This window comes from Schistocerca piceifrons, chromosome 8 (assembly GCF_021461385.2).
Source record: "Schistocerca piceifrons isolate TAMUIC-IGC-003096 chromosome 8, iqSchPice1.1, whole genome shotgun sequence".
NCBI classification, from domain to species: Eukaryota; Metazoa; Arthropoda; class Insecta; order Orthoptera; family Acrididae; genus Schistocerca; species Schistocerca piceifrons.
In genome coordinates this window covers 204,903,362-205,024,806 of record NC_060145.1, presented here as the reverse complement: position 1 = coordinate 205,024,806, position 121,445 = coordinate 204,903,362, and the positions used below count along the sequence as shown (strand labels likewise).

Sequence of the window (121,445 nt, the reverse complement as noted above, 5' to 3'; positions counted from 1 at the left end):
ATTATCCAGCATGACAATAGCATCTGTATCTGACTTATTTAATTTCTTCGACTTTTACCCTTCCCTTGGTTACATAATGCAAAACAATGTAGTACGACAGTGGAAATAAGTAATAAGAGTTTCCAAGTATCAGTTGTTGCATTTATAACGCGATAAATCGACATGTTTGAAAATTACATGTCCCTCTTTCGATCAAGTACAGTTACCTCTGTCTGTTTATTGCTACGAGACAGAAGGCAATAAGCTGCTGAATTAACTGCACGTCGCCAGTAAAACAAAAATTAAATGAATAAAATAAAGTGCTTCAGATTTTTCTTCAAAAGAAAAGTGCCAGTACTATATGAAGGACTTACAAGTAATGTCATGATATGTACGTACAGACAACAGTATGCACTATCCATGCTGATGATAAGATATGATTACCGATTACTTCGTTGCGAGCATAGACTTACACCTGTTGTGAAAGTCGCCAGCGAAATTGGTCGACTATTTGGCTGTTATCATGAACTGAATATCGTCATTGCACAAATCGAACTGAATAAGTTCAATTAACACTACGCTTACATTTGCCTTTGCTTAAATTTTGTAACAAATTTATTTATGTAGAGAAAACTTGTATGCAAATAGTGACAAATTCGGCATTTATAATTTTCTTGATTGTCTTTCAAAGTTACTGGACGCATAGTGTTTTCGTATACCGCCGTTCACAATATGGATTTAAAGTGTGATATATCCAACATCAAGTGCGAATGAAGTCTTTCTTCAATAAGAGTTTGCAGGAATAGGCACATATAATCATCTTACATCATCAGTTCCACGTCCCATGTCTATATACTGCAATGTCTAGGAGAAGTAAAATATTCAGATACTTTCGGAAACCTGCAGGCTTCAATACGAACGAAAAGAGAACATATGCTAGGGAAATAATATTTATTTAGTGTAGAAGATCATATTATTTTCCAGTATTTCCCCTCTCAGTTGAATCCATGTTTCCACTTTTTCTTGTGAGCACATTTCATCCCTCAAGTGTGAATACGAAAGATCTACGAGATACTCATCTACGACTATCATAGCATCGTGACAAGGTTCAAAGGATTTTTCAATTACAATTTTTTTTAGATGCGGAGATAAATAAGTAATTAATCTACATCCACATTTACTTGGACACTCTGCAAATTACACTTAAGTGCCTGGCCGAGGGTTCACTGAACCACCTTCACAATAATTCTCTATTATTCCGCTCTCGAACAGCGCGAAAGAAACAAACAACTATATTTTTCCGTGCGCGCTGTCATTTCCCTTGTTTTATTATGACGATCGTTTCTTCCTATGTAGGTAGGTGTCAACAAAATATTTTCACATTCGGAGGTGAGAAGATCCCGCCGCATTGAGAAATGCCTTTGTTTAAATGAAGTCCGCCCTATTTCCTGTATCATATCCGTGACTCTCCCCTACTTCTCGATAGTGCAAAACGTGCTGCTATCCTATGAACTTTCTCAATGAGCTCCCTTAATCCTATCTAGTACGGATCCCATGCCGTGCAGCAGCACTCCAAAAGAAGACGGACAGGCGTAGTTAGACAGTCCCTTTAGTAGATCTGTTGCATCTTCTAAGCGTTCTGCCAATAAAAAACAGTCTTTGGTTCGCCTTCCCCATAACATTTTCTATGAGTTATTTCCAATTTACGTTGTTAATAATTGTATTTCCCAGGTATTTAGTAGAATAAACTGCTTTTAGATTCGATAATTTATCGCCTATCCGAAGTTTGATTCCTTTCAGCACTCATGTGGGTGACCTCACACTTTTCATTATTTATGGTCAATTGCCAATTTACGCACCATTTAGACATCTTTTCTAAGTATATTCGCAATTTGTTTTGATCTCATGACGACTTTACTGAACGATAAATGGCAGCATCACCTACAAATCACCTAAGACGACTGCTCAGATAGTTTCCTAAATCGTTTACATGGAGAAGGAACAGCTGAGGGCCTGTAACACTACGCCAGAAATAACTTCTGTTCTACTCGATGACTTCACGTCAGCTGCTACGAACTGCCTTCTCTCTTACAGGAAACGACGAATCTAGGAATCTAGTCGCATAACTGACACGTATTCCACAAGCACGCAGTCTAATTACAAGGCTAGGTACATTGTCAAAACCCTTTTGGAAATCTAGAAACACGGAAAAAATTGAAATTCCTTGTCAATAGCACTGAAAACTTTGTTTTAGTAAAGACCTAATTGTGTTTCATACGAACAATGTTTTCTAAATCCTTGTTGACTATGTGTCAATAGACCGTACTCATCGAGGTAATTCGTAATGTTCGAACACATAATATCTTCCAAAATCCTGGTGCATATCGACTATAATCAGATGGCTCTGTAATTTAGTGTATTACTCATACTGCCTTTCTTGAATATTGGTGTGACCTGTGCAACTTCCCAGTCTTTGGGTACGGATCTTTCGTCGGGCGATTGGCGTATGAGATGGTTAAGTATGGAACTATTGAATCAGCACGCTCTGAATGACAGCTAATTGGTGTTTAGTGTCGGAAAACTTCCATTAATTAAGTGGTCTAAGTTTCCTCGCTACCCCGAGGATATTTACTTCTAAGGTACTCATGTTGGCAGCTGTTCTTGATTCGAAATGCGGAATATCACCGTCGTCTTCTTTGGTGAAGAGATTTCGGAAGGCTGTGTTAATAACTGTGCTTAATATCTTAAAATACACCGCTTTTCATTTTGAAATGCCCTTTTTGTACAGATGAATCATTTTATGTTTTTTCAGAAGTTAGTCCAGAAGCCGTGTAAATAGTTTGCTGGTTGAGGTTTACCCTTTCCAAGGAAATCATAAAAAGGAATCCATTTTGTTACTTTCGACGTCAGCGCCTATTACCGCCCACTCTGCTTAATGATTGATTTGTATTATTATATTGTGCATCCAAGCCTCATCCACAGCAACAAACCGCTGACTAAAACATGCCGTATTATGTTTGAAAAGCTCCCACAGTTGCGGAGAAATTAGTTTCTTTGCATTTAACAAAATGTTGCTCACAAAGCTATCTCATGATCAGTTCTTAATGTAAAATGTGCCGTACCTCTCTTCTGGTATCCTGTACCGTCAGATATCTCACACTCCTTTAATCGTTCAGCATGCAGAAGCGCAGTTTGAACGTTCTTTATGTTTTCACCTGTAGTTGCAGTTTTTAACATCCTAGCTGCTACATTTTAAAAACAACATAAAGTTCGAATTGAGTCATGTATTAATTGTTAGAATGAAGGACTGTACTTTTGTAAATTCTCACAAGTTTCACATTAATCGACGTTCACGATAAATCCATTAAAAGGAAGGGTTTGCGACTAATCACACATACCAACACCGCTTTAAAAAGCCATACAGATAAACCTACGACCTAGTTCATTCATAACTTACATTATTTCACAACAACTACAAGAGAGAAATAGTAAAATATTTGATATTTATCAAAGCCATCTATTCGTCAAGGTCAAGAAATTACTTTCCAGTTCTCCTAATAGCCTTCATCTCTGTCAAAAGACTGTTCAATATTTCCGCTGCAATTTTATTTCTACATTAGTTAGTAAGTACCCGCAGTATAAAGATTCTTTTTCTGTCGTTTGTTGACTTACTGGATCCCGTTACCGAGTACTCGTATATGTTTTCTTGCAGATTTTGTAGATAGCAGTGTACGGATGGGGCTTAATCACAAGGCTTAATCACACGATATTGCGTATGTGTTTTATTTATAGGTTCAGTCACGTATTTTCTGCTATGTATTACATGTCGTCGGCCATGTGCACTGTTGCGACAAGTTTGAGTGGAGCTTTCTTATTGATAATTTTCGGTTTAGATGTATTGTTGTCACGAGACGCCTAGCATTGTGAAAGACGGTTGAAAAGTGCCGCTGCCGTACGAGTGCGTTGCAGTAGACTCTGTATAAAATGTTCAAAAAAATTTCTATTTTCATATTGAGGGCATTTTAAAATCCGAACCTTTCTTCCCTGTAAAACGATTACTTGAATTTGCAATTTAAAAAACAATGTTTTCGCAGTGACTCCTTTCATTTATAACATACCCCTCTGATACAATTTCTTGTCGATCAGTATTACATATCTCATCCTTCCACGACTTTTGAAAAGAAATACTTTTCCTTACGACGTTTTTGTGTTTCCAAGGAGCTCTGTAGATCAGTCACTAGTTCATGTCAGTTCTTTAAAGGCATTTTGCATAGAACTGAAAACAATGTTTTCCTGATTTCACGAATTTTTCTTCCAGGTGGTAATTTAAGTTTCCCTAGCTTACATCTTACCGGTTAGCAATATGATAAGGAAGTAACCGAAAATAAATTGCTATGTCTATTATGGCTAGCAATCGTTTTCCAAAACATCTGCTGACTGGTGGATGTAGTGTCCCAATTAAATGATATCTAAAAACGATACATTAAGATAAAGTTAACAGGTTAACACTGCTGTGTACTACTGTAGACGCCCAGGGCAGATAATTAAAATCTCTGCCATTACATATAGTTTTGCTCTCTCACTTTGATCTCACAGTGGAAGACGAAATGAACTGGCTTTGTATTTTGAGACATTCACCTGGCAAGACACAAATTGCTGTTTTGCGCAGTCAGGTCAGAATTTTGAAAACAAATATTGAAGGCTATAATTCTGGCGAGCTTTACAAAAAGCACCGATCATATTATTTTATTGTCCCCGTCATTGCCAGTTACTTATTTGTGGTGAGTTTCGTTACCGTGTAGTATTTTTACTGCGTAAAATGAAGACATGCAAGGACAGGATACACCGAGAAAAGTTCTCATTCTAGTATTCTATCTCTTGCTGAACTGATCGTAACCGTTCGTAATAAACTTACAACAACATTCATTCCTATAGATGTCACAATTAATTTTTCCTTTTACTTTGTCAAAAAAAGCTATGATAAGAATTCAGTTGGTATTCAGGAAATAGTTCCATGTAGAAAAACGTAGCAAAATAGGAGTGAACGTACAAACAAATACAAATAAGACAACGAGTGATGGACAATGAACCAGATTATCACAACGCTGCTGATTAGGAGTGACATCGTCAACAGTTCAGGATTGCTGAAATCTCTTCAGACGTACGTGTCGTACTAGTAGTGGTAGTAGTAGTAGTTGCAGTAGTAGCATTAGCAGTCGTAGCAGTGAAAGCTCTAATAACACTAATAGTAGACTATGATAATTACCACTATTCCTCTACTCTACCCTAATAGTGAAAGGAGACTACTGTCTGTGTAATAGTAGTTGTATTAGTAGTACTAGTAGTAGCCTCCTTCCACTACTGCTGTTACTACTTCTACTACAATGCAGTGGTAGTGGTACTAGTGATTGTAGCAATAGTAACAGTAGAGGCCTACTTTTGTCTCTAGTTCTACTGCTTCTACACTACTAATACTCTACTCCACAGTTGCACTCTGTCGATGTCAACAAATATTAGCGCAGTGTTTGCTGATTTGGGACGTTCTATCAGACAAGTTACATTACATTCATTATTATTTTCTCCTAAATAATCAATCGTTTATTAGGTTGTTGTTGTGGTCTTCAGTCGTAAGACTGGTTTACTGCAGTTCTCTGCGCTACTTTACCACCTGCGGACCATTTCAGGTCGATTCCTGGGTTCGGTACTGAGTGGGCGAGAGGTTACAGATCGTGACTGCTGCTGTGGCCCTCCTCCCTGCCAAGCCGAATATAACTTGCTGTCACTCTCACTAACAGTAGTAATAGCTCTTATGAAACGAATGTTATTCTTTTTAGAAAAATCTGCTGGTGGCTCTACACAAACTGTCTGTCCTTCTCGTCTTAGGTCTTCTAACTCGTCTTCTTGTTGTCGGTTCGTAAGTAAAGATTAGTTTGGAGGTCGTTTACAGTTCATTCTTTGTACGTGTTCGTTACAGGTGTTGCGGTAAGTAGTTATTCCACTTTCAACTGGCTCTACATTTACTAGCTCTTGTCCCACCTTTTCGTTTTCTATGTAATGTGTTCCTGATAGACCTCTGGTCTTCTTAGAAATTTCGTTTCTGCTCTTTCTTTTTTACCCAGAATTGGTTTTGTAGGTACCTAGCCATCACTCCAATAACAAGGTGCTGGAGGAGCAAAAAGGTCATAAAATTTTACTCTCGTTCCTTATCTGATCTCATTTTTAAATACGTCATGAATGGTACCATCTGTTTTTCCAAATCTAACCAATCTTACATCTACATTTTTATTACTATTTGTATCAGTTAGATAACTCAAGTAAGTGAAGCACGACATTTGTTCTAAAATCACTTTATTAGGGCCTACCGATGATTTTGGATCGGACCAGATCTTTGCCCAAGAACTTTAAACTTGTATTTGGAAATCTCAACATCCCAATGCTTACTTAGTGTGATATGACTAAAGGGATTAGTCCATCGCCTATTACCAAAGACTCAATCGCCTAATTTTATGATCGGATAAAAACTTGTTTACTCTCGAGAGATTTCTTCTTGTTCCGTTGCGTCTCACTTAACAATAAAATGAAACACAAAAAGGAATGCACTGCTTGGTATACATAAAGCGCGTTTTTAGATTGCACCGCCTTCGTATTACGCTTCCATGAACACACAGAGAACGATAATATCGCTGACTGGCTTAAGGAAAACAACTTATAATTTCACTCTTACTGCGCCCTGATACGGAACGTATTCGTAAGACACATTAATTACTATATTACCTATTCCCCGTAATAATCTGCTATGTTTTTATCCTTGTGAAATATTATTTCCTAGTCTTTGTTAAACGTATGCGAAGTTATCTAGCACGTCAGTCTAACAGAGATTCTACACAGCTAGTGTCGTCGATATAACCGTTAATAACATAGTTGACTTATCATATTTACCCATGTCTCCATTTACGATATTTTCTTTCTTTTGCTTTTTGTTATGAACTTTCCAGTTTCTTTTATTTACCGAACGTTGATTAACATCAGCTAAATAGTCACAGTTATCTTGCTTCACATATCTCATCATCAAATTAGTGACGCACTTTTACCACTCTTTGGAATGCGTTTTCCTTATCAAAGATAATTTGAACCTTTAAATATTAGCTTATGTGCATAATATTTAACGGTAAATTGATCACGAATAAAATATTACCTTTTCTTCACTACAAATTTGTTTTCTTATATTTGTTTTTTTTCTTTAAAGATTGACGATCTTTTTTTTTCTTTATCTGATTTTGTTTTTCTCTCTTTATTTAAGATAACTAGGGCTAAAATTAGCAATCGGGTCTTATTGTAATTTTAAACAATATCAAAAATCTTTATTCATGAAACGCAAACTATAAATACAGGGAAGGTGCGTGACCCCCAGTGTTTGCCAGTAAGTATTGTTGACAATCTCACCTATTCGAAAATACAGAGTTACTACCAACGTCAGTATTTTCTGTCTGAACATATTGCAACCAAAACTTGACTTCTTTAAGCGTTGGCTCCATTTTAATTGAATCCCGATAAGATGTCATTAAAGTTTACCCTCTGAACACAGAATCTGCTCGAAGAAAAAGTTGACGCTATCATCTTCCTGTTGATTGTTCCCATCTTGGGCTCACTACTTTTGTCCCTTTCCTACAGAGTTCATAATCTTTTTCATTATTACGTAAGTACCCAGTCTTCTTACCACTATCAGACTTCGCAATTGCTAAGTATGTAGGCTGCTAAACACGTAGTGTTCTCACGGCTACTTTCAAGCACATAAGGAAAAAAAAAAAAAAAAAAAAAACAGAAGCCGCTCAGCTCAACACAGGATTGTGCTCAGTTCTATAATTTCTCTCTTACGAAATAGTATCCAAACTCAGCCCTACTACCAAAGTCCTCCACCAAAATGGATATTCAGAACTATTACAAACACAAAATATCCGGGCTCATTGACAACTCAACCTCAGATATTCACTGGCGTAAAACTGCTCTGGACAAGATGTACTGTCGTCGCAATATAGTGAGTTTCGAACACTCACAAAACTGTCTGTAGAGTCATGTGCACTCATTTAACAAGAACTAGGGCCTAACTGAATCCTCTCGCCTATAGTGCCAAATGTCAGATCAAACTTCTTACTTACCCAACGTGAAGTAATTCGCTCGATTCTCCAAAGAGCGGTTAGCTCTCCTGGCCAGTTAACATGAAGTTATGTAATCTTACTTGCGACCTATTAAAAACAGTACTCTCTCTAAAGTCACGATAAACGTATTCAGAATCATTAAACTGAAGAAAAGACAAGAGCCATTACCCTTTCAACAGTATTTGTGTTGTTCATGTACGCCATCGTGGAGCTCGATAGTGGCCAGTTGAGTACTCATTTGTAGGCATCACTTACCAGACCGCCTTCTGCTCACACACAGACCGCTACAACATAACACAAACACGTTAGGAACTTTAAGAGCAGATGTTTTCTGCACGGTTATGGCTATCACTATAGACTAACTGTTTTGCCCCCACGCAGCCGCGCTTCAAAAACTGACCTCCTGCCCAAGGGAAAATAAGCGTTAATGGCTTGCTCTTGCGCGACGTGTACTTGGAGGTGCTAACCAACGTAAAGGCCTATCCATCTTCACAACTATAATTATTACCCTGCCAATGAAGTAAATACCAATGTAGTGTCATGCAGTACACTGTCCTAAGTCACAAATAAAAATATCTGTACTTATATCCGTTACACACTGAATGTGTCGTCTCCTATTTACGATAATACCACTAATGCAGATGTTAAGAAGAATGGGTGATATTCGGCACCACCGTCGCATTATTTATTAAAATTTCGTTTGTTCCTAGAACAATATTTTCACTGGCCAGTCCTGAGTCGTACTTGTGTAGCTCAGTGGGTAGAGTATCTCAGTCGGTAGAGCACTTGCCCGCGAAAGGCAAAGGTCCTGAGTTCCAGACTCGGTCCGGCACACACTTTTAATCTGCACGGAAGAATCACTTTTTTAATTTTACTTGTACCGCATTTATTACAATTTTGAATTCCTTGTATACGATTCTTATTGCCTTTAATAATTTGCTGGGATATCCACCGCTTTTAATTAGATTCCATGTACTGTTTCTGTTCCTACACTGAAGTGTAAAACAAACTGGTATAGGCATTCGTATTCAAATGCAGAGATATGTAAACATTCAGAATAGGGCGCTATGGTCGGCAACGCCCATATAGGAGAACAAGTGTCTGGCGCAATTGTTAGATCGGTTACTACTGCTACATTGGGAGGTTATCAATATTTAAGTGAGCTTGAATATAGCGTTACACTCGGAGCAAGAGCGATAGGACATAGCATCTCCGAGGTAACGATGAAGCGAAGATTATCCTGTACGATCATTTCAGGAGTGTACAGTGAATATTAGGAATGCGGTAAAACATCTAATCTCCAAGATCGCTGCGACCGGAAAAAGATACTGCAATAACGGGGCCATTAACGACTGAAGAGAATCGTTCAACGTGACAGAAGTGCAACCCTTCCACAATTTGCTAGAGATTTCAGTGTTGGCCCATCAACAAGTGTCAGCATGTGGACCATTCAACAAAACCATCGATATGGGCTTTCAGAGCCGAAGGCCCACTCATGTGCCGTTGATGATTGCGCGACACAAAGCTTTACGCCTCGCCTGGGCCCGTCACACCGACATTGGACTGTTGATGACTGAAAACATGTTGCCTCGACGGGCGAGTCTCGTTTCAAATTGTATCGAGCAGATGGACTTGAACGGGTATGGAGACAACCTAATGAATCCATAGACGCTGCATGTCAGCAGGGGACAGTTCAAGCTGGTGGAAGCTCTGTAATGCAGTTGCAGTGATATGGTATCCCTGATACGTCTAGCTATGACACCTGCATCCATTCATGTCCATTGTGCATTCCTACGGGCTTGGGCAATTCCAGCAGGACAATGTGACGCCCCACACGTCCAGAATTACTACCGATGGCTCCATGAACACTCTTTAGAGTTTAAACACTTCCGCTCGCCATCAAACTCCCCAGCCATGAACGTTATTGAGCATATCTGGGATGCCTTGCACCATGCTGTTCAGAAGAGATCTCCATCCCCTCGTACTCTTACGGATTTATGGACAACCCTGCAGGATTAATGGTGTCATTTCCCTCCAGCACAACTTCAGACATTAGTCGAGTCTATGCCACGTTGTGTTGCGCACTTCTGCGTGCTCGCTGGAGCCTGCACGATATTAGGCAGGTGTATTAGTTCCTTTGGCTCTTCAATGTATTGTCAGATGCTCTAACCACACCTGTAAAAGCTGTGTGTGTTTGTAGGTTATATTCTCGCCTTTTCTCTGTTACCTGTTATACACTCTGTTTGTAAATGATCTTCCTATTTTAAACCTTGCCCGTTCTTCATTACTGACAGTCCCGGAAAGTGTGTAAGTCTGCTTTTTATTATTGTTGCATACACTGTGGCGACAAAAGTTATCCGAAAACTAGTAATATCGTGTAGGACCTCGTTTTGCCCGGCTTAGTACAGCAAATCGACGTGCCATAGTCTCAACATGTTGCTAGAAGTCCCCTGAGTAAATATTGAGTCATGCTGCGTCTACAGGCGTCCATAATCGCAAAAGTGTTGCCGGTGCAAGATTTTGAGCATGAATTGACCTATCTATTATTTCCCATAAATGTTCCACGAGAGTCATGCCAGGCGATCGGGGTGACCAAATCATTCGCTCGAATTGTCCAGAATGTTCTTCAATACAATCACGAACAGTTGTGGCCCTGTGACTTGGCACATTGCCTTCCATAAAAATTCCGTCGTTGCCTGGGAAGAAGAATTCCATGAATGACTGCAAATTGTGTCCAATTAGCCGAAAATAACTATTTCCAGTGAATCGTCGTTTCAGTTGGATCAGAGAACCCAGAAGTAAAGAACAGCAAAAATACACATGAAATCATAACACAATAAAAGACTTAAACATTCCATGAAACAGCATCTCTCATTTCTTTCGACATAAGGGACATGTACATCTAGATTCCCACTGCAGACAGATTAAAACTAACTGAAGAACAGTTACTAACATGAAACTAACTCTCTGCAGAGAGAAGTAATGAAACAACCAAGACCCTCTAAGCAATTGTATTATAAAATTAAGTCAAGTTTCAAATGGAACTTTACGTAAAAACAGATGGGTTCCCAATGAGATCTCCAATATCAGGAACATTGGAAAACATATTCATCAACCACGCAGAAAACACAATCTTCGATACATTCATCACAAAGAAGGGGTACAAAATCGTTTACTGGTACAGATACGTGGACGACATAACCTGTAGGGTAGACGAACCAAAACGGAAATAGGTAATCTTCATACAGACATAAATAATATACATAAAAGTACTCAATTCATGAAAAAAGAAAAGCAAAAGCAAATACATTTCTCGGATACAACAAAGAAGAGAGGCAACATTAAGGACACATTTCACATCTTCAGAAAGCGAACAGCCACAGACACAGTTATACATGTCTCATCCAATCATCCGATAATCAAAAATTAGCGACTCCACGACACATATTACACAGAATAAATAATATCTCACTCAGCAAAGAAAACTATGAACTCTAATTACAAACAATATAACTCATAGTCGCAAACAACGGTTACAACATTCATGAAGTACAAAGGCTCAACCAAAAAATCCAAACTCAACCAAACAAAAATGAATACAAGCAGAGAACACAAATACCAAAGAACCACGCAGACACTACAGCACACATGGAAACACAGCATTCAAGACATGACTAACAGAAAGGTTGGTATACTTTAACATACGAACATACAGGATAGCAAATATGTTACAGAAAAAGGGATTACACATTGTTTACAGAAAAATAAACACACTCCAGTCACATTTACAAACAAAAAAAGTGTAACCAGATAAATATCAAATAGCAGGTATATTACAATTAGAATGCCAAGAATGTAAATTGGTACGTCTGGCGAAGAGAGGGAGGAAATTCAGAAGTAAGTATAGAGAGCATTTAAGACGCTGGAAGTAAGAAAACAGCCATTCTGCCTTTGCTGAATACTTGATAAAACACGGACGTGAACCATCCAACATGGAACAAGGTGCAAAAATCGTTATAGTGAACAAACACATCAAACACATTAAAGAAACCCCTGACGCAGTAACAGAACTTTCACATACAAAGAGCACTTGCATTTAAAAAGGAAGTAATTAATGACCAAATTAATATAAGCAATAATTCACTGATCATGTTAGCTACTGAAACAATAACAAACACAAATCTGAAATATAACCAGAGTAAATAATTACTGGATCTTCCTGCCCCCCTCCCGTTCACTCTCCCTCTCTCTCTCTCTCTCTCTCTCTCTCTCACACACACACACACACACACACACACACGCGCGCACACTAATCCACTTTAAAGAAACTTCTCTGGCTAGAAGCGACACATTAACACATATCAAAGTACACACACAAAATGAAAAATATCAAATCACAAACACGCAGCACAAATAAAAGACGAAAGATAAACAAACAGCGATAGTTCCCTACAAGACAAACTGTAAACACACACTTGTAATTAGAGAATTAAGTGTATGTGAGATGTGTTGTGATAAATATGGGTGAAAATGCATCATAAATCGGCCAACTGGAATATGGGAAACGAATGAACACATCTCCAGGACCACGCATATCGACTAAGGACACTGGAAATCGTGACACCAAACGATAATTTAAAGTCACGATATTTGTGCTACAAAAGCTCTTCCTGAAGAGAAAAACAATGGAAAAACATGACAAAATGTAGTATGTGTATTCTATATATAAAAAGATATATGTATTGAACACCATTGGAGATGCTTCATAAGTAAAAGAAGCTAAAAGCGTATGGCAAAAAGAAACTGTCTTTCATTTAGTTGTATAGGCGGGACATACATTCATGAAATTCAATAATATCTAGAACTTTCCTGGTCATTTTTCTTCAAGAGGGAGAGTACTTCGTCTGTTTCCGATGATTGATGTGTTTTACTTTCCTGCCAATACAGGCTAAATATGTGTGACCACCTCTATATGTCATCCTCATCATTTACGCTTATGATATCTGTTCCAGCTGCTTTTCTGTTTTTAATTTCTCTTAGAGGATTTTCAACCTCCTCCATTGTAATGTAGTCAACTTCATCAAGTCCACCGTCTTGTTCTTCTGCTTCTAACTGATGTTATCGTTCTCACTGCTGGCAATAAACTTCTTTGTTGTGTTGAACCCCTCGATCATTCCCCTGCGCATCTATTTCTGCTGTGTCCTGTTCGTAACTGTCCACGTGCCGAAAATATTTTATACGAAAAATTCTGCCAACCATGAATTTCATTTTCAATATGTCTTATAAATATTTCCCAAACTGCTTGTTCAAGATAAGCAGGCGGTCTCTGTCGTGTTGAATACATAATTATGAGAGTATACTGCAGTAACCACTCACAGTTTGGTGTTAATTCACTTTCCTGAAAATGCACCGTTATAGTTTGCGAATAGGCGGAACGCACTATTTACTTCGGGGTTTACAGGTCAGTTGCTGAGATATTACCGCCTGGAACATGCAGAACATTTCACGGCAACTTACCTGTTAATGAAGAACGCCACTAGGGAGGGAGGGGGCCAAGAGGGGGGGAGGGGGGGTAGACAAGAGCGCCCATAGGATAGTTTGTACGGGGACCAAACCCTGAGAGTACTCAGTATTGTAACATCTATGAAGACGAATGATGAGTTATAAGTAACCATAAATCAATTCCAGTTCTTGGAAGAAAAACACCTCGCTTCTTTCCTTGAGAGATAGTATGGGCGCCCTTGCTTTTAATCGTTGTACCATAAGATATGATACAAACATGTAATCCGTCTGACGGTGTATGCATAAATTCGACTCTGGTATCGTTGTTTTCTTTACTCAGTAGAAAGAACCAAATCAAACTGTGGCCGGTTACTGTTGTACACTGCAAACATTCCTTGTCATATAACGAGAATACTTCTGCAATAACGTCATTATTTGATAAAACAGCATATTATTCTGTTGGTTTTTAGTTCTGGAGGTTTTGCATTGCAGAACTGTCTGTTGAGACATTTAGTGGGACACCAGAACGAGAAATAAATATGCAAATCTGATTGACAAGTGCCGCACCGAAAGCACAGTGGGTTTAGCATATTATTTGACAAATAAAAGCTTTTTTTACAGAATACTGGTGTGAACAAGGAAAGAAAACATAATATCTAATCTATTATTTGAAAAGCTTGAAAGAAGTGTTCAGTACTGGAAGTAATCGCCCTTAAGAAATTGTCCTTGATAATGTACCAGGCTCAATAAGCTTGAGGTGCTTCTTTCATCACGTTATCATTTACCAACTGTCTGAAAAGCGGAGTCTTTTCGTTGATGATATGAAGCCAAACAACAGCGTCGACTCCGTAAGGTTTCCCGGCGTAATAATTAGTTGTATCAATATCGGGTCTCCAGCATGAACATCTCGTCATCTAGGCACAATATTTCGGAGGTTCATCACGCCGCCATCTTCTTGTGAGTAGGCCGTCGCCGGAACTGAAACCAAACACACCACATCGGCTCCTTTATACACCGATCGTGGACCTACCACGCGTGCGTGAATATAACTGCCCTTTAGCGACAGCCACAACAGCGCACAGTTGGCGAAAGCTCGCGGAAATGATAAATCGATATTAAACACTATTGACAGTTTTTGAAGATCGACACTAGTACCGTTGTTCTTAATGTGAAACAGAACAAGGTTCCCACTCTTACTTAAAGGATACCCCTTATCTCTGTAATATTGTCAGATAGCAGGATTTCCGTGGCTTCTTTCTCTACACAGTCCCTATTCCGCGACGCAGGGGCAACCACTTGCGTCTCATCGTACAACATTTTACGTCCTTCCGTAAGACAAGGTTCCACCGCTACTGATTTTTCTGGCTGTAATAAACTCGCATGACGATGATGCTCCATGCAACAATCCTGGACCGCACGGATCGTTTGTCCAATATAGACTATCCCGCAATGGCAGGGAATCTTGTAGACTCCGGGCTTTCTCAAACCTAAATCATCCTTAACTGAGCCCAACAGGACTCTCGTCTCAGCAGGCGGACAGAATACAGTTTTAATATTAATTTTTTTAAATTCTACTTGTTTTGGAAGATATGCTCCCAGCAATATGTGATGTTTGTCACCTTGTAGAAAGACAAGATTTTACTTAAACTAAATCAAAGATACCAAATAACCAAACGTGAAGGACGTCACTGTTGAGAAACATGTATTGCCTAAAAAGAGCCAAGAGAGACAACTTGGCTAAGCGTGATGCATGTCACAGATATTGACTTAAACAGGCAAAAGATATAACATAGTTTAGACGTGACCTGCGTCACCCCAGGGTTTAAGGAAATACTGCCCCTTTCATTAAAGTCGTCTGTCGTCACTAGGGCCTCCCGTCGGGTAGATCGTTGGCCAGGTGCAAGTCTTTCGATCTGACGCCACTTCAGCGACTTGCGCGTCGATGGGGAAGAAATGATGATTAGGTCAATACAACACCCAGTCCCTGAGCGGAGAAAACCCTCAACCCAGCCGGGAATCGTACCCGGGCCCCTAGGATTGACATTCTGACGCGCTGACTACTCAGCTACCTGGTGCGGACATTAAAATCATCTGAAATTATACATTAACTGGGCATGAGGTGCGGCGCGTTTAAGAAAGTAAGTCTTCTTTTCTTAGTCTTATCTCAATCATTTATACCAAGTCAGGCGTGGAAAACATAGCACCAACTGTGCCTCAGTGGGATAGAATGAGAAACATGTCTGTGAGATTCGCAACGCCAGATGTTAAATAGAAGGAAACTATTAAAGCAGTTTGTCAACATTTAGGAATAAACACCATTCCACACAGAACCAGTAATATTTAGGGCATACTGTCAATTATCGCATTGGCGTAATCGAACATCAGAATAGTCTTTGATTAAGGCGTAGGTTTTAACTGAAGTGGTATAGGGCCTATTAATTAGCCTTAAAACAAGATAATAAATCCTCAAGATAATGCTACTCAAGGAGCTAAATTATTCACCAGGTCAGTTGGTCCCGAGCCTCAAGACAAGCACGTTAAATACAGTTATCACTACCAGTGATTAGGTAACACGTTGCACTACAAGGCAAAATCGCGGGGGCGATACAAAAATCTGAACTGAACCAAAGACCAACTGTCGCCTTGGCTCTACTGGCCCTTGTTAAGTTAGAACTGTTCATTTTACCGTAAATGGAAGCACACAGTACATTACACAGAATACAGTATCCTTAGCACGAAGTACTGACATCAGTGGACACGGTACTGCGCTAATACAGTCGCTGCTAGCGTGTCTGATCATCAACAAACCTCACGCAAACGACAGGTCCATAAACCTAGTACTGATATGCGACTCATGCGCCTTCGGATCATATTAAACAAATGTCCCTTGTTAATGAGCACAACTTGCACATAATCTTGTCTCAGAATATCTGACACTACACAATCAAGGTACAGTGGTACAGTGCCCACAGTGTCAGACGCACTTAAACTAGGCAATCATCACTGTTGTGACATTGGTAGTGAATGGGAAGCCGACAGAAACACACAGGCCTAACACTTATGTATTGCCGAAAGCGAGCTTTTCATACGGCTTGCAGTTTCCCAAGGGCAGCAGTGAGTAGCCTGGACTTGATCCAGGTTCTGTCGGAACTAACAGAACTACGCATGCCTCCAGTCTGTGACGACATAGTAATTTCAATGCAATAGTTTGCAACTTTATAATTTGTATTTTGTGTTAATACATACTTCAGATAATGTTGACTTTGGCCAATAGGTATTCAGGTAGACTTGAGTGAATTACGAAATTCGGGGAATTTCTTCAAAATTAACCTTGTGGTGCATTGCACAATCCGACTGGAACGAGTAAAACGTTGCCTATGAATGCTCTGCTTGCTATAAATTCACTACTATTTCAGATTACATTTCTTTCACTGTAAAAAAAATATTAGGCTCTACAAGGACACCACGTTTATAACTTGTTTCATTGTGCTAAATAAAACTGATACTGAAGATTATAGCACTGTCAGGGTACATCCTTGTCCTAACAGACTGTTCCTGTGACACATTTGTTAATATTTCACGTTTATTTGTATTTTGCAATTTATTCATTGATAGTCCCCTAGGGCATGGTTTTATGTTTTGAAAGAATTCTTCAGGGCACAATGCTACAGTGAACAAATACGACCCTAGACCAGTAGTTAAGCCGTTAAACTAATATGCCCTTGTGTGAACGCATGACGGTGCTTGGGAAGTAACAAATTAGTTTCATCAGCCTATAATTCCACTTCAGAATTTTATTATCATAAGCCAACCAGGTCCATTCCTTATTTCCACCACATACTGCGCTAAGCGCCGAAATACTCTCCATCATCTCCGCAGTTATCTCCTGCAATGCCTTTTTCCCAATGCAGATGACTGTTTCGCTTCTTGGGGCGACAGCTAGGCTGATTTCTCCCTTTCTGTACTGTACATTTACTTCACACACACTGTACAACTCGCACTTGACATAAATAACAATGTATAACCTGAGAAGAACGTCTGTTGGGAACATTAGAATACAAATTGATACAGTAAATAACAAAATTAACATTACATGCCAGTTTTTTTATGAGCAGAAATTACTACTACATTCTGTTACCAGTAGCAAAAATAAAGAAAAATCTTTCAGCAAGAATTATTATGTTGTAAAATTTAAAAGAATAATTAGTTGCCTAGTCAGACTTCCAAATTTCGATTATCTGAAACGTAAAAATTCAAGTAGAGTATACAATGTATGGAGATGTGCTGTGTCACCAACTACCAACAGGAAAAAAAAAGGGTTGACATCAAATTCTGTCAAATAAATATCATATACCGAGACGTTACAATCAATCGTGAAAGATGTTGTAGCGCAACTAACGTGCAGTATTTAGCATATGCAATACGAAATACTTCAAGGCTTTGTTGGTAATGCATGACGGTGAAGTGCTCTCAAACTGAGCCATTTCACCGGTGCACTTCTTTTTGTCACGATCCCCTGATTCACAAAGCTTGCCTTGTGTCGTTCGTGAACCTACATATTGTAAACATACAAGTTATAAGCCAGTAAGTGAATAAATTGAAAGGAATAGTCCATATTTAAACCATAACTATTATTTTAGCTAAAGCATTTTGTACAGTGCAGTACATAAATCGATTGTTTCTTAGGTATCGGTATACTCCTAGTTACAGGCTGCCAAGGTCTTTAGTGCCCGGCTGAGGCCAGAGAAATTCTGAAGGGAGTGAGAATGTAGACAGAGAAGGCGGCGGGCAGCGCCGCTGCGGCTGTTGGAGTAAACTGGGCTGATGAGACCAGTACGCGTTCCACATGGATGGCGGGCAGTAACTGCGTGGAGTTACTGCCTGCCATCCATGTGGAACACGTACTGGTCTCAATGCGGACTTCTAGTACTCAGCCACACACTACTGATATCATCAAAGTGTACGGGCCTGATAATGGCGTTGACGCAACGTCGAAACTAGTAGCCAAATAAATATGAAATCTTAAGTACAGCTAGAGCAGTTTCATTTTTAATAAAAAATATACCAAAATATCTTTTAATAATAATACAGAAACTAAAATTTCATGTTTGGACTATACTCTGTGCAATTTTCCTCCAGTCACCTTTGACATTAGTGTTTTTAATGAATATACGTATTTTAGTTTTAGACACAGTCAGAACCACGCCATCGTGGTAACACTTTCTTCATCACTTGTGGCCGCCTGGATTTTTAACCATGTCACGACAGCATCCTTCAGGCCTTCATCATTTGCGAAGCCGTTACCAGCAAGGTGCTCCTTGATTTCTGGAGAAGGTCCGACGGTCCCACGTCCGAGCTGTAGGTAGGATGCTCGAAGATGACCCACCGTAACTTCTTATGCAAAAATGACTGTCTGCCAGTCAGAATAGGGACGAGCACGATAGTGCAACAGAACAATTCCACGCCAAACCTGGCGTTTTTTTGGGTTCTGGATAGCCCGACGAAGACGTTCAACGGTAGCACACTATGAATGAATACTGACTTCTGTTGCGCGGCTGAGGATGACGCCATTTCATAGAGTGTCGCTTCATGTGGACGTGCTTTGAGAAAACCACGTTTCATCTTCTGTAATTTGGTCAATGAACGTCACACCATACCTTTCGTAACGCTCCAAGAGCAATAATGAAGCATTCCTTCCCGCTGCTTCTTGACCGAGCGAGGTGGCGCAGTGGTTAGCACACTGGACTCGCATTCGGGAGGATGACGGTTCAATCCCGTCTCCGGCCATCCTGATTTAGGTTTTCCGTGATTTCCCTAAATCGCTTCAGACAAATGCCGGGATGGTTTGCCTTGAAAGCGCACGGCCGATTTCCTTCCCCATCCTTCCCTCACCCGAGCTTGCGCTCCGTCTCTAATGACCTAGTTGTCGACGGGACGTTAAACACTAATCTCCTCCTCCTCCTCTCCCGCTGCTTCTTGATCATCCGTGAGCGTGCGTGGAACCCCCGTGCAGAGCTTGTGTGGTACAGTAAGTGTTGAGTGACAGTTTGGTGCGCAATTGAATGGGACACTTACTGACATTGTTCATGCATTTTGCTAACCATGAATCGTCAATTCTCTCTCATGATGCGATCCACATTTTGCTTCAACACATCTGTGGACATGGAGGATCGCTCCTCTCTTCACCATGAACATCCATTTTCTCTTTTTTAAGCATTATGAACCATTTTTTATCCACTAGCTGCATTCATTAAATCATTGCCATAAATTGTAATAAGTCTGCGCTGATGTCACAGGGTCTAACATTTTTCGTCTGAAGAAAACGAATAACACCTCGCACCTCAAAGTGGACGGGATTCGCAATTGACATAGGCATGGCAAGGTCCGAATTACAGCCGCATGCAGCTACTGTTTGCATCACAGTGAACACCAGAAACCAATGAGCGTTTGCTGCGAGACAGGTGCACGGATCGTATGCGCAAACGTTGTTTTGTTTACAGCCCTCGTATTACAGCTGATAGTTCGCCAACTAGCTCTGCAGATGACGAAGAAATTGAAGAAATGTATGATGAGATAAAAGAAATTATTCAGGTAGTGAAGGGAGACGAAAATTTAATAGTCATGAGTGACTGGAATTCGACAGTAGGAAAAGGGAGAGAAGGGAACATAGTAGATGAATATGGATTGGGGCTAAGAAATGAAAGAGGAGGCCGTCTGTTAGAATTTTTCACAGAGCATAACTTAATCATAGCTAACACTTGGTTCAAGAATCATAAAAGAAGGTTGTATACATGGAAGAATCCTGGAGATAATAAAAGGTATCAGATAGATTATATAATGGGAAGACAAAGATTTAGGAACCAGGTTTTAAATTGTAGGACATTTCCAGGGGCAGATGTGGATTCTGACCACAATCTATTGGTTATGAACTGTAGATTAAAGCTGAAGAAATTGCAAAAAGGTGGGAATTTAAGGAGATGGGACCTGGATAAACTGACTAAACCAAAGGTTGTACAGAGTTTCAGGGAGAGCACAAGGGAACAATTGACAGGAATGGGGGAAAGAAATACAGTAGAAGAAGAATGGGTAGCTCTGAGGGTTGAAGTAGTGAAGGCAGCAGAGGATCAAGTAGGTAAAAAGTCGAGGGCTAGTAGAAATCCTTGGGTAACAGAAGAAATATTGAATTTAATTGATGAAAATATAAAAATGCAGTAAATAAAGCAGGCAAAAAGGAATACAAACGTCTCAAAAATGAGATCGACAGGAAGCGCAAAATAGCTAAACAGGCATGGCTAGAGGACAAATGTAAGGATGTAGAGGCTTATTTCACTAGGGGTAAGATAGATACAGCCTACAGGAAAATTAAAGAGACCTTTGGAGGAAAGAGAGCCACTTGTATGAATATCAAGAGCTCAGATGGAAACCCAGTTCTAAGCAAAGAGGGGAAAGCAGAAAGGTGGAAGGAGTATATAGAAGGTCTATACAGGGGCGATGTACTTGAGGACAATATTACGGAAATGGAACAGGATGTAGATGAAGATGAAATGGGAGATACGATACTGCGTGAAGAGTTTGATAAAGCACTGAAAAACCTGAGTCGAAACAAGGCCCCAGGAGTAGACAACATTCCATTAGAACTACTGACAGCCTTGGGAGAGCCGGTCCTGACAAAACTCTACCATCTGGTGAGCAAGAGACAGGCGAAATACCCTCAGACTTCAAGAAGAACATAATAATTCCAATCCCAAAGAAAGCAGGTGTTGACAGATGTGAAAATTACCGAACTATCAGTTTAATGAGTCACAGCTGCAAAATACTAACGCGAATCATTTACAGACGAGTGGAAAAACTGGTAGAAGCCGACCTCGGGGAAGATCAGTTTGGATTCCGTAGAAATGTTGGAACACGTGAGGCAATACTGACCTACGACTTATCTTAGAAGAAAGATTAAGGAAAGGCAAACCTACGTTTCTAGCATTTGTAGACTTAGAGAAAGCTTTTGACAATGTTGACTGGAATACTCTCTTTCAAATTCTAAAGGTGGCTGGGGTAAAATACAGGGAGCGAAAGGCTATTTACAATTTGTACAGAAACCAGATTGCAGTTATAAGAATCGAGGGGCATGAAAGGGAAGCAGCGGTTTGGGAAGGGAGTGAGACAGGGTTGTAGCCTCTCCCCGATGTTATTCAATCTGTATATTGAGCAAGCAGTAAAGGAAACAGAAGAAAAATTTGGAGTTGGTATTAAAATCCAGGGAGAAGAAATAAAAACTTTGAGGTTCGCAGATGACATTGTAATTCTGTCAGAGACAGCAAAGGACTTAGAAGAGCAGTTGAACGGAATGGACAGTGTCTTGAAAGGAGGGTATAAGATGAAAATCAACAAAATCAAAACGAGGATAATGGAATGTAGTCGAATTAAGTCTGGTGATGCTGAGGGAACTAGATTAGGAAATGAGACACTTAAAGTAGTAAAGGAGTTTTGCTATTTGGCGAGCAAAATAACTGATGATGGTCGAAGTAGAGAGGATATAAAATGTACACTGGCAATGGCAAGGGAAGCGTTTCTGAAGAAGAGAAATTTGTTAACATCGAGTATTGATTTAAATGTCAGGAAGTCGTTCATGAAAGTATTTCTATGGAGTGTAGCCATGTATGGAAGTGAAACATGGACCATAAATAGTTTGGACAAGAAGAGAATAGAAGCTTTCGAAATGTGGTGCTACAGAAGAATGCTAAAGATTAGGTGGGTAGATCACGTAACTAATGAGGAGGTATTGAATAGGATTGGGGAGAAGTTTGTGGCACAACTTGACTAGAAGAAGGGATCGGTTGGTAGGACATGTCCTGAGGCATCAAGGGATCACAAATTTAGCATTAGAGGGCAGAGTGGAAGGTAAAAGTCGTAGAGGGAGACCAAGAGATGAATACACTAAGCAGATTCAGAAGGATGGAGGTTGCAGAAGGTACTGGGAGATGAAGGAGCTTGCACAGGATAGATTAGCATGGAGAGCTGCATCAAACCAGTCTCAGGACTGAAGACCGCAACAACAACAGTTCGACTTCAGTTAAAGCGTCCGGCATTTTTTTTTCCGCCGTGTAGTTCACATTTAAGAAATCAAATTTCGCACCAACGCATCAAGTTGTCGACTGTTTGATTACGAGTATCTCTCAATGAAATTATGTCGTGTCTATGTACATAATTAGCTGCGACGGTCTGTTCAGTGGCCTTAAGCAGGAGGGCGAGTTTGACTCAGGGTCTTAATGGAGAAAACCTCAAGTAGCCTCCACGAGATTCAGGTGTGCGACCAGCTATCAGTCTGTTGTGGGTTCAGAGCTTAGGGCGCTTGAGAACTGACTACAAGCAGAGGACCTCCAGGTAAGGGTCATGAAGTTTTCAGATGTCAGCCATCAGCTGGCTCCACGCTAGAAAGCACCAATTCAGCTGCTAGCAGCGTAGGGACTAGTCGCAACCTAGAGCTCCGCAGTTAATAGAAGAAATGCATTGTTTTAGTTGAAGCTGGACGACTCCTATCACGTTTCGATGGGCTTGGAGTACTTGTCAGCGGGCTTGCTGGTTGCGGACGATGACAGATTCTGCACAGCTGGAGATGGCGATATTTGTGGCCGTTAGACCGGGCCCTGTTGTGACAGGAAACAGTTTTTGATTACGTAGGCCATGGAACTCGAGCAGCACCAGGCCTGGGCATGGCGTAATGAAATTCACTACTGCTGCGGCCTGGCCATCATAAGGTGAGTCGACAGTGTTCCAGCCCCTGCAGCAGACAGTGATGGTACATATATGGCATCCAAACTCACTCTAATGCCAGGATGGAGAATTATTTCATGTGAGCATGGCCCATTTACAGCAGTTCTGAAAGGAAATCGGCGACAACCTACTGCTCGTTTGGTCACAGGCTATGGACACCGGTTTCGCAGATAGTGGTGTAAGAGTTGCACATAAACTTCAAAATAATCCCATAACCTGTGTCTAACAGATGGAGCACCCACTTAAATGCTGTTCAAATACAGTTCAGTTAACATACAATACACTTCTTAACCCCATGTTTCACAATTCCGCAAACTATTTATAACACAGTGAAATTATACATAACACTGGCACAGTAAAGTCAGTCACATTTGTGATATATCTTTACATTTTGGATATGCTACTGTCTATATGATTTTACAGAGTTAATGTACGAGTATTCCTTTTTAACAAGTTCAGTAGTAGCAACAGTGGTAAATAATAACCATCAATGATTTATTAGTAGAAACTGTAGAATCCAATTTATGACTTCAACATTTTAGAACTCTTTGGTATAGAGAATTTCCTGAAGCATCCATTTTGTCAACATCATGTTCGATTTCTCATTGTGTGATTATGTGTCCTAAAACCTTCATGTGATTCTTTTCAGATTTTGTCTTCTCCAAATTAATTGTTCTTCCCAAATGTCTGACCGCTTGCAGAATTTTATAAATGGTCACCAAATGTTGTTCCCTAACTTCCCTAAACCGACTAATGTATCATCATTGTAGACAACGACCATCTTTCATCATATGTCTTCAAAAACGTCGTTCGGAATGCACAAGACAGCAGCCGCAGACACGCTCAGTCCATATGCTATTACTTTAAACTGATAACTTCTTCCGTTATACGAAAAAGTGATAAATTTCCTGCCCTATTCATGAACCCCACATGCCAGGTAGTGCTTGTAGGCAGTTCGTGTGTTACTTGCCACTTTTAAAACGCTGTAACAACTACTCTAAAGTTTCTGTCGGTCCCTTCATGGTAAAATAATTCTGTTGATTGCTTTTGCCCCTAACTCCAATTCGACAGATACATCTCGTTTATTAAGCACATCTTTTGAGTTAAATAATCACTATCTGTTCTTTCAATAATATTATGTAACAGCATTCTGTCGTGTTGTGACAAAGGCTGTGGGAAGGGTATGAGAACTTAAGGGGGTTCGTCTGGATTTGCAAATTCCGAGGTCAGGAAGATAAACTTCTACTGACGGCAAGTGGTTGCTTGGTATATTGCTACATGCTGCCAAACGGACACCTACTAGTAGTGTGTATCTTGGGTCTAGTTAAGACTACTTGGACGAGACTCAAGGACGTCAAGGGTCTATTTATTGCATTGAGACTACACTGCTACACTGAAAGCTATTTCTAAATCTAAGAAAAATCAAAGGGTTCACCGTTGTTACGACAGACGTAAGTGTCTGATTCTCTGATTCCTAGGTACGAGAGCTAACAGAAATAGCAATGACTGGCAGTATCTTAAAATGTTAACATGTGAGAACAGAACTCCAAGTGAGAAAATAGACTGAACAGAAGCTTACCAAAGGCTAGCATGGAGCGACTTGGCGTCCAAACGTTCTGTCTCACGACCCCTTTGACGACGGGAATCCACTGTTTCTTGAGGATCCCGACGGTAGAGCGCTTCTCCCACTCTGCAGTCGCCCCACCAATCCTACTGTCACTTTGCAGTCAACGGCTAATCTGACGTGGAGCTTTGCTGTCTCCAGCCAATCACGTTCGAGTCCTTCCCCGTCTGCTACTCTGTATGCGGGATGTTCCTGGCCCTTACGTTAACAGACTCCTTGTCTCGTACGAACACTTGCAGTTGAAAGCTATACGTCGCTGCCCTTCCAAGTATGGCTAGGAGCACTAGTGTTTTACGAGACTTCCGTTTCAGCAGTTTTACTCATTACCTATCTAACTCTACCCTTTGTGAATGCACTGGTGTTGTGGTCTTCCACAGCAAGGAACATGTTTGTTACTTGTGCTAAGAAGTGACTGCTTGTGTCTGCCATATAATGTGGTCCCTTACAACAATGTCCAGACGGTGTGTGGAGGTACAGATAGTTCCCGAACTAAAGCTTATACCCGGGACAGCTGCCTATAGTGTCAGCAGTTCATAAGCTTCCTCCTTTACTATGCTCTTCGTGTAACGTAACACTACCATCTACGTCGACCACATGCGTTATGTTTCTGGGTTCCTTCCTTGGAGTGCCGTCGCTGATTATGAACAGCCTCAAGCTTAACAAAGGGTAAATCAGTAAGTCATCAATACATGAGAAGTCATTGATTTCAAGCTCTACAGAGTCGCCCTTTCAGATCGTACAGAATAATTTTTGCTGTGGAACGCGTCACACTCTTTTGCTTTCAGTTTACTTTTACACCCTCTAATTAATCTTCCCCTCTTAGAAAGTGTCGTATTGTAGTGAAAAAGTGCTTTAATTTTCATTTCGTATCTTCCGAGAAATCAGACATTTCCTGATTTTTTTCACGGATTTGGCAGAGAAAAGCTTTTTCATTTTTTTTTCTTTGTGGTCACTTCGTTAGTAACATTATCAATAACTTTACGACGGACACAGCTGTCTCCTTAGCCACATTAATATACAGTAAATTAACGCATGCAGCGCACATATCCTCCTTATTGACATGTCCTCTAAATGCATCTTTTATTTCCGTACTGCTCTTTTGCATACACCATATAATCCGTCCTCTCTGAATTTACTCTACATCACCCATTCTGTGCCTAAAGTATACTCAAAAGATAGTGACTGAGCTACCAAGAAGCTCTGCTCGTATTCCTTGCCTTAGGTTTAAGCTTTAGCAATACATGACTCTCAACCAGCTTTCCTCTACTTTCCAAAGACATGATAATACGTACACTACCCAAAGGAACAAAGTGGATCTGTGCAATCTCACTTCACTGAAGATACACTTTATTCGATGGTACGCGGCCATGTTTACCGATGTCCAGTAGCCCCTCAATATTAATCCTGCAAACATAAATGCCGATAATGAGCATCAACATATCTTCAGTATTCACCACCTGCTGTCGCATAAAGTCACCTCTTACGCTTTGACGTATATCAAACTGATTATTATTAATTGTGAATGTTTACTCTTGATCTGAACGGTTTTTGAGCCCCATAGGAAACTTCATTTAATTTAACTGTGAAGGACGTGCTGGCGTGCGTTGAACATTTCTTTCTCTATGTACCAACCTATTTTGAGTTCGGGCATCACTGTCCAGCCGATAAACCTCTTCATAACGATTACAATCGTGCCTAGGCTGTCTGCAATCTATGTTTCTGTGCTGTTCGTCTTCCTCTCTATCAAAGCGATTTGGTGACCCGTAACTATGGGAAACGTATCTTCATGTGGTGAAAAATGTGCCTCGCAATTGCTTCCGTCAAAATTTTTTCGTCACATTTTCTCCTTTCTTGATCAATATTCAACATACGATCTAATGTGACATATATTTCTATTTCAAGGTGCAAAGACAAAACCACTTGTTTTCGCACCTCAAAAGATAGCCTTTGAATGAAAATTTCAGTTAATTAGTAATATTTTATTGGATCATACAAATATGCGTTTCTATACGACAGTTTTTGCAAATATTCTTGCAAGATACCCTCATTCCATGTGTAATATTTTGGTGGCTAGTATGACTAATATTTTTCGGAAAAGCTGTTTCAAATTCTTTAAAAGTTTCACCTTTCCACAAGTGAGCTTCATTTTTAACGTAGCTAACACATGTGTCAATTTTATGACTTTCTGGACGTATGTTAGGGAAAGCATTTCAAAACTGTCTTCTAAGAATCACTGGCTGTAGACGATGAACTGATTTGAATTTCTGAAGTCTTTTCAAAGTTAATTTGTAGACTAGAGTAAGTCTACGTGTGGTAATCATAAGTCCCATACTCTGCTCATTGAATACTGTATTAAATTCATTCTTCAAAATTAAGTGATCAATTTTTTCTCTATTGTCGACCCAATTGCTCACCAATTCGGTAATTTAATTACATTTTACATATTGTTAAGGGTTTCATGGCTACTTGTTGACAAACTGGCTGTTGATCATTGTTTATTTGATGATTTATCTGACGTTTCGCCAGCACGTCTGTCTGTTATTGCCAAAGCTTCAAACTCCACTGGTGGAATTTTGTTTCAAAAACCAGTTTCTGAAACAATTGAAAAATCATCAGAGTGCAATCGATAACAGATGATGATGACGTTTGGTTTGTGGGCCGCTCAACTGCGCGGTCATCAGCGTCCATACACATTCCCAGTCTGTACACAATCCAATCTAATCACTTTTATGAATGATGATGGAATGATGAGGACAACACAAACACCCAGTCCTCGGACAGAGGAAATCTCCAACCTGGCTGGGAATCGAACCCAGGACCCCGTGATCCAGAGGTAGTAATGCTAACCACTAGACCATGAGCTGCGGACCCGACAATAGAGGTTGTAGTTTTTGGTGAAAAAGTTCCTTGTTTACTTGATAGTGGTTCAGATGTATGTGCAATGTCAAAGAATTTTGTAGATGATATTCCAATCGGAAAGAAATAGTCATTATGCCAGTCTCAAGATTAAACATTAGAGTAGCCACAGGTAAAAGTAAGAAAGAAGTAACTCGTCATGTTAACTGTAAAGATTCACGGTGAACGAGAATTTTAGAACATGTTTTTTGCTCCAGTATCATGTCGTTTTTGGAAACCCAGAATCTACTATGTAGGAATCAACATGGATTCCGGAAACAGCGATAATGTGAGATCCAACTCGCTTTATTTGTTCATGAGACCCGGAAAATATTAGATACAGGCTCCCAGGTAGATGCTATTTTTCTCGACTTCCGGAAGGCGTTCGATACAGTTCCGCACTGTCGCCTGATGAACAAGGTAAGAGCCTACGGAATATCAGACCAGCTATGTGGCTGGACTGAAGAGTTTTTAGCAAACAGAACACAGCATGTTGTTATCAATGGAGAGACGTCTACAGACGTTAAAGTAACCTCTGGCGTGCCACAGGGGAGTGTTATGGGACCATTGCTTTTCACAATATATATAAATGACCTAGTAGATAGTGTCGGAAGTCCCATGCGGCTTTTCGCGGATGATGCTGTAGTATACTGAGAAGTTGCAGCATTAGAAAATTGTAGCGAAATGCAGGAAGATCTGCAGCGGATAGGCACTTGGTGCAGGGAGTGGCAACTGACCCTTAACATAGACAAATGTAATGTATTGCGAATACATAGAAAAAAGGATCCTGTATTGTATGATTATATGATAGCGGAACAAACACTGGTAGCAGTTAGTTCTGGAAAATATCTGGGAGTATGCGTGCGGAACGATTTGAAGTGGAACGATCATATAAAATTAATTGTTGGTAAGGCGGGTACCAGGTTGAGATTCATTGGGAGAGTCCTTAGAAAATGTAGTCCATCAACAAAGGAGGTGGCTTACAGAACACTCGTTCGACCTATACTTGAGTATTGCTCATCAGTGTGGGATCCGTACCAGATCGGGTTGACGGAGGAGATAGAGAAGATCCAAAGAAGAGCGGCGCGTTTCGTCACAGGGTTATTTGGTAACCGTGATAGCGTTACGGAGATGTTTAACAAACTCAAGTGGCAGACTCTGCAAGAGAGGCGCTCTGCATCGCGGTGTAGCTTGCTCGCCAGGTTTCGAGAGGGTGCGTTTCTGGATGAGGTATCGAATATATTGCTTCCCCCTACTTATACCTCCCGAGGAGATCACGAATGAAAAATTAGAGAGATTAGAGCGCGCACGGAGGCTTTCAGACAGTCGTTCTTCCCGCGAACCATATGCGACTGGAACAGGAAAGGGAGGTAATGACAGTGGCACGTAAAGTGCCCTCCGCCACACACCGTTGGGTGGCTTGCGGAGTATAAATGTAGATGTAGATGTAGAACAACTGTTCCAGAACTTCCTAATAATTTTCGGGTTAAGTATGAAGATTTTCTGCAAAAAAGTAAAAAGCGAATGTCGATTTTCGAACAACGAGGCTGTCATTACCGCAGATGGGAAGTGCTTCATAGTGCCCTTTGCAGGAAGAAGCGGCTTCCGGCAGGTGAGAATTGTGATGTACCTATACGTTGCTGCACAAAAAAAAAGAGGATATCGTAGGGTACGACGAATATGGAGAAAGGAAGGAAATACGTCCCGATGACATAGAAAACGTGAGCATCAGAGGTGAAAAAAAAAATGGAGGAATCACCGGATTTGACAGAAACCCAGAAAAATTTGATAAAACGGGTTTTAAATAAACACAGGACGTATTTTCGGACCAGCCAGGATTAGTCAAGGATTACGAATGTTATCTAACGGTAAAACATGATGCACAATTAAAAAAAAGCGTTTGTGATTGCAGAGGTGCATAAAGAGCGGTAAGGAAAATGATTCAGAAAATGATTAAATGGAACATAATACAAAAGGGCATTTGTGTATTTAATACTCCTTTAATTGTGGCCCCCTAGAAAGACGGATAGATCAGGCTCGTGTTGGACGTAAGGGCTTTGAACAAAATAATCTTGTCAGAAAGTAACAGGCCTGAAAATACAGAAGATTTTCTACAGAAATTTAAAGGCGTGAAATTTGTCACCTCTATGGGTGTTACTTGTGGTTACTGAGATCTTCCGTTAGCAAAAGAATCACGGAAGTACATAGCTTTCCTATTTGAGGGACGTTGTCGTCAGTACAAAGTATTTCCTTTGGGTCTGACTACCAGTGTTTATGCTTTCGTCAGGCGATGTCCCAACTATTAGGTGACAAGTTGTTGAAGCGAATAACTGTGTATGTCGACGATGCGTTAACGGCAACTCCTATTTGGGAAGAACATTGCATGATACTGGATAGAGTTTTAGAAGTCATAAGAAGGGCGGAATGAAGTTGAAATTAAGTAATACCCAGCTTGTGAAGAAAGAAATAAAATTCTTGGGATGTATTGTCAGTGGAGAGGGGATAATGCCAGATCATGACAAGGTAAAAGCTGTTAAAGAATTGGCAGTGCCTACAAATAGGAAAGACTTGAAAGGAATGTTCGGGCTATTTTGCTTTTATCGAAAATTCGTGTGAGGATAATTATTCAGTGCGCCTTGTTTAAGACATTTATTGAAAAAGCATGGACCGTGTAGGCGGGCAGAAGAGTGCCAGAGGGTCTTTGAAGAAATTAAGGTAGCTTTGATAAACAGTACAATTTTAAATCATCCTGATTTCTCCAAACGTTTCTGCCATCATCAGATTCATGTAAATATGGTCTCGGGTGGAATTGTTTCAAATTGAAAACGAAGGAGAAGAGCAAGTCTACAAAAAATAGCATTTCTTATATATTTGCAACAGACTGAGAATAACTATGGTATATCCGAACTAGAACCCCTCGCAATTTTATTTGGGCTACAGAAATTTCAACATTACCTACTAGGCCATAAAAATATCTACTGTGTTTTGACCTTCTTGCAAACTTGTAAGTTAAAGCACCCAAGACTAACAAGGTGGCTGTTGTATTTACAGCAGTTTGATAACGAAATTAAATATATTGAGAGCTCTGAGAATGTGGTAGCTGATGCATTGTTGTGCAGTCTATAGGAATCCAAGAGAAAATAGAACGAAGATTAGATCCAGAAGAAGTCTACATTTATAATATAAATACCCACTTTGGAGAGAAGAGACCACTGAAAAGAATTTGTAAAGACATTAGGAGAGAGTAAAATCAAGTTGATAAGATGAAATTAGTTAAGAAGCATATTAGGTCATCCACATATTCCAAAATTAGCGTCATATTATAGATTACATCAAGGTGTACTGTTCAGACGAAGGAAGCTGGTTAGGTAGGACTGGTGACTTTGCTGTACATAACCACATATTGATTTACTAATAGCCTATATGCATCGACAATATGGACATCACGCGGCCAGAAAATGCATACAGAAATTGAGTGAAAGTGTAATTTTTAACAACATGTGGAGAAGAGTTCAAAAGCGTTTAGGGTTCTGTGATAGATGGCAAAAGATTAGAGCCAACAACAGAATAGTACAGGGGCAGATGTTTTCAGTAGAACCTTAGAAAAGACTAGATTTAGTGGCAGTCTACGTGTTTGGCTTGCTGCCTGCTTCAAGAAGGGTTGTCAGTCTGTATTTGTACCAGTCGATGGATTCACAAAGTATGTTAGATTTTACCACATTGAAAAGACAAATTCCAGAGTAACAGTCAGTAAGCTCGGAAAGGGCTATTTTGTGACCACAGGTGTACCAAAGACAATACTGTCAAATAATGGGTTACAGTTTGTATCTAAGAGGTTTGAAGAGTGTCTGAGAAATAGAAATACTGAACATATAAAGATTTCTGCGTAATACCCACAAAGCAATATGTGTGAACGAATAATGAAAGAACTGAATCGACTTTGGAGGACATATTGTCATAAGAAACACTCAGCTTGGGCCAATTATCTTGGATATTTTAAAGAAATGATTAATCATTTAAAGTTTGGGTGTGTAGAACTGATGTGTGCGATAAGACCTAATAATTTATTATTCGAGGTAGTAGAATTTCCTAAACTAACAGGTTGGCTATGGAGCGAAAAAAGAAAATAGTAATGGCAAATATTAGGAGGAAGGCCTTGGAAAGAAAGGGAAGACACGATGATAGGGCCCATCCCGCAAGTTTTCAGATTGGAGACTTGCTACACTTTAAAACGAAGGAAAAGTAAAACAAAAACAAAAAACTGTTCGCAGAAACCAAGAAATTCATAGATGAATATGTGGGTCTCTTTAAAATAGTTGTCATCTAGGATAGAGTATTATAATCCCACAAACTGTTAGGACTACCCAACATTGTTGACCTAAATAAGTATGTACAGAAAGAGGATGGAGGCGGTACTAACTAACTGGCCTCAGGGGAGGCGCATGTTTGCATTGTCAGCTGTTTGGCCAATACCAGGCATCCCTAGTTGTTGGCAATGTTATTTTATTTTTGTTTCCGTTTTGTGAACCTACCTACTTGTAAGGTGTCAGGGAAATCCAACACCTTCCATGAAAACCCTGACATGATAAGCAAATCCAGTAGTATGTCACATAGCTCCGAATAAATCGTGACATTAAATTAACCAAAGTAATATGAGTAACGAGTGAGCAAATGGAATACCACAGACTAACGCAAGAATGCCTAAATGCATGTCATACCTTCCCACCGTGAGACAGACGCAGTTCCGAGGGGAGAAACGAGAACAGAAGCCGAGAGCAGAACTGTGTTAAGCTGGAAGGCCCTACGATAAGGGACGGACACCCACGTCGCCAGCTAACCGCTAGGACCACCCCCAGCCCATGTTAAATCTAGAGCCCTCCAGAAGAAAAGTATAGATCTTACGATAACACAAAAAGGGCCACACCACCCGCAAGTTTTAGCGTGAGACTTTTTCGCATCTCCGTTACGTCAGGACCACCCCCTAGCCCATGTTAAAAGATAGAGCCCTCCAGAAAAACAGTATAGATCTTACGATAACACTAAAAGGACCACACCAGCTGCAAGTTTTAGCGTGAGACTTTTTCGCGTCTCTGTTACGTTGCAAACCTTAAAAACATTGCCCACCAGGAAAAGTATAATGTTTCTCATTGGATGGACAGAATTTTTGTAGGTGGAGCTTAAGGTTAACATTGAAACCCTGATTGGTCAGATGAAAACACAGCCAGATAGTTTTTTTTAAACCAACTTCGGTAAATTGTAGTAAGGAGAAATTAGGAGAGAGTTGCTTCCGAGACGGCGAAGTGAGCGGAGCGGTGCTACCCGCCGCCCCCTGACGAACACCGACAAGGTAATGAATGCACGCAATGTTCGCATAACAGCGCATAAAGCTTCACTCAGAATTGTAGATGTCTCATCTGTTACACCCCCGTTTTGCGTAATACTAGTGTCGATCATCAATCAAAGCTCATGGTACTCACATTTGCCACTTGTAAAAATCTGAAACGCGATGATTTGTCTGTTATATAGTTATTGAGAAGCCACATCAGCCGCTGTAATTTACGACAAGTTAGATAAGTAATTAAAAATAACTGAGGGTCACTGTAGACCATTTTGATAGTTTTCTCTTTTGTGAAACTTAATTTAAACCTGGATTATAGATGTGATATGGCATAGGTCATCCTTCGATCCATTGTAGAACTTGGAAACCCATTCAGGGAATATTCGTTCACATTTTTGTTGAACGCAGTTGGTTTTTACCATCCTGTATTAAAACATTTCCTTTTATCAATAGTGCAATTTATAAACAATGTTTTGTGCGTAGAATAAAATTTCCAATGGTAAATTTAACTGCTTTTTCGACGCTATTTTACCAGGTAACTAAAAATAGGAAAGCCTTGAACCCCTTCCAGTAAATTTAGTTAGTATTAAGATTCTTTTACAGGAAGTGCAGTGGAGCTGACGCTGAAATCATTAAGTATTTGGTTATATCATCGCTAGTCTCACTGAACTCTTCTGAATTCTACATGTCATGTGTGGTCTGGCGTCTCCTTACCAGCAACAGGTCCCAGGTTCAAACTAGTCAATTCCCTAAAAAACATGCTCAGAGCGTTGTTGCGCGAAAGTGGTAGGGAGACACGATATAGAACAAACAGACACAATGCAGAATGTTAGAAAATGGCTACCCTGACAGGATGGTAAAATACCATGATTGAAGATCGACCACATGCCTAACTAGGTCAGAAAAATATCCTGTTAAAAAATTTTCGTAATAAAAAATTTTTTTTGAAAGGCCTAAATAGTTGAAAACAGTAGCTGCAGCGATAGATAGTGAGACATTCTAGCAGAGACAATAGCATAATTAAGTTATGAATTTTAAAAATTGTTAGAATTAAGTTTTCTCCTTAATGCAAGCGCACAGGTGGTGGATACATCGTTGACAAGTTGGTTCTGACCCAATAAGTAAGTGAATGGATTGTCAAGTCGTGTGTGCAAAAAGTTTATGAAACGCGTGAGATCGTATGATCGCATGTTGACGCGAAGTAGGGCGCGTGAATTGCTTTTAAAACAGAAAATAAGGGATTCGGAATGATTAGCAACGGCAGATCGAGACCTTGACCGAATTGAGGTAGAGACCGAGCATGAAAATGGACAGTGAAAAGAGGACAGTACAACAGACGATGCAGTATCACGAGAAATAGGACATATAATGCACCATAACGAGGATAATGTACGTCAAGGCGTAGAAAACGTAAATCAGCATACGACAGAGGAGCAGGGAAGTAGAGAGATAGTCGATGAGGATTCTAACTTGCGTCTTGAATACGTAGAACCCATAGTACAAGTAATCAGAGCTCCCTCAACACAGAGTACAAGGAATGCGAGCAGAAACGTGTCACAGCACAGTTCAATGCAATCGGTTGCGAACCAACACTTGGGCGAAAACACAGAGGGCAGGACGTAGGAAGAAAAAGCAATAGGACCCACCAATCTGGCAGAATTATTATAACAAATTACGGAAACCATGACAAGGCAAAATAAAGACATAGCGAACCAAATTCAAATTCAGAATGCAGAAACCACGAGACAAATGCGTGAGATTAAAGAACAAAACAAAAAAATTCAGTTACACCTAAGTTATATTTAAGACGAGGCAAAAGAATTTCGAGAAGTGGTAGTAAACTTAGTAAAAGGTCACAATCAATTGTGAACAGACATTGACATGATACAAGCGGACGTACAAACATTGCGTAATTACATTCAGGACGAGATCAAAACATTACGTAACAACACCCAGGGAGAAGTCAAGAAACTAGAGAAACAGATAAACGAAATTACTAGACAAGCAGCAGGTACAGCGCGTGAAGTTGTTGAAAACAGTGTGTTACACAAACGTATCACAAAAGCAGCGCTGAAAAGATATAATAACCGCATAGTCAAAATAGAAGCGCAAACGAAGCGACAATTTCAGAAATTGCGAACAGAGTTGTTGCAAACCATTGAAGAGCGTAGTAAACAGGATCGAACAAGCACAGAGTCTGGAACCACATCCGTATCTGTAACAGCACCGGAAAAACAAGCAATTAACGAAGATATTACGCATTTGCGATTCCAGTCACAGGCAGAAAGTAACATACGTGAAATAAGACAGTCTGCACAGCAACAAACACGTTTCGAAATTCTTGATGAACAAACGTCATCACAAACACATGCGGAACCACAAATGTATGTTTCAAGACAGTTTGGATCGTGCAATGAAGCAGCAGGGTTAGCCAGACAAGATACCGAACCAATGCCTGACAATGGAAAGCCAGGTCGCGAAGCGTACAGTGCAATGCATTCAGCTAAACGTTCACAACCGATGGAAGAAAATTATTGCGTACCACTCCAACGATACAACGCAGGGGTAGGCGAAAGTTACAGTGGACAATATCCAATGGATCTACCACAACCGGAAATAACGACGGGAGAAATGATCAGAAACAAAAGTGGCGAAGAATCGCGAATTTCATATGAAACTATGACGAAGTACGAAAACGATCATTTCCTCGCAGTCAGAAAATTTCAACACTTTCGAGAAGGAAACTCATTACATCCACGAACTTTTATTGATCAATTCCGAGTAGGGTTACCAGAACACTGGACGCTAGCACACAAATTAGGCTTTATATGTGCACACATGTCAGGAACAGTCGCAGAAACCACGCAGAATGTTGCAGCGACATGCCGATCGTACGAAGATTTCAGAGAGAAGTTTCTCTCACGATATTGGTCCAGCGAAGCACAGAACAGAGTGAAGTACGAATTATTACAGAACCCATATTTTGAAAATTCAGGAGAGAAGAGTCCCGTGAAATTTTTCGAATTAATGTCAAAGAAAAATCAATGCTTAGATGTACCATACAGTGGCGGAGAGTTGATTAAATTATGCGCGATGAAGCTACCATTGAAATACCAGCAATCATTAGTAGGTCGCGGAGGCAATGCTGTCGAAGCCGTTAAAGGTATTCTAAGGGAACTAGAGTTCATATTTTCGGAAGATGACGCAAGAAAAAGACGAAGCGCACGTGAAAACGAAAGCAAAATGCAGTGAAATCCACAAGACACAGTACGAAGAAACAATAATTACGAACCATGTGATAACTTCGCACCAAGAAACGACAATAGATTTGAACAAAGAACCGGTTATGGATTTAGAAGAGAATATGGCAATAACTATAATTCACCCAGGAACGGCAACAACTATTACAGAGAGAATAACGACAACCGGAACGGGTACTGGAGAACCAATAGACCGACAAATTATTTTAAGTTAGCTATGTAAGTAGGCTGTTTATGTTTTCTTATTGGCAACGTTACGTAGCGCTCTGTATGAAAATCACTGGCTGTGCTGTGTGTAGTCTGTGGCTAGCTTGCGTTGTTGTTTGCCATTGTAGTGTTGGGCATCTGGATGTGAAAAGCGCGTATCATTGGGCAGTTGGAGGTGAGCCGCCAGCAGTGGTAGATTTGGGGAGAGAAATGGTGGAGTTTTGAAATTTGTAAGACTGGATGTCATGAACTGCTATGTGTGTTATGATTTTTCAACACTATTAAGGTAAATACATTGTTTGTTCTCTATTAAAATCTTTCATTTGCTAACTATGCCTATCAGTAGTTAGTGCTTTCCGTAGTCTGAATCTTTTATTTAGCTAGCAGTAGTGGCGCTCGCTGTATTGCAGTAGTTCCAGTAACCAAGATTTTTGTGAGGTAAGTGATTTGTGAAACGTTCAGGTTAATGTTAGTCAGGGCCATTCTTTTGTAGGGATTTTTGAAAGCCAGATTGCGTTGCGCTAAAAATATTGTGTGTCAGTTTAAACACAGTCATGTATAATTATTCTAAGGGGACGTTACATTATCAACAAAGAAACCAATATCAACAAGCGGCGCAAGAAAAGAGAATACAGATAGAAGAGGTGGAGGTAAGACCACCAAACCCCGTTAAACGTTCGAATTGACAGCTAAGCGCCCATGCCAAAGAGAATGACGCACCGACCCAGGACAATTGCAGCACCTTGCACAGAGAAGTAAATACTTTATCACGAGAAGAGAAAAAGGAAAAAACAAAATCCCAGGGACCAGATGAAAACGAAGACAAGAAAATAACAATATCGTGTTGGGACGAAATTAATTGGGAGAATACTGACGAGGAAGATGAATTACCAGAGGCATGCCCAACGAATGTAGGAGGGAAGGACGAAGTAATGAGTTTTGCAGAGCTATTTGAGATGGAAACCAGGGAATGCGAATTCAATGAGGATAATGCGCCGTCGACAGAAGTTGAAAATAAGTTACGAGTGGGCACACAACCCAATGTATATAATGAAGGAAGCTATGAAGCAATAATTAGAGCATTTAGATGCGATTATGTGGAAGTAGCGACGAAGAAGGAGAAGATAGACGAGGATGAGGAAAAAGTAGAGGATGTTGAAGAAAGCGTAAATGAAGGAAGAAACAGAGAAGAGAAAATAAAAGAGAGAGAAGTAGCAGTCGAAGCTTATCCTACAGAAAGTTCGAATTCACAAGGGAAATTCCTAAAAAGACTCATGTATGATTCAGTGGAGAATTCGTTGATGCAAGAAGAAGAAGAACAGAACCAACCCTTTCAAATTCAACCAATTGTGAAGGCCATGGTAAAGCATATCCCAGTCAATATTGTAACTGATAGCAGAAGTGAACTGACTGCGAACTCAGAAAATTTATTCATGCAGTGTAATGCCAATGAGGAATTGCCAGTTCTGAAAACACGTAAGATTAAAGTAAGAGGTCCTATTAGAAAAAATGCTGCGGAAGTTACGAGACAAACAAGGTTAACTCTTTCATGCCAAGGTCAAAAGATCGAAGCCAACTTTGTGATTATATCCAAACTAACTGTAGATTTGATTAGAGGTGCATATTTTTTAAATGAGAGACGAGCAATAATAGATGTGGGGAAAGGCAAAAGCTAAAATTAGAAGAAATACCAGTTATAAACAAACAATTAAGAATGATGCGAGATAAAGAGGATGAAGAATTAGAATGGTATGCACAAAAGGGGGAATCGTCTCAGTTCATGTTAGAAGTCCATAAAGAAATCGACGAAAAATTGCAGAAGTTCAATGTATTTTGGAACACAGTAAAAGAGAATTAGAGGGTATTTTACGAGGTAAAGCAGAGGTATTTTTACCTAAGACTGGCAGTATTAAACACTTTCAGTTCAAGTTTGAAGATTAATTTTATTACTGGTAAATAATCAGCACAATATTTCAAGATTATGTTGCAGATAAGATCGTCAGGAGAAAGAAGAATGAAGAGAGAGGAAGGTGGGAAAAAGAAAGTAGTTTCAATAAAAACAAAAACAAAAATAACACCAATAGTACCATAGATGAAGGTGAAGGGATAAAGCGTAGATAGTCTAACAGCATGAAATACTAAAATGCTATATGCCATGACACTACACAAAAATAAAAAACGAATTTGAGGATTCTTTTAGAAGTTATGACTCAAAATATCCTAGAATTGTAACATGGAAAGGGCACCGAAATTTGTAAAGCTTTTAAGAAGGCGTAAAACAATGTAGGTACTAGACATATGTTAGATGATTATAAGTAAACCTTTTTGTAAGAACCATTGTAAAAACTCCAGCAAGGACAAGATGCAACGACCCACTAGTTGCAACGAGAGAAGTATGAAGAAAGAAAAAGACGTAATTAGCAAGACACGATTCCTACAAGGCAGAAGTGTTGAGAGAAAGGAAAGGATAGCAAGACCAACAGAAGGCTCTTGTAGCGGAAGTGGGCCGTAAATCTGCCCGCTAAGCGGAACCCTGCTGGGACAGAACACGGAACCACAGAGTGGCGGAACCCTGCAGAGACATGACAGGACACCAAACGCCAGAAGGGACAGGTGCTGGGACTGACAAGCAAACACCAGACTTTCACTGCTCGTAAACCCCGGAATGCCCCGACTCAGTGGTGCGAGCAAAAAATGGCCCGATGAGAAGACCGCTTGGGCAAGCCACCTCTGGCAAAAGAAAAAACAAATGTGTGTAAAAGTCACATTACTCTATTAAACAGCACGTTGATGCACGAAACTGAAGAAAACTTCCACAAAGTAAAAAAGACATGCCCAAAAAATTTATCAAACTATTACTAAGAGGAGAACTTCAAAGCGACTAGTTATCAATAAATATTTCCATATCCTGCCCAGAGAAGAACCAAGAAGCAAGTAAGAAGCAGAGAAAAAGCAGGAAGAACAGAAGTTGAAGATTCGCAAGATTGAGACCAAGAAAGAAGATGGGTGAAGAATAGACGACATACCTTCCCAAATCCCTATCCTATTGTAAATTAGTCGTCTGCAAAGTATTACAACGAAAAACGACCGCTTTCAGCGACATATAACGATGACTTTCACGCATACAAAACCAGTAAACCACGAGATTCTGCACTCACAGCTCCATTCCATTATGGAACGTCCACAACAGCAACACACACTTGCAAAGCCAACAATGAGTGAGGAACAAAGCTGTACATCAAATACATGCCCACATCCATCTCGCTCAAGTCCATCACCTTCGTACAAAAAAAAAAAAAAAAGAACATTCGCCAACCTCATGCTTAAACATTCATAGGATTGTGTGAATGTGTGAAATCAAATTATGTGATGTAGGAATTGTGCAAAAGAAATGTGTGAAAACTAAATAAGTTAAGCTCACCAGACAGCTAATAAACTACAAAATAACAGTCATTGACTATGGACTTAAGTAAAAAATAGACTATCGATAAAAATAAGTAATTAGTTCTGAAATGGACAGTATATAAAGAACAAAAGTAAGGCATAATAAACACAAAAACTATATGCCACTTATTTTCTTCTCATAAAAATAAAAGAATAAATATATTTTACTTATTTTCTCCTTATAAAAACAAAGAATATAAAACTATCTTGTTGGATGTTTTCCCTTTTTTTAACATTTGTACCATTTGTTAGGCTAATATCTCAATACATATGTATGTATTTTTCTTTGTCAAATCAATTCTTGGAAATAATTCTTATTTGTTAGTGTAACAATGTTGAAATGAGTGTCTAGAAACAAAAACATTTTACTTGTACATGATATTTAGAAAATGTGTTAGGAATAGATTTTACTTAATTACTACATTTAAAAAAACAATATTTCTAAGAAAATTGATGTGAAAGACTCCTCACTTTCGATAACAAACTTCTTAAAAACCAAACTTCACAATTAAATAAAGAAAGAAAATAATTAAAAAATAATAATTATAATAGAGTAAAAATATTCTTCCCTTGTCAATATAAACATATTTTGATAATAATGTGGAAGAATATAAAAATATAAATTAGTAATACAAACTAGCATAGAACAGAATTTTTGACTGGCTTGGACAACGATTCAATCATTGCCTAACTTCATTGCAAAAATTAAGTTCGATGGGTGGTGATACGTAAGTTGTCAGGCAAATCCAACACCTTCCATGAAAACCCTGACATGATAAGCAAATCCAGTAGTATGTCACATAGCTCCGAATAAATCGTGACATTAAATTAACCAAAGTAATACGAGTAATGAGTGAGCAAATGGAATACCACAGACTAACACAAGAATGCCTAAATGCATGTCATAGCTTCCCACCATGAGACAGACGCAGTTCCGAGGGGAGAAACGAGAACAGAAGCTGAGAGCAGAACTGTGTTAAGCTGGAAGGCCCTACGATAAGGGACGGACACCCACGTGCCAGCTAACCGCTAGGACCATCCCCAGCCCATGTTAAAAGCTAGAGCCCTCCAGAAGAAAAGTATAGATCTTCCGATAACACAAAAAGGGCCACACCACCCGCAAGTTTTAGCGTGAGACATTTTCACATCTCTGTTACGTCAGGAGCACCCCCCAGCCAATGTTAAAAGATCGAGCCCTCCAGAAAAACACTATAGATCTTAAGATAACACTAAAAGGACCACACCAGCTGCAAGTTTTAGCGTGAGACTTTTTCGCGTTGCAAACTTTAAAATCATTGCCCCACCATGAATAGTATAACGTTTCTCATTGGATGGACAGAAGTTCTGTAGGCAGAGCTTAAGGTTAACATTGAGACCCTGATTGGTCAGATGAAAACACAGCCAGATAGTTCTTTTAAACCAACTTCGGTAAATTGTAGTAAGGAGAAGTTAGGAGAGAGTTGCTTCCGAGACAGCGAGGTGAGCGGAGCGGTGCTACCCGCCACCCCCTGACAAACACCGACAAGGTAATGAACGCACGCAATGCCGCATAACAGCGCATAAAGCTTCACTCAGAACTGTAGAAGTCTCAACTGTTACACCGCCTTTTTGCGTAATACTAGTGTCGATCGTCAATTAAAGCTCATGGTGTTCACATTTGCCACTTGTAAAAATCTGAAATGTGATGATTTTTCTGTTATATAGTTATTGAGAAGCCACATCAGCCACTGTAATTTACGACAAGTTAGATAAGTAATTAAAGATAATAGAGGGTCACTGTAGATCGTTTTGATATTTTGTGAAACTTAATTTAAACCTAGATTATGGATGTGATATGGCATAGGTCATCCTTCGATCCATTGTAGAACTTGGAAACCCATTCAGGGAATATTCGTTCACATTTTTGTTGAACGCAGTTGGTTTTTACCATCCTGTATTAAAACATTTCCTTTTATCAATAGTGCAATTTATAAACAATGTTTTGTGCGTAGAATAAAATTTCCAATGGTAAACTTAACTGCTTTTTCGACGTTATTTTACCAGGTAACTAAAAATAGGAAATCCTTGAACCCCTTCCAGTAAATTTAGTTAGTATTAAGATTCTTTTACAGGGAGTGCAGTGGAGCTGACGCTGAAATCATTAAGTATTTGGTTATATCGTCGCTAGTCTCACAGAACTCTTCCGAATTCTACATGTCATGTGTGGTCTGGCGTCTCCTTACCAGCAACAGGTCCCAGGTTCAAACTACTCAATTCCCTAAAAAACACGCTCAGAGCGTCGTTGCGCGAAAGTGGTAGGGAGACACGATATAGAACAAACAGAAACCATGCATAATGTTAGATATTCTTCATTCAGAACTTTTGCTATTTTCTGTTTTTTCCTCAATATCTTGTGTGTATACTTTACACTGGGCTTTGTAGGAGACTAACATACTGTAAGAGGAATGAGTATGGGGAGAATATGTAAATATTTGTTGCAATAAGATAATGTGAAATGTAGGTCTGATGAAATTTAACTCTACCTGTTTATGTAAGAGCTCCACAACAGAGGCATTACTGTTATGATTAACAAAATACAAAGTCAAGAGTTTTTGTACAGAAATGAAGGCGAACAAGTTCCTTGTGTGACTATGGCCAACTGAGGCTCTTATTGTAATTTTTGATTCATTGTGTATTATATATATTATTTAAAGCTTATGAAACCGCAGATGTTAGCATTTATATATAAAGATTTTCTGGAAGTTATAAAATGTGTTTACTAGTATTTGAGAGCAAAGTTGAAAAAAGTTCTGACCAGAAGCCTAGAACCTGCATAGAAAAGATATTACGTTTTTCAGTAGTAACTCGTTTGAGTGAATTGGAGTCTGAAGTGCCTTTTAAAGACTGCTGTTTTAGAATTTGAGTTGGGTAAGATAGGGACAATCAGAGTACCATTTACTTTTGATCAGTAAAGGTTAGTTCACTGCTAACTGAAAAAAGTTTTGCTCTGAAGAAGAATGTATGTCAATTTATACTTTAGTGGAGGAATATTATTAATGGATATATCAAGTCAGGGAAATCCTGAAAATTCTCTTTGTAAATGACTAGAAACAAATAGTGTACATAAGTGGAAAAAATATCAATAATATTCATCTTTGGAAGAATCGAAGTAATGATTGTTTGGCATAGAAGTACTGTGTTTTGCAGGCACGCTCATTGTGGAAACAGGGTACGAGACTCACCTATACCCAAAAGATGAGTGGACGTTGATGTTTTTGTAATACCCTCGTGTGGAACTGATGTAAGAATAAATGTGAGATGCAGTCCCCATGGTATTTCATCAGGAAGTTGGTGCTGAAAATGTAAAATTTTTGTAGACGCTAAGCACTGTAACAAAAAAAATTAAAGATAGGAAACGGTTCCCTCTTCACACTATTGGCAAACAGGACAAGGACGCCGACAATAGTGCTTTTTGTGAGAAGTTTCTGAAAAAGTGTACATAATTAAAAGAGAGACGCCATCCATACTACCCATATGTAGTGAAGATTACGTAATGTTCTAAAAGTCTTCTCATGGTTACAGTGAAGTAAGTTTTTTTCATTACTAAAATTTCGTTTTACTATGAAACGGAATTTTGCAGGAAACATTTTTTGTAACAAATATTGCAATAATTTTAATGTATTTCTATCAAGTCCAAGCCATAAAAATGTGACGAGACTTAAACGTTTCGTGAAGTTTCATTTTTCCAATAAGCTTTTTGGCAATAAAAATTATATAAAGAAGCCGTGGACAGTTAGTTTTGGTTTGTTTAGTCAAAATTACGTCTAGTTATAATTCTGCCGTTATATGAACCTCAAATGCACTTGAAAATAGTTTTCGGTTGACATGGGGTGTGTAACGTAGAAAATTGTTATCATCCTCACAAATCAACTTAAAAATTTCAAAATTTTGGCAGCAGACCACAGTGTATTTCCATTATTCATTACCAGAGACATGCGAAAATTGTGTTAAAGAGCAAAACACAAAAATATCTCCATGTATATGTGTGTTGCCTGATTTTAATATTTTGTAACAAGCATACATGTATCCTGCCATGCATGTATCCTGCTGCACAGGAACTGAGAACGTTACTGAATACAGTAGGACTGAAGTACCTATAGATGCAAACGATGAAAAGTCTGCATTAAACAGATGACAAAGGGTCAGCTTAACATTTATGCAAATATGTATTTGATGTTTCTTAGACTCATACTGATATCATTTGTATTTTGAAAGGTACTAGCTAGTTTAGTATTAAAAAATGAAACAATTTGTGTAGGGCTACACATTTTGACTAGAACACTATCCCAAATTATTCACAGCAATCTCTGTAGTCACTGCCTTTCTTTTCCGATCATTCATCGATATTTGACAATATTGAACAGTTACAATGCTCTTACAGCTTTCGTTTCTGAAAATTATTACATATCTACAAAGACCTGAAAACAATTTTTCCAGGAAATATCAGTTCCACAGCAAGATTTTATTTACATATTTATTTGCTTATAGTTTCAGCTTACAGAGCCAGACTCAATCAATCCCAATATGCCACATTTTCATGATTCTTCCATTGTCATAGGAAAATAATTTTAAATGTGGGTTCAAAGCAAATTAAGTATTATCTAGAAATAACAGATCCATGGTTACACTTTATTTTTTATTTTGTATATGTGGAAGGAAAGAAATATAAATAAAAATTTAAAGTGTAACTGTGGAACTATTATTTCCAGGCAAATATTTTCTACAGAGATGCGGCACTATCATGGTTGAGTACAAAGTCTGTGATCAGCACAGTGCTTAAACCTCGACTCAACAATAAAATTTAAGTGTAACATTGAGAGCATTTTATTGAAAATAACAAATTAAAGCTAGTGAAATGATCAATATGCAACTCAGTTTGAAATATACTGATTCACATGATACTGTCTAAGTGTGAACGTGTTATAAAGTAATGCTAACAGAGCCAGCACTAAAAAAGTACGAAATATAAAAGAACTCAGAAGAAGGAACTTGATCTTTTCTCTAGGCAGCAAAATACATATTCATTTTTGATGTACAATAACCTCATAAAATATCTGTATTGATTTCTAAGTGTATGTAATTCTCCATCTTAAGCCTATGGAAACATGTAAGTACAGAATTATTTGAAAATTAACCGTTAATGTATCATAACTAACGTTTATCATCGAAAAAGGTTTAGTGTATGTATCTGTAGTATCAGAGCTGTTTGATACTTCAGAACACATTATGAACACTACACATACAATCAAATTCTTTTTTTACATTGCACTAGCTAAAATTATTTTGTGTTTATCCTACTTTACGCACAGGTTCTCCACATTTATTAATTACAGTAATGTAAGAGTATTATTTTGTCACTGAATTTTTTGTAAATAACCTGTATCAAAAAACCGGTCCATAATATTTGTAACAGTGCTAATAAACTTCATATTAGTGCCCAATGCTCTTCAGTTTCCAGAGCGGTTGTTTATTTGACCCAGTAGCGCATAGTAAGAGTAGGAGGCATTCACCAGCTGCAAGGAAAGAGGCAAGAAATGAGAAAACTTTCAAAGATAATCAGTAATAATCTTAAAATGATTCTCATATAGTTAACGTGCCTTATATACCTAAATCATTGATTTCACAAAATCAGAGAACACAAGGAAACTACTGTTATTACTACACAATATATACAGGGTGTTACAAAAAGGTACAGCCAAACTTTCAGGAAACATTCCTCACACACATATAAAGAAAAGATGTTATGTGGACATGTGTGCGGAAACGCTTAATTTCCATGTTATAGCTCATTATAGTTTCGTCAGTATGTACTGTACTTCCTCGATTCACCGCCAGTTGGCCCAATTGAAGGAAGGTAATGTTGACTTCGGTGCTTGTGTTGACATGCGACTCATTGCCCTGCAGTAGTAGCATCAAGCACATCAGTACGTAGCATCAACAGGTTAGTGTTCATCACGAACGTGGTTTTGTAGTCAGTGGAATGTTTACAAATGCGGAGTTGGCAGATGCCCATTTGATGTATGGATTAGCACGGGGCAATAGCCGTGCGCGGTACGTTTGTATCGAGACAGATTTCCAGAAAGAAAGTCTCCCGACAGGAAGACGTTCGAAGCAATTGAGCGGCGTCTTAGGGAGCACGGAACATTTCAGCCTATGACTCGCGACTGGGGAAGACCTAGAACGACGAGGACACCTGCAATGGACGATGCAATTCTTCGTGCAGTTGACGATAACCCTAATGTCAGCGTCAGAGAAGTTGCTGCTGTACAAGGTAACGTTGACCACGTCACTGTATGGAGAGTGCTACGGGAGAACCAGTTGTTTCCGTACCATGTATAGCGTAGCAGCCACTATACACATGAGGCTTCATTCCAACGTGATCAAATTGTAAATTTTCACAATCAACATGTGTGGGCTGACGAGAATCCGCACGCAATTGTGCATTCACGTCATCGACACAGATTTTCTGTGAACGTTTGGGCAGGCATTGTTGGTGATGTCTTGATTGGGCCCCATGTTCTTCCACCTACGCTCAATGGAGCACGTTATCATAATTTCATACGGGATACTCTACCTGTGCTGCTAGAACATGTGCCTTTACAAGTATGACACAACATATGGTTCATGCACGATGGAGCTCCTGCACATTTCAGTCGAAGTGTTCGTACGCTTCTCAACAACAGATTCGGTGACCGGTGGATTGGTAGAGGCGGACCAATTCCATGGCCTCCACGCTCTCCTGACCTCAACCCTCTTGACTTTCATTTATGGGGGCATTTTAAAGCTCTTGTCTACGCAACCCCGGTACCAAATGTAGAGACTCTTCGTGATCCTATTGTGAACGACTGTGATACAATACGCCATTCTCCAGGGCTGCATCAGCACATCAGGGATTCCATGCGATGGAGGGAGGATGCGTGTATCCTCGCTAACGGAGGACATTTTCAACATTTCCTGTAACAAAGTGTTTGAAGTCACGCTCGTACGATCTGTTGCTGTGCGTTTCCATTCCATGATTAATGTGATTTGAAGAGAAGTAATAAAATGAGCTCTAACATGGAAAGTAAGCGTTTCCGGACACATGTCGACATAACATATTTTCTTTCTTTGTGTGTGAGGAATGTTTCCTGAAAGTTTGGCCGCACCTTTTTGTCACACCTTGTATAAATGATGATTTTGTAAAACGTGTACAAACTGTAGAAAACAATCGCTCGGTGGATAAGGAGCAAAAAAAAGTCACTGGAAGTATGACCAGAAATGCTTTCCGAGGGAGGTAAATCCACTTGAAGGCGGAGATAAAATATATTTGACAGTGTACACCAATCAACCAAAACATTATGATCACCTACATAATAGTCGGAAAGCCCACCTTTGGCGTGGACAGCAGTAGTGACGCATCATGACATGAAAGCAATGAGGCCTTGGTAGGTCTCTGGCAGGAATTGGCACCACACCAGCAAATACAAGTCACCTAATTCCTGTATATTCTGGGGAGAGGGTCTATGAGCTCAGACACCAAGTTCAATCACATCCCAGATTTGTTTGATTGGGGTCAAATATGGCAAGCTAGGGGGGGGGGGGGGGCACATCAATTGGAACTCGCCACTACGTTCCTCGAAACACTCCATCACACTCCAGGTCTTGTGACATGAGGCATTATCTTACTGGAAAATACCACTGCCATCAAGAAACATGGTCACCATGAATGATTGTATGTGGTCTGCAACCACTCCTTGGCCATCATGGTTCTTAGCGCGAGGGCCATTGGACTCTTGGATGCTCACTTCGATGTTCCCACAACATAATGGAACTGCCGCCAGCTTGTCTCCATCCCGCAGTGCAAGTGTTAAACAGCTGTTTCCTTGAAGACGATGGATTCGAGTCCTCCCATCGGTATGATGAAGAAAGTATCGGTATTCATCAGGCCATGCAACGCTCGGCCACTGCGCCAATATCCAGTGCCAATGGCCATGTGCCCGTTACAGTCTTAGTTGCCGATGTTGTGCTGTTAACATTGGCATATGCGTGGGTCGTCAGCTGCAGAGGCCCACCATTAGGAGTGTTTGGAGCACTGTGTGTTGAGACCCACTTGTACTCTGCGTAGCATTAAAGTCTCATGTTAGTTACGCCACACTTAGCTGTCTTTCCTGTTACATCTGACATCTGTAATGAGGGGTGGCTGCCCAACCCCTGAACTCTGGACATGGATTCATCTTGCATTTGCCGCATATTGAAGACACTCACAACAGTACTCCTTGAACTGCCAACAAGTCGTGAAGTCTCAGAAAAGATCGTGCCAAGCCTCCAGTCCATCTTAATCTGCCATGGATCAAACTCAGATAGATCATGTTCCTTTCTCATTCTACACTTGGACAGCACACTCACTGGTACTACATTCTCCATGCCTGTATATCTGACTAGCAGTCATTTCCTGCGAGATGACACTGTTATTGACCGGATTTGTTTATGTCGGTAGTAGGTCGGTGGTCATAATATTCTGGCTTATCAGTGCAGATTTCAATGAGGACACACCAGGCAAGTGGTAATTTACTATCCATACTAGTATTTCAGCTCCCATTGGGTCCATCGGTACTGACATAAAACCAATGGTATCACAGGATGCATTGTGGAGGACAGTGGAGTCAGTATACTGCTCTTCCAGCTGTTGTCAGTTTTCGTGACCTGGAGCCGCTCCTCTTCGGTCAAATAGCTCCGCAAGTGACATCATGAGGCCAAGTGCATATCGTTTGAGACCTCCAACTAACGAAAACTCCCTGCCAGTACTGGGACTCGAGCTTGTGTCCTGCACATGTCAGTTCACCACGCTGACCACGCAGCTAAGAGGGCGGTAATGTCCATGACAGACGTGCAATCATTCATAAATACTAGGGGGCATCTGCTTCAGTGCTGCTGTGGACTCGCTCTTGGTCGACTCACGGTATGTAGTGCAGTGCTGAGAGATGATAGCTTCATGTGCTAACCGGAAGGAGGCAAATAGAAATGGGCAAATGGCAGCAAGACTGTACCTCAAAAAGTATCCTTGCCGAAAGCAGCCCCACCATACTATCCTATCGTTAGTGTTCCATCATTTTTGTGAGACAAGCTAGTCTACAAGAAAGGGTAGCCATAAAAGGCTAATGTTCCAGTATATCTACTGGCCTTGGAGGAATAGGTGTTGAAGAGTGTAGTATATGGTCCCAATCTCATCAAAAGGCAGGTGGTTCACGAGTGTGGGGTACTTTCTCCAGGACAACTGCTACTGTCCATATCAATTACAACCTACAGACTTGCCTCTACAGCAACTATTTTATCGCTGGAGTGTTGCGATATCTGTCATCCGTCCTGTTTACAGGAGAGGCTACCTTCACAAGGCATCGTAACATCACTCTTCATAATACCCCCTGTGGGCTGGAGAGAATTACTGTGGTATCGTGGTAGCAATCCATCATCATCATTTCCATCAAAAACTGTATATGGGGGTTATAGAAAACTGCCTGGCATACCGAGACTTCCTTCCACAACGTCTCACAGCAAGGCATATCTGTACTTTGTGAAGTTGACTCTCCCTCCACTGTTGGTTGATGTCACATAGTTGGTAAGAACGGTAAAGTAGCTACAGCATGATGGTACTACAGCTCAGTCTGCATTTCTGTGCAGGAACCTCTCAACCACATCCATCCCAGCCAATGGATTAGATGACCTGGCCCACTTGCATGGTCCATTTGGTCACCAGGCCTTTTCTTTTAGATATGTACTTGTTGAGTCACTTCAGAGAAGTCGTGTACGCAGAGGCCATTCCGGATGTGCAGACACTGGAAGCAGGCAATCATGCTGACAATGTTGCCTTTCAATTACACATTGCAACATTTGAACATGTGTATTAGTCACTTCATCCATAGAAGTCTTTGGAGGCCACATGGAATACTTTTCTAAGAGTTGTATCATCGCTGTATGTCACAACATACAGCGATGATACAACTCTTAGACATACAAGCATGATAACTGTCATATTGCAAGGCAGCAGTGGCAGATTGTACAGCAACCACAACACAGATAAGAGTGCTTGTGAGCCCAGACATGTCAACATGAACTGCTTGCAAACATTTTATTAGCAGTGGGACTATGGACACACACTCCTCTAACCTTTCTTTCACACACGCCACAGGATCGATGTGCACGGCTCGACTTGTGCCTTCAGATGATCACTTGGACGGTTGAATTGTGCACTGTCGTGTTCAGTGATGGAAGCAGATTCTGTCTACGTGCAACTGGTCGTCATCTGCCAATATGATGTACACTTGGCGAGTGCAGTCTTATTGCATGCGTGCATTTATGCAAAAAACAGTGGCCCCACACTAGACCTTGTGATCTGGGATGTTATAAGCTACAACTCTTGTACGCCTTTGGTCTTTCAGGAGCGGATGCTAACCAGTGTTCGGTACATGCACAAAGTTGTTAGAGACGTTCTTTTGCTATTTTTGCAACAGAAAGTTGATGTGTTGCTCCAGCAGGATAACGCTCGCCCACAAACTGCCTGTGAAACTCAACATGCTCTGCAAGACGTTCAAAAATGTACCTGGCCAACATATTCTCCAGACTTGTCTCCAGTTGAGCACATGTGGGGTATAATGGGATCAGAAAATACTCATGCGACTTGTCAATCAACTACTGTTGCAGAAGTACATGAACAGGTCGAGGAGGCGCAGTCATTTCATGCACTTCATACGCACTGTGACAACTATAAATCTTGAGAGCACTCGAAACCTCTAACAGGATATAGTAATTTTTAAACTTTTTCCAGCTATATATAAAATTTATGGAAATCATTGTTTGAGTTTAAGAAATTCTTGTAATCATAAATAAGATTACCAGACAAGTATTAATAAATCGCTTACAGAACATTAACCCAGATTTGCGGTGCAGTTTGTATATATCAGTGGTATTTTGATGTATATGGAACTCATGTTGTGCACTTGCTGTATAATAAGCAGTATTACATGCATGCTTTTGCGCCCATTAATGTTTATCATCACTATGATAATGAATAAAGGCTGAAGCAATAACTTAAGTTTGTACCAAAGCTACGATTGGAACTAAAGTCTCCTGCTCACAAGGCCCACTAACATGAATTAAGAAAGGAAACATTAAGATGGATTGAGGCATGAGTTGGGGTTTGTGTTAGGGATGGAGATTTAGTAGGATAATCTACACAGCTGTGCTGCTGTGTTAGGCGCTGTGTCAGAGCAGTGCGGTGATTAGCATAACTGTCTGACGAGAAGGAGACCTGGGTTCAAATTCCAGCAATTATACTAATTTTAATTCGTTTTCTTTTGCCTGTATTCTTTACCATAGGTAAATTTGAGCCATAATGTGTCCCCGGAACATAGAATTTAATATGATTAGCTTATCATAGCATTGTAAATGTTTTAACTTATCAGTCAGCATCTGTACAAATATATTCTAAGAAACCCGTGCGTGGAAAACTGGTTAATTTAGCGGCCATATCTGGATATCATACATACAATAAAATATTATGGATCAACTATCCCTTGTGACCATAAATGAAATGACAACATAAAACAAATTATAGAATATGCAGACGCTAGTCTGACATTCACAGGAAAAATCTCAAGGAAATTTAATTCATCGACGAAATAAATCGTTTACAAGGCGCTTGTCTCGTATATTCTTCTATATTGTCCGTCACTCTGGAAACCTTAAGAGGTAGGAGTTCGAGAAAATTCAGCGTAGAGTGGTGCGTTTCGTCACGGTGCCAGAACGTCGCAGAGATTGCCAACAACCTCTAGTTACGTACCCTCCAAGAGATTCGTTGCGCACCACAGAGTGTTTTACTACTGAAATTTCGAGAGAGTGCGTTCTGGGAAAATTCGGACAGCATATTACTTCCTTCACACATACATCTCGTAAAGCGACCCCAATGAAAAAATTCGTGTAACTGACGTTAAAACAGAGGCTTATCGACAATCATACTTCCCACGGGTCGTTCGTGAATAGAACAGGGTAGGCGAGATTAATTAGCGCTACCAGATGTACCGTCCGCCACATACCGTGAGATGGATTGCGGAGTGTGGATGTGGATGAAGATGTAATGGGCACTTCACTCCTATACATGTTGTCTTGAAAATATTCGACGGTGCCTTCTGGTGGCATAATCACCTTCTAAAATGTTGTTTTGTCACACGAAATTGTTTGTACTTGCAAATCAAATACCGCATTGTTTGGTAAACTGCAGATGTAGCTATAAATATTGTGCATTTTTACGTAAGTAATGCATAGTGAACTTGAGTTGCATGGTAGACAATTTTCTGTTAACCTTATATTATGCAGACTGATTGTTTACATGAGTACAATCTTTATTGATCTATAGATTTCGTTTTATAAATGCAGCACACATCTTGAAAAGACTCTGACAGAAAAGTGAGAATCCAGCTGCCTCAACTCTCATTCTGCCTTACTCGCCAAAAATTTAGGCATGCGAACATATTAGCACTTTTTGTAGTGAAACAGATTAGCAGAGAGACAGTGACAGTAGAAAAGACAGGAGAGAGTGCCAGTGGGAGAGAAAGAGAGAGGGGACAGCGATGGTGGGAGAGAGGGAGTGGCAGTGAAAGAGAAAGATAGGTGGATGAAGATGATAGCAGTGAGAGCTAAAGAGAGAGGAGATAGCGACGATCAGTGACAGACAGTGGCAGTAAAAACAATAAGGAATGGATGGAGTTAGTAGCTATGTGAGCAAAACAGAGAGGAAACAGCGAAAAGGAGAAAGAGTGATGATCGTAGACCTTACATAGGCTTCAGTGTTCGGGTGTTCGAGGTCCCCTCAATACCAGTGAAATTTAAAACAGGAAAGTTTGCTCTCTTTTCCCCATCCCCAATTGTCATGTGTTAACGCAGCCTTGTCTAGGAGTCAGAACGTTGCGCAAATCAATCTCAAGGATATACGATGAAGAGGAGACGAGCGTCATGATACATATTATTCATGTGGTGTACGAATGTCACCGGATCTGTTGTGCGATGAAAATACATGCGATGCGTCTCACTGTCATTTTAGTGCAAGCCCTCCGTTTTTGTGCCACTTCAGTTTCTCAGGTTTCAAAGTGAGCGTTTATTTTATTTGAAAGACTTCTGACCTCACGAGGCTGAATGAACTCCGTTTTAGAAATTTCCAACACCTTCCATTGATCTCGAGTGTTGGACGTCGGTCATATCATTCGTGTGTCACAGTTCCCAGTCTGTTGTTTTATAATGTTTAGCTATTTGAACATTGTTTCTTATTACTAGCTAATATATGTATAAACCATAGAGTTTTGACATGTGGGTATGTATCCTTTGTAACGAGAGCTTCTGGTGCGTTGAGATGGACAATCGATAGCGGGAAGTTGGAGTTTACCCGGCTGGCGTGACGGTAGGTGTGTAGCTTCTGATGTTTTATGAGTGCTTTGTTTCGGAGAAAATATAGTATATGCCTGTGCCAATTGGACCAATACGATCAGCAGGTTGACAAGGACTAACGATAAGTAGTCGGTGAACTGTGAAATTGAAAAAAAAAACAAAGACAGTTTCGTTACTGCTTTAGACAAAAACTGCTAACATGCAGAAGAAACAAAGCGTCAATGACATTAATATGAATAGCATGTAGACAGCAGCAATAAATCATGTAATACAGTTTCCAAAACTTTCAGATTGTAGTTTTCCATGTAGTATTATTTGTAAATTGAAAGTGACAAAACATGCTTTTAGTTATTACTGAACGTGTGGTGACATACCGAAACTCTAAGTTGACCCTCAGTGGCCAAGAAGTGCAGCCAATGCAATATTCAGAGTTCACAACTAGTAAGCTGTGTTTTGTTTTTTATATTTAGGTTTTTTACAACCTGTTTATTCTTACACAACCATTTTTTTCTCGTAATCTAATGAACTTGTAGGGGCATGAAATCATTTTATTTATCAGTAATGGGGCAAAAAATCATTGAGTAACCAAATTTACTGCCAGAGAATAATAATTTCATAAATCTTGGTTTCTAAGATTTTTGGTTTTCGGGTGTTTCAGAAAGAATATGTGGTCACCTAATTAATTTAATTTTTTCATTTTGATTCTAGTAGGATTTACTTCTCTTATGGTTAACAGATGTAAAAGGTGAACAGTTATTAATTTTGAGCTGTTAAGAGTAAGCAAAGACTCACTGTATCCTGATTCCAATGAGTCCACTGTCGTATGAAATCATTAAAAAAATTGGCCCATTAAATTGTATCAAGTGCGTGACGGAATTTTATACCTTGATTTCAACACAACAGTAATGTGATCAGAATACATCAGACCTTCAGTAATCAACTGACAAGCTGGGAGTGTTGTTGTCAATGATGCAACGTGATATGAAGGATGTGCACATGGGGGCAAACGAAAATCGATTACGTTCCGTGAAATAAACATTTATTATCTTGTAAACTATCCTCCAAAGACTACTCTGCGTCCGTACTGGCCTCGGAAGGCCCAACGGTACAGACTGTCGTTTCATCCTCAGCTGACAGGCGCCACTGGATACCGATATGGAGGGACGGGTGGTCAGCAGACCGCTCTTCCGGCCGTTGTCAGTTTTCGTGACCAGAGCCGCTGCATCTCAGTCAAGCAGTTCACAAGCGCTGAGGATCTACGCCCCCTCCCCCTCCCCCCCCCCCCCCCCCATGCCGACAGCGCTCAGCAGGCCTGGTCTGTCACTCATCTAAGTGCTAGTCAAGCCTGACAGCGGATGACAGCGGTTACGTGATGGCAGCCTGTGTTACCACTGTGCCGTTGGCACTTATAAACAGAGGGACGCAAACAGCCAATGGCAACCTCAGGTCTCAAACCAGGTTTTGAAAAAAGATTCAAGTAAGTAAAGCAGCCTCTGCAAGGAGACAATTAGACAAAAGTAGCTTGATCCTTCAGTTACAAGAGCATTCCAAGTACTCGCACATCCACACATTATAGAAAATATCCTTGGTGGGGACTAGGAATGGAGGATAACATAGTTTGCTGATGTGAAATACAGAAAAATGAAATCAGTAAACGATGATTCCCTGCACAATCCTTCTCCCAGCTATTATTTACTCGTATACAACATAAACAGTAGAAGGGTAATCTCCTAGACAAACTGAATGCGAACTGAGTACTCCTGACCACAGTTACATGAAAGGGGCCGATACAGGACCATTTCAGATGCAGGTAGCAAAATTACAAGTAGAGTGAGTGTAGGTCTCTTGTAGCACGTAATCTACTGTTAAAAATTAAGTCAACGAGCCATTTCTTTAGAGTATGATACATGTACTCTAAATATAATCTCATCATCTTGCAGTATTACAAATCGATTACAGTTCAAAACACCAGCCTCCGCAAATGGGCCATCAGCTCGTCAGAACAAATCTATGAGCATTACGTGCTACGTAATGCGTAACGGTATACTAAAGTCTTGTTTACGGGCAATAGCAAACAACCAACGCAATGAGCATGGTCTGTGAATGAAATTCCCCTTCTATGTATGTTAACAGATGGAATAGTGTAAGCAAGCCTCACTGATAAATTAACGATAGGAGACACAGTCCTGTCTATTGAACATATCTGAGAATTCATCTGTACTTATACTTCCATTATATATGTTTCGTAAAATGTTGGGGAAAGGGAAGGTTGTGAAACTTATGAGGGTGAGAGAAGACTTCTTTTAATCAGTTTAGAACATTTGGTTTCAATATTACTGTGACGAATCAACGATACTTGCGAAACTGTGAAACGAATTATATGTTCTGCATACTGCAAGTAAAAATAATACTTCATACTCTTGTGATGATCCCGCGTTAGACTGCACTTATAGTGGTGTGCAAATAAGAAGGCGGCTCCGTCATGCAGTCCGCGCATAGAGGACTTCGCGACCTCGCCAATGTGCTGCCTGTCCCTGCCCGCCCACACGTCCCGTCAGTTCCCTTCACTGGTACATCTACATCTACATCTACACGGATATTCTGCAAATCACATTTATGTGGCTGGAAGAGGGTTCATCGAACCACCTTCACAAATCTCTATTATTCCAACCTTGTAAAGCGCGCGGAAAGAACTAACATCTATATCTTTCCGTACGAGCTCTGATACAAGATATTTTGACATATGGAGGAGAAAGGTGGTGATTGGAATTTCGTGTGACGATTCCGTCGCAACGAAAATCGTCTTTCCTTCAATGATGTCCAGCCGAAATCCTGTATCATTTCAGTGACACTCTCTCCCAGATTTCGTGATAATACAAAACGTGCTGCCCTTCTTTGAACTTTTTCGATATACTCCGTCAGTCCTACCAGGTAAGGATCTCACACAGCGAAGAAGTATTCTAAAAGAGGACAGACAAGCGTACTGTAGGCACTCTCCTTAGTAGATCTGGTACATTTTCTAAGTGTCCTGCCAATAAAACGCAGTCTTTGGTTAACCCTTCTCACAAAATGTTCTGTGTGTTCCTATTTAAATTGTTTGTAATTGTAATACCTAGGTATTTTGTTGAATTTAGAGCCTTTAGATTAGACTGATTTATCATGTAACGGAAGTTTAACGAATTCCTTTCAGCACTCATGTGGATCACTTCACACTTTTCGTTATTTAGGGTCCACTGCTAAATTTCGCACCATTCACACATATTTTCTAAAACGTTTTGCAATTTATTTTGATCTCCTGACGACTTTATTAGTCGATAAGCGACAGCGTCATCTGAAAACAACCTAAGACGGCTGCTCAGATTGACTCCCAAATTGTTTGTATAGATAAGAAACAGCAAAGGGCTCATGACACTACCTTGGGGAACGCTAGAAATCACTTCATTTTTACTCGATGCCTTTCCGTCACTTACTACGAACTGTGACCTCCCTGACAGGAAGTCAGATATCTAGTCACATAACTGAGACAATATTTCATAAGCCCGCAGTTTCACTACAAGCCGCTTGTGTGCTACAGTGTCAAAAGCCTTGCGGAAATGCAAAAATACGGAATATACATGAAACCCCTTGTCAATAGCACTCAGCACTTCACAAGAACGATATTTTCTAAACCCATGTAGACTGTGTGTCAATAGACGGTTCTCTTCGACGTTATTCGTAATGTTCGAACACAATATCTGTTCCATAATCCTGCTGTATATCGACGTTTATGATATGGGCCTCTAATGTAGTGGATTACTCCTACTATCCTTTTCGAATATTGGTGTGACCTGCGCAACTTCTCAGTCTTTTGGTACGGATCTTTCGTCGAGCGAACTGTTGTATATGATTGTTAAGTATGAAGCTAATGCATCAGCATACTCAGAAAGGAACCTAATTGGTATACTGTCTGGACCAGAAGACTTGCTTTTATTGAGTGCTTTAAGTTGCTCCACTTCACCGAGGACATTTACTTCTACGTTACTCAAGTTGGCAGCTGTTCGTGTTTCTAATTCTGGAATATTTACTTCGTATTCTTTTGTGAAGGGATTTCGGAAGACTGGGTTTAGTAATTCTACTTTGGCAGCACTGTCGTCGATACTATGTCCATTGCTATCGTGCAGAGAAGGCATTTATTGTTCCTTGCCGCTAACATACTTCACATACGACCAGAATCTCTTCGGATTTTCTCCCATGTTTCGAGACAAAGTTTTGTTGTGGAAAGTGTTACAAGCATCTAGCATAGAAGTCCGCACTAAATTTCGAGCTTCTGTAAAAGAAAATCAATATTGGGGATTTTGTGTCTGTTTACATTTGGCATGTCTTTTTCTTTGTTTCTGCAACAGTGTTATAACCCATTTTGTGTACCAAGGAGGATCAGCTCCGTCGTTCGTTAATTTATTTGGCATAAATCTCTCAATTTCAACATACAGTAGAGCGTCGATTTATCCGAAGTACATGGGTACATGGGTGTTCGGAAAACTGGTTTGTTCGGATAATCGAACTGTACATGTTTATTTGCCAAAAAGAAGTACTGTACAGTAAATTTATTCATAAAAACAGGCATCTCTTCTAGTATTGCAAAGTAAGCTACAAAGGCAACTTCAGTAGGAATACATAGTATGTGGCACAGATTATTAAACAAAAGTATATACATATTACATACGCATTTTGCATGAACAATACACACAGTATACAAAATTAACGTTTAAAAATATCCTTTATTTAGGTCTGTCTAAGCAAGCCTACACGCTTACGAGCTATGTTGTGAACAGCTTTGATACTGCCGCTACTTCTACTGCCAGTGCCAAGCCGACATAAGGGTGCAGATTGTTGAAACACAGCGACTGGTGGCTAGGCCTGTCAGCAGCGCCTTGAGAAGGTCCCATTAGAAGCGATGTTCCGCCAGCGATGGCCCAGTGCTGCGACTACTGTGGGAAACTTGGTTTGGGAGTGAGGGGGATGATGGACGGTAGGGTGGGAGAGTAACAGGGGCGAGCGAGTAAACAGTTCGGTTAAGCGGTCGTTCGGCTGACCGACGTTCGGATAATCGACGCTCTACTGTATAGTGTTTCTTTGAATTTAAGCCACATCTGGTCTACAGTTATGTTATTAACTTGGAAGAAGTGGAGATTGTCTCTCAGGAAGGCGTCAAGTGAATTTTAATCTGCTTTTTGAACAGGTATATTTTTCATTTATTATTGGAGGATTTGTGGGTTACAATAGTCAGTCTCGCTACGACAACCCTGAGTTCACTAATCCCTGTATCCGTTTTGATGCTCGTTATTAACTCAGAATTTGTGTTGTAGTGTTAACTGGGGCCTAGAAACGACGGAGAGGCTCCGTCCCCGACGCAGCTGCAGTGGTCCACAACCCCACGGCGACTACCGCAGTCCACTGTACCCCGCCGTTAATATGTGACATTTTTCACCGGAAATACGATGAGGTGCAAAATTTAGGGACGAAACTCGCTATTGCAAGATGTTTCACAGCCAAGTGACATACCTCCTCAAATCTCGGAGCATACATAGAACGAATTACCATTCTACGGCACAAAAGGTAAAAGGAAGAAATACGTAATGGGACGAACAGGAACAACACTTTTATTGAAACACAATAACTACATAGCTGTCAGCACGATTTAAATTGGTTCCCCGTACATTACAAGAGACGGGCCATGGTTCTTAGTAGGTTGTGAGATCACCGCGGACGGCAAAGTATGCTGTGCAACATGACCGCATGCTGGCCGCAAGATTGTTGTGGAGTTGTTGTGGTAGGACGTTCCATTTCCCCACCAGCATGCTTCACAACTGCTGGGTGATAGTCGGTGGATGTGGACGTACTACAGTGTCTCTGCCCAATGCGTTCCACAAGTGCTCGATGGGATTTAGGTCGGGAGAACTTGCGGGCTAGTCCATTCACTGAATATCCTATCGTTCCTGGAACTCCCTCTGCGTTGTTCGATGCGTTCGCGGATTGTCATCCATAAAAGTGAAATCAAGGTGAATGTACCCCAGAGAAAACGCACGTGGAGAGGCAGTGCAGTGCCACGATTACTTTGATGGACGTGTGTACTGTGTTCAAACACTGGGACATCAGTACGCCCACGCAACATCGTGCCTTCTGACACTGTAACACCTTGTCCACCAAAAACATCGCGATCGATAACGTACCTGGAAGCATTAAGAGCTCACATTTTTCGTCACACAACAGTACCCCAAATTTATGGAACGTGATCGTCTTGGTCGTCCAGCTGTTATGGTGTCTGAGGACTTGATGTCGCATGGGCTCACTGACCTCCAAATCTTTGCACACGGTACACATAAACGTTATTGTGACTTTGTGCTCCTTCCCATGTGCATGTTTTCGGGGGTGCATTCGTATCTGACTTCGTTTTTGTGGATGCCAGTGCACGCCCACATCTGACAGTGGAGGTCGAAGAGCACTTGCGACGAAAGGGAATTCAGCGAATGAAATCACCTCCCCGTCCGTGGCAACACAAGCCACTAACAAGGGAACCTCCCCATCGCACCCCCCTCAGATTTAGTTATAAGTTGGCACAGTGGATAGACCTTGAAAAACTGAACACAGATCAATCGAGAAAACAGGAAAAAGTTGTGTGGAACTATGAAAAAATAAGCAAAATATACAAACTGAGTAGTCCATGGGAATCATATGCAACACAAGGATAAGATGAGCTCCGGAGAGCCCTGGTCCCGTGGTTAGCGTGAGCAGCTGCGGCACGAGAGGTCCTTGGTTCAAACATTCCCTCGTGTGAAAATTTTAATTTTTTATTTTCAGTTTATGTGACAAACTCATGTTTTCATCACTTTTTTGGGAGTGATTATCACATCCACGAGAAAACCTAAATCGGGCAGAGTAGAAGAATCTTTTTACCCATTCGCCAAGTGTACAAGTTAGGTGGGTGGACAACATATTCCTGTCATGTGACGCACATGCCGTCACCAGTGTCGTATAGAATATATCAGACGTGTTTTTCTGTGGAGGAAACGGTTGATCTATGACCTTGCGATCAAATGTTTTCGGTTCCCATTGGAGAGGCGCGTCCTTTCGTCTACTAATGGCACGGTTTTGCGGTGCGGTCGCAAAACACAGACACTAAACTTATTACAGTGAACAGAGACGTCAATGCACGAACGGACAGATTATAACTTTGCGAAAATAAAGAAAGTAAACTTTTCGCTACAAGGGGGACTTGAAACAAGGACCTCACGTTCCGCAGCTGCTCACGCTAACCACGGGACCACGGCTCCTGAGCTGACAAGTAAGATTAGCCTTGGTGTTGCCTATCTTGCACATGGACTACTTAGTTTGTATATTTTGCTTATTTTTTCATAGTTCCACACAACTTCTTCCTGTTTTCTCGATTGATCTGTGTTCAGTTTTTCAAGGCCTATCCACTGTGCCAACTTATAACTAAATCTGAGGGGGGTGCGATGGGGAGGTTCCCTTGTAAGAACCTTTGCCCGCGATTCGTAAAGTCAAGTGGTCTGTTCGTATCAATGCACATTTATTTCAGTTATCTTCTTTAAGATACTGTTGTAGTTCTGTCAGTGTACGCATGAAGTTTAATTGGGCTGTGTTATTTGGCAGTGACTCACCATGAAAAAGTAACTTCTGCCGTGAAGTTCTGCACACCAATGTATATCTCGAGCGTCAGACTGAAAATCGCTTTGGCTCTTAACGTACTGACTAGAAATTTATGTGAGGGATATGTACGCTAAAATTTGTAATAAATGTACACCTCACTTAAGTGTTCTCTATAACGCAAAATGTGACTGGCGATCGGCAGCCGCAGAATATAAGTCTGCGCCGATGGCGACGTGGTACAAATAACGTGGCCACATTGAGAATTCTTAGAGTCCGCCTATCTGCGCAATGTGGCAACACTGTGGATTGCGTAGTTCCTGTGGGAAGTATAGTCTTGAGTTCGAGGTGTTGTGCTACGTCTTAAAATGTGGCCTATCGGAGCTGGCTGCCCTTTGTAAAAACTAAGTGAAGTATTCAACGCTGAGCTTGAAGGAGTGTCAAGTGACATCTCCCCAGACCAAATGCGGACAACAATAAGAAACAAAATGAAAAAACAAAAAAATGCGGTAAACAGCGAGTCGCGTTAATATAAGGACTCGCTGTCGAAACTGATCGTTGCCTAAACCTTTATAGCACCTTTAGTGTGAATGCTGAGGTCCTGAGTGGAATGGCAGGACATCTACAATCTATTTCACTTTCTGACGCATCGGGAATAACAATTTAAGAATTCAGTCAAATTACGCATGTTAGTAGTGCAGGTGACACTTGGCGAAACTGCGGACGATGTCTGACACTTCGCGATCGTTCGCTCATTTGCGAGGTTGGTGATGAGTAAGTCTGCTAAATTCAGTCAATATTCTCTTTTAATACTGCTGAAGTAACCTGAATAGTCGTCACGTCTGTATGACATCGAGATCATAAATTTAATTTCTCGAGCCTAGGACTGTAATTCCAGGTAAATTTTTCAACTAGTTTTGTATTTCACTTTGTGAACTATCTGCATTAACTACCACTACAACAATGGCAGAAAGATGAATGAAGCAATGTCATGTTTCCTCCGTATCGTGATCTCAGGCAAGAGTAGTTGTTGGTTAAGGTGTCGTTGGACTACTATTTTCTCTGCAAATAGCCAGAAAGCAATTCAGTAATAAAACACTCAAAAGACGTTTGCATTGCAACAACTGAACAGTCAGCTTATTTTTATTTAATTTAATTTTTAACCATTAATTTTCTTCTGTAATACTAATTTCTTATTCTTACTACAGTGTGATTGCAATTATTTCTTTATTTGTAATAGATCTCCTGTCCCTTTTTGGTACCCATACACGCATCCAGTGAATCTGGAAGAATGGAATTTTGGATGTTTCCCCATGCAGAATGTACACATTTATAAAACATTTTCTGGTTTCAAGCCCTAGCAGGTGGTTAACGACCCACGAGCTTTAAGCAGAGATATCCTCGGTCATTGTCAAGTAGTCATAGTCATGTAGTTGCCGCTGCCACGGTTAAATAGTCACGCCATCGCCAGTGACGTCATTGATGCCCAGTCTTGCAGCATATATGGTAATGTTTCGGTGGTGTGGCTGCTGTGCCCGCTTTAACTCCACAATCAGAGGATCTAAGGCTGCACTCATCTGTATTTTACCGCCTTTATTGAGACTGTTGTGTTTTACATATTCTACATCGTTGCCGGCCGGAGTGCCCGTGCGGTTATAGGCGCTACAGTCTGGAACCGCGTGACCGCTACGGTCGCAGGTTCGAATCCTGCCTCGGGCATGGATGTGTGTGATGTCCTTAGGTTAGTTAGGTTTAAGTAGTTCTAAGTTCTGGGGGACTGATGACCACAGTAGTTAAGTCCCATAGTGCTCAGAGCCATTTGAACCATTTTTTTCTACATCGTCTTTCACAGGCTTCATTAGTTATCGGTCTTTGCAGGCGATCTGATGACTGTGTGGATTTTACGTCTCTTCAGGAGCTGGATGATCTTTTCTGTCATCGAACCACATAACAATAAAAACGCTAAACTCTTCGTGTCTTCTTTGGAGTTCTTCTGCTTTCGTGGCATAGATGAAACTCCTTCCGAAATTTATCTGTTGTAACCGTTTCCTTAGCAATATTATATTCAGAACTAACATATCTCCTTCGCCAATGCGTAGACGTTTAATTAGGTCTACGAAGTCCACAGTGTTTTTTTGTATGGAGCACACAGTGTCCTAAATGCGTCGAGAGGAAGCTGTCCAAATGTTTTGCAAGTCTACAGGTCGGCGATCCGATGGTGTTCACTACAGGCCTTAAAGGTGTATTTCATATGTACCTATTCTTATGTACCTTTGACAGACCGCAGAACGTATGTGGTCTGTGTGCCTGACGGAGGAGGTTCTTAATAACACTCTCTTCTAGCGATGACCGGTTGTAGAAGCTCAGAGGTCTTCCTCACTATTCTGGTTGTTGGGTGCCAAGGCAGGTTTTGGTACGTATCTTCCTCCTGCATCCGTCGGATTTTCGCGCCATAGTCGGCTCCTAACATTGGGACGACAGCTTGCGGTTGTCAACTGACAGGACGATGGTATGAAGATCGTTGCGGAGAGCATGGAAGCCACCGCGTTCAGCTCTAGATGTATTTGGTGCTGGCAGCTTGGACTGTAAAAGAATACTGTTAGTTCCTCGAAGAATTACTTCTGCCATTCCACTGGTAAACTTACGAACTGCTTGTTCAGCACCTTTAATACGTCAGCGAAAGGGATTCTTCGTGACGAGGGAACATGTTCCTCCTTAAGTGCAGAGATGGCAGCGCATAGAAGTTTCCTGCTGCCATGTTGATCACGGCAAGACACGCAGTTTTTCCTTCTACCCCATGTTGTTGTGGTGAAAGACGACTGACTTTCCCTTACTGCTACTAAGCGGCTCTCCGCCTTGATAAAGTTACATGTTCCACCATCGCTGGGTCGATCCGGTCCCAATATCAGTGCAAAAGTGACGACTTCATCAGCAGCTGAACGGCCGAAAGCTCACGGTCGTCTGCGTCCAGCTGTTTTCTTTTGACGCGAATCCCCTCCTCCAGCGTCGCAAACCTGGTATGGCTAAATATTATTTTCGTTGTTACAGTGTCCACTTGACCTTTAATAATGGCATATCGCGGCGTCGTCTTCTCATCACAACAACGTAATAGAAAGGCTAGCGAACTTAATAAATTAGCCTTGTTCAGGCGCAGCTTCCCCAGGTGGTCGATGCTGCACTACATCTGTTTCCTGTAGAGGTACGATACGTACGACTGCATGCTCCAGTGACAGTATTCGTTAATGGTGTATTATCGGGTTTCAAGCCGCCTCGATTAACTGCGCACGAGCTTTCGGCAGAGATACCCTCTTTCATCGTCAAGTGGATGACAGGCGTGTAGTGCCACTGCCGTGTTTACATAGCCGCACCGTCGCCGCTGGCGCTGCTCATTCACGCACCATATATAGCAATGTTTTGGTGGCGCAGTGTATTGCAGCTGAGTACGGCCTGGTATCCTGCGGAAGGGGACTTGAGCGTGGAGTGGTGGTCGCGTTATATGGACTTTGCCACAGCCAATGGGTAAATCACGGTTTCCTGCTGCTTTAATTTACACAGTTACGCAACCTGAAATGAAATTCCGGGTAATGAAGTGCATATTTTACTTGTGACATTCGATTTTTAATACAATTCTTAAGCTTTGTGAGAATCTCAACCCATTCTGAGAGCAGTCATAATGGTCTGTTTTACGATTATCAAGCAAAATTACATAAAAAGTCGCTGGAAAGGGTCGAAGGAAAGATCAGTCACACGGATTTGGATTCTTCTCTGCATTTAGGAACCAAACAAGAAGGGAACATTACGAAACCAATGAACAGGCTAGTTAGTATTCATTATATGTATAGATCACACTGTCAAAATCACACGAGGGTGCAGAATTGCACAGCGCTCGCTTTTACAACTTAGTTTCTGTGTTAAGGAAGGTAATTTTCAGTTTCCTCAAAAGATTTCATTACTCCTTGGCATCAAATTATATGGTACTGAACCCGGCTCACCAACTCATTAGGCATATGCTCTGACGGCTAAGCCATCCAGACACACAGTGGTCATCGCAACTTCACAAATTACGCAAGCACGATTCAGTTCAGATTCAAATTCTCTACTTATTCACACACTACAGACGAAGTTCCCCTGTCCATTACCTCCGTTACACGTGGCTTTTCGCCGATTCCTGTAAGAGTGCGAGCTTGGTTTGCATCGGCACTGAAGGGATCATTAGCCAACCTCTCTTTAATTACATATACAACTAGGTAGATTTTCAATTACTTTTTATTCCACCGAGATAAGTTTTCGTTGAAAATTATCAAAGTAAATGTTTCATTCGTTTGAACTTTGGGTACATTGTAATTGCGAGGTTCTAGGCGCTTCAGTCTGGAACCGCGTGACCGCTACGGTCGCAGATTCGAATCCTGCAAAATTATATATCTCAATATGTCACATACCGTATGCTGCATGAGTGGATAGTAGTATCACTAATTTTGCTATATCTGTATTCATATTATATAACAGACAGCGTTAGCAGACCCCTTATCAAGTAGGAAAGCTTAAAAAGTGAGGAAGTCTATTAAATCCCATAAATATACGTAGCCTGGAAAGCAACGTTAGAAAAAATTCAGGAGAAAACGCTGTATAAGAATCAAACACGAGCGCACCTGCTCTATGTGAGCTCGTATAAGACGAGGACGACAAGCAATTCGCTACGTAGCTGCCCCTAGTGCACCTAAGACTTGGCAACGTATTTATAAATATTTGGCAACGCTGTGACAGTGCGTTTATTCATTCATGTGGTCTTGAACTGTTCCTGTAAATCCCTTGGCATTTCCTTTCGAGTTAGATCACTTATGCCACGTAATCCTCAAGTAAGATGAGATACTGAGACAGATCTAATTTTTGGTCTGTAGGAATGGCATACTTCACATCAGTAAAACTGTTATGTATAGCCTAGCGTTTTGAGGCTGAAAGACGATACTGTGGCGAGAGAGCTCATCTCCCAGCAGCTCCTCGTTAGCTCAGTGGCAGTCTGCCTTCGGCAGTTGTGAGGCAAGCATATCACATCTTGTTTTCGTCTCCCTGTTGTGCTGCTTGCGAGCGAGCGCGTTCGTTTACTTCTGCGTAGTTGCCTTCCTTCGTGTCCGTATTCATCAACCATCATGGCGTTTCCCCATCCCCAAGGCACGATTAAATTAAATTTTTCTTTGGATCATCAACGACCAAAAGCGTATGAAGTAGAGCGGTTTATACTGGACGAAATGCATCTCCCCCTGCATGATGTTCTTCGGATTCATTTTTCGATTCTTAGTACCACTGTGTGCAACACTGGCAAATGAAGAGCTGTGCGCCAACGTTGTGCAGCGCCATACTAACGATCTCAAGTTCCAGTAATCTGACTGCCAAACAGTGCTATTGTCGTCGATCACCCTGATTTTGGCCTCCGAATATTGAGGGTTATCGAACTCCCGTTTGAGGTGCCGTCGGACGTTGTGGTGGCCACCTTTGCACTTTACGGCAAACTTGTCAGTCACATTGTTAAAACGCTGAAGACGTTCAAACCTACTGTGTCCTCAATGGTATTCATCAGATAAAAACTGAACTGTGGAAACATATGCAATATAACTTGGTTATTGATGGCTGAAGTGTTGTCATGTATGATGGCCAACTGTATACTTTTTCAGACTGTGGCCAGGAGGCCTTTGTCCCTCCTGAACGCCCAAAATACACTTGTGCACACGCCGGTCAGAGACGTCGCTCTCGCTGTGTTACCTCAATCTTACCCATTCATGGCGAGGCTGCCTTCAGCTCCACCCAGTATGAATCACTCTTCACTAGGGTCGACTTCTCTTGATGATGCAGTCGACGTTTTGCCTATATCTTCTACACTGTCGACACAATCAAAACCAAAGAACGATGGCCGTCAGCAGCGACAAAACGTCTGTCCCGATCCCTTGGTAGTTTATCACGGAGCTGACGGAGCTGTACCATCCTCCACTATTCAGCCGTTTTGCGTGGTAGACGACAGCCGTTAACGACCCAACAAAAAAATAAAAATAAAAAAAAGCTTCTTTGGAAGCAACGGTCACCAAGGAATCGGAAGAGACAGCGCTTTACCTCTTCTGATGACTACCTCCATCGGATATGTGCCCAGGACGACGACTCTTCAATTGATGATGCCCTGTTATCCAATGACATGGCACCTGATGATGTGATGTTTCTCCTTGCCTCCATCCCCGGTCAGCATCCACCTACGGACACCGACCTTCACCCGCCTGCATCTGATGCGGTTTCCCCCCTTTCCGTGTCTGACACTACCTATAGGCACACTTATGATAATCCTCCACTGAACCGGCCCTGTGAGATTTCTGTCACCTGGGTAGAGGACGTCAATGCTGGATTTTCTGGAGGTGTGCAGGCCGATGGAGCCTCTTGGTGAGATCAGCTACCTCCATGTCACAGCGATGTACCCTTCCACGAGGGCGTAATGAGGAGCTTCCTCCATGTCTGTATTGCCTGACTTCGTGGCGATGACAGCTTTACACAACTCTTGCATAGCATCAAGGTCAATACCATTCGCATGTGCCATAAATTGACATTACTCCATGAGATGCTGTATGCTGCGGACGTTGACGTTGCCCTACTCCGAGAGATGCAGTTTGCAACTTTTTTCCCCCCCATGACTTGACAGCACATTTCTCCCATGTTTCCCTATTGGGGTGGTGATCCTCTTACGTGACTATATCACCGCTGATGCAGTTGCCTGTTTAAAGGTAAGGCTCTCACGTTTAATGTTTTCAGGATCATCAAAGTATATTCGCCATGTGGTTCATCTTGCTGCCATACTAGTTCGACTCTGTTGCGTAAGGGGGCAATGGAAGTCAGCAGGATCCCTTGATAATGAGAGGAGACTGTCACTAAACGCAGATGCCCAAAGACCATCTGTCACATCACTCTCCATTCGACCATCTGTCACATCACTCTCCATTCGTGGCACTACCTGCAACTGCGCTGCACTTAAACCTTGTTGACTCTTGGGAGAATGTTCATGGTGAGCGTCCTGGGTTTACGCATTTCGCTAGCCATTCTTCTTGTCGCCTCAGTCGTATTTATCTCCTGCTTTCTCAGATCGTGACGCCTATATCAGAGTCGTCGATCTCTACCGTGGAGAGGTGTGGCGCAGCTGGGGACTATGGAAGCTGAACACGATACGTCTTTCTTCACTTGACTGTCGGTAGCTCCTTGAGCCACTTGGACAGCATTTCGTTCGCACAACCATGGAGATCAGTCTGCCCTGTCATGGTGGATCCTCTGTACAAAGCGTGTCCAATGAAAGGCCTTGATTGGTTACGGAAGGGATATCACAGTGTGGCCATGATGAACGCAGTTAAAAGCGTCAGGTTGTAGTAAACTGTATGAAGGTACAGATCACTGCCCACCCTGGGGGTCACCCTGAAGGAGCTATGGTCAGAGCACGCACGCACGAGGGGTTAGCGCAGGGGTGTCCATCTATGTACCACTTGATAGCAAACGGCACCATTGTCAGAGAACTTTGATTAATGTTCTTACAACTGTTGAAGGGTGTTACTTACACTGCAGCGCCAAAGAAACTGGTTTAGGCATGCGTATTCAAATGCAGAGCTTTGTAAAGAGACAGAGGACGGTTCTGCGGTCGGCAATGCTTATATAAGATAATGACTGTCTGGCGCAGTTGTTATATCGGTGACTGCGGTTACAATGCACATTATCAAGATTTAAGTGAGTTTGAAAGTGGTGTTATAGTCGGCGCACGAGCGATGAGACACAGCATCCCCGAGGTAGCGATGAAGTGGGGTTTTTCCCGTACCACCATTTCATAGGTGTACCGTGAATATCAGGAGGCAAAACATCAAATCTGCGACATTCATGCGGTTTGATAAAGATCCTGAAAGAACGAGACCAACGACGGTTAAAGAGAATCATTCAATGTGACAGAAGTGCAACCCTTCCGCAAATTGCTGCCGATTTCAATGCTGGGCTATAATCAAGTGTCAGTGTGCGAACCATTCTACGAAGCATCATCGATATGGGCTTTCCGTGCCGAATGCCCACTCGTGTACCCTTGATGAGTAAACTACACAAAGCTTTACGTCTCACATGGGCTTGTCAACAACGACACTGGGCTGTTGATAACTGGAAACATGTTGCTTGGTCGACGAGTCTCGTTTCAAATTGCATCGAGCGGATGGACATGTTCAGGTAGGGAGACACCTCATGAATCCATGGACTCTGCATGTTAGCAGGGGACTGTTCAAGCTCGTGGAGGCCATGTAATGGTGTGCGGCATGTGCATTTGGAGTGGTATACGATTCTGGCAGGTGACACGTACGTAAGCATTCTGTCTGATCATCTGCATCCATTCAGGTCCATTGTGCATTCCGATGGACTTCAGCTATTCCAGCAGGACGATTCGACACCCCACAAGTCCAGAATTGCTACAGAGTGGTTAAAGGAACACTCTTCTGAGTCTAAACACCTCCGCTGACCACCAAACTCCTCCAGAGAGGAACATTACTGAGCATATCTGGGATGCCTTGCAACGTGCTGTTCAGATCTCCACCCACTCGTACTCATGAATTTATGAATAGCCGTGCAGGATTCGTGGTGTCAATTCCCTCCAGCACTACTTCACACATTAGTCTAATCCATGTCACCTCGTGTTGCAGCACTTGTGCCCTACACAATATTAGGTAGGTGTACCAGTTTCTTTGGCTCTACAGCGTAGATACCTATTGAGATATAGGATCTACCATGCATGAACTCTAACGTTATGACGATCCCCCTACTCACCTTTCGCTCGGTTCTTGTGGATGCAACAATGAATCTGCTTGCTGACGTCAGAGCGGATGTTATCCAGTCAGACTCTAAAGGCAAATTACCAGGCCCTGACGGCCTCCAGCTGGAGTTTTATCGGATGTTTCGTCCTCTGCTGGCGCCGGTATGAAACGAAATTTGTTGAGTCCTTATGTCACCTGTCGTGTAGATTCCAGACAGTTTCCTCGACAGTCTCTTCATTCCCATCCACATACTTAGGAGTGAATCACGGATATGCGAGTATCATCACTTGACTTCTCACTGTTGGCTACACATGTTAAACAGATGGTCCAGTACGTGGTATCCCCTTATGAAATCTCTTGGAAGTTCTCAGTCACATCCGCACTGCCCTCTGTTGCGGTCAGAGCATAATCACTATTGCTCACACTCATCGTGTGGCTGGACTTCGGCAGCTATTGACTTCAGTCAGGTGCATGATCAAGACGATCACGACTACCTGGAAGAGGTGCTCCATTATATGGGATACCCTGATACTGCCATCGACATCATAATACGCTTCTTTCGTGGAGCGATCTCCCGTGTACGTTGCAATGGCCTTCTCACAGCTCCAAGATGGGATGGATGACACATCGTTTGGTGGGTCAAGGCTGCCCACTCTTAGCACTATTGTATGCTTTCGTCTCGGAACTGTCGTCAGCTGCCGGCATCTACTCTCCCAGATGAGCGCCTAGATCAATGTTTAGGGGTCCTCGATCTACAGCACAGCACACAATATGTAAATGTATATTTGGCGTCACGTAGCCTTCATGTGACAGAGATACTTCCATGGCCCGCTGCATGGCTCGGCTTGTTATACTTGCCACCGTTTGCTGTTTGATGTGCGAGAGTCTCAACCTTAAACGGTGGAGAGGCAGTCAGGGCGCTCTATCATGTCCCTGATGGAGCGACAGTACTCTGCATCGGCTCTCAAATGGTGCTGTAGCGTAATTGTTCCAGGTGTCTTACCAGCATACAGCTGGAGACCCTTGCACGAAGCTCTCTCTCTCAGCCGCTATCTAGCTTTCGGACATCCCTCCATCCTTCATTTACTTAAGCCATTTTTCCTTGAACTGAGGTATTTCCATACTGCGACATTAGCTAGAGGCCCACGAAGGCAATATCTGGCTCTCTTCAGCAAAACAGGGGAAGCACCCCCACGTTCAAAATGGTTCAAATGGTTCTGAGCACTATGGGACTTAACTTCTGAGGTCATCAGTCTCATAGAACTTAGAATTACTTAAACTTAACTAACCTAAGGACATCACACACATCCATGCCCGAGGCAGGATTCGAACCTGCGACCGTAGCAGTCGCGCAGTTCCAAACTGAAGCGCATAGAAGCGCTCGCACCCCCACGTCACTGGCATGCCTTCTGGTGATCGGTGTGTACTCTTTATCTTGTCTCTGATTTCCAGTCTGCATGGTACTTTACGGTTAACTGGAAGCAAGTATGCCACTCATGCCTTGATGGGATTCAGTTTGTAGATACTTCGTGGTGTGTCGCCTGCGATGTTCTGGACACAGGCGAGCATCGCCTGGTGTGCGGATCGGCTACAATTATCTAGATCTTGGTGGGACAGATGCTGGCCTTAATTACCTGCTCCTCTTCCCGACGTCCATACATCCCACAAACGAAGTCTAACTCCGTAAATTTGACTTTTGGACAGAAAGCTCGCTGCTTGTTAGCTGAGGCCGAGAAAAATATCCTTGATTTTTGACACTTAATGAGCGACACTGTCCAGTTTTCTACAATTGCAAATAAAGACTATTTTTCTCTAATTTTTTCTGTTGTGTCTTCTCTAACGCACCTCGGAGTTGGGGTATTACTGCAATGAATATCTGATCCAAGTACTTTTCGCTAGTAGTACCGGTTATTCTCTGCTCATGGGAAAGTTCGTCGCCGGCTATCTATGCGTTCGGTAGTCCAACCGACGTGACGAACTGCCTCTCCCTCCTCCCCAGGACGGAGGTTGGCGTACTAATAATAATATAAAAAAGGTTGTCTCACTGATGTGCTTTGAACCTCTTCTCCATGCCCCCTACGTTTTCCTTGCTTTCAGGGGCAGGAAAGGGGACGTAGTGGCCAGGGCTCTTGTTCCGACCCCTTCCCGCTTTGCATCCACACATCCTTTGGACGACAGGGAGGTTCCATCGAAAATCTTGAATAAAAAAGTGGTTCCACAAATTTCTTGTGATGCAATGGCTGCGCGAGTCCTTAGTTCTCATGGCGGTGGAGAACAGTACGTTTTATTTAATGAAATTACAAATCGTTAGAAGAAATTCCTTGACAAAATCTGCGGAAAGCGTTTATACATTAGCTCTCCTCATAAGCTCAATTCAGTAATCTGTATTAGCGATCATAGACATATGCTGTACGAATATCAATCTACTTGACTACGCAAACGTCATGGAAACCAATTTGATTTTGTTCGTCACATAGGACCTATGTGGCAAGGAATAGTTTTGAAGTGATTATTGTTCCTTTGTGCTAAATCTGTGTAATATCAATTAGGCACCACTGTCGGCTTTGCTGACACCAGCATCGGCAGTTTCCACTCTGTTTAGCTTAAGAAATCAGTGATTTTTGTTGGTTTGGATCTAATGCAATATCTTAAATATCAATTTCGATCAGTATCCATACGTGGACTTCCAAATGACCAATGTACTTGCGTTGCTATAGAGCATTAAGTGCGATGTATTCTCACAGTTTATCACATACATTTAGCGTAAGAAATCAAGTAACGACAGTAAATTTCACTGCAGCTCAGTTACTCACTTCGACTTGACGAAAACATACTAACTACTGACGAAAAATTGCGTGAAGAATCACTTCTAAAACGAAAAGAAACGAGAAACAGATCATTTTCTGAGCTCCGATGACCATCAAAGACATGTCTGGAGATGCCCTGGACGTCGGTGAGATACCAACCTGACTGTAGCCTGCCAATTGCCTGACAACGAGGAGAGACGGTCTGGGGTGCCATTTCTTTTCATGGCAGGACCACTTTGGTTGTCGTCCCAGGCAGCCTTGTGACAGTGCGGTACGTCGAAAGCCACACTGGGCTTACATTTCAGCAAGATAATACCCTTTCTCACATTTCGAGAGTTTTTATGCTTGTCTTTGTACTTGTCAAACCCAGCATTGGCCAGCAATGCAGGTGGATCTCTTCCCAATGGATATAGTTTTGAAGCGTTATGCCCAAGGCCCTCCAACCAGCTCGGAATTTTTACGAGTTAACACACCAGTTGAACAGAATTTGGCACTGTATACCTCAGGAATACATCCAACGACTCTGTCAGTCTGTGCCTAGCCGAATAACTACTTGCATAAGGGCCACAGGTGGACACACTCATTACTATGAAACTGCTACTGTTGAAAGAATCATCTAATTTTTCCGTTTGTTTGTTTGTACACGCACATTACATTTACCGATTTCCGTTCCATTTGGATGACTCCTTCGCGGTATGCTGTTCCTTTTTTTTAATTAGTCTTAGGGTGTATGTGTGTTGTGGACTTTTTATCGCCAAAAGAAGTGTCTGCCAGTTGCTGAACGTTGATGACTCTGGTTCGTCATAGCGACTGTTAAGTAATGGATGCTTCAGTGCAAACGCGTTTGTACTCTAGAAGAAGATGAACGTGGAACACGTCCCGAAACTCAACCTATGCATCGATAAATTGTACAGCACTTTATTATGTGCTAAGTGATTGAAAGTGCTTGAAAATTTAGAGGCTGTTGGCATGGTAATTAAGTGTAAGATACATTTTACGTGTAGAACTGGCCGTGATGGTTGCCACATTTTTGTATATGCGGGAAAATATTTGTTGGGTCATTGTAATAGGAATCCAGCTGACCATATTAATTGATATCTTATTGTGGATTAGACATTGATCAACCACGTCACGCAAGATACTCAGTGTCAAATGGGAACCTTGTCCAATTCATCTACCGTTGAGGCATCGAACATTCTTTTCAAATTTGCAAAAGGGATTTTTTACATTAGTGAATTTACGTAAGATAAAATGTTATCTGGATAATACTATGATCATTTTCTTGTACAACGGGATGAAAAATAAAGTCACAGAAACAAACTTGACAGAAAAAAGAAGAAGGTTTTTTAGCAAGAATGTACACCTTTTCACAATATATATTTCGGTGTGCACCACGAATTCGTGTTAGTTATACTGCGTTGTACTGTGACCGTGCTGATTGAGCAATACTCCCGTACAGTTCTTGAATTTTAATACACCACGAAAGAGTTGTTTACTCAGTCTACTTAAATCACTAGACTGGAGTTCTTGTTGACAAATTACTTGATTCCCCAGACTTGGTTATACACAGTATGATACAGAAGGCGCTATCGTTAAGAGATCTGATCAGAGGCTTCAGATAAGAGACTGTCTATAATTAACAGCCGTGTCTGGTATTCTCTTCTTCTCGATTGTTCATTTTGTGTTCATGAAATCCGCCTCGCGTATTCCTTGGATCTACGGCTGGCGATGAGGCCTCCCTGCTGCACCTGCTCTGAACCGTAACGTCGGTTGCTGCGCCCCAACGGCGCCAGTAGCCCAACGAATACCTCAGACAGAAGTTGTTCATAACCAAGACGAAAAAATTCCGTGTTAAACATAGGTTTACAAAGCCGCATCTTACCTAACATTACCACATCCGGCATCAAGAGAGCATATATATTAAAGTTTATGTGTTTTCAAAATCTCTGTGCCTTTTCAGTACGTACACAATAGCGAAACTGAGGTTTTTAAATAGGACTTACGGGTTATCAACCATATTTCTTAGGTTTCTCAACCTCACCGTAATACAATCAATTACATCCAAATCTAAGCAAATTTATGTCTGGGTAACTATCCACCGAATATGTTATGAAGACCGCAGTCGTGCATTTTACAGACATTTTACAATAGCACATCAACGATAAAACATATCTATTGAAATAAAATGACCGCCAAAATCCATTCATCTAAAAAGGAATTACACTCCTGGAAATGGAAAAAAGAACACATTGACACCGGTGTGTCAGACCCACCATACTTGCTCCGGACACTGCGAGAGGGCTGTACAAGCAATGATCACACGCACGGCACAGCGGACACACCAGGAACCGCGGTGTTGGCCGTCGAATGGCGCTAGCTGCGCAGCATTTGTGCACCGCCGCCGTCAGTGTCAGCCAGTTTGCCGTCTCCATCGCAGTCTTTAACACTGGTAGCATGCCGCGACAGCGTGGACGTGAACCGTATGTGCAGTTGACGGACTTTGAGCGAGGGCGTATAGTGGGCATGCGGGAGGCCGGGTGGACGTACCGCCGAATTGCTCAACACGTGGGGCGTGAGGTCTCCACAGTACATCGATGTTGTCGCCAGTGGTCGGCGGAAGGTGCACGTGCCCGTCGACCTGGGACCGGACCGCAGCGACGCACGGATGCACGCCAAGACCGTAGGATCCTACGCAGTGCCGTAGGGGACCGCACCGCCACTTCCCAGCAAATTAGGGACACTGTTGCTCCTGGGGTATCGGCGAGGACCATTCGCAACCGTCTCCATGAAGCTGCGCTACGGTCCCGCACACCGTTAGGCCATCTTCGGCTCACGCCCCAACATCGTGCAGCCCGCCTCCAGTGGTGTCGCGACAGGCGTGAATGGAGGGACGAATGGAGACGTGTCGTCTTCAGCGATGAGAGTCGCTTCTGCCTTGGTGCCAATGATGGTCGTATGCGTGTTTGGCGCCGTGCAGGTGAGCGCCACAATCAGGACTGCATACGACCGAGGCACACAGGGCCAACATCCGGTATCATGATGTGGGGAGCGATCTCCTACACTGGCCGTACACCACTGGTGATCGTCGGGGGGACACTGAATAGTGCACGGTACATCCAAACCGTCATCGAACCCATCGTTCTACCATTCCTAGACCGGCAAGGGAACTTGCTGTTCCAACAGGACAATGCACGTCCGCATGTATCCCGTGCCACCCAACGTGCTCTAGAAGGTGTAAGTCAACTACCCTGGCCAGCAAGATCTCCGGATCTGTCCCCCATTGAGCATGTTTGGGACTGGATGAAGCGTCGTCTCACGCGGTCTGCACGTCCAGCACGAACGGTGGTCCAACTGAGGCGCCAGGTGGAAATGGCATGGCAAGCCGTTCCACAGGACTACATCCAGCATCTCTACGATCGTCTCCATGGGAGAATAGCAGCCTGCATTGCTGCGAAAGGTGGATATACACTGTACTAGTGCCGACATTGTGCATGCTCTGTTGCCTGTGTCTATGTGCCTGTGGTTCTGTCAGTGTGATCATGTGATGTATCTGACCCCAGAAATGTGTCAATAAAGTTTCCCCTTCCTTGGACAATGAATTCACGGTGTTCTTATTTCAATTTCCAGGAGTGTATGTTGAAAAATAAATGGTTTCGAAATAAAGATGTAGTCATTCACCAGTAAGCTGAAACCTTTTTACTTTGTCCTCGTATCCAGTCATGGAAATGGAAAGACACACACACACACACACACACACACACACACACACACACACACACACAACCGAACACTATAGTAAATAATTGCCAGTAAGTTATATTTCAAATTATTGAACAGGGGTTCCAAAAATAATGAAGAGAAGTCAATTTTCCTTTATTTGGCTAGATTAATAGACATCTGTCTAAACGTTTTATGCAAACTACATAAGTACAAAATGTAGTAGCTCTATTCTGAAACTGATTTAAGTGCGAACAATGCATTGCCATACTCAGTCACTCAATATACAGATATTGTTAATGCAGTACTATTGAGTATCAGAACGTACTGTTAACTACCAAGTGAATGTCAGGATATGTATGGTGCATTTGTGTACAGATACAGATAGAATTTGGACATTACTTGCAATATCCAGAGTTATTGGGTTATACCGATAACTTGAAATTGGCATTTAGACAGAAGTTTGCTAATTGTATGAGATGTATAGACTTTTGGCCAATAATAATAACCAAATAAACGGAAAGTCATGCAGGTAAACTCAGTTGTTACAAAAGGCAGTTGTGCAAGGGAGCAGATGCGTGTATAGGTACTGACCGAAAGAAAGGAGCCCCTGTTGATCGGGTAGATGTATCCCGCTGTGAGAATGAGCGGTTTCTGGGCGCGGCAGATGAGGATCCTTAGGACACGCTTGAAGCGAGCACTCGCGTCCACCCAAGAACAGCAGTACGCTGCAGTCGAGACCGCCTCCGCCTGTCGATATCGGAAAACTGAAAATTTTATGTTCCACGCTAGTTACACTGTTAGGAAAAGTTTCTTTCATCGTGCGATAGACGGCGCCCAGCAGTGAACTTTATCAACTCTGGAGATACGGAGTGTACTTCTCTTCAGGTTAAATAGCCATATCTTGAGTGAGTCTTGTTTAGGAAAGCTCACTATTCGTCTGTGTCTAGGAGAGAGCCGAGTATGTTGGCCTTAGAGATTGTTTGGGTATAAGGTGCTCGCATGGTGCGGGAAATGATTAAACTGATTCTCCCTTGAGGGCCCAGTCACCCCATGAAGTCTAACCTGTTTGCTGTACCTCTCATCAAAGCTATAACTTCTTTTTTTAAATTTTAGTTATCCGGATGGAAGGTAAACGGTTACTTTGTGCATTTACTGTGGTGAGGGAAACTGACTTACGTCGTTTTAATGACGTTGTGTGGAAAGTGTGATATCTGGATTCCAGAATCCTGCTTTAGATATTGAAATATGTAATTGCAGTTGCAGGGTATGTAGCTTTTATGTCATGCGTCAGTGCTGGAAAGTAGCCACCTCGGTGGTGGCTTGTGGCCACTTTGTGTAGAGGAGAAACATAACAGCAGCTGCCGAAAGAAGAGCGATACTTACAGCCAGTACTTATAACATGACCTAGAACCAACAAATAAAGGAAGAGGAGATAAGGAAAGTAAGAATATGGAGAAACTCAAACCAGTCTTAAAAAGAAGTATGCGAAGAGCAGGAAACCAAACCCTACCAAGGGCTCGTCATGACGACAACGATGCAGACAGTAAGTGCAAGTATTGAAAAGAAAAATTTTGAGATCCGGGGCCAGAAGAGCAGTGAATTTTGTAGCCAGTTCTGTTCCCACTGTGCCTACGAACTCTGTACAGAAGTTGAAGAAAATTTAACATTTAATTGTGTAAATCTAAATAATTTAATTCGAATCATGTTTTATAACGAAATATATTTACTTCCTTGTTTTAACAGGTTTTCAATGCCTATTTTTTAATTTAAATCTAAGTGGCCGCTCTGCACGCTCTTGTCGGGCTATCTTGCCACTTTATGAAAATGGAATTGTTTGAAGTACTTAATTTGGCCCTGATATAATTAAATTGTTCGATATTAAACTTCAGTAACAGCAGAATGTTATAACTCATTTTTATGCGTTTCCGAGTGTGGCTGCTGAACATAAAAAATAGGCATATCTTTGTCTGGCAAATTTTTCCAGCTCTCCCCTACTTGAACAGAAGATTCGTTCTAAAGATTGTGCTTTGAGAAAGCATAAATTCTCTTTTTCTCTCGACACTCATACACGTTTCGCTTCTCTCACACAATTGTCAGACGATTTCCCTTCATTTTGCTATCAAACATACACTAAGTGATCAAAAGTATATGGACACCCCCAAAAACACACGTTTTTCATATTAGGTGCATTGTGCTCCCACCTACTGCCAGGTACTCCATATCAGCGACTTCAGTAGTCTTTAGACATCGCGAGAGAGCAGAATGGGGCACTCTGAGGAACTCACGGACTGCGAATGTTGTCAGGTGATTGGGTGTCAGTTGTGTCATACATCTGTACGTGAAATTTCCACACTGCTAAACGTCGTTAGGCCCACCGCTCCCGATGTGATAGTAAAGTGAAACGTGAAGGGTCACGTACAGCACAAAAGCGTACAGGCCGACCTCGTCTGTTGATTGACAGAGACCGCCGACAGTTGAAGAGGGTCGTAATGCTTAATAGGCAGACATCTATTCAGACCATCGCACAGGAATTCCAAACTGCAAGTACTATGACAGTTAGGCGGCAGGTGAGAAAACGTGGCTTTCATGGTCGAGCGGCTGCTCATAAGCCACACATCACGTCTGTAAATGCCACACGACGCCTCGCTTAGTGTAAGAAGCGTAAACGTTGGATGATTGAACGCTGGGAAAATGTTGTGCAGCGATCCGATGGCAGGGTGTGAGTGTGGTGAATGCCCGGTGAACGTCATCTGCAATCGTGTACAGTGCCAACAGTAAAATTCGGCGGCGGTGGTGTTACGGTGTGGTCGTGTTTCTCGTGCAGGGGGGTTGCACCCCTTGTTGTTTTGCGTGGCACTGTCACAGCAGGTGTCTACGTTGATGTCTTAAGCACGTTTTTGCTTCTCACTGTCGACGAGTAATTCGGGGATGGCGATTGCATCTTTCAACACGATAGAGCACCTGTTCATAATGCACGGCATGTGGCGGAGTGATTACGCGACAATAACTTCCTGTAATGGACTGGCCTGCACACGGTCCTGACCTGAATGCTATAGAACACGTTTGGGATGTTTTGGAACGCCGACTTCGTGTCAGGCCTCACAGACCGACATTGATACCTGTCCTCATTGCAGCACTCCGTGAAGTATGGCCTACCATTCCCCGAGAAACCTTCCAGCATCTGACTGAATGTATTATTGCGAAAGTGGAAGCTGCCATCAAGGCTAACGGCGGGCCAACACCATACTGAATTCTAGCATGACCGATAGAGGGCGCCACGAATTTGTAAGTCATTTTCAGCCAGGTGTACGGATAATTTTGATCACATGTGGTAAGTAAATACTGATGGTAACTTGTATGTATACTTATCCATTTTATCCTTTTGTTGAATGTTTACAAAAAGAAAATCATTTGTTTAGCTTGTTGGCTTGTGGAAACGCTTCCTGACAATGCGTGACGTAATTGTAGCTCCAAACTCTCTGTATGATTTTATTGACCCAAATATACCTGTGAGAAATGCAGTAGTATTTATTCAGGCTTTACGATTACTATTGTGTTATAAATGTAGATATTTAACCCAGGGATATGCGAGCGGGGTTCCAGTAAATAAAACTACTTATGCATCAGCCTAATCGCATCTCTCAAAAATGGTTCAAATGGCTCTGAGCACTATGGGACTCAACTGCTGAGGTCATTAGTCCCCTAGAACTTAGAACTAGTTAAACCTAACTAACCTAAGGACATCACAAACATCCATGCCCGAGGCAGGATTCGAACCTGCTACCGTAGCGGTCTTGCGGTTCCAGACTGCAGCGCCTTTAACCGCACGGCCACTTTGGCCGGCTCGCATCTCTCATACTATGCCTTTCTTAGCAGTATGTTTCTTGAGCTAGTAGGTGAGTTACGAAATTACTACAGTTTGGCATTTATGAAATTTATCAATAAAATGCGTAATACTCACCTGTTCTGCTATATGGTGAGCAGCCCAACAATAGAGATACACCTGGCCTCCGGGAATGGGGAGAAACGCGACACATTTAATAACTGCAGTGACATCAGTGCTCTGTGAAAAGAAATCACGAGAATTTCGAATCAGAAAAAAATACATAGTTTTGCCAGCTACTAGACCCAGATGCGGTTCAGTCAAAAACGTGACTCCGTAGTAAGAGTACGTACACACACGAAAGAGTCCAAGATGTTGGAGAAAGCGATCTCGAGGTGCCAACAGTTAGCGTGGGAATTCTTTTAGGGCTATTAAAGCAGAAACTTTCAGCATTCACAAGTTCCCAAGTAAGGTGAATACCATTAACATAACGTGTTTGTAGCACTATACCAAAAAGAAATTTTCTGAAAGTGGCAATAAGAAGGGAAGTTATCGGCCATAACTTTTATTTTCTATGAACAAGCGATTGTTTTTATGTTTTGAAAGTTTAACGAGATACAGTTCTGTAAACTTCAATGAGATTTCGTAACTCCTGCAAGGAAGAAAGGAAAATTTCACCTTTCAATGTCTGGAGAAAATAGTATCGGTGAAATAACTTAATGATGTGCACTAAGTGAATGGCAGTGGCACTAGCAGAAAAGTTCAACTTCCGTACGCCATGCGTATTGAGAGACGAGGTAACAAAATGCTGCGCTTAATTTCTCTGGTCCATTTGTTACAGTAACTTTACAAAATTAGTATTGTGTTAGTACGTAACTATATGCATTCCAATGCACAGTTCAGTTTTCCACTCCCAGTCAGTGCTGCAGTCACGAATATTCAATACCTTGCTGGCAGGAAATTCTAAAATCAGAGATGGAGGACGGTGAGAAACATAAAATTTGTTGTTTGGGGATGGATGGAAATTGAAAAATTACAGGTCGCAGACGGTGGGAAATTTTTGCCTCCTAATATTTTATGTGACAACTCTGATAGCTTTTTAAATAAAACAGACGTTATTAACATTCTACACCTTCATCCTACATGTCAACATATTTGCAGTCGTCCGCTCCGAATTCAACTCTGTAACATGGCGGCATGTAATGTAACTATGTCGGTGCATGAGATACAGTGGGCTATAATGGAGTTTAGAATTCGAAGCGTTTGTCCACACATAGTGCACTCCCTCCTACGGTCTAACGATGCCAGAACACACATGAGCGCTACAACATCTGCAACAAATGGTTCAAATGGCTTTGAGCACTATGGGACTTAACGTCTGAGGTCATCAGTCCCCTAGAACTTAGAACTACTTAAACCTAACTAGTCTAAGGACGTCACACACATCCATGCCCGAGGCATGGATTCAAACCTGCGACCGTAGAGGTCCGGCGGTTCCAGACTGAAGCGCCTAGAACCGCACGGCCACACCGGCCGGCCAACATCTGCAACAATCCGACGCCATGGGTTCGCTGTCATCGATCATACTCCATACACTCCCTACGTGGTCCCATCCAATTGTCATCTGTTTGCAAACATTAAAGAACATTTCCTAGGATTTCAAAAAAATGGTTCAAATGGTTCTGAGCACTATGGGACGTAACATCTATGGTCATCAGTCCCCTAGAACTTAGAACTACTTAAACCTAACTAACCTAAGGACATCACACAACACCCAGTCATCACGGGGCAGAGAAAAATCCCTGACCCGCCGGGAATCGAACCCGGGAGCCCGGGCGTGGGTCTAGGATTTCATTTTGATAGTAGAGAAGTAGTGCAAAGAGAGGCGAGTTTTTGGCACCGCCGACGAAACCAAACGTTCTACAGTGACGATATCAACGGACTGGTTTTTCATTCGGTGAAACGTGTTCGTCGGCAGGGTTACGATGTTGAGATATAACTCTGTAGACATAAGTCAAAGATGTAGGATGTTGATTGCGGCTGTGTTATTTAAAAAGTTTTTCAGAGCTTTCACAATAATAATTTGGGACATTACTTTTCCGGACGCCCCTGTGAAAAGATGGCCAATGAGGGCAAATTAAAAATTTTGATATGGTGGATGGTGAGAAATTTAAAAATTAAAGATGCCAGAAGGCGCGGAAGTTAAAATTAAAGGATATCCAAGGCGGTAATTTTAAAAAATGCCATGTTGTGATGACAGAAAATATTTTTTTCAGCCATTTACAAAGCAAGATACTGCTGGCAAGAAAACTTTTGCAGCAGTGCAGAGTGCTGTATATTTTTTTGGCAAATCCTGCCACAGTCAGATGTATCTAGTTGTACTACAATAACTTCCCACACCGATATTTACTTAAAAATTTTGTAAGATCTCTCTCTCTCTCTCTCTCTCAAAACTCACACACACACACACACACACACACACACACACACACACACACACACACACACACAAGCTTTCTCATCTGAAATAGTGCAACGTTCAAAGGTTCAAAAACATGTGCATTCTCTGAATTTTTTAATGTGCCCCAAAAAATCTGTACTTTAGGAAACTTTTGATCATGGTAAAAAATACTGGCCGGTACACCCTTCATTAAAGTTGGGATAAATACTTTTGAACATATGTAAAATCAGAGCATCCAGATATTTTTGAGCTTAGAAAAAAATACTGCAAGGTTCAACGTTTGTGTAAGTTCTTGGATAAATACTTTTGGAATTGGCTCAAATAATAAATTTTGAGCGGTGGGTTCAGGAGGATAATACGGAACACCGTGCTGGATCTCAACGGCCTCGTATCACAAGCAGTCGAGATGACAGGCATCTTATTCGTATGGCTGTAACGGATCGTGTAGCCACATCTCGATCCTTGAATCAACAGATGAGGACGTTTGCAAGACAACAACCATCTGCACGTACAGTTCGACGACGTTTGCAGCAGCATGGACTATCAGCTCGGAGACCACGGCTGCGGTTACCCTTGACGCTCCATCACAGACAGGAGTGTCTGCGATGGTGTACTCATCGACGAACCTGGGTGCATTAATGGCAAAACGTCATTATTTCGGATGAGTCCAGGTTCTGTTTATAGGATCATGACGGTCGCATCCGTGTTTGGCGACATCACGGTGAACTCACATTGGAAGCGTGTACTCGTTATCGCCATACTGACGTATCACCCGGCGTGATGGTATGGGGTGCCATTGGTTACACGTCTCAGGTCACCTCTTGTTCGCAATGACGACACTTTGAACAGTGGACGTTACATTTCAGATGCACGACCACATGTTGCAGGTCCTGTACGGGCTTCTCTGGATACAGAAAATGTTCGACTGCTGCCCAGGTCAGCACATTCTCCAGATCTGTCACCAACTGAAAACGTCTGGTCAATGGAGCCGAGCAACTGGCTCGTCAAAATACGCCAATCACTACTTTTGATGAACTGTAGTATCGTGTTGAAGCTGCATGGGCAGCTGTACCTGTACACGCCATCCAAGCTCTGTTTGACTCAATGCCCAGGCGTAAGAAGGCCGTTATTATGGCCAGAGGAGGTTGTTCTGGGAACTGATTTCTCAGAATCTATGCACCCAAATTGCTTGAAAATGTAATCACATGTCAGTTCTAGTATAATGTATTTGTCCTATCAATATCCGTTTATCATGTGCTTTTATTCTTGGTGTAGCAATTTTAATGGCCAGTAGTGCCGTATTGCACTTCTTAAATATTCTGCTATCCACCATTTTTAATTGGTAACGGTCCTGGAGTTTGCATTCTTGGATTTCTGAATTTCCCACGAGCGACATTTTGATGAAGTCACATGAAGGCCGCTCTGAACAGCGATTTAAACTCTGTTCTCTGGAATGCCCATAGCCATACTCCTTTTTTGTAGTTTAAAGAACTGTTTGAAAGAAGTACACCACTCCATTAAAAAATCAGATTTATTTTCGGCATAGCAAAATATCCGCCCCACACTATCAATAGACGAAAATATTGATTCGATAACTTGAGTTCATACACTCAGAGGTCTTTTCATATCTCGTGTTGCACTGTGGATTTCAGCGCCCATCACGTCAGCCTTTAGGCTCCTGAAGTAATCACAAATCACAACTTAAGGGGGGAGGGGGGGGGGGGGGGGTAGGACGTCGAGCGGCCTGACTTGGAGCAATAAAGGCACCACATGACATTTTAATTCCCACTGTCTATACGTTTACAAATAAATTCGTAAAACTTTGTCACCATGACCAGCAGGGATTCAGGATTGACACTCATAGTAGTGGATGTTCAAAAATATAACAAAATAATTTTTTTTACATGTGAAATTTCATCAATTTTTCATTTACTAGGTACACATTTCTTCGTAAGTAAGAGAGATTCTTCGATGAAGTTTGCACAGCACACAAACCATACTTACAGGTACATGCAACTCTAGAATTTATTTAATTTATGGAAAAATGAATGAGCTGTTGCATTTTAAACTTCATGTTTAGAAAAAAAAACTCAACTCTTATAGTTAATTACCTCAATTTGTACCACAGTTTTTAATACATTTTGAAAATTCTAGAGTTTCATACACCCGTAGGTATGGTTTGTATGCTGTTCAAAATTCATCGAACAATCTCTCTTATTTATGACGAAAAGTGTACCTATAGCAACAAATGCAGCCAATAGTAAGTGAAAAAATGCTAAAATTTCACAAGCAAAAAAAAAAAAAAAATTATGTTATGTGTTTGAACTTCCACTGTTATGAGTGTGAATCCGGAATCCTTCCTGGTCATGTTGACAAAGTTTTACGAATTTATTTGTGAAATTATAGACAGTGGGAATTAAAATGTCATGTGGTGTCTGTCTTGCTCCAAGTCGGGCCGCTTGACGTCGTACCCCCCTTAAACGGATTTGTAAGCCCACATTAACTGCATAATGGTGTTCACAGGTATTAAAATGTGGAGTCCTGGAGTAACAAACTGAAAATTCTGATCTGTAGTACACGTGTTGAATTACGTAACAGACCAGCTCTCGTTAAGGTCACATTTAGTGTGTGGGCCATTTGCATGAGAGAGGATACTGATGGACACCTTTAGTTGCCATTGAGCAGGATATAACTTTCACATTACGATTTTCATTTCTTGAATCACATGAAATAAATACTCAGATGATATGGCTCTGTGACAAACAGGACCCTATGCGAATGGTTATGGTGATGGTTTGATAAGCGAAGTTTTAAAACACGCCTGGTATGACAGCAATAGTTTTTTCATTAATCACACTTGGTAACTATAACTGTCATTAACACTTTGATCATAAATTTGGGGTTGTTAGACAATTCTAGAATTTTAAAGCTACAAATGTATCTGCTATGTTTATCATGTAGTTAATAATAACTGTTACCTGTCTTTTGCAACTTGATTTTTTCCAGGTATGTTTCACCTAATCAGATTAGGAGGTTTCAGGAATCTAAAAAGGGATAAAATAGATAACTGTTAAATTCCAATAAACTGTTGTGAGGTACAGAGTGTTTCCCGGCAGAAATTTTAGCTTATCTCAGTTTCTGAACAATATGCAAAAACAAGCTAGGGATTTGCGTCCTATTCCTTTTGTGTGCACATCTCTTTTATCTCTTAAAGATCAATTATAAGATTTTGTGAAACACGCTTGTAAAACCAATACACAATTTCAATTGCAAAACGTAGATAATATTTGGTTTTGAGTACATACTAAAAAGTGAAGCTTCCAACAGGATTGGTCGTATTCTACGTCAACACGGAGTAAAATGTGTATTTCATACACCATCTAAGATTAGGGGTGAGTTAGGGTCTGTATGTGGTTTACGTAAGATGGGTATATGCCGTATCCCATGCAGTTGTGGCATGTCATACGTTGGTTGGATGATCAGGATTATAAAGAGCGATGTATGGAGCACACGTGTCACACACGTTTACCACAATTGCGCAGATCTGTTATTGCAAAATACCACTTTTGTTTTATTTTATTTATCTATAGTATGACACATGAAAGCAGCACATGTATAGACATAAGTACAACACGAGACAAGAACATAAGTGTGCAACACAAATAACACAATATAAAGGACATAAATAGTGTCACAAAATAACCAACCACGCTTATGACGTATAGCCTATAAGACTAGTTGCTGACTACACATCCATATAGAGATCTTGTATCCACTTTGTGGCATGAGGTGTGACTTTTACAAAGAGCTCAGGCGATTCATAATATTTCCTTATAGGTCATATTTTATTACATGATGCAGAGCCTGCTTAGTCCCTCCACAATCACAAGTTGGGTTGCCCACAAATCCCCATTTAAGAAGCATGGCTTTGATCCTTGTGCGGCCACCTTGGACACGGCTGAATGTAGTCCATTCTTTTTTTAGGAAGTTGAACCCATGCAGTGATTTTGAGGGATCGGTTGTAAGTTGGTGATTGCTAACTGATTTCTCCCAGTCGTTTATCTACGTACGCAGCAGGGTGAAGGTTTTCTATCCCTTACACTGCTGTTGCTCCATGTTGGCTTCCGTCATGTGTAGCATGTATTTGATAAGTTCTTTGCTACCTATTGAATAGATAAATTTTTTACATGCCCTGTCTGCCGTATTCTTTAACGGTTATTTTTTATCGTCTTAGCTTTGAAGGAGCTATCTTACTTACGACAGAGGACACTGGTGATTTTACTCAAGGTTTCGTGGAGCTGCACGTCCACCTTGCCAGTTGGTGACTTCCTTGCCAGACTTGGGCACAGAATTACGCAGTGGTGAAGACTATTGTAGTTACTGCTGTTCACAGTGTAGAGGCATCTGCTTCCCAAGAACAGAAAACCAGTTTTCTAGGAATAGTATCCGTCTTTAGTTTCAGACCAACATTTTTAAGATATTTTTAAGAGGTCAAGGACTTATCCAGCGTAATACGCTGGAAGTTGCATTTCACCTTCTTCTGGTTAAGTGACATCTTCAGCTGTTTATTGGCGCCTTATTTTGAGATCAGATGGATTTTGATGCAAACGTCACAATCTGTAGTATCTGTTAAGGGTTTCTTGATCGCTACCCAGACTCCTTGCCCCTTCCTCAACACATTCAATATGCGCCACTATGGTCAGATAATCAGCGTATCCGAATTTTTTCTCACTTTTTAAGGTATACCCCTAATGTGTAGGTAGAATAATAATTCAAGAACTGAACCTTGGAGTGGTCCAATATTGATACTGAGTGAAACCCATTCCATTATCCACTTTAAAATTGCAGTTAAAGACGTCTTATGTAGGGATCGTAAGTTGAAGACGTAGAATCACTTTCTTCAGTTTTAGAAAACGTCCTTAGAACCAAACAGTACTGTAGTTGGCTGTTAGTTCTGCGAATGGCAATAGTGTTTTCTGACGTCTTTGATGTTCTTGCGACGTTAAGAAAATAAATAACCCGCTTCTATGTACAAACTCAAAGCGAATGTCTGCTTGAAACGATGGCGTCACGTTATCTATAGCCTTGTAGATGTGTTTGTATATGAGTAGTTCCAGAAATTTGATGCTCAGTACTGCTATTTGGTGGTAACTCCATAGATCGTTGGGAGTATTATCACTATGACGTGTAGATAAACACCAAGATGGTGCACTCTGGGCGATGTTATTCAGGAACAGAAAGTTGAAGAGTCTACAGCAGCAGTGACAACACTGTATGTTCGACACATAATGGGCAATTACTATTGGCTTCTCCGTCTTAAAAAAAAAATGGTTCAAATGGCTCTGAGCACTATGCGACTAAATTTCTGAGGTCATCAGTCGCCTAAAACTTAAAACTAATTAAACCTAACTAACCTAAGGACATCACACACATCCATGCCCGAGGCAGGATTCGAACCTGCGACCGTAGCGGTCGTACGTCTCCAGACTGCAGCGCCTAGAGCCGCACGGCCAATCCGGCCGGCTCTCCGTCTTAAGCTCACTGCAATTAATGAAACAGGTGAAGCTTAGAAGGCCACATCTCAACCCACGCAGAACTGTCTAACATATAGAGCTTCATAACATCTGAAGATCAAATAATGTTATCCGTAAATGTATTAATCTACAGGCCGAAACGAGTTCCGCCAGTACACAGAAAACAAGTAGATCAAAAGAATCTAATACAGTCTGTTTACGCCAGAAGGCTATCCCTAAACGGCGAAATATTTAAAGCACATCTAAATATTTCGAAAGTTCTGAAAAAAAACATTGTTTTCTCCGAGTTTGCAAGCAACATTGAAAATCGTACATGCACAATGATACAAGAAATGAAAAGACGCATAGAAGAAAGATTTCAAATTTAAGAGTTAAACAAACAGCTAACATCGGCGCAAACAGCGTAAAGGCTAACGAAAAACATTACTTTTATTCGGGGATGGTAAATCTCACTGACACTATGTTGGATACAAAAGAAATCAAACTGCAATAAAAACGTCTGAAACATAAAGTCAGTAAGTAAATAGACGAAAATACATTAAAAAATTCATAATTGTGTGAGAAAGCACTCTCTTACAGGAAAATACAAACGAAATAATTGAGGTAAACGTTGGTCTGACGAGAGGATTAGTAAGCAGTGAACTCAAAAACGTAATAACACTAGTGAAAGAAAACATGGGAAACAAAAACAGTACAGACTCCATAGCACTAGTGAAACTTTAAAAAAAGGCTATAGGAACGCAACACGACTATAACAAGAGCGGATGAAGAAAACATTGTGGTTCTCACGGATATACATCAAACATCACAGCACCCGAAATCCCATAAGCAGCCATCACTGAGATACATCCTCCATAGACAAAACACAGTACCATTAAACACAGCCAACTACCAAAAAGTAATGAATACCATAGTACAAATAACCAACAACGAAGGATACGAAGAAAACTTAATAAAAAAAGCTGAGCAATAAAACTAGGAAACAAAAAAGAGCAAACATCTACCTATCACCAAAAGATGGACAGTATCTCATACAAACAAATACACAAAACACAAGACAGGAACAGTTCGAAGTGAGAAAGAAACAGGAAAAGAGATGCTACACAATGAAATACAACCACAAATACACGCATATGATATCCAATATTTTCAAGAAACAAGGCATAAAAATAGCCCTCCACATCAACAACTTAATTGAGAAGTGCTTTCCAAAAACCATAGGAAAAGCTGATCTCTACCAGATATCGAGAATATAGCCACTGGAATCTAACACATGTGATGGAAGATACATAGATTTAACCAGGAGAACATTTGATACCAAATACAAAGAATAAAAGTATAGAATGAATCACTCAACTATAGCAGAACACTTACACCAACACCAACAGAAGCTCACCATCAGAGACGCAGACATGGGCTTCATAAGGATAAATAACAACAAAACATACCTTCACACTTTACAAGAAAGCTACGACTTTGAGAAACAACACATACAACATATACAGGATCACACCAACCTGTCTAACCACACCTCCGTCAAATTAATTGACCACTTAAGGAAATATTAAATTTATAAATATGAGCACAGATCCCATTCACGACAACTACATCCTCCCTGTTTCCTTCCTATAAGCACTTTCCAAAAAAATGGTTCAAATGGCTCTGAGCACTATGGGACTTAACATCTATGGTCATCAGTCCCCTAGAACTTAGAACTACTTAAACCTAACTAACCTAAGGACATCACACAACACCCAGCCATCACGAGGCAGAGAAAATCCCTGACCCCGCCGGGAATCGAACCCGGGAACCCGGGTGTGGGAAGTGAGAACGCTACCGCACGACCACGAGATGCGGGCTTAAGCACTTTCTCCCCAAAATTAGAAAAATAACTCCCAACCTCCCCTCCGCCACTTAAACTGTGCTGAACATATAAGTCATCTTAAGACATCTTCACTAATTTGCAGCAGGTCACACACCTCCATCCATACTCACAAACACACACACGCACACACAGACACACTCACATTCTCCCTCTAGTCTCCCCACAGTCTAATCTTTCTGTCGCTTTCTTTCTTTCTCTTCCCTTACACACACTCATATATGAATTAAGTATTATTAAAAAATGTATATGACAAGTTGGAAACGCTCACAACCTACAAGAAAAACTAACAAATATAAACACCGTAAGACTGCACATATAACTGCAGTTCTACTTGCAAAAGTGATATTAAGTGGAAACAACGCCAGTGCAGCATAACAGAAAAAGCAAAAAGGCAAAAAACAAAAAGAAAAAGGAAAAGAAACTGCTAAGTGTGCATGTAGAATAAAGTTTCTTTCGATTTCAACGTCCGCCACAAAAAAGGAAAAAGGCAATGATTTGCAGCACATGTCACCAAGAGGCAGAAACACTGTAAGAAAAATGAGCAAGAGTTTTATAAAGAAATCCCTTTCGTTTGCTCACCCACTGGAAAACAATATTGGCTAACTATAACGTATGACGTCGGTCATCTTTGGTTGCGCAGTGATAGTCATCTTTGGATGTGCAGTGGCGTTAGATGCTCCCACCGTATGTATTGCCTTTGTGCATACGCTGTATTATGGCTCTTAGTAGCCACCTACTGAGGGTTTAAATTTTCTTGCATGAAGCTCTCTCATTGTACTTACGCACTGAAAATGAGGAGATGTTCACGTGTCGAATTACTGGCGATTGTTGAAGACTTCACCTGGCTGCATTCACCTAAGTTGTTTGAGACCGAGGGGTATACATTCTAGCTTTAAGATTCTAGAAGCTGATTGTTGGCACCTGAATCATGAAACACTCCACTTCCCAGGTTATGTAAGAGCCGGGATTTAACAAAATGGTTCAAATGGCTCTGAGCACTATGAGACTTAACATCTATGGTCATCAGTCCCCTAGAACTTAGAACTACTTAAACCTAACTAACCTATGGACATCACACAACACCCAGTCAGCACGAGGCAGAGAAAACCCATGACCCCGCCGGGAATCGAACTTGGGAACCCTGGCGCGGGAAGCGAGAACGCTACCGCACGACCACAAGCTGCGGACTGGAATTTAACCTGCCACCGTATCTATGGTGTGATGTGCCACAAGTACCTCGAATTGGGGAAAACTGACGCTGCATGAGTTAACTTCCGTGTGAAGTAACGTATTGGTGACGAGAAGGCACCGTCAACAGCTAACAAGTGTGTCAGTGGATAGACGAACCACAGCTCACAAATTGGTTCTTATTATTTTATATTTTATGAATTCAAATTATTCACGAGTCCAATGATGGACAACACCAAGGAGGACAACAATTCAGTGATACATCTTCGCTGTGGGTGACAGAACTCACTGCTCTACATGTCAATGAGCAACGAGTTACAGGGGTAATACACTGGACTCGTATTCGAGAGGAGAGCGGATCAAACCCTGCCCAGAGATTCAGGTTTCGCACTTTTTTCACTAAATCACTAAAGGCGAATGCTGGGATGGTTTCTTGGCAAAGGGTCGGTCGATATTCTTCCCCATCCTTCCCAAAACAGAGCTTGTGCTCTGTCTGTAACCATCTTGTCATGCACGGGATGTCGAACAATAGTCTTCCCTTCTTCATGATCGGCATGTGTACTTCTGTGCGCCACACCTAACGTGGCCCAGAGGTTTATATGAGCGCAGGAACAGAGATATTGAAAGAACGATGCACGGAAAAACTTTAGTTTCGATTGGTGAGTCAGAATAGATGTTGATACACACTTTCGGCGTAGTACTACTCCATCAAAAATCACGCAGTGTGTTTCATCTCACATGCTGGATGTGGACCGTTCAAGAAGGTGATGGATGTGTGCTCGTGTGAAGGATGGTCACATGTAATAGAAACTGGGTCCCGGATACGTGTACCGTCGTCTCATCCCGGCGCATTGTGCTTTAACATACCGCAGAAATGTGTTGGTCTATTTGTTCACCTACAACAATACACTGTCAACCAGTACCTTCAATAAGAGTATCCACCACTCCATGTGCTCTGGAATTATGCCAGAAGAGTTTGTAGAAAACTCCATAAAATTACAAGTGATTTTTTGATCGTCCATGCCACTTCACCTCAATCATAGAAAGCTTATCAGAAACTGCACTGAGAGAGATGTGTTTGTTTTAGACCTAGCTCCGATTATTTGTCTATATGTCCCCACATGGGTGGTGTTGGGCTTTTAGTGGATACAATATCATCGCTCTTCTGACAAACCAATTGAAAAATTCCAAACTTACTAAAATATTGCAAGTGGCATTAAAAAGTGAGTGTTTTAACGAAGATGCAAGACGAATGACGCTGAATTGGTAAAGGATAAAAGGGTTATTTTTTTACTGTAGGATGTATTTATATGGAGGAAAATAACAACTGATGTGTTTATCCAGCTGCGGTATTACAGGATTTGTAGGTTCTTGGGCCTTTTATGTGGGAGGAACTGGGCGTCTGATGTGGGACAAATTCCGAACCAAACCTTAGGATGTCGTTGATGGCGAGGACAGGAGCCCTGGCAACGGAAGGAAAGGCGGGTTCTCAGAAAATAGAAATGAGTGATAACACGATAACACAAGTCAGGAACTCTCAGGCAAATCAGGACAAACTAATTGAAACAGTGGATCCCGGAATCCTTCAACTCCCACAAAAAGAGAAAAAAAAACAAAAACAAAAAGAACTCTAATGGGAGAGTTTGAGTAGGTCCAGAATATATATCCACTATCCCAACTCTACGAAGAAGAATAAGAAGCACAGCAACGTCTTTTGCTGTTGAGGTAGCAGGTAGTACTTACAAGAGGAACCTCACTGAAAAAGAATCTGATAAAAGCAAAAGTAGGCCTGACCAAACTAAAACTGATAAAATCAAAAGTGGCTATACCAAACGTGCTAATACGTCTTCAAACTGATACTGCAAGATCTGTGAAGTTTACCAGGACCAAAAAATGATTAAGTTCTCAAACGCTGAGTATCGATCCATACCAGTTGTGCGATAATAAATGTAAAGAATAGCCGGCCGATGTGGCCGAGCGGTTCTAGGCGCTTCAGTCTGGACCCGCCCGACCGCTACGGTCTCAGGTTCGAATCCTGCCTCGGGCATGGATGTGTGCGATGTCCTTAGATTAGTTAGGTTTAAATAGTTCTAAGTTCTAGGGGACTGATGACCTCAGATGTTAGTCCCATAGTGCTCAGAGCCATCTGAACCATTTTTCTTGTGAAGAACAAATTAATTTATTGTGCAGTTGGACACCGGAACGAGTATCTAAAACTGTTTGGTGTAAGTACAAAAGTAGTCTAATATTTTAAGTAACGGCTCAGATTAGTTTGCTAATGTCTTCGAAATTAAAATACATATTGGTCATACTCACCCAATTTCTTTCCTTCTTGCTATATTTAAAAAAAAAATAGTCGTACACCTTATAATACCAGTGACACTGTTTTTGAAGACCTGCTTGTAAATTGTACCACTTCGTCCCTCTCCTCTTAGACTGCGGTGGCACATGTCATGGGATAACGATAAGCACTTATAACAATGAGGGTGTTATTGCGTGCAGAATGTATGAAAGGGGGGTGCACTGATGGAGCTGCCATCTGCACTCCGATGATTCATATGAAAAGGTTTCCGACGTAATTATGATCGCACGAAGGAAATTAACAGGCTTTGAACGCATATGGTAGATGGAGCTAGACGCATGGGGTATTCCATTTCGGAAATCGTTTTGGACTTCTGTATGCCGTGGTCCACAGTGTCAAGAGTGTGCTGAGAATACCAAATTTCTGGCATTCCCTCTCACCACGGACAACGCAGGGGCCGACACCTTCACTTAACGACCGTGATTTGCGGCGTTTGCGTAGAGTTGTCAGTACTAACGGGCAAGCAACACTGCGTGAAATAAACGCGCCCGAAATCAATGTGAGACGTACGGCGAACGCATCCATTAGGACAATGCGTCGAAATTTTGGATTCATGGCCTATGGCAGCAGACGACAGTCGCGAGTGCCTTTGCCAACAGCAAGGCATCGCCTACAACGCCTCTCCTGGGCTCGTGACCATATGGGTTGTACGCTAGACGACCGAAAAGCCAAGTCCTGGTCAGATGAGTCCCGATTTCAGTTGGTTCGAGTGTGGCGCAGATCCCACGAAGCCACAGACCCAAGTTATCAACAACGCTGGTGGTGGCCCTATAATGGTGTGGGCTATGTTCACATAGATAGACTGGATCCTCTGGTCTAACTGAACCGATCATTGTCTGAAAATAGTTATCGCCCAACATGAATCCCATCGAACATTTATGGGACATAATCGAGAGGCCAGTCCGTACACAAAATTTTGCACCGGCAACAGTTTCGCGTTTATGGACAACTAAAGAGGCAACATGTTTCAATACTTTTGCCACGAACTTCTCGAGTCCATGTCAGCCTGAGCTGTTGCACTAAGCCGAGCAGAAGGAGGTCCGAAGCGATACGGGAGGCATCCGATGACTTTTGTCACCTAAGTATACTGTGTTGCATCTTTCAAATCGTAGAAAATTTATGTACGAAACTTTGGACTTACGTGTTTAGCATAATGAGCTGCACGTTAATAGTATTACATTTAGATAACGTTCATTAAATTTCATTAAAATCAGAAAACATTTGAAAGTGGGACAATTTATGAAGCTTTGCCCTACCTCATAGGCGATGGCTGCAGCAACATGTAGTAGGCATGAGCATTACCTCAGGTCTCCTATTAACGCTCCTACTACACACTTACAATGCCATCGCCTAAGATGTACAGTACTGGCCATTAAAATTGCTACACCACGCAGCGGTCGCTCGGTTTCAGACTATAGCGCCTAGAACCGCTCGACCACTCCGGCTGGCAATATACTCTGTAAATTGTACGCGTGTGTAGTGTGATGGGTTGGGCTGTCGTAGGTCAGAGTGACTCTCCAAGGATTACGGCGTCCCTTGGAGCACGTCGCACAACGTGCCACAGCCGTCATCAGGGAGAAAGGGGGCGCTACTTGCTATAAATAACCCTGGGTCAGTTGCTCATGAATGTAGCTTTGTATATAATATACATAAACCAAGTTCATGAAAAGCCTTACGTATGTTGCCTGGAACAACGACAGACAGGCGACGAGGACGCTGGAGACAAACTGCGTCATTACCATTGGGCTCATGGTAACATTTAAGTGCCTGACGAACCTGCAACATGAGAACAGTGAAACAGTGAGCTGCAATAGTAGCATCGTCATCAGATACAGACCTTCATGTGAAGCACTTGAACTTTTAAGCACGGGGACACTCTTAACCTGTCCGAAATAATGAGTTTCACAGTTTTGATAAGTTTAAAAAGCTACGTCAGTTCATTCAGAATAGACGTACAAGCCTCAAATTAACTTTCATTAGCACTTTACCTAACAAACAACTTTTTTGCCCCTATCAGTTATGCTACGGTCGCAGGTTCGCATCCTGCCTCGGGCATGGATGTGTGTGATGTCCTTAGGTTAGTTATGTTTAAGTAGTTCTAAGTTCTAGGGGACTGATGACCTCAGATGTTAAGTCGCATAGTGCTCAGAGCCATTTGAACCACTATCACTTAAAGCCACTTGAAGAGCACAACCCAAGCATCAACCGCCGATACAGGGCAGGTTATTTACAAACATCCGCGAAAACCGATATTTTCTGGCACTTACAATTAAGATATGGGTACCCCTGGATGTCGCTAGCTGTTGTTACAGCGTTTTCTGCGCATGCTCAAATAAATTCTGCCGTCTTATTATTAGCGCAGAGCCGTTTTATAAGGTGATTTGTGAAATGGTGCTTACAACTGTAGACGAACGTTTAAATAATGTAGAAATATCGTTAAGAACTGTGAAGCACTCACTGTTATAGACTAAAAATTTACTGGATGTGAAGAATCTATAGTTACATTTCTGAAGAACTTGTGAGTGGTATTGGCACATTTGATTAACGGTTATCTCCCAACTTAAGTCGGAAAGTAAAATTACTATATTAGACGAAAGATAAAGTGGTTGGGTGTTAGATGAATTAAGGTTCAAATGGTTCAAATGGCTCTGAGCACTATGGGACTTAACTGCTGTGGTCATCAGTCCCCTAGAACTTAGAACTACTTAAACCTAACTAACCTAAGGACATCACACACATCCATGCCCGAGGCTGGATTCGAATCTGAGACCGTAGCGGTTACGCGGTTCCAGACTGTAGCGCCTAGAACCGCACGGCCACTACGGCCGGCAGATGAATTAAGGTGGTTGTTACAGATACAAAGAATAAGATCGCTGGTTTTAGTGAATTGTACATTGCAGAGCAGTGTAATGTTAAAAATGAATGAAAGCGTAAAACAACACTTTCACTCAAATGTTTAAAGCATACAAACAGGACTTCGGGGACCACGTCTCCACCCACACATCCATAGAAAATAAAGCCCATGGTCGGTGACGGTAGTTCATTGCTGCCTATTTTATTTCTGTTTCTTCAAGAATCGACTAGAAACTTTGGCACTACGTGTGAAAAGGGCCATGTTCTGTACAGAAGCTCTTGCGTAGGTACACCAGATTCTGAAAAAATTGTACCCTCTAAGCTTTTCTTCCACTTAGTAATAGCAAATGTCTTCTCTTTCCACTTTCTGGGATCAGTTACAAAAATTCTGAATCGTTATCAGCTGTATTTCGATTTCACATCGATTGATATGTACAAATACTTAAGATTGTAATCCATTCCCAGAGCGAAAATATTTTCCGTGAGTCGAAAGCGTTTTACGGAACATGAACAAAGAAATTTTATTATGGAGAGATTATTGCAGATTTAGGTCTGCCACCGTGACAGTATTCTTAAGTGTCAATCACGAGTACACTGTGTTGATCCTCCTCTCGCATTGAAAATCTGATTAAATAAGCGGAGGTCTCTTCAAAACATACCAATATTAGGAAGACCTCACGCCTAGCTGTAACCCAGTTTTCTGTAAAATCTTCGAAGGCTGTCGGCTACTTACAGGATGGTCAGTTGTCGTATTTATGTTTACGGTGCTAAAAAAGTGCAAATATGGAGCATTGCATCAGTATTTCTCGCTTTTGCAATAGTTATAAGAAATAAGATAAGTCTAAACATGATGGAAATTTTATATTTGTGTCCATATTAGCGAACCGGCCCAACTTCGGACGGGTAGCAGTATGTACGGCCAGACTACTTGACTGGCGTAGCGTACTTTGATTGCGGGTTGGGTTGCCATCCCTAGCTGGGGCATCATCGGGACACTTTGAGGTGGGGGTGTAGAAATGAAGTACAAACTTTATTTGATGAATTACATTTTATTTAGAACACAACTACGTGGTACTTATTACGGCAGAAGTAGTTGATACCCACATCTTTCGGAAGAATTTGCCTTTTTCAGCAAGTCTTTTCTCCTTTTTTAAAGTCATCTCCTATTTAAAATGGCACTGTAAGAGTGATTACACCGTCCCTAGCATACTGAGAAGAAACAGTACAAATCTTACATAACACTTCCTGATCCTTGCGTCCTTTCTTTACAAATGACGACTCTCTTGTGTAATCATCCGAAACGTCACATTTTCCGTTCTTCCGCAGTTTCGTAACTTATGATAAGTTTATTGGAACGTAAATAGTCAACAATAACACCTTAGGCATCGAAGTACGTGTCACTATACACTTCACGCCCTATATACCGGCAGTAAAGACTTTCGTCATTACTAACTTGCACTCGTTGTTTGTATTACGTTTAGAAAGAATCGTCTTATCAGCTCGCTCGTCAAATGAGAACCGCCCGATTCTTCCGCATGGCGCTGCTTAAATAGTCCCAGCCGCGTAATACTGGAGAAGTCTGGTATTTTCTCGAATGATGGCTCTAGATCAAGAAGGTACTTGCACCATCGATAAAGGATATGCAATATGCAGTGCCACTTGTGACTCCATCGTATCAACATAAACTGGTTGACATGACTAAAACTAAATGAGACTGCACTTAGATGGATCCCACTACTTGAGCGAAGGTCGAAACGGTATTTGCAAAATCGGAACAAAATTGGATCTTGTATGGATGTTGGGACAAGAAAGCGCATAACGGTGATGGTCCTGATATATCGGGATGGATGGCAACCCTACTGTGGCCAAAAATGAAATTCGAAATAAGTAAGCGAATATCAACACTTTTATACAGCTTAATCGATGTAAACATTACACGACAAATAAGTTGCAGAGGCATGAATGTTATGTGTTCTACATACAGTTAGAAAGCCAAAGAAACTAGCACACCAGCTTAATGCAGTGTAGGACCCCTGCGAGCACGTAGAAGGCCGCAACACGACGTGGCATGGACTCTAGTAATATCTGTCGTAGTGCTGGACGGTACTGACACCATGAATCCCGCAGGGATCTCCATAAATCCGTAGGACTACGAGGGGACGAAGGTCTCATCTATACAGCATGTTGCAAGGCATCGCAGATATGTTCAGTAATGTTCATGTTTGGAGAATTTGGTGACCAACGGAAGTGTTTACACTCAGAAGAGTGTTCCTGGTGCCATTCTGTGGCAATTCTTCATATGTGGGTGTCACACTGTCCTGCTGGAATTGCCCAAGTCCCTCGGAATGCACAATGGACAAAAATGGATGCAGATGGTCAGACAGGATGCTTACAAACGTGTTACCTATCAGAGTCGTATCTAGATGCATCAGAGGTCCCATATCACTTCAACTGCACACAAACACCATTACAGGTCCTCCACTAGCTTGAACAGTCCCCTGCTGACATGCAGGGTCCATGGACTCATGATGTTGTCTCCACGTACATTCGCTTGATGCAATATGAAACGAGACTCATCCGACCAGCCAACATGTCTCCAGTCATCAACAGGCCAATGTCAGTGCTGAAGGGTCCAGGCGAGGCGTAAGGCATTGTTTCGTGCAGTCATCAAGGGTAAACGAGGGGGCTTTCGGCTGCAAAAGCCCATGTCGATGATGTTCTGTTGAATGGTTCCATCGTTGACGCTTGTTGATGGCCCAGCATTGAAATCTGCAGCAATTTGGGTAAGGATCGCACTTCTGTCACGTTGAACGATTATCTTCAATCTTCAATTATATTCTTTTTCCTGCCTCAGCGATGTCGGAGATTTGATGTTTTACCTAATTCCTGATATCACGGTACACTCGTGTCGCGCGGGATTAGCCTAGCGGTCTCAGGCGCTGCAGTCAGAGACCGTGTGGCTGGTCCCGGCGGAGGTTCGAGTCCTCCCTAGGGCATGGGTGTGTGTGTTTGTCCTTAGGATAATTTAGGTTAAGTAGTGTGTAAGCTTAGGGACTGATGACCTTAGCAGTTAAGTCCCATAAGATTTCACACACATTCGAACATTTTTTTTTTTTTTTTTTTTTTTTTTTTTTTTTTTTTGTACACTCGTGAAATGATCGTACGGGAAAATCCCCACTTCATCACTACCTCGGAGATGCCGTGTCCCATCGCTTGTGCGCCGACAATAACAACACGTTCAAACTCACTTAAAAATTATAACGTGTCACTGTAGCAGCTGTAAACGATCTGGCAACTGCACTAGACACTTATTGTCTTCCATAGGCGCTGCCGGCCGCAGTACCGTGTTCTACCAGTATACATATCTCTGTATTTGAATACGAATGCTCATACGAGTTTCTTTGGCGCTTCAGTGTAGAACTGGCATTTGGAGTAACATCTAATGGCAATGATGGAACCACATCGTGGTGTAAGAAATAGATTTACGACCAATGTAAACAATATTTGCAAAACGAGTGTGTGTGTGTGTTATTGTGCGTGTATGTGTATGCGTGTGCGCGTGTGTGTGTGTGTGTGTGTGTGTGTGAGAGAGAGAGAGAGAGAGAGAGAGAGAGAGAGAGAGAGAGACAGAGAGTGTGATTCAGTATGTACCGGCGGTGGCTGAGGCGGCACAAATAAAAAAAATAAAAATTCCGTGCTAAATGTACATGTTTAGGTCGTTTTACGGAACACCTCTTATGGAGCGCAGTACCCACTGTGATGCATTGTTGAACCATTGCCGCAATTCTTTGTCGTTGACTGTTTATGGCAGATATCCTCACGTGCTACACAAAGAATCATGTCGCATGTAGGTTTGATTCAAGAAAAGCAGGAAGCTGAAAACTGACTCATAAAACCCCCTGTCCGTCACACTACGGTACACTCACTACCAACTCATCTTTGCTCGTCCCCTTTGCCCCAGCAATTCACTATACAAGATTTAAATTTCATCACTACTTCTTCATTCTTCTTACACTGTATAAAAACACACTGCAAAATAATTAAATTGTATAACACATTTATAATGAAAAACAGAGAGAGAGAATAAAATAGATCAAAGAGTAATTAGTGGAAATGTCGGCAACATTAGAAAAAGTGATATACACTTAGAAGTATACGAATAAACAGTGAACAATGGTGTACGAAATTGTGCTGTATTAAAGTTAAAAAATGCATAGTTTCGCTAAGAAACGTAAAATTAGACCTCAATTGTCAGTACCCAACGAAGAAAGGAAGCAAAAATTTGCTAGCAGACGGCACTACCTAATGTAGGCGAAAAACGAAGTAGAAATTACCGCACGTAAAGACCAAATATTTATTAATGAACTGATTTAGAGCTAGAAAATAAATCAAATTGCAAATTCCTCTAGTAACAGACGACTGATGATGCTATACTTCAGTAAAGCGAAACGCGTCTGGTGGGAAAAGCAAACGCATTTTCTTGTAGTTGTAACGACGGAACAAAAAAAAAACCCAGAAAGGGTATTTGTATATTGAGGAGTTTAACTGTCATGGTTTTGAAGTGAAATGTCATTGCCTCATCCAAAGTACACAGGAAATAAAGAATTAAAATTTCACGATGGACTCTGGACATTAGCGACAGCAACTTTATAAGACTTGACATGAGTGTATACCTACGAACTCTAGGCTTTTGAGGTTGTGTAAAAGGCTAAATGCAGTTCAATGTAGTGCTCCATGTTGGACAAAATGTGGATTACCTGACGCATACATTACATGATCAAAAGTATGTAGACGCCTATTAGTGGACATTGACATGAGGTGTGTGTCCCCGTTCGTCTATGTCGTCGTGGTCACAGCTCACGATATTTTCAATGTGTTGTTTGAATGTCTTTGGAGGAATGACAGCCGTTTCTTCTTGAAAAGGCCAAACCAGAAAATATACTGATGTTTGAGACTGGAGAGAAGGCTACTTTCAGTCTCATTCCTAAGGTGTTACATTGGGTTCAGGTCAGCCATTTCACTTCAGGATTGCTGTGGTCCTCAGACCATCACCTCACTGGTGCTACTTTGTGACGGTTACATGGTCATTCTGATAGAAACAGTCATCGTCTCTGAACTGTTTCTCGACTGTACGCAGTACACTATGCTGTAAAACCTGTTCATACCCTTTCATTTAGCGTTTTCTTATGTGCAATAAGGGGACGTCACACTAACCTTGAAAAATACTCCATTCCATTACACCATCTCTTTCACGCTTCACTATTAGCGTTGCACATCGTGGCAAGTAGCGTTCTCCTGGCTTTCGATAAATCCAAACTATTCCATGGGATTCATTACTCCCAACCACCCGTGTCGAGTTATTCACTGCCCAGTGGCATCGCTCTTTAACCAGCTAAAGTGTTGTTTAGCATTGACTAAAGACGTGTGTGTATTCTGGGGAACCGCTCCTATGTACAGTCATTGTGCTAGATGGATTGCTCGTAGCACTTGGAACTCATGAGTGTTTTATTCTATTACTTTACTGCGATTTTTAAAAGCACACAGTAATGCTAGATTGGTCCTGACTAATGAAGGTGATCATCCATCGTTGGTAAGTGCGATTTTAAAACAAAGAATTAAATCTGCTGAGTCTTGATTTAACTGTGGTCGTTAATTTGCAATTCCTCTTCACAGTCACATCACCAGCAATCGTTTGGGAAACCTTACAGGGACTGAAATGGTTGTAATGTACTGGTTAATCAGATGATATCCAATGACCCCTGCATGTTCGAAGTCGCTGAGCTCTCCTGACCAACCCATTCGGCTGTTACTGCTTCTCTACTGATAACACAGTACTCTGCACATCCTTTTATACTTTTGGGCCCACTTCATCCACCTGTTGTGACATCTAATGCTCGATTCTAAATTATATAGCGGCCATGATACTTTCGATCTCATAGTGGTTCAAATGGATCTGAGCACTATGGGACTTAACAGCTATGGTCATCAGCCCCCTAGAACTTAGAACTACTTAAACCTAACTAACCTAAGGACATCACACAACACCCAGTCATCACGAGGCAGAGAAAGATCTCATAGTGTATCAACACCACTTCAGGTGTGTAGCTTGATGCAGGAGCTCTCTAAATAGACCAAAGAGGAATTCTTTAAGGGAAGTGAATATAAAGGTGCCAAAAGTTTTGAATCAGGACAGACCTTGAATAAGCTAAGATCAATAAGGACACAATATTATCAGTGAGCAAATCTGTAATATCACAAGTGAAATAATTAATGGTATCATCTGGTATCATCTTTGTTAGTAGGAAGTCATGCTACCTCTCTTCTCTCCCTATAGCCAACTAATCGCACTTGACTACTCAAAATAAAATAACCAATGAAAATCCGAAGATGCTATAAATAGGAGAATTGTACTAATGGTAAATTGAAAACCTCTCCCTATCGACTACCTTCAGCCAATCATAACACAACATTAAAATGCAACAATCAGTGAAAAATTCAAGATGATGCCACTACTCCACATGTGTCATTGGGAAATTAAAAACCCTCCACTCTCCTCTCACCTGTTTCCTACAAATCAGAGTGGAGTATCAAAATGAACCAACCAGTGAAACAATATCCAAGATGATTGATGCTTTATGCCCCACACCCTGTCCTTTCCCCTTCAGTTATAATGCAGTATTAAAATGATGCCTCAGCTACGCAGTAAATAGTTCGTTACCTCAATTAGAAAGTCAAAGACTTGCATTTTTAACTTGAAAGATATTCCCTATTGTTGTTTCCTGAAATAGTCATACTAGAGTTAATCTATCTATGAACATTAAAAGTTACTTGACTCTTACAAATTCCTATATTAGTTAAAATCACAAAAATTGCTTACAATCATTGATAACTAGTTTTGGCCAAAACAGCGAGCCATCTTCACATAAAATATAAAAACGATCACAATGTTCTCATAGCAACATGGACACAGTAACATTCGTCTCATTCAATCTGAAGAAGGCTAGTTGGTTTGCCACAACTTGTTATCAATGATTATAAATATTTTTTGTGATCCTGACACTAAACTGAGAATGCAATAACTTATAATATTCATTGCTTCTAAAAGGTGTTTTCCTATCTCTGTATTTAATCACTGAAATATTGTTATTTTAGTGTATGATAATGGTGGAAGACACGATATTGTCTGTGAAAGTGAAAGATGGCTGGCATAATATTTAAATGTTTCCAACGTAGAAGATTAGTTACATAAAGCTACACACACACGAACTTTACAGTGTACCATCTCTTTCTTCTCTCCTCTTCACACCTCACTCTCCTCCCCTTCAGAGTCCAGTATTTTAAACAAAGAAAGTAAAAGAGCAAATTGAAATTGGGTTCCATCGAGGCTGTGCTCATAAGTATCTGAACGACATGGATTATTTTTAAAAGATCTCCCTTTCACATCGTCCAATCAGAGCCTATTATTTTTAAAACCATTACAATGAAAAAGTTAATTATGGGTAGCTCCATCTTCAAAAATACCTGAAACACTTATCAACACTACATAAAAGTATCTGAATTACGTAATAAATGATGAACAACGTTTGCTTTACTGTCTGTAAAGAAACTTTTATGGACTGACACACCTGTTACACGGGTAATTTTCATTAGGAAACAACTGAAAACAAATATTCGCTTGTAAGATTTAATAAAGGAATTAGTAATATGTAATCAATACTGCATTATTGTCAAGTATGAGTTTACTTTAAATACTATCTTGCAAAACCTGAAAACTCGAAATGAAATCATCTGCTGATTTACGTCACCAGTTTCTTAGTGCCCTTAACAGATGGCTGCACTTGTTAAAGCCTTTGAGGTTCGGTCTAAGTGATTACTTTCCACATCTATGATGATTACCAAATATCGCAATACTCTAAAATGTTTTCAAGATACATCAACAATGAAAAAACTTCAATGTTTATGTCAATGATCACAATGTCAACATAAGGCACGATAATGTTATTTCCACATATATCTATAAATTTAGTATTTATGGAACATATTGTGAACTATTAAATACGTGTTAATGGATTCGAGAGTGAAGATAATGCAACACTACGAAAATATAATCGGAAAATATTATTGCAAATGATCGAGGCCAGACTGAGTTTACGTACAAAAAGCAGTACCATAGAATTAGAATTATATTAATTATTTTACCTCATCTATGACTTTTGTTGAAGGCCACAAGTGTCTGCAGAAATGTGTCAGCAATACAAGATAATGTTTCGGTTTCCGCTGTGTCTAAATATGCGAAGTATATCCAGTCTGATGAGGGTACTTACATCAAAAAATGGTTTTCATCACCAGCTTAGAAGGGACGATAACGCATCACTAGAAAAATTACAGTCGAAGGCAAAAGTTACTACTGACTGAACAAACTCCTGCATTCAGAACTATGTCTTGTGTAAACTGTAATCAAGTATCCGAAAATCTAATAAAACTACAACAACTTGGACATCACAATTTCTGGGGATCAAGAAGAAAGAAGTTGTTTTTTTGTAATCTATCACTTAAATTGTAAAACCATATGCTTCATTTATAAACACTCGTGTGACGACCCAAGACAGCAACAGAGAGATGTGACATCTCCAAAGACGGTTTCACAGGGGATTTCTCGAGAATAAATATAATTATTTACTGTGTAGTATGCAGGATTTTACACACCTTGCAAGCAAACTGAATATCTCTTCATCTAAACTGCCTGTACTATGTATTAAATGCATGTAGCTTGCATATCGGCAATACTGATAACAATTATTAGGTTCAGCAGCTTTCGTTTACGCTACAAGTTAGATAGGCGTACCACACTGTCAAGCTATATGGACCTTCAAACTAAATATTTCTGAAGTGTCTCTGTAAACTATTAAGATATATGCAACAGGGAAGATTATCGTGATGTGCCAGGATCTCTAGGAAAATTCGAACAAAAATAAAGTTTTACTGTAAGTAGCATTTAGCACACTTTGCCAACTCAGTGGTTCTTCAAATTAAATATTTCGCACATAAAGTGTCTGTATTGCTTATTACAGTACACACAGTTCACTTCTTGGTACTACTTAAATGAAAAACAGATTAGCAGATGACAGTAGATCGATGGCACTAAATTCATCTAAATAGGTAATAGTTGGTTACATATGAGCTCTGCTGCTGTCCTAGCTTACAGCTTTAATGCGCCACATCCAAAAATCAGCATAAGCTCGGCACACGCTGCAAGCAAAATAAGTATTTCCACCCCTAATTTGTCTGTATATAACTCACTTACACACACCTAACATTAAAGTGAGCTGGAACTCTGTAGCCTAAAGTGCACCACACTGAGAACATCACAAAAGCATTCACATGGTTCCGTCATCATTCCAATCTAGGTAGGATATATTGCTCTCATATGAAACGGACCAGTATCACACTTTAATTTTTACGACCTCTTGTGATAATCGACACTTCTCGAAGTTCCTCTTCAGCAGATAGTACTTCATTACCATTGCATTACTGCCCACCACTTCTGAAGTTAGCAAGAATACTAATCCCTCTACCAGGTTCATATCTGCTGACAATTTGTTGGAGACCATTTTCCAATCGTGAACGCAATCCTCTTCTTCTTCTTCTTCTTCTTCATTGAAAGCATTATCATCATCGTTGTCATCATCATTATCGCCATCTTCCCTTCTTCTATCTACTCTTCATATTCCTCATCGTAATCACCATCTTCTTCTGCAGCTCCTATTTTCATGAATAAGTTGTTTCTAATGTATGCATTTGTATTCTTTCGGAGAAGTAGTCCCAATCTCTGGGAAGTGGGTCTGTTGCAAGTTAATGTACAGTACATTCCTCTTGAACCATATGTATCTCTCCTCTGACAAAGCCTGATGAGTCTTTTTTGTACCCAACATTAGCGACAGCTTGAATTTCATCTGAAACTGAGAACAATGTCTCATTAATACCTGTATAAAGCAATGATAGGAAACTATATATTATTGTTTTACACTTTTATTCATTGATTTTGACGGGGAGCTGAAGTGCATCTTCTCGTCTTCTGACAATTCCTGGCAGGATTAGTTGTAAGCAACACTAGGTACAACTGGATTAAAGTTTGAAATTGAGAATAATACTCGTATATCCTCACTAAGTCATGGTAAGAGGCGCAATGAATATTCTATTTCGTATATTGATTCGCTACATTACTTGTGGATGACCGAAAATTAAAAAAAAATATTCACTCAATTACTTTATACAAAATTATCAAAAGCCAGCCATGTGTCGCTGTGCATCATTCCAGTTAAATGGGACAAAATGAAATGAGAAAACATGCATATATCTAATACCACAGTGCTAGCTTGTGTACTAGCATATTAGCAACAGAGATGGTTTTTATTTTAATGTGTACTAATTACCTGACTGTAAGTGGCTTTTTCCTACAATGAAGCGCCAAAGGAACTGCTATAGGCATGTGTATTAAAATACAGAGATATGTAAACAGGCAGAATACGGCGCTCCTGCCGGCAACGTCTATATAAGACGACAACTGTCTGACGGAGTTGTTAGATCGCTTATTATTGTTACGAGGGCAAGTCACCATGATTTAAGGGAGTTTGAACGTGGTGCGCACGAGTGATGGGACACAGTATCTCCAAGGTTGCGAAGAAGTGGGGATTTCCTGGTACGATCATTTCACGAGTGTACCATGAATATCAGGAATCAGGTAAAACATCAAATCTCCGACACTGCTGCGTCTGGAGAAAGATCCTGCAAGAACGAGACCAATGACGACTGAAAAGAATCGTTCAACGGGACAGTAGTGCAACCCTTCCGAAAACTGCTGCTGATTTCAATGCTGTGCCATCAACAAGTGTCAGCGTACGAAAAATTCAAAGAAACTTCATCGACATGGGCTTTCGGAGCCGAAAGCTCACTCGTGTACCCTTGATAACTGCTGGACGCAAAGCTTTACGCCTCGCCGGGGCCCATCAACACCGACACTGGACTGTTCATAACTGGAAACATGTTGCTTGATCGGGCGAGTCTCGTTTCAAATTGTATCGAGTGGATGGACATGTATGGGTATGGAGACAACATCATGAATACGTGGACCCTGAATGTCAGAAGGGGAATGTTCAAGTTGGTGGAGGGTCTGTAATGGTGTGGGGCATGTGCAGTTGTAATGATGCGGGACCCATCGTGACACGTACGTAAGCATCCTGTCTGATTACCTGCATCCATTCATGTCCATTGTGCATTCCGACGGACTTTGGCAATTCCAGGAGGACCATGCGATAACCCACGCGTCCTTCATTGCTGGACAATGGCTCCAGGAACACTCTTCTGAGATTAAACACTTCCGCTGTCGACCAAACTCCCCAGACGTGAACATTATTGAGCATATCTGGAATGCCTTGCAACGTGCTGTTCAGAAGGAAAATCCACACCCTATTAATCTTACGAATTTATGGACCGCCTGGCAGGATTCATGGTGTCAGTTCCCTCCAGCACTACTTCAGACATTAGTCGAGTCCATTCCACATCGTGTTTCTGCAGTTCTGAATGCTCGCGAGGGCACTACGCGATATTAGGCAAGTGTACCAATTTCTTTGGCTCTTCAATGTACCAAAAACAAGTAGTATACCAGGTTCTGACTGGAGAGTGGAGAGGGCAGAGGAGGGGCCCAAAGCAAACCTGTACCATCATTGACTTTGTAGACTTTTTTTAATGCTCACAATGTTGCGCATTTTTAGAATTTCTTTCCAGTAACTTCTTTCATTTGTAAATCTCCCATAAGTGCCATCCCGCATTATTAACTTTCCCAAATCATAGGATTCCGCCCTCTTGGATTCTGATGTCGGAAAGTATTTGGATCTTTCGGCGTTAGTAATTTGGTGAATGCTAGAGAACCAACAAAGTTAATCCTCAGTCTTGAGAGGTGGTTCACAGAAACCATATAAATTAACCCTAATTTTTGCTAATTTAAGGATTAGCCTCGTCAAGTATTTTTGAAAATCACCCCAGCGTAAGAACTGAAACACTGACTTGTATAGGAAGCTGAAGAAGAACTTACATGAAGTAAAGACATAGAAGATTTTAGTATTATTTCGAAAGACTTTTACAACTCTAGCGCTGCTGCAGACGTCACTTTGTGATATACCTCGAGTTTGTCCTCCACTCTGTATCGGATCACGTACCACAAGCAGGCTGAGATGCAGCTTAATCCTCCATACTCTGCATCATACCTTCGAGACAGGAATCGAGTGATGCAGTGATAGTGGTTAAGGAACTATACAGAGGACTGGAGTGGAGTAAACCATAGATCCGTATTCAACATCCAGATTTAGGTTTTCCATAGTTATCGTAAATCATTTAGAGTGAGCCGTCCGGCTTGAATTTATCGCACTCTTTTGCGATGGTTTGGCTGCGTCTTCTATTTCTTGGATAACTCGATTGTTCTCTCCAAATTTTCTCGGCAGATGTCTCGTGCAGCGAGTGCGAGGCAATCTGGGTTCGAGCAAGTTGCCATGGGTTCTCTTCGAGAAGAGCGCCGTGGGTTGTGTGGTTGTCTTCAGCGAGGTGTCGCGAGTGACGCGGTGTGCGGTGTGCGACCACAGGTGCCGGGACAGCAGGCTATAGTGCGTCAAAGGCGGCTGCTACTTGTGTAGTACGGCGGTCTGCGTTGCCCCTCCTACAGCCACGTGTGTCTCGAAGGGCTCATTATTATCCTGAAGAGCAGATCAGGAGGCTCTGTGTTATTTTGGAATTCTGTTTAGTGGTCTCTTACGGAGTCTGCATGAACTGCTGAGATTCTGGCAGACTATTGCAGAGATCCTTGTCAGTTGCTCTTACTCTGCTATCCTGTCGCCACCGTAATAATTCTAGATGATCTAGAGTGCTAAGCTCTGTGCCGGTGATTTCCTTCTACAGAGTCCTACAGAATGTGGTGAGAAGTTTTGTACTGCGTTTCCGGGTCCTGGTTGCATCTTAGAGCCGAGCTATGTTTAGTCTGACGTCAAAGTTTGAGCAGTGTCGTGGCCTCAAGACGGTCGTGTTTTGTTACCGTTCAAATCAATTGTTACTGCCCGTAACAAGTGTATAAGTGCTATCCCTTGTGTTATAGTTATGTTGTTTGTTTGTTGTAACAAATCTATGTTTTACCCAAATGTCGTTGCCGGCCGAAGTGGCCGTGCGGTTAAAGGCGCTCTAGTCTGGAACCGCAAGACCGCTACGGTCGCAGGTTCGAATCCTGCCTCGGGCATGGATGTTTGTGATGTCCTTAGGTTAGTTAGGTTTAACTAGTTCTAAGTTCTAGGGGACTAATGACCTCAGCAGTTGAGTCCCATAGTGCTCAGCGCCATTTGAACCATTTGAACCCAAATGTTGTTCTTTGTTAATGCATTGCAAAGGCCACCTTGATGACAGATATTTTCTTAAAAGCACACGGAGCAACCAATTGACGGTGAGGCTTGTATCTGAGTGTTGTTATTGGTAACCAGGCTCTTAAGTTAAGTAATCTGGGCTTTATTTTGTCGTATTGTAATCCAGACAGTGTTGTAATTTGTCATGCTGCAAATGATAATTTTTTTCTTTCAGTTAGTTACAAAGAATCGTTATGTCCTTATAAGCTTTTCACTACCGTTTTTTTGGAACTATCACTGTTTCTAATGAGATGCATTAGTTCCTATAGGTAGATACTACTTGAAAAGACTGTGTGCCTACGATTTAGATGGCCAAGGCCCATAGTGCTCAGAGCCATCTGAACCGTCTTGAACCTACGATTTACGTCATTTGGCATTTGTGCATTTAATTTTTATAACTGTAAGGGTTCACTAGCAGAAGTCATGTAATTATTGTTGTTCCTTTCAATGTCTGTTCACTGCAATTAACTTTGGTGTAACAGCTTCACAAATTTTAATAATTTGTATGATAATTGCAAGTTCATTCTTTGGCAATTGAGTTACGTCTAGTCACGAAAGCGCAGCTAAATGTTTTAACTCAGGCTTTAACTTATATAGATGGAACCTAAACTCTACGAAACTGATGCCTGTTTTGAAACCCTCTTTTCCTGATCTGTATGTCATTTGTAAAATTTCTAGTTTCTTGTAGATCACCATCACATTGTGTTAGACTGTTACTTTTTGTAGCACGATATCATAAAAGTTTTGTTTACTCTGTGGCATTTACAACAAGGTTCTTCGGTTTTAATATCGGAATTTGAATTTCTGCGTAATACATTATTCACAGCAAAATGTGTAAGGTAATTTTGGCCCAGTACCTTATCACTTCCTTCCCACCCATCCCATTACATAAAGTAAATCCTGCGGTTGTTCAGTTTAAAAAATAACACGCCTAATCTCCTTCCCCGTCAGCTTCACCGGAGATTGCGCTTGTGTTTCTAAGGCACAAAAATGTCAATTGATAAGCAAAGACTTCGTGTGCAACAGTAAGTACCCAGGGCTGGAACAAAAATGTACAGGACACTGGAGTCACAGCACAAGACTGGTTCGGGAAAAGAAGAGAAGGGACTGAGGCATGTATTTCTCAAAGATTTCCTCCCAGTATTCGGCTTAAGCGGTTTAGGGAAACCAGAACAACTTAAATCTGAATGTACGAACAGCAATAAGAATGGACGTCCTCTCTAATGCGAGTCCAGTGACATCACTGCGTCACATTAATTGGTAACTGAGAAAACCCACATAAATAGATAAATAGATGAATAATCCTCAGGTAGTACGGCCCTCAGGTGAATGATTACCTACAAGACGAATCATTTGTCGCACAGAATTATTGTCCACTTGTCTTAAGTCCTTGTAGTGTGTGCTAACACAGTGGTCTAGTCAAACAACTCAATGGTTTACCACGTAAATGCTCATAACTTTTGTTTCAAATTATCGACTACTTGACCTGAAACAAAATATTTGAGACTTATGCTGCAAATGTATATACTTGCTCAGTTAGTGGGTGTGGCCTGTTACGTAGGGCACATTTGAAGTCACAAAAGTTTTCATTCGTTTCTGAAAACGTTTTAGTACTCAGTTTCCCGTGAGGCTGCACCGTAGCTCCACCGACTTTCTCTTTCGATGTGAACGCTGTAAGTAGGCTGTTTAGGTTTTTTTATTGGTAACGCTAACGCCACCTCCGTATGAAAATCACTGGCTGTGCTGTGTGCAGTCTGTGGCTGCTTTGCATTGTTGTAATACTCGCCATTGTAGTGTTAGGCAGCTGGCTGTGAACAGCGCGTAGCGTTGCGCAGTTCGAGGTGAGCCGCCAGCAGTGGTGGATGTGGGGAGAGAGATTGCGGAGTTTTGAAATTTGTCATGAACTGCTATATTCATATATGATGATATCAAGGTAAATACATTGCTTGTTCTCTATTAATATCTTTCATTTGCTAACTATCCCTATCAGTAGTTAGTGCCTTCAGTAGTTTGAATCTTTTATTTAGCTGGCAGTAGTGGCGCTCGCTGTATTGCAGTAGCTTGAGTAGCGAAGATTTTTGTGAGGTAAGTGATTTGTGAAAGGTATAGTTTACTGTTAGTCAGGGCCCATTCTTTCGTAGGGATTCTTTGAAAGTCAGATTGCGTTGCGCTAAAAATATTGTGTGTTAGGTTAAGCACAGTCTTGTATAATTGTTCAAAGGGGACGTTTCAACGCATATGCAGTGAACCTCATACCCACTGCCGCTGCGTTGATCGAGCATATTGAAACAGTTCAAATTCAGACTGCAGTTGCGTACTAATATGGTGCGAAAAACAAATTCACGGTGATGCGAGAAAACTCTTCCCTCAGGCTCCGCATACGCAGTGAAGTTTGTTGTACGATGAAGAGGTCACCTACGCATAAGACAAATGTTGGCGAAATATTATTATATAGGCTTTCTTGTCTGCAGTTCCGATGTAGGTTAATTACGAGACGCTGTGTGCCATACAAAAAGCTGTTACATTGACTGCAAAACTGCGGTGGTTGCTTGGGAGATTTATTACTTTTTTGTTCGTGAACATATTTCTGGGTCTTCTAATTACATTCACTTGTTTCAATGGTTTTTGCACGTGAAAAACTCTAAGTTTCTGAGTAATACGAATTACACCCCATAGTTCAATATCTAGTCCCTCCTCGTCTTTTGCACGATCTGGCTTCTCTGGAAGATGAGGTGGGCCGAGGGGAAGGCATGTATGGCCAGCTCTTTTGCTAAAAATAAAAAGTTAGACATAACAGTATGGTTAGACATTGAGTTCTATTCAGACAGAGCGCCACCGCTGTTGGATGGGTATGTGGGAAGGAACAGGCCACTGAGATCGAAGGAAACATTGTTTCATCTGCTCTAAGTGATGTGGAAAATGTGAATTCGTAAATAACAACGGCCTGACTGGGATCTGAGTTTTCCACTTTACGACTATATGCCCAGTGTCATAAATCCAGATGCTTCGGGTTTGTTCCATTTCCTCTACGATCACAACAAAGGAAACTAGTAAATCACTCAGATAATCAAGTTGTTTACTCCGAACAATTAGTGATCAATGATATTTTGTGTTAGTAACTACAAATACACAACTTCTACATGCCATTTTATAGACTGTTTATGGCGTACAGATCTGTTTCTGCTCAGTTTTTTCTGTTATTATCTCGAGACTTGCGTAGTATGTACGTATGAGAGTCTGCATTTAAATTCCGATTCGAAGATTATTCGAATCCTTGCACAATATGTAGAATGGAGGTTCAACGAAGCTGTGGCAGACACATACTCCGTGAGTTTCAAAAATCTTTTTGTACACAGACACGAACATAATTACTACTTACATTGCTCTTGGTTTGAAAGCGCTCATATGAAGCAGATCGTGAAAGTTTAACGTGATCTCTCCATCTTTTTAAAAATCGACTGGTTTATAATCGAAGCTGAACTTTAAGATTACCTACTATATGTCTCTCTTTTTCCTGCCGTTCCAGTCAGCTTTCTGTTGTTGATTATAAACAGAGTGGCTGTTTCCACTTTAGATGGTTCCTAGCACAGTCCGACATAGCACACAGTATTGAAACTACGAAAGCGTTCACATCACGCGTAGGTCGAATACATTTGAGTGTAACGTACCTGAGTATTTCCTGATGACTTTCGATGCAAAGGCACAGGTCGCTGTACATTTTGTCGTGAACGACGGGAGATGCGCTCTGCATTCGGTGAAGTTCACCTGCTCCACTCTCGTCCACCCTCAGCTTCTTGATCCTCAGCGCGAGCACCTCTAGCTGTGAAGCTACCAGTATCATGATGGTCGCGAACAGGCAGTCCACGCCGATGCTGACATCGGCCATCCACGTGCCCGTCACGCACTGGATGACGTAGGACAGCTGGTAGTAGCTGGTGGTGTTGTCCCAGGGATGCTGCGCGAAGGGCAGGCGCCGCTCATCGGGGTGAGCGATTAGAGGCATTGGGAACCACAGGAGGCATTGTGAAGCTAAGAAGAGCAGCAGGCCCAACGTGAGGCGAGTCGCTCTCCTGCGGGACCTCTGAACGATATTCTCCAGTGCAGGATCGCTGGAGTACTGCTCCCTCTGGACCAACATCAGCGAATCGACGGAACGAGCCATACTGTTGTACCGCTGTCGGTCTCGTGTGAAGAAGACCAACTTAAAAGTGCCGCTGCACATGGTAAAGGTATTGGTTAGCACCAACGTTGTGGCCTCGAAATCTCCCCAGCTGAAGAAGACAGCCAGCGAAGCTTCCACGAAGTTCCAGACGCCCAGCGCGAAAACGAAGACGACGTACAGATCGAAAAGACGGGAATTACTTAACGGCCACACTCCGAAGAGCCATAGGTGACGTATGTTGAGCTTGAGGACCGATCGTCCGCTGGAGGGCCAGGAGAGTGGCTCACCCGCTGGTCGTCCACTGCCCATTGAATTAACCGTATGATCTGCTACCATTACCTCTTGTATTTGCCTGAGGTTGGTACCAGCCTTGTAGTGAATGAGCAGCGACTGAACTGCTTCCTTCCCAACGCTAGACGGAGGAGTGGGGAGTGTGAAATACTGTTGAAAACTTCAGATCACTCATTGTCGTAATCCAGTCGAATTGAAAGTAGCCTGTGTATAGATATTCATGGCAGGTGGGTCCCAGAAATTACTGAGTTTGAGATGAGATTTAAATTATCCAGCAGCACAATAGCATCTATATCTGAATTATTTAATTTCTTCGACTTTTACCCTCTTCTCAGTTGCATAATGCAAACCGACGTAGTACGACAGTATCAATAAGTAATAGGAGTTCCCAGGTATCAGTTACTGCATTTATAAAGCTATAAATCGACATATTTAAAAACTGCATGTCCCTCATTCCGTTAGACTTATCTCCGTCTGTTTTATGTTACGGGATGGAAGACAAAAAGCTGCTGAATTAATGTACATCTCCACAAAAAAGAAAGGAAAAAAATAAAATACTTAACAATTTTGTTCAAAAGGGAATACAGAACACTATGCGAAGGAATTGCTGCTATGTGACAATATGTATGAGTACACGGCAGTACGCACTGTCCGTGATGATGAGAAAGCATGATTACTGATTACTCCGTTGCAAGCACAGACTTACACCTCCTGAGAAAGCCATAACCGAAACTGCTCTAGTACCTGGCTGTTCTGAAGAACTGAGTATCGTCATGGCACAAGAGCAACTCTAGAAGTTTGACTAACACTACGTTTACGTTCAGCTTCGTAGCGGCTTTAAATTTCACAACAAAGTAAACTTATGATGAGGAAAGTTGTATGTGAAACAGAGACAAATTTGTCGTTTATAATTTTCATGATTACCAATCAAAGTCACTGAACGTATAGCGTTTTTTGTACATCGTTGTTCCCAGAATATAATTAATATCTAATACATCCAGCAACAAGTTCGAGTGGCATCGTTCTCTAACAAGCGTTTGCAGTAATAGGAACACAGAATCATGTTACAGCATAAGTTTCACTTCCCACGTCCAGATGCTACAATTTCCAAGAGAAATGAGACATTCAGATAATTCTGGAAACCTGCAGTCTTCAGTACGAAGAAAAGAAAAAATTAGGCGACGTGGAAGAGCGATAATAATTATTTCGTGTAGAAGAACAAATTATTTTTCAGCATGATCTACTCTCAGGCGAATGTACTTGTCCAGCGTTATTCTTGTGAGGAGATTCCATCCCTCAAATATGCGTATGGAAGACGACATACTCATCGACGGCTGTCGTAACTACGTCACAAGATAGAAAACATTTCTCAGTCACAGTTTCCTTGGATGGGAAAAGAAATAAGTAACTACTATCTTCAAATACCTCGGTTTTCATTTGGTATTGTACTTTTCTAATGAGATTAATTATTTAATTTTTTTCGAACTTAGTATAAAAAACATGCATAGTTTTTGCTGCTTGTGGTTTCCCTTTCCAAGGAAATAATGGAAAGGAATCCAATTTGTTAGCTGCGACGTCACTGCCTGACTACTGTTTTACCGTTTGGTTTCTATCATCCACGGCAGCAAACCTGTGAATAAAAAAGATGCATTGTTTTTAAACAGCTCCAAATGTTTCGAAGAAATTAGTTTCCACATTTACTCATTCTCTGCATTAAACAAACTGTAGCTCTCGAAGCTTCCTCACTACTAATTATTCGAGTAAAATATACCGTTATCTGTGTTTTGGTATCCTGTGCCATCACCTATATCACAAACTTTGATCGTCCATCACGTGGAAGCACAATTCGAACTTCCCTTATGTTTTCGCCTGCGGCTGCAGTTTTAAACGTCCTAGCTATGAACACCTTAAAAGTAAGTGGTCGAACTGCTAAATTAAAATTCAGTCATCTATTAATTGTTAAGATGATGGACCATATCTATCGTAAACTTTCACCAGTTTCACATGAATTTACGTTGGCGCTAAACCACTAAAAAAGCAGTTTCCGACTAATCAAACACATCAGCATCGCTTTCAAGTGCCATACAAATAAAATTACTTCTTAGCTAAGGTTGGTACCTGCCTTACGTTCTTCCACAACAGCTACAAAAGAGAAATAGTAAAAAATTTATGTTTATGAACTCTGTTTTTCAAATGCTCTTTACTTTCCAGCTCTCATAACATCTTTCGTCTGTGGCAGAAGCCTGTTCAATATTCCCGCCGCACTTTCATTTCTACATTAGCTAGGACGTGCTCAGAAGATGAATATTCGTTCTCTTGCTAACTTGGATCGTGTAACTTTTTCGAGCTAACTGATATTGCTAATAGCAAATCCCTTTATCGCGTTATCGTGTAGATGTTTCCTTGCAGATAGCAGTGTACGGATGAAGTGTAGCCACTGGGATTAATGAAGCGCTGTTGCGTATATGTTTCGTTTACAGGTGCAGTCATATACATTTTCTTTAAGAATTTCGTCGGCTATGTGCACTGTTGCGATGAATTTGAGTGGAGTTTTCATATTCATAATTTTCGGTCGTCATGAGTTGTTGTCATGAGAGGCCTTGCGTTTTGAAAGATAATTGAAAGTCCCGGTGCTGTACGACCAATGTAGAAATGGACTCGGCGTGAAATGTTAAAAAATATCATTGTTATCATGTACAGGACATTTTTAAATCCAGTCTTTTCTTTTCTGTAACACGAATGCCTGTATTTACAAAAATTCACAGCGACTCCTTTCATTGATAGCATTCGCTCCTTGTACAGACTTTTGTCCATCAGTATAACATCTCTCAGAATTTGGTCAAGAAGTACGTTTACGAGTTTTTATATTTCCATGCAGGGTGTCAGTTTTTTCAAAGACTTTTTGCTTAGAACTGAAAATAACGTATCATTATTTCTACTACCGTGTTTATATCTTACCCATAAGCTACGTGGTAAGGAGGCAACAGAAAGTAAATTGCTCCATCTCTTACAGCCAACAATCGTTTTCCAAAATGTCTGCTGATTCGCGGATTTTGCATCGCAATTAAATGATTCTAAAAATACGTTAAATTAACATAAAATATATTATGAGGTATGTGCTTCACCAGAGACCCACAGTGGGTAATTTAAACCTTTGCCATCACATATAGTTTTGCTCTCTGATTTCAGTCTCTTAGAGGAAGACTAATTGAATGGACGTTCTATCATCAGACATTCTCCTAGCAAGACACGAATTACTGTATTGTGCAATCAGGTCAGCATTTTGCGTACAAAGATTGAAGGCAATTATTCTGGTGTGCATTGATCATATTATTTTATTGTCCTTGGTATTGATAACTATTTATTTATGGGGAAACACGTTACAGTGTAGTATTTTTACTGTGTTGAGTGAAGGCAAGAAAAGACAGTATACATCGAGAAAGATCCTATTCCAGTGTTCTATCTCTTTCTAAACTCATCGTAACCGTGATAATAGACTTACAATAACATTCATTTCCATAAATGTCACAACTAATTTTCCTTTTACTTTGTCAAACAAAGTCACGATAGCAGTTTAATTGCTATTCAGGAAATAGTTTCATACAGAAAAGCTTGGAAAATTAGAGCGAGCATATTTCTTGAAATTTGAACAGTCGAGGACTTCCCCATTGCCCACTGAGTGCAAGCAAATACAAGTAAGACAACGAACGACCAACAGTACCCCAGATTATCACAAATGCTACTAATTAGGAGTTACGTCGTGAACAGTTGTGCTTTTGCTAAAATCGCTTCAGACTTACGTGTAGTAGTAGTAGTAGCCTCCTTGTACTACTGATAGTACTACTTCTACTACAATGGAGTAGTAGCAGTACTAGTGGTTGTAGCAGTAATAACAGTAGAGGACTACTTCTGTTCTACTGCTTCTGCACTACTAATATTTTACTCATCAGTTGACTTTGTCGATGCCAACAAACAATAGCGCACTGTTTGCTCATTTTGGACGTTCTATCAGATAAGTTGTTAAGCTACATTCAATATCATTTTCTTTCAAACTATCAATCATTTATTACGTCGAATCGTCTGCACACACATTCATTGACCCAACGGCAATGTTGCCGTGATCATCAGTCATAAGACTGGTTTACTGCAGCTTTATACGTCGCTCTACCACCTGCAGTCCGCCTCAGGGTCGATTCTTGCGTTCGGTACTGAGTAGGGAGAGAGGCTACAGATTTTGACTTGTGTTGTGACGCTGCTCCTCCTTTCCACCCCGAATATAACTTGCTGTCACCCTCACCAAAAGTAGTAACAGCTCTTATGGAAATGAATGTCATTCCTTTTAGGAAAGTCTACTGGTGGCTATACTCAAAATAGTAATCTAATCTTTGCTGTAGTTTTATTTTTCTTCTTCTTATACATCTCATGGATTGGACCATGAGACTGTTCCGTCTACACATATCGCCTGTCCTTCTCTTCTTAGATCATCCAACATATCTTCTTGATGCTAGTTCGTAAGTTAATACTGGTTTAGGAGGTAGTCTATAGTTCATTCTTTGTAAGTGTTCGTTCCAGGTGTTGTATATAGTTGCACCACTTTCAACTAAAACTACACTCCGCCCTAACAGGCCATGAGTGCCCAAAGGGACCGACCTGCCGCCATGTCATCCTTAGCCCTCAGGCGACACTGGATGTGGAAATGGAGGGGCATGTGGTCATCACACCGCTCTCCCGGCCGTATGTCAGTTTACGAGATTGGAGACGCTGCTTTTCAATCAAGTAGCTCCTCAATTTGCCTCAGAAGGGCTGAGTGCACCCCGCTTGCCAACAGCGATCGACTATACAACAGTTCAAGCAGATCTCATTAATAGCTTTTATTACAATAAAGTAGATTGACAGTACTTAACTTGGGTATACAATGGCGTAGCAAGCGTTGGGAAACATACAAATAATCAACGGCTTTTCTCTATATTACAATGTCCGTCGTGTAGGGAGTTCGACCACGGCGGGGTAGGCAGGATTTTGTGCGCATCGCTGGACCGGGAGCTGTGGGTACAAGGGACGTCATGTTTCCAGTCGTACCCCGCCATCTGACCTTCACTCTGGCGGAAACGTCCTCCGGAAAACAACGAGAAGGGTACGCGACCCTTTCCTGATGCCACGAACCAGATGAAAGCGGTGACTGCTGCGGTGTGGGCGGGTCCAGCTCCATCGATAGGACGGGAGGAGGAGGAGGAGGAGGCGAAGGCTCCGTCTCCATGTGGTCCTTCCGCGGTGTCGTGAGGACCCTCTGGCGGCTGCTGTATCCGCGGCGCTGTCCTCTGGATCTGTGAGTCTGGTGGAAGAGACACTGAAAGATCATCGTGCACTAGACAGAGGCGAAGCTGGTCTTGATGGCGGCACTGCAGGCCATCTGGACCTCAAATAAGATGCATGTAAGCGCCAAGTCAACGGACGATCTCGCCTCGCGCCCACCGTCTGCTGCCGCTAAAAACCTTCTGGAAGAGAATGTCATGCGGCGCGAAGCGATAGTTGCGGCCTTCCTTCGGCGCCGGATGCTGAGGACGTTGGAGAAGGTGCAGCAGTGTCCGATGGCGGCGGCCGTGAAACAATTCCGCCGACGATGTTCCATCTTGGTGGTGCGAACAACAGGAAGCGAGCAACAGTTGCAATGCTTGATCCCTGGTGTGTGCGGAGCGAAGTTTGGCCATCTGTTGCTTGAATGTTCTGACAAAACGTTCCACTTCGCCATTTGACTGTGGATGGAACGGTGCACTAGTTAGATATGTATGCCATTGCGTTCACAGAATTTTTCAGATTCATTTGACGTGAACAGAGGGCAGTTGTCTGACACTATTACCTCATTTATACCTTCTAGGCAAAAAATGGAGGACAACACCTGAACTGTACTACGTGGCGTTGTCGAGTTAATTCGCACAGCGAAAGGAAATTTGCTATACGAGTCAACCACAATCAACTAACGAGTTTTCCGCACGTTCGTGACACTGTGAAGGTATTTGCTCTATTCGGGTGTCCTTACCCTGTCAAGTACAGTGTTGACGCGCTGCTTCGTACGAACAGTCCCACAGTGTCCTTGGTGAAGTAACTGCAACATTTCTTTTTGCAAAGCTTTAGGGATCAACACAAGTGACGGTCCACAGTCATTTTGAATAAGAATTACACCTTTCTATACAACGAGGTTACGCCGAAGGGCAAAGTATTAGTGCACTAAAGAGTTCTTTACGCTATTCAATGAGTGAGGCCAAGAAGTGCGAATGCATTTTAGCAAAATGTTCAAATCTGAATCAGCTTCCGTGGTAATTTTCCTATAGTTCATCGGAAAAGACAAAAGAAATTCAGAATCCTGAGCATCGATGTGATAATAAGATGCGCCGGCCAGGGTGGCCGAGCGGTTCTAGGCGCTACAGTCTGGAACCGCACAACTGCTACGGTCGCAGGTTCGAATCCTGCCTCGGGCATGGATGTGTGTGCTGTCCTTAGGTTAGTTAGGTTTAAGTAGTTCTAAGTTCTAGGGGACTAATGACCTCAGAAGTTAAGTTCCATAGTGCTCAGAGCCATTTGAAGCATTTGATAATAAGATGCAGCAGAAGCGTCAAAGTCTGTATCAGGGCCAATCGGAAGACGTGAAAGTGCGTCCGTATTACCATATTGAGCTGTCGGACGATACACAATCTCGTACTGGTATTGAGGCAACATTAAAATCCATCTTTGCAATTTTTGGGCACTTTGTACAGGAACCAGTCTCAGTTGTTACGATGATCAATTTCAGCAATTTTACCAGTTGTTCCATAATTTCAACCCCAGCCAATAACACAGCAGAATGCTCCCCAAT

General features: G+C 41.4%; 1 protein-coding gene across 1 annotated transcript; it reads right to left on the bottom strand.

Annotated features, from left to right (window-relative positions):
* Nucleotides 1–18,831: 18,831 nt before the first annotated feature.
* Nucleotides 18,832–114,640, bottom strand: LOC124712204 (odorant receptor Or2-like). The gene is made up of 5 exons (XM_047242501.1): nt 113,811–114,640; nt 95,527–95,626; nt 80,559–80,660; nt 77,189–77,344; nt 18,832–18,993 (listed from the first exon to the last, which is right to left on the bottom strand). Exons 1-5 carry the CDS (start codon nt 114,638–114,640, stop codon nt 18,832–18,834), a joined length of 1,350 nt encoding a protein of 449 aa, XP_047098457.1.
* Between the last annotated feature and the right edge of the window lie 6,805 nt (nt 114,641–121,445).

Coding starts and splice junctions, on each gene's coding strand:
- LOC124712204 (XM_047242501.1), bottom strand. CDS start 114,640: ATGGTAGCAGATCATACGGTTAATTCAATGGGCAGTGGACGACCAGCG. Junction 95,627..113,810: donor AGTCATCAGGAAATACTCAG/GTACGTTACACT, acceptor CTCATGTTGCAG/GTTCGTCAGGCACTTAAATG. Junction 77,345..80,558: donor CTCACCATATAGCAGAACAG/GTGAGTATTACG, acceptor CGATATCGACAG/GCGGAGGCGGTCTCGACTGC.